This window comes from Tinamus guttatus, unplaced genomic scaffold (genome assembly GCF_059628265.1).
Source record: "Tinamus guttatus ecotype Peru unplaced genomic scaffold, ASM5962826v1 Tinamus_guttatus_pri_ptg000237l, whole genome shotgun sequence".
Taxonomy (NCBI): Eukaryota; Metazoa; Chordata; class Aves; order Tinamiformes; family Tinamidae; genus Tinamus; species Tinamus guttatus.
Window position 1 is genome coordinate 322,592 of NW_028288771.1, and position 144,179 is coordinate 466,770.

The 144,179-nt window shown below is 41.0% G+C and overlaps 3 protein-coding genes across 3 annotated transcripts in view; 2 read left to right on the plus strand and 1 right to left on the minus strand.

Annotated features, from left to right (window-relative positions):
• Window positions 1-9,612: 9,612 nt before the first annotated feature.
• On the plus strand, window positions 9,613-92,703 carry DAPK1 (death associated protein kinase 1). Its single transcript, XM_010218398.2, has 25 exons — window positions 9,613-9,703; window positions 46,860-47,081; window positions 54,671-54,809; window positions 56,579-56,708; window positions 56,982-57,030; window positions 57,150-57,176; window positions 57,589-57,741; window positions 57,905-57,950; window positions 60,064-60,153; window positions 61,427-61,519; window positions 62,917-63,036; window positions 64,180-64,278; window positions 65,083-65,181; window positions 66,360-66,458; window positions 67,905-68,102; window positions 69,183-69,380; window positions 72,863-72,961; window positions 77,082-77,159; window positions 81,171-81,393; window positions 84,174-84,362; window positions 85,347-85,544; window positions 87,808-87,946; window positions 89,280-89,400; window positions 90,414-90,602; window positions 91,224-92,703. Exons 1-25 carry the CDS (start codon window positions 9,642-9,644, stop codon window positions 92,454-92,456), a joined length of 4,293 nt encoding a protein of 1,430 aa, XP_010216700.2. The 5' UTR covers window positions 9,613-9,641; the 3' UTR covers window positions 92,457-92,703.
• A 27,981-nt stretch (window positions 92,704-120,684) lies between these two features.
• CTSL (cathepsin L) lies at window positions 120,685-125,232 on the plus strand. Its single transcript, XM_010218403.2, has 7 exons — window positions 120,685-120,831; window positions 120,938-121,060; window positions 121,162-121,317; window positions 121,660-121,884; window positions 123,387-123,555; window positions 123,915-124,032; window positions 124,818-125,232. Exons 1-7 carry the CDS (start codon window positions 120,706-120,708, stop codon window positions 124,915-124,917), a joined length of 1,017 nt encoding a protein of 338 aa, XP_010216705.1. The 5' UTR covers window positions 120,685-120,705; the 3' UTR covers window positions 124,918-125,232.
• A 9,975-nt stretch (window positions 125,233-135,207) lies between these two features.
• Window positions 135,208-144,179, minus strand: part of LOC104571309 (fructose-1,6-bisphosphatase isozyme 2) — an 18,431-nt gene continuing 9,459 nt past the window's right edge. The window contains exons 5-7 of the mRNA XM_010218399.2: window positions 143,351-143,488; window positions 137,986-138,105; window positions 135,208-135,428 (exon numbers count right to left, since the gene is read on the minus strand). Of these exons, the coding sequence (XP_010216701.1) occupies window positions 135,234-135,428; window positions 137,986-138,105; window positions 143,351-143,488 (453 nt within the window). The 3' untranslated portion in view covers window positions 135,208-135,233. The remainder of the gene's footprint in view (window positions 135,429-137,985; window positions 138,106-143,350; window positions 143,489-144,179) is intronic.

Genomic DNA, 144,179 nt, shown 5'->3' on the forward strand with positions numbered 1-144,179 from the left:
GCAGGGAATCGGCAGACATGATCATAGTGCAAGCTTTAGGAAAAGAGAGTGGGAAGAGTCTAAAAAGAGTAAAGAAGATGTCTTGACGGAAAACGGAGGAGCACAACTAAGAACTAATACATGGCTCATCTGGCAAGTAGCTCATCATTCTCACGTAAACCCAGGAGAGAGAGAAATACAGAATTGGGCACTAATTTTTGTGTCAATGGCTTTCCTGCTGACTCAAACTTGTGGCCCCAGGGGTTCGGCAGGCTGTTCTAGCAAAAAAGCCACACCACATCCATCTGGCTCCTTATATTGTCACAATAAAAAAAAAATCAGGAATGTCATGAGAATTTTTACTACACATTAAGTAAATAGAATTAAAATAGAGGTACTTTTATTTATGGGAAATGGTCATGGGCTCCAATCATTTTTTATGCTGACAAACATTTCAGTAAGGACAAGAATATACAAATGAATAAAATGCAAGGAAAGAAGAGAGAAGGTTTTTTAAAAATCATCTCTCTCTTTCTGCGATACTTTTGTATCGAATCTTATTTTTCAAAAAAATCTGTTCTTTGTTGCCATAGCAATAGATTCCCAGGGTGAAATTATATCATACTGCCTTTCTTCCAGGTTTCTGCAATGTGCAATCACCACCCACTCTCCTTCATTACCATCAATAAGCAGCAAATCCTCCCCACCCCCAGCCTCTATTCATCCACGCGCTCGGGGTGGAGGGCGTCCTGTGCGCTGTTGTGACAGGTAGGGAGCAGCCAGAGAGTTGCTGGAGTGCTTTGAGGGAACGTGCCCTGAATGCGCCTCCATCCAGAGACCCCATCACCCTCCATCCAGAGACCCCATCACCCTTCTGCGGACGTGTCAGCTGCCAGGGCCGGCTGAGCAAAACCCGTGATCGGGTGGGAAGGGTGGGTGCAAGCACCTATGCTGCACCAAGGCTGCCAAAGCAATTTCGGTTTTGAGGTAGAACGCTGATTTCCCGAGGTAAAATGGCATTAACTCAGTGGGCCACTTTGCCGCTGCACCACGGCAGCTTCAAAATTAACAACTCTGCACCAAATCTACGTGCTGAGCAGAGTTAGCAAAATATGTATCACTTTCTGAAGATTAGAGCAGAATATCATATACTTTAACAGAATTGTACTGCCAATAAAAATAAATAAAAATAAAGAAAGAAAATAAAAAGAAATCCTAGCCACTATGTAATTTTAAATTTATTTAATTTTATATATTTTTAAACTGTGTAGCTACCACTCCATCACTCCATACAGCTTTGCATTTAGGTGTATGCGTATTTCTTGAAGGTTGAATTCCTCCAAGTTTTTCTAAGATTAAATTCCCCAAATCAAAGCAAGTGTACAATTTAGATAATTAATTTATGTTAAACACTAACCGTGCTTAAGTGATCCTGGCCCCATTACTTTAGGGGTTCATGTCAATTTCTCATATTGATCCTCACAAGCTCAAGAACTACACCAGGATAATTTTCTGCCATTTAGTATTACTAAAAAATTTCCACCTGGAATAGTGCAGTGGCTTCAGGTGGTTCTTCATGCAACTGTGCATTTGGGAAGAGTGCTGGAGGAACAGCAGTTCTGCTCCATCCTCCTCCTCCTCCAGCCCCAGTCCTTTTCTGCCAGCGCTGCTCTCACTTTGGAGTCACAGATCGCGGTCATTTAGCCACGCCGTCAGCCCTCCCACTTCCCTGTTCAGATTCAGGGCTTGGGCAACATGCACTGCATTTATCAAGAGTCATTTTTAGCTTTTATCTAGATTTCTTGGTATATGGTTGCTGTTCATTTTTACATCCTGACCAGATTTTTCCTTTGATGACCTGCGTGTAAAATACCTGTGTACATTGATGTTACTTAATAGTAAGTAAATTTAGCACAATAAAAATTGCTCTTCAGATGGAAAACAAAAGTTTCTGCTTGGTTAAAATTATAGAAAAAAAAAGGCTCTGTTCAGAGTGTTATGTATCAGGTCTTTGCAACAGCGTGGTAACTGAAAGTCAAAGGGAAAAAAAAAAGCTGCATGACAAAACTCCTTCTCTTCACTTGTCAGTTAAATTAGCTGCTAAATATAGTTTCAGGTACATGACAGATCAATGCTAATGTATGTCTTTGTTAATGCAGGAACAAGATGTTGTGATAGCTCACTGCCCATTTAGTAATTTTGCATGGAAACAATAGCATCTACTTAAACAATATTCATGTAAATAATATATCATTATCGTACTGTAATTACACAGGAATCTGTGATGAAGCCTTTATGCTGATAATATAAGAATGCACATTCTCTATTTTAATGGTGGACAAAACCAAGCTATTCATAAATAAGAATTTCAAGGCTTCCTTCTGCAAGAGACTGCTCTGACCACCAGCAGCAGAATGATTATGAACAGCCTAGCAGCACCAGCAGTTTACTTGCCCAGATGCAGTGCTCTCAGTATCTAGCATTTAAACATGCAGGTCTGCTTTTAAAATCTTGGCTACAATTTCCTGCAGGAATTTTCCATCTTAACGGGCGACTGTGACAACCACAGAGAAAAAGTACATTGTTTCTGGCAGTGACGGCAGGAACACCACTTGTCACACCTGTTTTATCTGCAGCCGACGAACCTCCAGGGGTATTTGGAGAAAGAAGGTCCTTGTAAGACTCAGGATTTTAAAATCCTCCTAGGCAGTTGAGTATGTAGGCACAGAACAGCTGCTTTTCCTTTAAAATTGCACAAAAAGGAAATAATCATGAAAACATCCGAACAAATGGCCTATGCAGCCTCGCAGCTGAATTCATTAAGGAACTTGTTCGGCTTTATCTGATACAATAATAAATCAATTAAAGGCTTGCTGGGAGGGATTAATTCACTTGCGGGTGGAAACAGATTCTAGCCGCTTTCTGGTACATTGTGCATCACAGGACATGGTAGGTGCTGCCCGCTCTGTCGCCCATTCCTCCACACCGCGGCCGCGTCTGGCCCTGCTTGGGAAATGATTGTTTTGGACCAGGTCCCTTGTTGCGCCAAGCTTACTTCCAGCTCAACAAATAGATGTTATCTTGGAAACTATCATGACTCCCTGATACTCTGCAGGCTATCTGAGCCATCCAGGGCAAGGTGGAGCAGTACTTAGGCTGTGTTATCTTGAGCAGCAATGAAACCCCTGGGGATTAAGGGGAAATCACGGCCAAAGAAGCAAAGTTCAGCACACAATGCCTGGGCATTACAACCTTCCATTACTCTGCACCCGAGGTTGGGTTGGAGATTCGTTTCAGAAACTGGCTTGGGACAGATTTTTCCAATGCACAGGAGACTTCAATTGACTGGATTACAGTGCTTGAACAATAAACACTTATCTCTTAATCAGTCAGCCAAGATAAAGTATCATTTAAAGAACAGAAGCCACTTGTATTTTTTCCATATGTTTTTGCTTAGCGAATCCACTAACTCACACTTTATTATGCACCCAACTGGCTTTATACATGCCATGCACAGAAAAAGAAGCTATAGGTTTAAGCAAGTCATAAGCAGTACTTTGGCAGAGGAATTAAATTCGCACACATACATACAAAAAGCATGAAAAGCATGCAGATTTCAAAATCATCTTTGCAGAAACTGCAGCACAAATGCTTCTCTACTACAAATGTGCAAATGTGGGCAAAATGGAAGTATATGCATGAAACATGCCAGACATGACTACTGTATCTCCCAAACATGTTGATGACAGCTTTGTGTAGACACATTTGTTGTAGATACATGTTTAAGGATGTTTTGCTTTAGGAAATGCCCAAATACACTGAGCAATGCTGCAAAGCACAAAACAGACATTTATTGCTATGCTGATGATTCCCATGTAGATATTTCACCAACAGCTGCATGGTGCCAGGTAGCTGATCAGTTCACCCCATCATACTTCATGATTTTCAAACTGATATTCCTGTTTAAATGCTCTGGAAAAGAAAAAAAAAGTAAAAAGGCAGGGAGTTTCTGATCAACACGGTGTATTTCCTTGGTAAATGTTCCTTCTGAAAATGCTGGCTTTGGTACATCGTGCTTCATGCGGGCTCCAGGGCAGGAGAGGACACCAGCGTGCCGGCGCTGCGGGGACGTGGGAGATGTGAGGCAGCTGCTGGAGCGTCAGCGACCTCCCGGGCCGGGGCCCCGGGTGCTCTGGAAAGACGCCCCATCACACAGGTGGAGCAGCACAGGGGCTGCCCCAGCGAAAACCGCAGAACGGAGCTCTGTACGAGCCAGGAGGGCGTCTTCCTTCATGTCAAACACGACACGGTGCAAGTCAAGCTGATCTTACAAACAATCTAAACATGCATTTTTGTCGTGTTCAGCTCAACGGCATTACTTCTATCCGCTAGATACATATCCGTGCTTTTGGGGATCAGCCCTTATCCCGCCAGTACTTCCAACACCTCGTTTACAAAGTGATTCCATAAAACGCTGACTGGCGTGGATTGCCAAGGCATGACTGTTGCGCGGTTATCATGCAATGCCAGCGGAATTTGGACCCACGAGTGGCAGGGAGGCCGGTGCCGGCACGCACGTGCCCCATGGGGAGGCCGAGGCGGGAGGGAGGCGCACGCTGCCCCGCGGGCCTCGCACCAGCCTGCTCGCAGCTGGCTGTGCTAAAGCCCTGGCCAGCACAGCACGTGGGACCTGCAGCCAGCAAAGCAACCTGCCTGCCTGCTGCCAGCCGCCCGGGCCGCAGCGGCGCGGGGAGCAAGCGACAGCAACCCACGCGCGCACGGCACCTCGGTGAGGGAAAGTCGTGATATAACGTTAATTACCATTATTAACTTCCATTTTACCTTTTACGTACTCTGGATTTTTTGTTTGTCGCATGACTCAGGTTACAGAGCTCCATTAGAAGAGGAGAAAGAAGCAGCAGACTTAAGGGCAGCAAGTGCAACCTTCGCCTGTGAGCCATGACCCCAGGAAGCTTACCGATCCAAGGGAATTTGATTGCAAGGCATCATGTATTACTGATAACATTAAGCTTCCTGGTCTGCTGAACTTTACATTTCAGAAGTTGAGCAGCCGGAACCCTAGTGCACACTGTGCAAGAAGCTGACATAAAGCCCATTATTACATGATAGTAAATGTTATTGATTATTATTAATATTAAACAATATGAAGGTTGTCAATGAATTTCAAGGCTTGAAAAACAATAAGTTGTACAAATAGTAGCAATAAATAGCACCTGTAACTTCACTGAAGAATTGCTGATGTGCTCTGAAAATTACCAGACTTAAAACAAACACCTTCCTGATTTCTTCTTCCGTATGTGGGCTTGGAGTATTATTTGATCAAGCTGAGGAATATTTACCAAGCATGTTGTTCCATGTCAAACAGTTCTTCCACTTCAATCAGCTCGAGTCCAGAACTAAAAACCCCAAAATGCAAAGAACTTTCCATTGCTTCTTTAGAACAAATATTTTTGTCTCACAGAATACGTAGTCCTATATAAACTGAAAAAATAGTAATAAAAGTAATATTTTAACTAAATATAACTACAAATGATACATTTTACCGTACTGAAATAATGTATTCACAAAATCTGCATCAAAATTTTGTGATTTAGAGTAAAGCTTCTTTTCAGAAAGAAGCAGTTCTGCAAAAAAAAAAAAAAGAGTCTGCAATCTGTTTTCATTTAAATAAATACACAGTGATGCAAAGCCTTGATTTACATGGGAGCACCGCTGCAGCGAAGCTAAGTCGGAGGGATGGAGTTCAGCTGCAGCTCTTGTTGGGTCCCGTGGCTGAGCGTTCCGTAACGTTCGGTGAGCTCCCGAGGAAGAGGCGCGTAGAGCAGGCGCGCTTCCTCTCCCCACCGATTCTCCGCTGGATTCTCCAGCGCTGGGAGCAGCGCTGTCCCGCGGGTCCCCGACGCAGCCTCGCGCCGCGCTCACACGCACGCGCCCCGGGCACTCCCAGCATGGAGCTTTCGCAGGAGGATCCATGCGACGGGCAGCCCCGATGAACAAACATGCCAGCTAGCAGGTGAAGACGCGCTAACCTCTCCACATTGCTTTTAGGAGACCAATTCCAATCACTTTCTATACATGTCTCTTCTTTCAGGCTTTCAGAACGTGGCAATTAAATGCATTTTAACCTAAATTTTATTGGGGTTATTGACTGGGACACTAAGGTCCCATGGTTTTCCAGCCTGCCAAAGGTGCTCTGAAGCATTTACTTGAGTCTAGATACAGTGTGAAAAGTGTTGTCTTGCCATAATGTGTCACCTGCCACCAAAAGCTATAAATCTTCCCTTTTTTGGTTATCAGCTTCATTTTTTTCCATTCTGTGGCCTATGTGAAATGAACTGATATATTCAGTGCACTTTCTGAGGGACATAGGGGCTGATCAGAGAAGCCCCTGGCGTACCTGGAGCTGCTGCTGTAGCAGAAATGCTACCATGGAGCAGCACTGGGGTCCTAATGGTCACCATCCCATCTCACGGTCATCCCTGCTCTTTCGCAGGAGATGGAAGAGCAGCTTCCCAGGGCAGTTAACTAGTTTGCCTTGTAAGAAACGAAAGTATGAACAAATCTATGAACAGGCACCGAAAACCTCACACAAAACCCAGGAAGTCGCTTTCATAATCATATCAAACACTGATTTCTTAAAATGAAGAACTATACACAGAAAGAAACAATAGGCCTCTTGAGTAATTAATATTCTTTATCATAACTAATATCATGCATTGTGAGCAGGACATTTTACCTTATGACAATGATGGATGGCACGTAAATCTTGAAAAGATTTGTTCTGCAACAATGTGCCAGCTTATCTGTTGTTTTATGCAGAAATAGGTAAATAAATGTTGTCTAAATGTGGCTGAAAGGGGTTATAAACCCTTGATTTGCAGAAATAATTTAGCTTTTATTTCACAAAACATGGCTTAGAGATATTGAGGTTTTCAACATATTTGAATTATTCATAATACTTATTAAGAAAGAGAACAGCTATTTTTCTATAAAACAAGATATTCCTAAATCACTTGACATGGTAAGACGACAGACACAAGTCAGTAATGGAGTTCAATTCTTTGAAAACACAACTGTGGTCACTAAACTTGCACCTGTTCATCCTCTCTTTCACTGTGAAGTAATCTTACTGACATCAGTATTATTACTGCTAATTTACTTCAGTATACATAAGCAGTTAGTCTCACTTTATTTTTTCTTTATGTTACAATAAACAAAAATAAAAGCAAGTTGGCTTGAAATCCTGGATCCATGAAATCATGGCGATTTTGCTGTTGGTTTTATTGGTGTAGGATTGCATGCAACATGCTGTTAAAGCTGGTGAGGATTAATGGCAATCGCGACTGCTGAATTGCATGCACTTTGATAGCAATTTAAAATGCCTTTCCTGATATACTACATGTGCATTCCAATCCTGTACCATGGAAGTCATTTAGCATTTTGAAAATGAAGCGGCGAGGCTGGGTTCTCCCCTAGCTGAGGGGTTCCCAAGCCGCAGGAGAAGCACACGAGGAACACACGAGCTCTTTCAAAGCGGCCTGCAGCAAATGGGCTTACGAGCATTTCTCTTTCCTGAAAGGGCAATGGTGCTTCATGTGTGAAATGTCTCTTTTTCATCTGCAAAAACCAACGTGCTCAACACCAACCTGCTGCTGCTGTGGCTGTTTTCACTCGGATGGAGCCTCTCTCCTCCACACGCAACACCGTGATGTGCTGCAGTGGCTGCTGTCACAGGGCTCAACACTGCTCCTTCCACAAGCAACCCGGGTAAACAAGATTGAGGCTGGTGAGCAGCTGGGCATACAGTAGGGGAGCAAGATTTCCACCTCTGGATTCAGTTACTAAACGAGAAGAAAAAAAGGGAATCAATTCATTTTTTTCTACTTATCTATCTTGTGCATCCAGGCAATTATTGCAGCTCAGTGGTAGTGGTCTCCAATGTACCTCTGGTCTTCAACCAACAGTGAAATTTCAATTGCATCAGTTGAAGCAGGGCTGGGCCATCAGCAATAATACTGAACTCTGTATCTGAGTAGCATTTGCAAAACAAAGGATAAGCAAGTTACAACAAACGTTACTCTCCTACCAGCTCAGGACTAGCATAAAAAGTAGGGAAGCAAAAGAAAGGGAAAAAAAAAGATCATGTAAGGTGTAAGATAGTTGAGATATGAGTGCTTCGAAAGTTCCTTGACTGGCCCCAGTGTAGTTCCCCTTTTAGGAGGTCTGAGACCAAGATTTTAACCCCAGTTTGACCCCAGTCCACGCTAGCATCCCTGCACCGCGCTGAGAACCCCACAGCCTGGGCAGCGCTGACGCTGCTTGGAAGGCTGCACGGACGGAGCCGCGCACAGGGAGGCCGGCAGCGGCGCTCCGGCGCGCAGCGTTCCGGACGTGCCGCCGTAGCTTCGCGGAGGACACCAAGGAGGCGCCGGCATTTCTAGCGCTTGCCCAGGGTCACGCTGTGAGTCTGAAAATTTCAGGGCTCCTGTACTTGCTGCCCTGTCCTTGGAGGAGGCCGGGCTCTCTCCAGCGCTAAACTAAGTGTAAAACTGCACGACTGCAGGGAACTTTTTTCACCTTCGAAGAGCAATTCTATCTCCTGAGAGGCCTGCCAGGTCACGCAGGAGTGAGAAGCTGCTGGGGGGCAGGAGCGAGAGCGCCTCGCAGGACACTCGTGTCTGCAGCGCGAGCCGTAGCCCAGGCCCAGCGTGGCACGCGACCCACACACTCGGTGCTCGAGACACCAAGTGTCGGGGAGGCCAAAACTGAGCCTCGAGGAGGCCAAACCCCCACGCATGGGGCTCACACACGCACATGGGGGCTCATGGGCATGGGAGGCTCATGGGCACGGGGGCTCGCGCACGCACAGGGGGTCACACACGCACACTGGAGCTTGCACACGCACAGAGGGCTCGCACACACGCACAGGGGCTCGCACACACGCACAGGGGCTCGCACACACGAGGGGGGGTCTCGCACACAAGCATGGGGGCTCGTGCACACGGGGCCTCGCACACACAGGGGAGGCTCGCACACATGCACGGGGGCTTGCACAAACACATTGGGAGGCTCATGCACGGGAGGACTCGCACACCCGCGCACGGGGGGGCTCGCACCCGCGCACGGGGGCTCCTCGCGGCGCTGTTGCCGACCCCGCCACGGCCCGCCCGGGCGCTGCCGCGCGGCGCCGCCGGCCCGAGGCCGCGGCGAGGGGCGCTGCCGGGCAACGGCCGCGGGCGGCGGCGCGGGCCGGGCGGCGCCTCCCATTGGCCGCGGGCGGCTCCGCGCGCGCCGCGCCAGCCGCGAGCGGCGGCGGGAGGGCGGGCAGGGCAGCGCGCGGCCGGGCAGCGCGCGGCGGCTGCGGCGGGGCAGGTGCGGGGATGGCCGGGCGCGCGGGAGGCAGGCGGGGAGCGGGGCGGCGGCGCGGCCGGGGCGGCTCCTTTCTTCTGCCGCTGCCGCGCGTGGCGGGGGGCGGTGGCCGGCGGCCGTTGGGCGGGCGTTGGCCGTTGGGCGGGCGTTGGCCGTTGGGCGGGCGTTCACGGCGGCGCTCTCCGCAGGGCGCGCAGCCGCGCGGGCGGCCCCGGCGGCTCCGGCCGGGCGGTGATGAGGGCGCCGAGCAGCGGCTGAAGGCGGCGGCGACCATGACGGTGTTCAGGCAGGAGAACCTGGAGGAGCACTACGAGACCGGCGACGAGCTGGGCAGGTAGGCGGACCGGGCGCCGCCGCCGGGCGAGCGGCCCGGCAGAGAAAGGTTGCTTGTTTGCTTAATCGTTAATTAATTTATTTATTTCTAAGCTACCTCAGGTTGCTTTATTTAAAGTTAGGCTCCTGGGATTTATGGACGCTGGCAGTTCTCAGTTTGCACGTTTCAGCTGGAGGGGGTAACGCCACTTGCCTGCATGCACATATGCGCGCGTGCAAGGTGCCTTCAGACCTTAGACACGGTTTTAGAGAATTGTGGTGCTTCCTGTTGCTAGTCAAGCGAGTGCCTCGACATGTAGCGAGTTTATAGGAGGAAATTTCCGCTGTGGTTTGAAGCTGCAGCAGCAGCCAAGGGCTCTGTGTGCGTCGCATGTCGCTTTTGTTCCAGTGCGAGAAGCCATGCAGTTGCTTTTTACTGATGCCGCTGTAACGAAGATCACTTCCTGGGCATCTCGGTTTAAGCCGAAAGTCAGACCAAGCGATTTAGAGCAGAGCGCTGCAGACCATCATCAGCTTGATGATCTCTGCTTGTTGAGTGCTGTGCGGTCATCCCCGCTGCCACAGCGCTGTTGAGAGGGAGACTGCCAGCTATTATTCATGTCTGTTTATTCTCCAGCGTCCGTGGATTTTAATTCAGTGATAAATTAACAATCTTCAGTGTGTTTTGTGAGGATTCTCTTTAATTTCTCTCCCCCTACCCCCACCCTCCTTTTCTAATTAGGATGGTATTTTAATATGTCAGTATCGCAGGAACTTTCTAATGTTCATGGCAGTTGCTTCAGAGCTTACAGTCAGTGTTTAATTACTACAGGGCAGGGTACATGAAGCAGGTGATCTCATGTTATCCTGCATGTATCCTTCCAGTGAAGTATCCAATACTAGTAGGCATTGCAAACAAGACTCTTGTAAAAACTGATTTGGAAAAAACAAGAACAAAAAACCTACTTCATTGGGAAGTACACTGAGCTGTCTTTAAAATAAACTTCATCACATTTTCTTTCTTTTTTTTTTTTTAACCTGTTCAGGTATCTGATGGATGCATGATTTTATTTTTTATAAAGTATTATGAATAGATGTCTTCATATCCCTAGAGTAGCAGGCTATGTTGGACAGCGTGTTCATGTTTACTTTTCTGATACCTTGGTGAAAGGTGTGTTGTCAAGCTGTAAGTTAAGCTTGTGTGGTCTAAAAATTTTGTTTGAATGCATGATTTTTTTTTTCCCCGATCTGTGTCATATTTGACCAGAACATGTAGAATGTTTTGGAATTCAGCTTTATGATACAATCACAGCAGATGTTGAAATGTGAATTTAATTTATGGATTGTTTCTGGATCTATGGTTTTATTATTTTTTTCTAACTTTTGGTTTTCTTAAGGTTTTGCAAGAAGAAAACAATATCTGTGTGCCAATTAAGTGTTCAGGTTTATACAGATATTCTTGTATTTATTTTTAAAAAAATTTGTCAACAGATTGTTTTCTCTCCCATGTGTATTTATTAAGTAGAATAATTGCCCGAAGACTAATTACAAAGGAAATATTTTTAAAAGTAGGGATTTTTCCAAACAGACTTTGGAATTTGCAAGCTAGCTCCAAAAAAAAAAAAAATCATGGTGGCAAGTTTCATTATTCAGCTTTTGTATCTCTTCGATTTAAAAATGTTATCTAATAAAAAGCAACAGAGGTGTTCAAATTGACTGAAAAATAGATAATGGAATTTGATAAATATTTGGTATGTTTCCATGGTCAACAACAAACAAAGAATAACACAACCGAAGTTATATTTTTCACGACAATGCTATATATTCTTGGTGTGCTGTCTGAACCCATGATATTTTGAGGATTTGCGAGAAATTAAGCTCCGTTCTTTTTTTTTCTTTAATGATAAACTAAGCATATCATCTACTTTTTAAAAAATAAATAAATGACAAGACATTGTCAAATGTTCGACAGGGCTTTTGTTATAAAAACTAATGTGCATATTTAAAAGGACCAGAACTTTACCTTCAGCATCACTTTGAGAAGGCCAGATTATTTCATTAGTAAGTCTTGCCATAAAAACAAGACTGGATAAATCCTAGGCTGTTTGTTTTGTGGTTTGATTTAGTGAAATTTTCAGCTTGTTTTTAAACGTAAATTTCTAGACTTGATTGAAAATCTCTTTTGTAAATCTTTCTATTCTTTCTCTGCCCTTCTGTCTTCCCCTCTTAGGTTTCTCACCTTTGTGTGTGCATATAAATGAGGTTGCAAATGACAACCCTGAGGCTCCAACCTCAGGAATCAAATGAATATTAAAAATGCTTTTGACTTTAAAATTTCATGTGATTATATGGCAACGTGAATCATGATTTTTACTACTTGGGCTAAGCAGTTGAATTTTGCTAATTCAACTTACTCCCTTTTTTTAGGGGAAAAAAGCCACTGTCCCCTTACTTAAAAGCAGTTGTGTAGCAGGCAAGGTCAGGAAATGAAAGATAAGTGTTCATCGGCTGAGGATTGTTTGCATAAATGGATCCTAAAGTTTCCAGGAGTACTTGCAGTTTGAGCTATTCAGTAAAGATGCAAATATTTGAAAGTGTTAACCTCCTTTGTTATTTTCCCTTGTAAAATATTTAGTTATATTTATTATTTTATGATACTTCTGTCAGTAGTTAGAACAAGAAGTAACTTTGCTATTCCAGCCACGGTCACTGAAAGCAGATGAAATGGATTGTGTTAATTAATTTGAAGCATTAAAATTAATATAGCGTACATAAAATGCGGAGTTGTTTGAAATAAATAGAGGGACAGTGATATGGTCAGGCCAAAAAAATATACACTTAATTTTATGGCAGTTTGCACTGTCTTTGCAGAAGAGTATTCCTCATTCCTCAATTATCAATATTTTAGTCTGTTGTTTTCTTTTGAAAATGGTCCCTAGGAAAAATAATAAAGGAATTTGGACAAGAGAGTATTTACAGGATTGCTCTTGTTTTGTCTTGTCTCTATGTGATTTGTTCTGACACCTTTGTGTCCATTCAAGTTGCTCTTGTTTTGGCTGACTTAAGTTTGCGTACCAAACAGTGTCATGAGACTTGTGGATCAAATAGTGTGTTTAGTAAAGAACGTAGACGAAGAACCTGCTTTAAATCACAGTGTATGCTGCATTATATATATATTTTTGCCATTTTGCAAATCAAAAAGAATGTGTATTGTTGCATTGTTCAGATTGCCTGCAGATGTGGTAAATAATCATCTAACCGTGAAATTTCAAAGGCTGATAGAGATTCATTTCCTGCTAGGGTAGAGATTATCATGCAACAAATTTGCTCAAGCTATTTTGTTCGTTTTAATTCTGTCTGCAGTGGCAGGCCGTGTGACCATGCATTTCAAATACCTTGTTGCAGTGCCTTTCCTTCAGCTTGCCCAAAAGCAGGAATTAAAGTTCATTGGTATTCAAAACCTCACTACGGTGAGCATGCGAGTAAAGACCGTGAGACCATGAAACCGTATCTAACTAATCAAAGTGCTGGTGGTTTTTGTTTTCCTGGCTTGGTGGTGGTTGTTCCTGGCTTTGTGTGCGTGTGTGTGTGTGTGTGTGCTTTCTTGTTTTTTACTGAGGTATGCGTCTCTAGGAGTTAGAGTATGATAGCACAAATGTTCCATTGCTTAGCTAGTTACAGGCAATGTCTCTGAAATAAAGCTACAGTAGAGAGGTACCTTGTGTGTATTTATGTGAATTAATATAATTGTGTGATTTAGTTTGTGGTCTTGCAAACATCTCTGTACTTCACTTTTTTTTTGAATTGTTTTTATTTCTTTTTATACAGCTTCCTGAAAGAAATGCAAGTTGTTAAAATAATGTTTTCGAATAGATTGAAGAATGGTATTGCATTGCACTTTGGGATATATATGTAGATATGTGTAATTTTTAAAAAAATGCAAGTGGAGAACTTAAAATGTCATTTTGATAGTACTATGCTTCTGAATGAGACATCTGCATGTTCATAGAATTTGGTAATTAGATCAAATATTTTTGAAAGGTGACAGAAATAAAAGTGGCAGATAACTCAGAAAATATCTATTAGGATCAGCTGATAATTTTCTTTTGCTTGTATAGCGAAAAGTATAGTATGGAGAAAGAATGGAGGAATAGAACAATATGGTATGTTATGATATATTAATTATGGTATATTATAATAGCTGTTATTAATGCTAGATTGCTGTTGATTCAAAAATAGAGATACGTAATAGTTTTTAAATTTAAAGTTCATTTGGAACTGTGGGTATCAGCAGATGCACTTGGCAACTTGTTCAGCCTCCAAAGTGATGATGAATTTCAGAAATTCTGGCCATTGGTCTGTATTTGCTTGATAATTCTTGAAGCAGGGAAGTTAACACAATTAATGTACTGCTTTTCACTCTTATCTGAGGTATCTAATCACCTCATCAGCTGTGAGAGAAAAATGTAGAGGATAACATGATGATGTTGTTGGTAAGAGAGAACGGACAGTTAGGCAAACATGATGTGTATGTACAACCCGAAAAGCACTTTTGAGTGTTCATTTAGAAGAGAAAATGTTTCTGAAGAGTGTGAAAACTGATTTCTGTAGTAAGTAGCAGTTATGCAGGCAGAGGACTTGTGTTTGAGTGATTATGTACATACCAGTCTTCAGAAATGCTGCTTTTTAGAGCTACAAAGGATGTCCCTCTCCTTTTTACTATAACAGTGAATTGAATTTTAGTATTGGAAGGAAAGCAAAAACACTTAACAAAGAAATGCTTGAAAGAGAACTAGAATTTGACCTTCATGCTGCTTTTCAGACCTGAAAACCTGAACTAGTCATAGTAAAAAGCTGACGTACTAAAACTGTGTAAGTATTGTCAAGTTCCATTATGAGATGTATAGCACTTAAAAATCTGTTAAGGTGGTGTGTCCTGTTTTAAAAAAACACATTTATTTTGATTTCATTAGTTTAAAACCTATGCCAGCTGTCTAATACTGTTATAACGGAAAATATTTTCCTTTTAATTATCAGATAAGAAAGTCATACAGGAGGAAAAAAAAAAAAAGAGCAATCTGAATGGTGATCTAGTAAGGTTCAAAGAGAGTATTACATGTTATGTCCAAAATTTTAACAACGCTAAATCGAAATTTCCAACTTCCATCTTGTCGTATAATCTTAATGTAGTTTCATGTCAAGTAACTCCATTAAAAGGCATATGTTAACCTTTGTTTTCTACAGAATAAAAATGGTTAAATACTGAAGATGCAGAGTATACAAATCTTTACAGTGTCCTTTTTCCTATAAGATTTGTATAGACAGACCAGTAAACAATGCAAATATGGAATTCTCTACTTTCTTAACTACATGTATAGAAATTCTGGTAATACATGGTAGTGAATTAGAGAAAACTGAGTGGAGTCTAGAAGTTTCTCAGGGACAAGGACCTGGGAAATAACCATGCAAATGCTTGCTGCAGAGTCACTATACAAGCAAGGAAAGTGATTGATTGGTTGGTGTAGTTTGTGGGTTTTTTTCTTTAGAAAATCCAAAACTGTTAGATTATACCATAGAACAATTTGAACACTGTGAACCATTTCTGGGTTTTATCAGTCTTGCTGGCTCTTGGAAGAAAAGCTTGGTTTGCATGCAGTGATTGTCATAGTGATACTGACTTGAGTCTGCGCCCTGATAGTTGCCTGAGCGCTAGAAAATAATTCACCTGAAAATCATAGTGAGAACAATTATTCATTTAGGTCTCATTTCACTTTGCCTCCAAACGGTGGCTCAAAATGCCTCTTTTTTATAAATGCACAATAAATGAGCCATTAACTACACAGACTGCGTTAGAATGTCTCCATTCAATACTAATGGCAACAATTATTGCCTTATAAAATGCATTGTGTTGTTGCTGCATAAGAGGTGCTGAAGGGTTGTTATTGAAATAATTACCTAATTCTGATTAGTTTATTTCTCTCTCTTGAGTAAAAAAAATGCGTGCTTAATAGGTCTTTTAAAACAAAGTACAATTTAAACTATAGTTTGCTGCTTGTTCTGTGCCTTTACTTTACATACTCATAGCTTTGCAAATTTACACTCATCAGGAAGTAGATAAAATATTTTTCTTTGATTTTTCTTTTCTAGTTAGACTGTGCAAAGTACATTCTGTACTGGAATTGATGTGCTTGAACTTTCATTAGCTCCTTTTTTTTTTCTTTTTTTTGTTCCCACTCCTTTTTTTTTTTATCATTATCTGCTTTTACAGATGTTCCAATATGTCATTTCCTCTACCAGAACTGTGTGGATGGAACAGAGGTTGGCTGTTAGGTTAGGAAGAGGGAGGCTGAGGCTGCATTTTCATAACTGCATACCAAGCTAAGTCCGTGCTGACAAGGACTGAAAATAATAGTGCCACTTTCCTCTGCTGTGTGATTCTGTTCCCTCTTTTGTGCTATCACTTGCACACACTCAATGGGGCTGTTAGACAAAAACCACCTTATATATAACTTAAAGCAACAGTTGCTGTTTAGATCAACTGAAAGGGCTGGTAAAATCTCAGCCTGGGTAGAGATATCATTGCAGCTGTAAATCTACTTCCAGTTAAATACATGGGAGGGAAAGAGATAAAGAATAACATCGATACAAGGCCTGAATAATATAAACTGACAACAAGGAAGTTGAACTGGAAGTTAGAATGCCAGAATGTTGAGGTTCTGGAGAAACCTTGCAAAATAGATGCTAAAACTGGTAACATTTATTCAAAGGCTTATCATTTTTGGAGGGAGGAAATTACTTATTTCCTATGAGAACTGCAACTGGATTTAATGGACAAGTGTCTTTATGCTTTTAACTGGTTTGGTTAGGCCAGCAAAACAACACAACTTCTGGCACAACGTATGTTATGAAGGAAAAGTGTTAGTTAAAGCAGTGGTTTTTAAGTTTCTGTTTCCTGTGTGATACTGGTTTGTGTAGCACGTATATCTCAGATTAGATGACTCTTTCTGAAGCATTTATTTTGACTCCCTTACGGAGAGGTAGTTAAGATGAGGAAGGATTTTCCAACAATTTTGAAAAGTGTTCATGAGCTGATAATGGAGAGCTATGGACAAGGAAAATTTACCTCTAAAGATCCTAAAGCCAAAACTACTTCCATGTATGTCTTCATTATGCAATAAATACTGCAGTAAGAGGTCTTTGTCTTGTTTTGAGTAGAACGGGGTATAGGAGACAGAGCCACGTGATTAATAATATAGTGTTTTTTTTTTTCCTTGTATTCTAAAATTTTATCACTTGGAGGTGAGACAGCAGGAGTAGAGCTCGCATATTTTGGTCTGCTGTTGGATACCATGCACCCGAGTCAAGCATGGTTCACATGGTTTAGGATTGCTTTGAAACTGAGTAATATACATGATGGTCTACTGCCATGCTCATTTGTCTCAGGGTATTCCCTCCCACTTGTTTCCTCCTGATTGCTTATGTGAATAGGACAAATAGACGGCTCATACTTAGAACACTGCAGAGGAGGAAGCATTACTACACCACTGCCCAGAGCATGTGCACACATTCAGCCCTGCCAGCAGGGAACTTGCAGGGCAAGGGGTACTGCTTCTTAAAAGTGCAAGCCTTCTGTTTTTATGAAAGCCACTGTCATCTGCCTGCAGGGGAAGCCTGATTGTTTGTTAAGAAACCTTAGAACATCTTGTCCTTACTTGACTGAAAGAAAGATAGCTCTTATTGGATGATCACAAGCACAGGCGAAGATAGTCAATGCTTGGAAGCATTTATAGTCATTTAAAAATATTCTTACAAATTGATTGACAGACATAGTCTCACTGAATTCATTGCTAAACTATTCACAGATTGAGCTCTTGAAAAGGAAAACTTAATTGCTTAGAGCAGCGCCACTTGGTCTGTGCACTTTTTGCATAAACAGAATGCTAAGTTAGCCTTTAGGTGGTGTAAGACAGATATTCGTTTTTCACTTTATTTTTATCTGTAAGTAATTAATGACATGTTTCTGTTTTTCACTAGCTATTAAAGGATATATGTAGCTTTATATAAAGCCCTCTGATATGTCGACTGGCTTCTGTCCCCTTCCGTAATTTTCTCTCAAATACCAATAATTAGTAATCGTAAGATCTGAGATACTGGATAGGATGCACCTGTAGAAATGTTTGGCTAGAATACCTTACTCATGTACCCATAAAACTTGGGATCAGAAGGACATTTTCCCCAAATCACATTGTCTGCTGAAGTTGTGGTGTTTTGAAATCATTACTCTTAGAGAAAGGTGTTTAGTTTCCGGAATCTTTTGTGACCTTAATCTAACTTATGATTTTAGAGAGCTGTAGTAGTGTCTGTTGTCTTCCTAACTTTCTGTATTTTCTGAATTTTCTAGTCTTCTTGTTGCAGGGTAGTCTGCACCTCAAGAGGACTGTACTTCGTTGCTGAGGGGTCCCTTTTATTTCTGTATTCCTAAATAGAAGAAGAAAGCCCAGAATTTAGAACATAAAATGGTATGATTCTTCCTGGTCTACACTGTTTGGTACCATAATATTTTGTTTAGGATTATGGTATAGCTAGGTATGGCAAAGCTAAATTTTACATTACTTGATAGTATTGTATTTTGTATTGACTCTTTATAACTAAATTATTTTCCTAATTTAGTAAAGATTTGGAAGTTTTTTCCCTCTTCTCTCTCCGTATCCACACAGACAAGTAATATCAGTAGTTATTTGTCCTGTGGTTAGCAAATTTTTGGCCAAGAAGTCAGTGCTTTCAAGAGCCTGAAAAACAAAAAGTGTTTGCTTATTAATGTCTAAGACAAAAAAGTACGTGTGACTACTGGATGGCAATAAATGTTGGGGAGTTTTCACAACCTTCTTTCTTCATTCTGCTTCTGATTCTCTCTTTTTGGGGCATTTGATTCTTTTTTCCTTTCATGAAGATTAAGGATGGATCATGAAGGATCATGAAGACTGCACCCCTGTCTCTTGTCTACTGCAATCTCTGCTATTTTACAGGAACAGACTTGAAAAATTTTGATGTGTCTTTGGATTTACCATTTTCCTGTCAGTATTTACTTATCTCTGTGAGTTAGGCCATCTGTGTGAATTGCTGTTCACTCACTGAGGAAGGAAAGCACATCAGGGAACCACAGCTTAGTTCCTTATGTCTGGTCTTTTCTCATTGCCTTTAATTCGAAAGCCCTGTGGGGTTTTATTTAATGCACCTTTCTGCCTAGAAAAGGGATTCTCTTTTCTGGTTTTGGTGCTAGTTATTAACTGTGGAATAAAACTTTCTAAATGATCTCTTATAAAACTGGTGCATCTCACTTCTCCCTTTTGTTCCTTTTGAATGAAGCCTTGACATTACTATCTCTGCTAGCGGTGAATAAATGAGCATTGATCCATGATCCCCAAGGGATCACTCCTTGGTCCAGTCCTGTTCAATTTATTCATCAATGACCTGGATGAAGGCACAGAGTGCTCCCTCAGCAAGTTTGCTGATGACACGAAACTGGGAGGAGTAGCCGATACCCCAGAGGGCTGCGCTGCCATCCAGAGGGACCTGGACAGACTGGACAACTGGGCGGTGAAAAACCTCATGCAATTCAACAAGACCAAGTGCAAGGTCCTGCACCTGGGGAGGAATAACTGCAGACACCAGTACAGGCTGGGGACCAAATTCTGGAGAGCAGCTCTGCAGACAAAGACCTGGGTGTCATGGTGGATGACAAGTTGACCATGAGGCAGCAGTGTGCCCTCGTGGCCAAGAAGGCCAATGGGATCCTGGGGTGCATTAAGAAGAGCATCTCCAGCAGGTCGAGGGAGGTGATCCTGCCCCTCTACTCAGCCCTGGTGAGGCCGCATCTGGAGTATTGTGTCCAGTTCTGGGCTCCACAGTACAAGAAGGATGTGGAGCTGCTGGAGAGAGTCCAGCGCAGGGCTATGAGGATGATCAGGGGCCTGGAACATCTGCCCTATGAGGAGAGGCTGAGGGAGCTGGGCCTGTTCAGCCTGGAGAAGAGAAGGCTGAGAGGGGATCTGATCAGTGTCTGTAAGTACTTCAAGGGAGGCAGTGAGGAGGATGGTGCTGGCCTCTTTTCAGTGGTGGCCACCGACAGAACTAGAGGAAACAGCCAGAAACTGAAGCACCAAAAGTTCCACAGGAACTTAAGGAAAAATTTCTTAACAGTGAGGGTGACAGAGCACTGGAACAGGCTGCCCAGAGAGGCTGTGGAGTCTCCTTCTCTGGAGATCTTCCAAACCCGCTTGGACGCAGTCCTGTGCCACGTGCTCTGGGTGACCCTGCGTGTGCAGGGGGGTTGGACTAGATGACCTCTAGAGGTCCCTTCCAACCTTAAGCATTCTGTGATTCTATGATTCTGTGATCAGTGCTGCTATATCTACCCATTGGCCTGCCATTTACTCATAGGTTAGCTAAATCAGTCTATTGGGAGAGTCCCTGAATGGAATAGTCCTGTTACTTTCTGAGCTACAGTCTCCTGCTGCTTCTCTTGGGCGGGTGTTAGTGCCTTCCTGAGCTTCGTTGGGAGGCAAGAGGAAATACCCAGTTGACTTTCCTGAGCAAGGGTCACCCTGGGAATCTGAGACAAATATCAGTGCTAGCTGCTTGTATGAAGAAGAACGCAGGAATGTGCAGCCAGAGATGGAGAGGTCTCCTGTGGACACATAGCAGATAATCAGTTAACCTACACCATAATGCCTGCACCCACGTGAGTTCTGTAAATGCCTTGCCATTATAGTCAGCTAAAACCAAATAGAAGAATTGATCTGAACTGAGAAACAAAACTTGATTGTTTATTACCCTTGTATAACAAGATCCATGACTGTATGGTCTGAGTATTTCTTCCAGTCGCAACAGCTCTAGGGTAGCCAGACAAACCTTCCTTTAAATGGAGAACTTGAAAGGGCAACTTGGGATATGTTTTTAAAACATTCTAAGTTCTTAAGTGGTCATCTTGCCTGTTACTGAGAAGATGCAAAAGAGGACTTAGAGTGGGGAAGCAGACAATTACTTGGCTATAAATAGCATCTTGTAAAGCTGTAATGTATAGGCACAGTCACTAAGACACTTGATGTGAGTTTGTGTATATGGCTCTGTGAAACAAACCATGCTTTGTTTGGAGGTTTTTTTTTCTAAGACCATGTTTTGGTGTTTTGTTAAAAAGCTCACTTCAGCAAAGAAGAGACAGTAATTTTCTTAAACAATGTGTTTATAGATGCTATTGTGTAGATTTTTGTGTGTGTTGTTATCATCAATCAATAAGCAGAAGGGAGATTTTCACAAGTGAAAAATCACCTTGTCAATGACTGTGCCATGTTTTCTTCTGGGGATATATTTGTGCTGGTGCTCTGGTAAGTTGCCTCAGTATTTTACAGTAATCTTTTTGTATCCCTTAGGAAGTAATAAAACTTGGAGAAATCTATTCATACTTCTAACTCCATCATTTGGGAAAATGAGTCATAAGCAGTTTTGAGCTTTTCAGTGCCATCTTACCTCTGTTTCCAATGGTTAGGTTTTGCCCTTCTCCTAGCAACCATTTGATGAATAATTCAAACCTCTATTAAGAAGAGGGGGAAGGTGGAGTTTTTTTTTTGGTTTTTGTTTTTTTGTCCCCTTCAGAGATACTGAAAAAGCAGTGTATCAAACAGATGATACCATTGTACAAACACCATGGATTTGCATTCTTCTCTTTTTACCCATTCAACATTGATGCCTTCTAAAGTCAAAATATGCATAAAGATTTTGTCTGCAGGCACATTGAAGTTTTGGTCACATGCTAGGAAACAGGGAAATTTTGAGAAGATGAAATAAAGGGAAGCTGTTCATTGCTTTGAAAGAGTGGGTGAGCTAACTGAGAATTGTTGTTACCACTGGTTTCTACCTATTCTTCATCCCCAAGCTGTAGGACAAATGCACCAGGCATGGTTCAGAACAGATTGCCATTAAAGGAAAGCTTAGCAAGAACATAATGCCTTTTTTTTGTGTGTGTGTGTGTGTGTGTGTGTGTGTGAAATACCAGCAACAACAGGCTTTGCTTAGGGTCACCAAAACCAAGTGTTCTTCTCATGTTTTTTAATGTTTACCACAGGCTCTTGATTTAAGAGCACCCAAACAACTTATGACTGAGCTCTTGTGATCAGTTCTGAGTCAGATGTACTTCCTGTACATCCTTTAACATTTAGAAAGGCACATTATTCATGATCTTGTTAATTGATGAATTAATGTTAATCTCTGAACTGGTTTACAAATTTCATGAAAAGTCGAAGATGAAGATAAAGTACTGAAAAACAATAAAAGTAGCACAAAACTGTCAGGAAGTACTTGCATGGTACATAATGTTCCTTATTTATATTAATGTATACTTAGTCATTGGTCCTGAAGGCACATTTGTATGCATTTTTCTTTTTTTTTTTCTTATAAGGGGCAGTGAGGGATGCACTCTACTTGAAAAACTTGGTATTTTAACCCCCTTCTTTTTGTTTTTTGACCTTCCCCGGGGGGTATAGCTGTTACATGAACCAGTTACTAGTCTGAATACTGTGTCTTACTAGATAAGATGGTGTATTAAAAGGACTTCAGCAGATGAAGATACCTTCATGGCAACTGGAATCCAGAAAACTCCAGTCCAAGAATTATTAATAAGGAATAGCAGGCATCCAGCTGTCTTGGAATCTACATGACTGTACACATCCCCACAACTAGGTACCAGGAAATCTAGGTGTAGATTTTACTTGGGTGTTTAAACTGCTGTATCTATTATTAGACATTTTTTCTCTGAAACAGCTTTCTGAGTCCTTATTGAACCGATATGTAATTAGACTAGAGAATTACAAAGTAAGTGCAAGTGTGTAGTTCTACACACTTATGTAGTTCTTCAGGGGTGTGGTTTGTTCTATTGCATAACCAATATCATACTTAGTGAAATTATTTTTTCCAGTACATTTTCACAAGAGACTAGCTCCAAAGACTTGAGAACAGCTTTTTTTTCTTGCAACATATTAACCTGCACAGCAGAAGACAGTAGCACCTGGGAGTGCTCACTGAGAGAGGACCTCATAATATTGAGATTAACATATCTGTTGTATGTTCAGTTTTGGGATTTATTTCTGAACTGTGTTTTACAAGCAATTCTTAGATGCCTTCATGTATATTATAATGTAAAAAAAATAAAAGTCTGAAGTTGGTTTCTTTCACTTTAATTTGCAGAATAAAATAGCAATATAAAAGATAATTGTTTAAAAACCTTTGGAATATTCACCTTGTGGTTCGTTCTCCTGAGAAGCATTCCAGACTGTTTGTTATGCTTTTCAAAGGAGCATGTGTAGTGTTTTGGTGTCTCAGGTGGTTTTGGAAATAGATGTTTCTCTAAGGTGGTAATCTTAGGGAATTAGAGGTGAGTTATTTTTCAAGTGCTGGTGTGCAATAAGCAGCAGGTGTGGCCCTGGCTCTGCGGGAGAGTAACATAAGGTTACTTACAATACATGATTCCTTACTTAGGCTGTGGTAATGGGTGTGCTTGTGAGCAGAGCTCATCAGTACATTCCAGGTTCTACTTTGTTGTCTCGGTCTCAAACTGCTCTTTAATACAGACTTTTTGTTTAACAGAAGGTAAATCTTCAGAACATACTTGTTGCATATAGAAAGACAAGATAAATGGAGTGGAAAGGGTGATGCTGAAAAAAAAATCATGCTTAAATCACAGAATCACAGAGTGGTTGAGGTTGGAAGGAACCTCCAGAGTTCACCTAGTCCAACCGCCCTGCTCCAGCAGGGACACCCAGAGCACGTGGCGCAGGGTGGCATCCAGACGGGTTTGGAAGATCTCCAGAGCAGGAGACTCCACAACCTCTCTGGGCAGCCTGTTCCAGGGCTCTGTCACCCTCACAGGAAAGAAGTTCTTCCTCACATAGAGATGGAATGGCCTGTGTTTCAATTTGTACCCATTAGCCCTTGTCCTATCACCAAGAAGAATTTGGCCCCATCCTCCCTACATTCTCCCCTTAGGTATTTATACATATTGATCAGATCTCCTCTCAATTTTCTCCAGGCTAAACAGGCCCAGCTCGCTTAGTCTTTCTTCATACGATAGATGCTTCAGTCCCTTAATTGTCTTCGTGACTCTCCACTGGACCCTCTTTAGAAGCTCAGTGTCTGTCTTGTGATGAGGAAGCCCAGACCTGCACCCAGTACTCCACGTGCGGCCTCCGCAGAGCTGAGAAGCGGGGTCGGATCCCCTCCCTCGACCTACTGGAAACTCTCCTCCTCATGCAGGCCAGAATCCCACTGGCCTTTTTGGCCACAAGGGTACATGCTGCCTTCTGTCAACCAGGCCTCCCAAATCCTTCTCTGTTAAACTGCTTTCCAGCAGGTCAACCCCTAGTGCCTGGTGCCTGGAGTTCTTCCTCCGCAGGGGCAGGGCCCTCCACTCGTCCTTGTTGAACCTCATGTTCAACAAGAGTCAATATGTGTACCTTGCTTACAAGACAGTCTTCTCTGAAGATGCAAATTCTTCAGAGAAGAACAGATTATTGAGGGATGGCAGCCTGCATTCAACTAAGAAATAATCTGGTTGGGGCAAGCAGAGTCACCGCTGTCTATATAAGTACAAATGTTGGATTTTTTTTTTTTGGATTTGCCTGATGTTTTATGTCTAAGAATTTGTTATTTTACTAGCAGATTGGGAAAAAAAATCTATTTTCAAATCAACCTTTTTAAAATGAGATCGGAAGTGTCACACTTGTAGTATGTTTCATAGGTTAGCATTTGAGGTTAACATTAAAAAATAACAGTTCTGTTGTGTTCTAAGCAATGTGCCTAAGCATGCCTTTGTCTCAGAGAGCTTGCTAACCAGATGCATGTGACAAGAGTTGGGAGAAGCAGACAAAACAATTATGAGATGTAGCTGTTTAGCAGTGCTATCATCAATATACCAGGGAGCTCAAACCCATTAAGCTTTGCACTATGTTTCAATATAACTTACAAAAAGACCAAACATGTCATGGACAAAAATATATTTTTTAAATTATTCTAAAATTTTTCGAGATGTATGTAATAATGAATTGAGGCCATCTCACATAAAATGTGTTAGATGAAAGTTAAAAAATAAATATATAGTAACTGAATTTTTATGAAAAATTTATTTCATCTGTTGAGCAGGTGTATTTCCTGCAGTTCCTGAAAAGGGACAGCATTTAGATATTATGTTTGTGCTTGTGAAGAGCAAATTACCTTTTCCTGGTAATGTTGCAATTGCTGTTGCTGCAAGTAAAGCTTAACTATAATTACCAGAAAAAAATAAGGTCTGGACATTGCTCAGGCCTTTGTATAAAGTTTCACTGATGCTGATAATAACTTGCATTTCTTGTCTGTCTGTTGGCATAGTGACAAGCATGTGTGCCCGTTGTTCTACAGCCTGTGCTAGATATTGAATATGAAACTAAAGGCAGGGTTGAGATGTTTACCATATACACAGGAAGGCAGGAAGGTTCTGTCTGTGCCCATCTGCTATATGCCTCTCACCTACCGATTCTTACCATGTAAAGTGTTGTGAAAAGCAGACAGCTCAGTCTATAATTGGATAGCTTCGGACTTAAATACTTCAATGAACTTTTTATAACAAGCAAGCAAGCTGTTAGTACTTCCTTATTTTGCATCTGCAATAACCTACGGGTTTCTGTGGGGATGGTACTGTGAAACCTTTAGTGATATTCCTATTTTTTTTCAGTGTACTTTCATGTAATAACTGGTGACTGAATAAGCTGAGCACTTTGCTTATTCAAATGTGTGTTTCAAAACGCAAATGTAGGGAAAAAAATTCTCATATTAGAATTCCTTTTCACGCAGGAGGATCTGTTTATTTTTTTTTAAAAAAAAAGGAAAGAAGAAAAAAAAGAAAAAAATGCAAAACTCTGTAAAAACATATAGTATGTCATTGTACTGGTTAACAAAACAAGAAAAATTGATTTACACTTATCAGGTAAGGCATTTAAATTCATTGACAAAAGCATTATTTTAGAATGAAGAGGACAGTACTGCTGAATAAACTGTGACAAAAGTCTTTTCATTTCTGTCTGTAGATTAGGATTTTGAAAACACTTAATGCTGTTTGTAAACGGGTGTCAGTTTTCCTGTGCCAAGAATGTTCTTTTTTATACTATGAAGTTCTAGCAACAGAGCAGCTCCCTTTTCTGGCAAGAGTTTTATAAGTGCTTGGTAGTTAAATCTTTCTACTCCTTTTTTGCCTCATCTCCTCCCCCGCATGCTTTCATTCCTTGACCTTCAGCTGTGTTAAACTAATTTTAAACAGCATGGTTTGACCTAATTGCTTAGCAGTGTATGATCATGCAGGATCCCATATATTGTCCACTAACCCTGTGGTCGTAATTTCTTTAGTCATGTGCTCTTTTAAAAGAATAGACATCCATGGGAGAGCTGTGTGCTGGCACTGTCTGTGGAGGATTTAGCGACTGCAAGATCACTCCTTTATTTTTCTTTCATTTATCCATAATACCATTGTTGGGGTCACCTTTTCTGCTTGAAGACCCTTATCCTTCATGCTGCAAGGCACTTAAGAAAGAAAGAAACTCCTGAGTCAGTGCCTGATTGAATCGTAAATCTGTACTTCTCTGTCTAAAGGAAAAATACTTTAGTGAATGTTCCTGCATGATGTTCCTCAGACTTAGATCAGAATCCAGTATAAATTAGAAATGCTGCAGTGATTTGAAAACAGGAATATAATGAAAGACTGAAATACAAAATAAAGATGTAATGATAAATAAAGATGTAATGATAACCATTAGTGATTTTGTAGAAAAAGCTTCTAATCATGAAAGCAAGCAGAGCTGGTGGGACAAGAAGAGGCATAGTTACAGACTGTCTTCTGTGTGCTTATGCCAAGAAGGCCTGTGCTGCATTCTTTAGTTGTACCTCACTGCAAACCAAATTCCTGCTTTTGAACAGTGGTAATACTTCCTATTTAATGTGCATTTGTAACATGAATTGGGTCAAATTAAGAAATATTTTAGCTGGCTGCTTTGTGAGGTAAATGGCCATACAGAGAGAACTTTGAAAGCTGAAAAATATTTTTGTCTTTAATATAGCAAGTCTCTAATGAAATGTGGGTGCATGGCTTTTTTAATTCATAGATTAGCACAGCAGCATGATCTAGCAAGAATGATTTTCAGTGTCAACTGTGAAATTTTTAAGTATTACTGAATTTTTCTCACTGCTTCCTTTTTATTTTATTTTTTTTGAAGCCTTTTAAGGTTGGGAAAACACAAACATGGCTGCCCTTTCATGTCATGTGTATACTACATGCAACATACTGTCAAAGGTCAAATTACTATTATTTTTCCTATGCAATTCTATTCGTCCTTCAGTTTATTTATGCTATAAAATTTTAAGGCCTGAGATCCTTGCCTAGTTAAATCTCATATACCCTTAAGTTCATTTATAGCGTGTCTTTTGGAAGTATCTCTGATAAAATTATAGGAGCTCTGCGTCTCTAAGAAATATGTCCCAAAAATAAGGGATCTAATTGATGGGTGTTGTGTTGAGAATGCAGTCTGTCCTTGTCTTGTTAAGCAACATGGTAGCTTTTAGCATTCCTCTTTGGAAATGAGGACTTGGTCAGGTCCTGAAATTACTGGTCAATTACCTTGTCAATTACCTTGTAGTTCATTTTTATAGCAGGTATCCTCTTCTAGCAAAATCCAAAATGTGGTGCTTTCATAGCCTTCATTTGGTAGCTTAAATGAAAATTACAGAAAATTTGAAGGACTCTGCATACAAAGTATAGTTCAGTATGTGCCTAAATTTGGCTATTTAGGCCATTTTATTATTCTGTGACACTCCAAACAAGAGAAGTCTTATCAACAATGTCAAGCAGAAAAGCAAGTGACAGTGTGTTTGTGAGGGAGCTTACACTTTTTTCTTAAAAGCAAAGGTACGGTTGAGAGAGGCAAGAGTCTCATGAGTACCTGTTTAAGTACCCTGCTTGTGTGTATGCACATTCAGGATGCGTGTATGCTAATCGGATTTATTTGTGCCATTTTTTTTTTGCCTTTCATTCTTATCTCACATATAGTATCTGGCATGTTTTTAGATGTCCTGTGTTTATTCAACTGCATAAAACGAGCTATAATAGTTCAAAGTCTTCTTTCCCAGTTCTCCAGTTCATTTTTGGTGGGTTATCCATTTTTTTGAGCATTTGCAGTTGTCTCAGTTTATTACTTAATAGGAATAAGAAAGCCATTTTCAAATATCTTTAACAATGTTTAAGTGAGAGTGGTCTAATATTCCTTTTTTAAAATGTTCTAAAGAATGACAAGGTCTACTGACTTAGAGTCAAACTGACCTAGAGTAAAAGGTCTATCATATTGAAACAGTGTGCCAACTAAAATCAGAATTGAAACACTGATGGACAAAAACAAAATACGTAACTTCAGAATTCTTAAGTGTGAATGGAATCCCTACCCCTGAGAGAGGGACTGAGTTGTTGATACCGCCACAGCTGTAGCTATAAAATCTGTGTGTGTGTTGGTACCGGCATGCAGGTGGTAGGTAATGCACATTTACTGGGTGCAGCATGTGATTGTGTGATGCAGAGAGTGCAGGCTGGCTCTGTTTTGCTCTATTTGTGTTTACTGGCTCTGTCCTTTTCTTGTGGGATGGCACAGGACACTTGTCAAATGACAGTGAAGTGGTGGTACAAGCAGCTTGTGCTGCCTGAAGTTCTCCTGCACTCCATATCTTTTAAGCAGCTTCCGCATGTCCCAGGCTTACTACTTTTTTTTTTAAAGCTACTTTTTTTTTCCACTGGAAATTACTGGAATACTGTGATCTTAGCCCAAAAAGTTGACACAAAGCTACACTGGAGCTGTTTCATTAGTATTCACAGATACATTCTAATGAATTATTATTTGAATTATGAGTCTTAATTTACATTGCTAATTATTAATATTTCTTTTCTTTTTTGCAAATGCAACCATGATGTACAGTTTCACTTTTATGGTTATGATAGTCACTTTGAATTCTCATTCTGAAGACTGTAAAATAACAATGTCTTACATGGGTTAGAAAAGTGTTGAGAATGGACTTGTAGTGTCAGGCTTTTCATGTCATATACTTTTCACTTTTAACTGCTTTTGGGAAGACTTTAAAGGTGAATTTTATTGTCTTTTGCTATTTGCAGTAATTGGGTTGCTTTTAACCGCATTTTAGCTCTTCAGGATTTGTAGTAAATGGGAGGGTTTTCAGAACCTGCATAAAGAATGGTTTCAGTAGTGAGACGTTAAGTAAACTGGTGAGATGATGAAACAGCCCTCTTAACTGCTCATAATGAAGTAGCAATTGAACTAATCACTCTGAAAACCTGTACATATTCTGTATATGTTCCTTTACAGGAACAATACATATTGTTCCTGAACATAGTCTCCCTGTTGTCCCTGTTGTCTCCCTGTTGTTAATTATTCAGTGGCCAGATTGCACACTGGTACTTACACTTTTGTGGGAGACTAAAGAGTAAAGGGATGTATAGCCATTTATTACATTATTTTTTCTGCTGTATTTTTGATTATGGTAATAATCAAAAAAAATTTCTCTTTACCTGACTTATTTTCTGTTGATGCAAAGAAGTAAGAGCTACGGAAATGTATTGGAACTTTTGACTGAGATGCTTCACATAAGCAGTAGTAAATCTCTCATTGTTTGTATCATATCGCATGGCAAATAATCTCATCTTCTCTACTGGAGCAACTTAAAAGGAGTTAAAATTTCAAAAAAGTTTATGTAGTTGTGATAAAGCAGGAAAACTCCAGGATCTTGAATGCAGTCTCCTAAAATAAATTTTCTGTTCAATTTATCTGGATAATGTAAATAAATGGCGTACAGCTAGTCGAGCAAAATAGTGAGAGGTCTTCCTAACATGAGTGAAAACTAAGGAGAAACTAAGAACTCCCTAATTCTTGTCAAACAACAATTTCTTGTTTAAAGAAAAGTGATAAAGTTGAAAACAGCCTGCAGTATTATTACTCTATAGGCCCAGGGTTTTAAAGATTTCTCCTGCCTCATAGAGAGTGGTCTTTCCAAGTCTGCTTCCTAGATACAGTGCCAAGTTGGCTTGAAGAACTTGAACTCATTTCCGTTTGGTCCTCGGCTGTGCTGTAATGCTTTGCTCTGCAACTTCTGCCAACATTGTTTTTATATCAAACCGGAGCATTTAATATTAATGGTTAGAAGTAAGCTTTCGTTTTGTGTGATAGTTGAGGGAGAGGTGTGACAACAGGAAGAAGTAGCTGAGAACGTAGGGTGGGGAGCTGTAGAATCTACTGACATTTTTAATGAAGTTTCACTTGGCAGGCAGGCGAAGTGCTAGAAATCCTTGCTGCAATACTGTATGCTGAAAAGCTGTTACTGTGCTAGCAATCCAGCCCAACAAACATGACTGTGAAGTATTTAATGTTAATTTGAAAATCAATTAAATTGAGTTACAGAAAAATACTATTTGGGGAAGATGGTGAGGAAAAATCAATTGGTTGATCAAATATTGCATGGACAAGTTTTCAATTATCCTCCTTCATGGTACTTCTTTTTAACTATTTTTATATGCCTTCCTGACTTGCATCATGTGTCTATTTAATATTTAATCTACACTGTCTCTAACTTTGAAATAGAGTTTAGGATTCAAACATAATACTTTTCCTTTCTTTCATTTTTGAATTTGAATTTTGTCCTTTTTTGTGTTACTTTGTTGTGGTGTTTATTAAGATGTACTGTTTGTGCTGACCATGTGGCACTTAGGGGAGAGAGTTCTGATGTTACATTACTGAAAAATCATGCAAGAAAAAAAAGCCTGTGTTTTTTTTTTTTGTCTTATCTATTATCCTAAGTCATGAGACTTGCTTTATAGTGCAAAAATAAATATCTTATAAATATCTTAAGTGCTACCTAGTGAATTGCTACTCTTGAGGATAGTACCACATCTGTTTGTGCACAACTGATCACAATGGATGTATAATAGAGTTTCTCATAACAAAATAGTCTTTCTATAATGAATGGTAGTATATCCAGAATGTAAGCATGAGGACACTTAATTCTTTAAAATTTTGTGAAGATCTTCTTTAACTTAGAGATGGTCCACTGTCACCTGTGTTTGGCAAGGTAGCACGTATTACCCCCTGTTTTTGCTGAGCTACTGTGCATAGTTGTTCATCTGCCTATGTGCTTGAGATCTTGAGAGGCTTGTGTCCTGTAAACAGGAAAGAATATCAATAAAAAAAAGTTAGACCCTGACTGAAGTTCAGGTTCAGCATGAGGAATGTAAGGGCAGTGTGAAAATAACTGGAAAGCAAACATCTCTGCATCTGCCTCTCTGTTTTGGGAGATGCAGCTTATTCTGTCCTCCTGTCCGGGCATGGAGATTTATTTAGAAGTAGTTGCCATAAGGCTGCTATAAGATGGTTATCTGACTCACACAGTCACCTCTTTTTAGCTATCTGATCTGCATTCATTGGTATGTTGAGCTCTGTACAGTTCCCCCAATGAGGAAGATGATTTGGGAGCAATATTCCCTCTGTGAAGAGTTATATCAGCTGACTCCATTTGTGTGTTGCCTTTGTTTCACCAGGGGAAGGGATCGTCTTGGGACTCCTAAGTCTGTGAGAGGCAAAATTAACTTGACTAGCATGTAATTAGTGCAACTAAAGACCATATTAATTGCAATGATGAAAAGATCTAAAGCCACACAGAATCCAGCGTTTGGATAGCTGATAGACCTGACAGTGTAACCAAAATAATATCATGTAGAAAAGTAAAAAATTCAGAAATATTGGTGGATAAAGGGTCAGAAAAACAGCATTGCAAAGGAGGACTTGATATGGGATGCCATGAATATGGAGTCATTCTGCAAAGGCATTAAACTAACTTGCTTTTTCACAGAACCGTATTTTGAGGCTTGACTTGGTAAAATGTGCCATTTCCTACCATCTTTAACTGGTCATGAGATTATTCCATGAAGGAACACATGAAAATACTTCTTGCCAAACTGTATCTCTAGCAGTGCTGGCAAGCTTTCTCAAAAAGTAACAAGACCCTCCTGAAATGCCTGTTTTGCAAAACACAAAAGGACAGTTGGATCCTTTTTCTATCCTTTTTCTAAGGTCAGTTGTGGTAAAGACACTAGCATACTGACCTCTTGCTCTATTACCCCCAGTAGTTCCATACTGACATTTTTTTCCTCTTATAAAGAGAGAGGCAAGAGAGATTGCCTTCACTCACTGATCCTTCTTTATGTGACACTTTAACATAAAAAGGAACAAAATGAAGAATGACATTGGGGTAGAGCATATTGTGTGGGCCTCCTCGAGGTAGTTTGCAGGAAAGGCAGGCTACTGATGTCCTGTGAACAGGCCGAGGTGTATCTATTATAAAGCACGCATGTAGTATTTATATAATAGTTTTTAGTCAAGATTCTTGCTTTTGTGGACAGGATTTTAGCAGTCTTCCTGAGAGAAATCTTGTTCCAGGTAGCAGTGTTTCAAGTAGGAATAGACTGTTGCTTCCTTACGCCAAGAAAAGGAGGAAAATGAAATGAAAGTTGTATCTTTGGGACTAAAGTAAAATGTCTTGATGAAACAGATTTGTAACAAGTATATAGGGAAAGTTTTTGTTAGAACTTTACATGCACTATTCAAGGCATTTTTGTTTATTTCCTAAGAGAATACTGCCTTTGTTGTCAATAAGTCAATAAATGCAAGGAAATTTCAGGACTTAGTGTTGTTAAATATTTGAAGTGCTTATGTGAATAACATGTAGCTAGAAAATCAAAGATGAAAGTAGAATGTGGCTTGTGACATGAAATACTTAAAGATTGTCTGTTATTTCTGTGTGCAAAAATAACTGACACTCCACTATTGAATGTGCTCCACCTTTGAAGAGTGGAGGAGGAAGTGATATACAGAAGAAGTTTAGTGAAAATACCGAAAGACCACTGTTGGGGATTGGTTCTGTTTTTTACCCTTTCCCACAAGCCAGAGGGCCGTGCCTGCCCTCAGTTAGGACACTGGGAGATTCAAGCAGAAGGAAGGTAAAGAACCGGATGTAACAAGAGTATAGCTGCTAGTTAGTTGAGGGTAGCAATATGGAAGAAGGATTGCTTGAATCGGCTGCTCATCCTTTGGTAACTGTTTGCGGGTATGGACTCAGATACTGCTTTCCTTAGGTGTACTCACTTCTTACTTGCTCATTCTAACTGCAGAAATCAGATTTCAGCAAAACATCCCTGCTCAGGCTACTGAGTTATCTGGAAATTCAAAAGCATTACCTCATTTTGGAGCTGTGTTGAGTCATCTTTCACCTCTTAGCAAAGTGGCCCCAAATTGTCCTACTTATTTTACCCCTGGCCTAAAACAGTGTATCAGTAATTGCATCTAATACTTTGGGGAGGAGGGGCACATAAGAATGGGTTATACATAACTATTGCCAGTTTCACAGTGGAAGAATCTACAAAAGTGCTCCTTAGTTGGGATATCACTTCTAAAAATACCTTCTACAGCTTGTGCACTCCTTTGCTTAGCCCTGGTAAAGGGAGAAGGGGAGGCTTATGTTTGTAGCTTGTAGCAACTGTTACACTGATGTCTACATGACTGCATTTCTATTCCGATGTCTAACTGAATCTGAGGCCTTTTTTGGAAGGAGTTGCTGCACTGAATGCTGGAATTAATGTGTGTGAGTCTTTTGTGGACTTGCTGAATTACTGGAGAAAGTGAAACTTTTTTGGTGTCACATTAGTGATTAAAAATACCAGACTGTTTTGAATGGCAAATCTCCTGCCATCCTGTTGTTCAAAACCAGTCTTTTATATTACTGCTGATTTGGACTTGTAACTTTTGGGGGGTTATATTTATTTTCACTATTGTTATTCATTGAGCATAAAGCATTTTTGTGCTAGTCAAACTGTACTGCTTACAATAATCTCTAATCTTTCCTTTAATAGTTTTCATAGCTTTCAAAAATGTTACCAGAGTATGCATGCAGAGTTTAGATCACTCCAACCAAAACAATTGCACTTCAAGCAAGAAATCAGTGTGTTGTCAGGCCAAAAACTTAAAAACAGCCTGTATGCACAGGAACTTCCATTTCCAGAAATCCAGCTAGAGCAGAGTTAAAATTTGGAGGATATGCTTGCCGTTTGCAGAAAACCACTGAGAGTCAGTTATTGCGTTAGACTTCCGGCAGACTGTGTGCGTATGTTTTGTAACATGGCCCTGGTACTGCCGAGCATGGACAAATGACTTTCTGTGGCTAGTGTAAGCTTAGTAAGTGCTAAGCACAACAGTGATCTTCTGTCCCAAGAAAAACTTACAGTCTGATTTCTGATTTAAAAAAACAAACAAAAAAAAGTAACTAGTTGACAATGGTGGGACTTGGCTTGTATTGTTACTGGAGTTCTCAAAGGCTGAAACCTGGATTAAACTTTGGGATTCAGGTAAATTCCAGAAGTTGTAGAGTACCACTGTCTCTAGAGTCCCTTTCATGCAACTATGTGTTCCTTAATGTTTTTAGAGACTTTTTAATTATTCTGCATATTCAGAGTAAAAACAGAGATTTGAGTGGTTTGGGAAATAATGCCTTTTTAAGAATGAAAATGAAATATGAAGTTAGAATATGATGACATTCAAGAAACCATTTAATCCATTTCCATGTCTCAAGACAATATGAACTCAGCTAGCTTTAAGTGTAGAAAGGAAAAAAAAAAAAAAGAGTTTTGTTATTCTCTGAATAACAACACTAATGCTGGAAATTGAAGCTCTTAATGTTCTTCTCTTAACTATGCATATATTATTGGTTCCTTTAGGAAGGGTCAGAGTGCTCTGAGGCAGAAAACATGCTAAAAACTATGCAAAGAGATTTTTTTCTTTTTTCTATCTTTTTAGGAGGTGGACAGGGGTGTTGGGGAAGGTGCAAGTGAGGGGGGGCAGAATTATTAAATTCTGTAATTTCAGACAGGTGAGGAAAGCCAAGAGATGAATAAGATGATGTACCTACTTCTCTCCATAATTTGAAGAAGAATTAATAATTTTTAGATATTTGATAATATTTATCATTGTTTCATTCTGGAGAAGTTAGCCAGTCATTTCCTCCAAATACTTGAAGATCTTTCCTCTTCTCATATTCCACTGGAATTCTGACTGGAAGCCGCCTCCTTGTGCCAAGAGGAGCACTCCTGTAAATAAAATGTATGTTTAAACTAAACCCATGTGCTAATCAGCAGTCATGATCTCAGTTTGTTGTCTCTGAAGTGCTGCTATAGGAGAAAACTATCAAATCTTGCCAAAAGAAAGGAACATCATGTCTTTAATAAAGTAAACAAAGTGGCTTGTATTGATACCAATAGTTTTACTCCATTACTTTTGGAAGTACCTTGGGATCAGTGTTAAAGTAATGGAAGCACACAATACAGAAATAAAGCTTGACTATTCCCCACCCCTCCCCCCAATATGTTTTACTCTGGTGATAGGCTTTTATTGGGAAGACCAGGTAGGCAAGGTAGCAAGAATAACTATATTATTTTCAGTCAGTAAAAAAAATTATCACAAAAGATGAAATGTTTCCCCATCCTGTGTGAAATGGAGATCACCAAAGCTTCAGCATGTACTGTCAGACTGTCCTGCTTATTTATATATCTTAGGATTCTTTTGACTTTGCCCATGAACTTGAATGTGAATGTTATAGGAACTGACTGTATTGCACAGTATCTGAGGTAAGCCTGGTGGGCTTAGTGAAGGAAACCTAGGTTTGAATACACAGTCTTTAGTATCCTCCAAGGAGGATACTTCCTTTAGCATTTCTTTTGTCTCTCAGGATTTATCAGTTGTGAAAAATAGGCTATTTTTTCACTTGTTTTCTTGTGGCAACATGATTCATTTTTCTTGGTGTTTTCATTCAGTGGGACTGAGGGATTCTCTTCTCTGAAACTGGCCAGGACTGCGCAGAGTTTTAAAGACACAGCTTTCTTGCCAAGCATTTTCTCTTGAGCCCGTGACTTTTGCATAATTTACTGGAATCTCTTCTATGTTACTCAGTTGCCATCTGGTAACCTGGGTTTGTGCATGTTAACTTGTATTTGAACTCCTAGGAAAATTTTATTAATATATGTATATTTAAAAGGATGAAATGCCTTTGTAAGCCATGACTGTGCCTCATAATGATAATGAAAGAAAAGTAATGAAATCTTAGCCTAAGTAAGAGCCTTTCTTATAAGCAATATTTAATTTGTGCAGAGCTTTCCATTCTTTGCTATTACTCAAGTGTTCTTCATTTTCACTTTGAAGTAAGACCAATGAGATCTTAAAATAAAGACAAGTTTGTGTTCAGTATAGATAAACTTCAGATGTAATGCTCTTCATATTTATATTAAATGTGCTATTCATATTTCTGTTTTAATGCCTGGTTGTAACTTTATATATATAGCCTTTATTTTGGGTAGCTTAAATGTTTTGAATTGTGCTTATATGTTCATGTTGTGTAATGCGTGAAATGTCATGACTAGTTACACAAATATTTAAATGTCCCTTTAAAGTAGCAAAGTAAATCTCAGTCCAGTCATGCCTAATTTAATATGAAAGAGATAGGCTATATAAAGAAAATACAAATAGCTTATTTCAAACAAAATCTGTGATACTTTAAAAAAAATCATAACTATTTTCACATTGAATTAAACAAACTTCTCTGACTTCTGCATATTTTGTAGTTCCTTCCATTTCTCACGCCACTGTTGTGAGCCAGTGCTCACTAATCATTCAGGGAAGGCATATCTGTAACTTCACAAATTGTATCTTATCCAGCCTGAACACATTTTGCGTGCTTAAATCCTTTTAGAACTATCCTTTATCCTTCAAGGATAAATTGTGAAGTCTTTTCCCCCAAAGAAAACAGAGAACTGTTCTCTGATTTGGTTACATAGAAGCCGTGCCTGGCAAGGGCTACACTTCAGCCTTTGAGCACTGTGCATCGTCAGGATGCAAACCTTATAGGCTTTTTGGTCTTTTGGATTTGTTTTTCAAGATGCTGTGTTTCTAATTAAAACACTTTCTTGAGGGCAGTAACTTAGTTACTGCTTATGATGATAGAGTATACTAAATATCTGACAGTTCTTTCCACAATGAAGTGCATGCAGTCTTTTTTTAATGCTGTTTTTACAAGGCTCTTGTAGTAAAACACAGAGATACTGACATACATACATGTACACAGAGAATGGGTGAAAATGTTTACATGTATATAGATAGGAGGGAAATAGTTGGCTGTTTTTTTGTTCTTTGTTTTGTTTTTGCATTTTTTTTAAACTCCTCCTTTGTACCACTTCACAAAATGAAGTTAATCATCATGGGGTTTTGTTTTTGTTTTCTTTTCTTCTTATTTTAAAATTTACTGTTAAATTATTGATGCTTCGAATCTCCTTCTCTGTTTCTCAGTGGTGTTCAGTACTAGTTTGTAAATCAGTAGAAGTATACATGGGAGTGTCCATGCATTTCTGCTTCAACAGAGTAAAACTTGCTCTCCTTTAACTATATTGGAAAAACTTGCGACTAAAATGAGAAAGCTGTAAGCAAATCAGCCTCTTTCCTTTATGTCTGGGTATGGACAAATGGCCAGGAAAATGTCTATCAATGTAGTTTGGTTTTCCTTTTAACATGCAGGTACAATATATGCAAAGTATTCTAGATCTAGCTTGCTTTCTGCATCCTCTTCTCCTTGAGTCAGCCAGACCCATCTCATGCTTTCTAATACTTTTTATTCCAGATTGCATTTCACTGAACACTAGTATCTGCACATCACTATGTGGATAACATTCTTTATAGTGAACTTCAGCAACACAAATTGCTGCTTCAATCACCTTTATAAGACCCAGAAATTTGTATGATATATGCTAATTAGAGGAATATAAAGTGCATATATATGCATATATATACATATAAAATACATTTGTTTGCTTATAAATGCACTTTGTTTTTAGATGTTTCTTTGTGCTCTGTCCCAGGTAGAGAACTGTCTATCATAATGTTATATCACTGCTTACGACTAGAGATTTCTGTGGCTTTCTAAGAAAACATTGAAGAGACTGAAAAATCACAGAACTCCTTCGAAAGCTAACGAAAGCAGTGAAGCAACTTAGGGCTGGAGTTTCACGAACATAATGCACTGAGGCTAATACCACAAAGGGTTTTGCATAAGAGAGAAATACAGAGCTGAAATGCACAAAACAAAACAGAAAAACACCAGCAAACAAAAAAACTAGACAGACACTTCTTAAACGCTGAAGAAGGTAACAACAGTGAAAAAATTCTCTGTGATTCTTCAGTTTTATCCTGTGGCCTGACTTCAGTGCAATTATGCAAAGTTATGGTTCGTAGTTTAGGCTATGTAACACTTTACATGTTAACTAATCAGTTTATTAGTGTTTAAAACATTGAAGCATTGATTGTTTCATCGTACAATACCAAATGCTATAGATGCTCTCAGATTGTTTCCCTTTCTGTTAATTCTATTAATAAGTTTAGAGTTATATTGGACAGATGGTATTTGAATAGATAGTACAGCACATGCTTCAGTTCACTTATAGCTAGTATATAGCCTTATATGGATTTATAGCCACTCATACGAACAAATACTTCATTGTTGATTTGGACAGACAAAAAGAAAGCAATGCTTTCTTTAACTGAAAATACATAAAACAATAAAGATAACTCTAAAGGCTTTGTTTTGTTTTCATTTGTTTTGAGATGAAAGACTTATCTGAAGTTAATGGTAAGTGCATAAACACAAGCATGCATAGCGAAGGATCTGAAAGTTGCGAAATACTAATTCCTTTTTTTTTCTTTTTTTTCGTCTCTACTTATAAATTTGTCTGATTCTTCTTCTCCTGCCCCCTTTATTGTTCTTGTGTTCTTTTGGTTTGTCACTTTTCCAAAATATTTCTAAGGAAATTGTGTCAGTGTGCATTTTCTAGATGGGCATAAATTTGAATTTGGTTTAAACCTGTACGTATTAGAAGTGCTGTGCTGCACAATCGTATGATATGTATTATTCCATTGGTTCTTGCAGCACTCTTCTATTTTCAATATCATGGTCAAATTTAACTAGATCTGTGTATATGTTTTTCTAGGAAAAGACCAGTCCTAAGAATGATGTTTGTAGTGCACTGTAAGATATCAACCTGCCTCGCTCCCAGTCACTCTCAAAACATTTGAGTGTTACTCTTTTTAGCTTAAATGCTGTATCATGTTTTCTCTTCTTTACTACTGCTTTTCCCATCTCTGTTGAGGGAGACTGCTATGACCAGTGCACTAGAATTTACTAGAATATGCATTAATATGCAACCCAAACATATTGATTGTGATTAACAAGCTTCAGTTTCTTGCAGATCTTTTTCTAGCATTATCTTATCGAAGAATCGTTGTCGTTTCACCATACTACTTAGCAGTCAAGTACAGTGAGCACCAATAATTAGACTGATTGCAGATTTTGAATGTCTTATCTATATAAACATTTGAAGTGTAAACTTTTCCTGAAGACTTTTCTGCCACATCTATTAAAAAAGGAGGGAAGTAAATGGCTTCACTTACTACCTTCCTACAGTGACCCCTTCAGTGTATTTGCCTTTCCAAAAGTCTCCAGTATTGGTGACTTAAAAGTGAAAACATTAGTGGTATTCTCTCCTTGTTTGTGCCACTGAATTAAACCATGCAGAGAAAGAGAAGGAACATAAAAATGTGAGTACTTTAGTACTTCCAGCTTTCAGGGCCTGAACAAAAACAGGTGAGCGTAACTATCCTGCATTTCTTTCCTGACTCTTTAGTTGGCTACGAAGTAAATATGATTGAAGGCAGAGAGAAGATTATGCTCTTATTTTTCCTAATTTGCCCTTTAGGAAAAGATGTGTGCATGCACTGAAAGAAACTGTACAATGCAAAATCTCTTGTTTAACAGTATACCAGTTTCTGTATAAAGATCAATAGTTTTTCTTGACGGGCAAAATGCTAGTAGCGTCAAATCTGTTATTCTATGAATTGGGTTTTTTTGGGGGCATGGTGCATAAGAAATGCCACTGCTTTCACGTCACATTTACTTTAAATGCTCTATCAAACATGGCTTACCCCATTCTAACAATGCTGACAGTAGTTTCTCTCTTCAGTTATGAAGAAGTATAGCACTTGGTACGAGTGACTCTCAACCCTAGTCCTGTAAGTGAATAATCACATGAGAGGCTCTCAAGTGCCTTGTAAATTTTACAGTGTTTTGCAAGACCATAAAGGCAGGAGGAAGGGAAACAGTTTGCCTATAATTTGGCATTGCAACAGAACTGAAAAGATACAGTCTATTTTGCTTGATTTGGAAGGTGGAGGGAGACTTCATACAGCCATGACTGTGTACAGTTTCCTGTAGAAATCTTCTCTTCCTTTTGTAACACTCCATTTTGTATGGATGCCTCACCAGAGAATTAACCTTACTAGCAGAAGCGGCTTGTGTCCTTCATGGCAAGAAGTGGTGGTAGTGGTGGTGGCTGATGGATCTGACTGACGGTAACTCTGGAGGTAGCTGTCATTTCTGAGAACGAATGAAGAATGAGTTCCCTAGTTCAATTCTGCATCCTCTTTTAGGTTCTTGTCATTTTCGAAACGTCTCCCTTCCTGTAGAAGTTTTCAGGAACTTCAAACTAATAGGGCAAAGTGAGTTATGTATTGAAAAAATATCTTCTTGGAGTTTGTACTTTTATATATATTTAGGATATATATATATATATATGTATATATATATGATAAAGTTTTGAAGTAATAGGAATCTATGTGTCTTGATGAAAACATGAAGAATGTAGGTAGATGTTTGGAAGATGAAAACTAAGGAATAAAATGCCCTATTGTGGCAGCAGATGTGCTAGAATGTTCTGCTTGATGAAACACAGGTTACGGCTTTCATTTAATTATGTAATGAAGCTGTAAACTCTCTTTTTTACAAGTCTAAAATCAAATGTACAGGGGATATATAGGTATATCTCCTCACTATCGATACTCTCTACAGGGAGTAGTGTATTACAGAAGTATTCATGGCAGCATGGTACTGAATGCAAATGCATATCTCAAAATTTAGGATCCTTTTTGTTCTATGACATCATAGAAGATCTCAAATTATTTAATTTGAGAGATCCAGGAAATTACTTTAGTCATGGCAGTGAGAGTCCAGATAAATGTTTGTGCATTTACAGCAGTGCGTATGGTCCAGCGCTTAAAAACAGGTATTACTTATTTTTCTTCATGGTTAGACAGCCATTTAATGTTTTAACCCCCCTAGCACTGAAAGAGCATGGATCCTGGCAAATTATTTCCCATTTTTTTCAATTATCTTCAATTCTTCGGGTGGTGAGTTTTTTGGGTTTTTGATTTGTTTGTTTTTTAATTTCATGTAGTGACAGGAAGGAGGAAAAAAATGCTCAAACAGCTTTCACTGCTGCATATATCTCGTGACATAAATTGCTAACTGCTCTTCAAGTTTATAGACTAATACTTAAGCATATCACTGCATCTAATTTCTAGGAACTGGGCATTCAACTGTGGAAGAGGTTGTTTGCACTGCCACATCTGAAGTAGCTTGAAAGCCCAAAGAGCTTCCACTTAACGTGGAAAACTCTATTGTTAAGTTGCTCTTCTTTCACAGGCCTCTTTCCACTGGGTGAAAACACATTCTAAAAAGGAAAATGGGCAATAAGTTATAGTAAAAGATTAACTGGATCTTTATACAAAGCACCTTCAAAGTAGTGAATATCAGCTTTCTGCCTTATTTCCCCAAACAACGTACCAAAGTGTTGGAGACGTCTTGATACTTTGGTGTCAGTGTCATGTCCTTTCCTTATTTTCATGCTTTGCTTCCATTAAACTCTCTCTCTTGAAAACAGCCTTTCTGAGAATATTGCCTGGATCCCTGCTTGCCCTTTTGGGCCAAAAGTATTAGAAATTGATTCTTGATTAATTCAGCATCTCTGTGCCCAGCTTGTACCTCTTCTGGAAGATTCTTGGGGCAAAAGTTTCTGCTGGCATACAAGGTGCTAACCTATAAAATAAAATGTGCAAGAGTTAGAGGTGGGGAAGAATACAGGACTTAGTATAGCTAATGATTCTTGCCATCCCTAAACACTGTGATCAGCCTTTTGAAAGTTATTTACAATACTTTCCTCAAGAAAAATGATTTTTTTTTACCTGTAGTTCTAAAATGTGTATGTCTGTAGTGACAGCTGTCCAATAATTCATGTTAATATGTAGTTGTTTTGCGATCCTGCTAAAGAAAAAAATGAAGCCAAAAAAGAGTAGAGTGTGGGGTACAGATGCTTTCCTCATGATTCTGCTTTTTTCCCTCCATTATTTTTGCATGCTATCTTAGTAGAACATGACCATTCATGACATAAAAATGATGATGAAGTGTAACAATTAGTTGATATGGAAAGTACTTAATCTGAAACAAGCCTGAAAAAACCACTGATATAGCAATGTGGTGCCAAGTAGGATAGTAATTAACTTCTGGTTCAGTAAGAATTACAAGATCGCCAACAAATTACTGTTTTTAGCATAAGTTTTTGTTCTCTCATCAAACTGTCATCCTCATTTGCTTTCTAACCTACTACCGTCCTGTGGAGAAGAAAAAATGTTGACAGCTACATTAACTGTGGTTTTATGTGAATCACTTCTGTGGTTTTTTGTTGTTCTTGTTTTTTGGGGGTTTTTTTGTTTGTTTGTTGCTTTTTTCTCCTTAGTGTAATCATCTCCTCTAAGCGGCACTAATTTTGTGATCTGCACACTTTAAATCAAACCTACAAAAGCAGAAGCTTAAAAAAATACATATATTATTGGATATGAATGAGCTAGTCCTTACAGAGCTAATTTACACTGGCTGCTTAACTGCAGTGCTGGTGTTTAATGTCTGGTAATTACGCTTTGATTTAGACCTCTCCCATTTTTAAAATAGGTTTTTAGAGAGAAGGTGTTGTAAAATGGTGTGGCTTAGATATCGCAGACATGAAATAGCTCCTTTGATTGCAGCTTAAAAGTGATCTGCATGTACATTATTTAATAAAAAAAACAGCTAATTGTGGGGTTATGTGCTAAATACCGCAGTGACAACAGTAGGATGATTGGTGTATAACTAGTACTATTCCGGTTATCTGTTAGTCGATAACTATCTTGAAGTCTGGAACAATGTCAGGGATTTCTGGAGCCTGTTAGCCTAGTTAAGTGTGGACAGAAGCAATCTGCAAATTCATTTGGTTTTAAACCATCTTCTGGTAACAGTTCTATATTAAATTGTGATAGCTTAGGATATCCTTCCAACAGACAGCCACAGTTGGGGAAAGAAAAGTGCTGTAAAAACAAAGGCACATACTTCGAAAGAGGAGAAGGAACAATTATTTGCCTTATCCTGATATTCTCCTGCTGTAACACGATAATTGATGCATTGCCAAAAGAGTCCTTAGCCTTAAAGGTGTTAGAAGCATGAACTGTCTTTTGGGGAATTGTGTGGGGAATAACTACAGCTAGTAAGCTAATGCTGTGGAGAAATCATCTTTCTGTATCTTGCAACCAGTACTACATGTTTAAAAATACTTGCAGATTCATAAGAAAGCTCTAACTGCATTATTTTTCTTAGGGAAGAAGCAGTAATGAAAATACTATATCATGGATTAAAAATCAAAATTCAAACATCACACATCTACAAGAAGTCAATGATATGTGCTTTTTTTAGTGAAACCTTGATAACTTCTAATCCAAGTCAGATTTTTTTTTTTTTTCAAATAAATCTGATGTTTCTTGGATATCAAGATGTGTTATAAGCTTAACTAACTTAAAAGTTAGTTTTCAGTCTCAGCCTCCACAGTGGACGTCAGCAAAGATTTCCTTTTAAAAAAGGAAAAGGTAGCTGCTGTAAAGCTTCTGAGGTCATTTATTTAAGAATCTTAGCCTTTATAGTTTTATGGCTAAAACAGTCTAATGTTTTCTTAGTCTAGCAAGTAAGCTGTTTCATTGTTCCCTGAGGTGAATGAGATTTCTTCTCTTTCAATGACTGCATACTGCTGGAGAGAGGAGAACAGCTTTTACACGTGCACGCGCACACACAGATGAAGGCATTGTAAAAAAAAAAAAAAAAAAAAAAAAAAAAAAAAAGGCAAGCCACATTTCTCAAACAGAAGGGGAAAAGGCCATGTAGTTTTTGCTGTGCAGGGAAGTTTTTTTCTGGTCTTAGCATTTTTTTCTTACCATGTTACAGAGAGATCATGATGTTTGAACAAGCTGTTGTTCAAAAGAGTACTTAAGGAGCCAAGGAAATCTATTCCGAGGATTTCTCTACAGTTTCAGTCTGAATGCTGTTTTTCTGCTGTGCTTTCTGCATGTATCTTTACAGTATTTTTGTAGAACCCAACAATCAAATTAAGGATGAAGAATCTGAGTTGGAGTGACTAACTGTGTATACTGTCTAACTTGGCAATCTTTCTGGAAGTTTGATCTCTCTGAAAAGCTGATCGCGTTTTAAATAAAGTTGGATATCTCAATATCAGGGAAGGTATATGAGTGGTGGGGAGAGAGGCAGTCACTGCTTCTCTTGTCCATAAGTGAGGGCTCAGAGTACTTCTCCGTGGCAGCGCAAATATCTAAATATATGCTCCAACTCCATTTGTGCAAAATTGTTCAGACTTTGTGGACAAAACCCAGAGCCTCTATTTTGTGGAGTTAAACCTAAGCAAGTGGAGGGGGATGGCATACTACTAGAGTATGCTGCCTAGCCTTCTGCTACCAATTGAGTTTGACTTAGATCTTCTGGAGGTTCTATGTCTTGTGCTGTCTGCCAGTGCCGTGTAAATGTCTTGGATGTTAAAGAGTTTAAGATTAGGCAAATGAAGCAAGTCTTCCAGCCAGCATATGATGGATAGAGAATATTCTGGGACAGTCTTCTGTTCCAGTTTGTAATAATGTGTACTGCATATATGTGCTGTGCCCTGTCTGGTAAACCTGGCCCTTGACAATTTTTGTATTCTCAGCAATACATTGCTATACCTAAGATGAGAATATATCGGGGGAGGACTATGTATGCAGCAGAGTTAAGAAGTTTTAATGACAAAGATTCCTTTCATGCAGTGTAAAGTATCTCAAAACTTAAGATTTTTTTTGTTTCTGTCGTTGCTTCTCACAGTTTGCTTTTTTCACTGCCCATGACTGCATTTGAATACTTCTCTGCTGATTTTTTGCTCCTCTAAAGTCTGTTTCTAGCAACATGTTTGAGAAGACCTTCTCATCCCTGCCTTCAGTAGATAAGCATCATATAGCCATGACTAACTGTGTGTCTCAGTTCAGGACTAAGTTTGGTGCTCAAGTTTCTATATGGTGTCAGTGTTGTAATGCTGGTACTGGTGACCTAACATCAAAAAGTATTCTACCTCTGATCCAGCATTTTAAATCCAAAAATCTTGAGTCTTGATTTCCCCTACAGCATTTGATTATCTCTGTTTATCCCATAACAGTTGTTTTTCAGCTATTGTCTTTTCTATTCATTCTATCATGCATTCCTTAATTGTTTAATTACTTCATCAGCATATTTGGCATGTGTTGTTCTCTAATCATAAAGCAGCAGTATGCTTTGAGTTTTTATACATGGTGTGTAAATTTGAATAATTCTTACTTGGCACTTCATCATTATGTGATGCCCTTTTTGAAGATGATGTGCATAGCAGCCCACAGATGTCTGTGGTAGTTGTAAGCTGTGAACAAGACAGAGTAGCTCCTGTCCCAGGTACTAAATAGTGTTGCACATGCCTAAAAGTTAAGCTTCATGTAGTTTATGGTGCATTTTCATGTTTTTTTCTTACAGTCATATAAACTAAGCACTAGGGAATTCTCAGCAAGGTTTTGATTTAGAAAATTTACAAGTAAATCATAGAATGCTTAGAATGGTTAAGGTTGGAAGGGACCTCTAGAGGTCCTCTAGTCCAACCCCCCTGCACACGCAGGGTCACCTAGAGCACGTGGCACAGGACTGCGTCCAAGCGGGTTTGGAAGTTCTCCAGAGAAGGAGACTCCACAACCTCTCTGGGCAGCCTGTTCCAGTGCTCTGTCACCCTCACTGTCACTCCTTAAGTTCATGTGGAACTTTTGATGCTTCGGTTTGTGGCCATTACCTCTAGTTCTGTCAGTGGCCACCACTGAAAGAGGCCAGCACCATCCTCCTCACTGCCTCCCTTGAGGTACTTATAGACTCTGATTAGATCCCCTCTCAGCCTTCTGTTCTCCAGGCTGAACAGGCCCAGCTCTCTCAGCCTCTCCTCATAGGGCAGATGTTCCAGGCCCCTTAATCAGTATGGGCAATCCTGTTCTTTCTTCAGAACATCCGTTAGGTCCTTGGAGATTTCTGATTTGAATATGTAAGCTGCAATTTTAAGCATGTAAGAAGCAACAAGAGCTGTGTATGTCGATATTAACATGCTGGAGTCAACAACTTCCTTATGTTATTCCTTGTTTGTAACACAGTTGTCTTTTATTGTTCCTGAACACCTACCTATTGTTTTCACTTTCAAAATCTGCCTGCTTGTCAAGATGATACAGTAACTTTTAATTCTTGATGTGTTGCGTCATCTGTGCTTTCAAAGGGCAAGTATCCCTCTGACAAACTAAGAAAAAAAAGTGTTTCTAGATTGGAGTGAACACTGAGAGATTATATTCATTGGAAGAAATTAAGGACTATTTCTCTTGGAGAACAACAGCAACAAAATAACATGCATGTGGAAGGAGAAGAGCAGATACTGTTAGTTTTCCCAGTAACATTGAGCATATATTTGTCAAAAATCTTAACAGTCTACATGGGTGATGCCTTTCATTTATGGGTTTCTGGAAGGTTTGGCCATATGTATAGGTGTATGTTTGAGTGATGTAAAAGCTTCAGTTAATTGCTACCTGTAGCTGCTTACATTCTAGACTATAAAAAAAGGAGCAAAATACTTCATTAAAAATTTGGAGGTGCAACTGTTGCATCAGGACAATAGTAGCTGTAAACTATTCCTATTTCTAAATGTCCTTGAACTCTATTTTTTTTCTCATTCTTTCCCTCTCTTTTTTTAGTGGTCAGTTTGCTGTAGTTAGAAAATGCCGTGAGAAGAGCACTGGTCAGCAATTTGCAGCAAAATTCATCAAGAAAAGGAGAACGAAATCCAGCCGTCGAGGAGTAAGCCGGGAAGACATTGAGCGAGAAGTTAACATACTAAAGGAAATTCGACATCCCAATGTGATCACACTGCATGATGTTTATGAGAATAAAACAGATGTCATTCTTATTCTGGAACTGTAAGTAGCTCTAGAGTCCTTGAAGCAGGGACAGCATTTTTCTTTGTGTTAGAGAAATAGATACTTTCATTAAACCATAGTGAATCTTGAGAGTGAGTTCCTTACCAACCTGAAACAAGATTGGTAACCAAAGAATTCTTTATTTCAGGTCAGGGTTGTAGCTTCTTGATTTCTATACAGTACCCTTTACTGGAAGTGAACTACACAAGTAAAACGACACCTTTGTAGGTTTGGGCAAATTTTTTGTGTGTTGCTTTAATCATCATCAATATCCAGAATCTAGAATAAGGGTAAGGAAATTGATTTTAAGAAGAGAAACAGAGGAAAATGTATTTTCTCAGAATTAAATCAGATGGAGCAGTTTAGCTTTTTTTTATGCTGGTGTGATGTTAGAATAACATTATTGTTTTGGTTTTGTTTTGTTTGTCTTTCAGGCTTGGGATTTTTGAGTTGTGTTTTCAATTGTGTGGGCATAACAGAAAACATAATTTTCCTAGTTCTGCTCTGTTGAAATGTAAACTAGACTTTCATATCCTTGTTTTAGTTCCCATTTTTCATCCAAGGTTATTGTTAATGTATTGCAGTAAATATGTCAACTTATGTCAACAAAGAACTCTCTTGCATTGTTTCAGTTCTAGGTTCACCTTCCTCAAAGCTTGCAAGTTTAGAAGTTGAGCATTACTTGCTTCTTTTAAAGGTGGATAGTGTCAGCTAGTGGAGACATTACACTGTCTGGATGCTGGCACAGTCACTATTATTGCCATGTTCATTTAGAATATGTTTTGGGCAAGCAAAAGGCAAGTTCTTCATATCAGTGAAGATACAGATCACAGTCGTGAAGTCTGCTACTGGGCTAATAAGTGTTGACTTGTTCCTTTTGCGCATGTCCCACTTCCCTCAACTGTTATCATAGGTGATTCTGTTCAAATTGCTATTTCTTGCTAATTATTTTTTTAAAAGACAGCTTAACTAAGTTTAATAATATAGGTGGCTTTTATTTGACATTTTGCACTTAACATTTTAGAGGCTTAAAGGCTAAAACATTTATGTTCTTAGTGTGATAATTTATGTTCCTAAACATAAGATTATGTTTCCTAAACTAAAACAGAATTGAAGCAGAAGAAAAAAAGCCTCATGATATTGTTAAGTCTGGTGATATCGAAAGATAATCACAAGTAACAATGAAATCATTAAACTTCTCCCCTGTCAGGGAATCAACTTACTGTAGTCCAAATAAAATCAAGATAAGACCAAACAAAATGCATGATACTATTGTACAAAATGTGGTCTGTATATTAAACACAAATGTCACGGGCAGGATCTAAATACTAACGTACTTATCAACACCAGACTGTTGGTATTCTGTACACATGAACTTAAACTCTGGGCTCTTACAGACCTTCAATGATGAAAACCTAAATACAATCCCATTTTGGTTGCAGAGAGATTCACATGAGTTTTCACGTCTCTTTCATAGGTAACATCTAATTGTTCAGATTCAAGTCCAGTTTTTCATGCTTACATTCTTCTAGGCATTCTGATGCCAGAGCTGTTTGTACCACACATGGAAAGAATTCAGGTGCCCTGAAGAAAGGAATTTTTAACAATTGGTGTGTCTAGGAGAGTCTGGACAAATGAAAAAAGCTAAGGAGTAGAGATCATGCCTTGATATATGTATTTCTTTTTTTTAAATCTAGCTACCAGGAAAAAAAAAATAAGTACATTGCTGAATGGGTCAGTTGCTTGAAAAGCAAGCAGATCCTTTGCTACCCTTTTCAGAGTATTTGGTAAACTTCAGAGGAGTGGATTGGCAACTGAACATTTCATGAAGGCTGTTGAATGAGGTGGATGTAAAGATTATAACCTTAAATAAAACAGAAGTAGTAATATATTTCATGGAGGTCTCATGTAGATACTCTTGAGTTCTTATATGAGAGCCATTCAACTAAAAAAAAATCCTAGAGGATACCATTCCTTTTCACAGAATCACAGAATGGTTTAGAGTTGGACGGAACCTCTAGAGATCATCTAGTCCAACCCCCCTGCTCCAGCAGGGACACCCAGAGCACGTGGCACAGGGTGGCATCCAGGCGGGTTTGGAAGATCTCCAGAGAAGGAGACTCCACAGCCTCTCTGGGCAGCCTGTTCCAGGGCTCTGTCACCCTCACAGGAAAGAAGTTCTTCCTCACATGGAGGTAGAACTTTCTGTGTTTCAGCTTACACCAATTACCCCTTGTCCTGTCACTGGCCACCACGGAGAAGAGCCTGGCCCCATCTTCCTCCCTACATTCTCCCCTCACGTACTTGTGCGTGTTGATCAGATCTCCTCTCAACCTTCTCTTCTCCAGACTAAACAGGCCCAGCTTGCTTAGTCTTTCCTCAAATGACAAATGCTCCAGTCCCTTAATCATCTTCGTGGCCCTGCACTGGTCCCTCTCTAGAAGCTCCATGTCCCTCTTGTACTGGGTAGCCCAGAACTGCACCCAATACTCCAGGTGCGGCCTCACCAGAGCTGAGTAGAGGGGCAGGATCCCCTCCCTTGACCTGATGGCAACGCTGCTCTTTATGCAGGCCAGGATCCCATTGGTCTTCATGGCCACGAGGGCACATTGCTGCCTCATGGTTAACTTTTCTTCTGCAAGTTGGCAGAACATTTTTTTTGGATGAGGCAAGAACACTGGTAATAGAAATAAACGTAATAGAAAAATATCCAGATAATATATCAGATTAAATCTGTTTAGAAAAACTTGAATAAACTGCTTCCAGAATTTTTTCAACTTTCCTAGTCTTTGGTGTTTTGAAGTTAAGCATTTTCATCTACGTTAAACTGAATTTAATTTTTTTCAGGCAAAGCTTTTTTGCTTACAGAGTTTTTGTTTGTTTTAAGCTTCATCAGAAAACCTTAGATAATCATTAATTATCATTTAGGTGGTATTGCAATATGAGCAATATTATCAAGATGGCATGTGACTGAGCTGTTAGTAGGTGACACTGCTGGTTGTGGAGGTTAATTGGGTCCAAGTTCCCTTTGTAGATTCCCATAATGACTTCCTCTGGGAGCCAGACATTAGTTCTGTATCACAAGTAAGAAGGTCTGACAACTGGCAAAAGCACTATCCAGAAATCATTTCTCAACAGGTGTGATATGTTCCCTTTCCCAAAGGGAAGTGTAGGTTGCAGACACATCTGTCAGTTGTCCTTTGGGAAGGCTAGGAAATGCTTTTACTAAAGCTTTGCTTTATTTGCACAAATTCAGAACATATAGACCTGTATCTAGAAATACCAGCCAAGTAACATATGCCAGCTTTGCTTGTAGTAAAAATTATTACATAAAATATTTCCAAAAGTAAGATTATTATATTTCTAAAAAGTATTTGTTCTGCTTGGAGGCAGTGTGAAATGAGGTTATGTTATAATGTGAAAATAATTATTCAGCCTCTATTGCTTACTGTTTTATAATAGAAGTGATACTGAAACCTCTTTAAGATCAAGATGTGATCTTGATCGATCACCAATTCTTATTTTTTGAGCCTAATACATGAATAATTTGCTGTAGGTACAAAGTGATTTTAGTTTACAAGTAAACAGTTTTATACAGAAACATTACAGACACCTTCAAAGGAAGGTGTAGTGTAACAGTGGTTTCTGTTTGCAGCAGAAATGGAATTTAGATGTGACTTGACTTTAATCAAGTTCCTCTGTTAGTCTGACTGGTTATAGTTTGTTGCTCATAAGTTAATTTTTAGCCATCTGTATACCACAGTTGTGTTACCTCACAAATTAATTGCTTAGAAACATATCTAGTAACTTCTAATAGCAAGCAAAGAAATTGAGAAAAGCTTCTCAGGCTTCTAGAGAATACAAGTTACAGGTGCTCTAAAATGATCCAGGGAAAACACAGGACCACCTTGTGAACCTATTGCTCACACTTCCATCAGGTCCATCAGGAAACTTTTTTTTTTTTTCAGGCAATGGTTAGCAGCAATCTGTTAAATACCATGGCTCTCTGTAGTGACTCTTCCTTCTCAAAGGCAATGAAAGGGAGGTTGTGTGATGAGAGGGTATTGCAAGGAAACCTCCTGAATGATCTGGTTCTAGCCAGATTTAAATAGGGCTTTCATGCACCAGCAACCTCCAAGCAGACTTTTATTTTGCTGTTAATTTATAAATGATGCTGGGGCATTGTAATGATGGTAAAATCTGTGCTCTTTTGGGTAGAATCAGAATTAAAAAAAAAAAGTTTTAGAGTCTGATGTATGGAATTGTTTATCCTATTTTGAACTAAGACTGCTGCTTTTCTTAAGATAAGCATACCCATAGGCAATAAAAGAAGAAAGAAATATGTTGTTTAATTTGCATAGGATTGTATTCTCCTATCTGAAACATAGGATTAGACTTGAAAACCTGACAGAATTTTAGGAAATTTTTGAGGGCTGAGATGTTTTATATAGTTGGTATCTTTATTTGCTTATTATATGCCATTTTAAGACCTGTAATATTTAAAGTCCGGTCTAGATCATGTTGTTCTTACAGACTTAACTTCCTATTTCTTATGGACTTAATTCTTATGAAGTCTTTGAAAGCAGACTCTAGTGATTGATTTGAGGGCACTGTGACCCAGTGAATTAACTGTGGAGTTGAAACTTAACTTGCAAAAGATATTCAGGTGGACCCATATCAGTGCTCTTGTTTGAAGTAATTACCCTGTGGTGATGCAATCATTTTTTGTACATCTTAAGTGATACAATTTAATATCAGGCCTGAGCAGAGTCCACAGAAAAGTAGCAAAAGAAGTAGTTTTGCAATAAATGTTGAAGGATAAGAAGCAATATTTGTATTATTAAGCTCTCATGAGGTTGTGGGTCCCGCTTTTGTTGTACAGGGACAAGCTAACACCAAATCCATTGGTGCAGTTTGAAGTGGGAGAGGTAAGAAGGGTTTCTTGAGTAGCAGAGGGCCTTTCACAACTGTGGTTGTCTTATTTGTTTAACCAATTAGCCTCTCAGCACCTCAGTTTCTAGCTTTGTTAGATGCAAGGTGTATTGCCTGTAAGATACAAGTAATATTCTACTTCACACTGTTCTAAAGCCAATGAAGAATTATAGATGAAACATCACTACAACTAACTTTTGGCAAGACGGAAGAATCACACTAGACAGTTTCTACACCTAACTCGATTTGGCTGATCTGTTCAAGTGTGCTCTTATGAGAGAACATATAGCTCTTCTCTAATTAACTGTCCAAAAATGTAATATTGAGACAAAAGAAAACCCATGTTTATCAAACCTGTAATTTCATATGATCTAAACTTTAAGGATATAAAATTCTGTACATATAAGAAGAGACCAAGGATAGAGGCTTTTTCCATTTTACACAAACACAGTTGTGTTTCTTTGTTAGGTTCTTAGAAACAATTAATCCATGTGTATCAAATCAAATGTGAATTCCATGCTTAGAAGAAATTTGTGTAACCAGGCCTGCTGTTGCTACAGATGGTTAGTAAGTTTTACAGAGATTGTTTATGGCGACATGAGGGAATAAACATGTTTGCTGCAGTCTTCTCTTTCCCTTTCTCTGCTGAGGTGTTAGCTGTGTGACATTGGTGGATCAGTGGTTCTGCCTGCTTACCAGAACCTGTAAGATGGTTAGTTCACTGCTGAACCTGAGTTTATAAAGGTGTCCACTTTTGCAATGAACTGCTGTCACAGCCGCCCACTGGCTTGAAAAGCAGCCAGGGACTGTTTGCGTTTTATGGCATGGATGCAGTTTCATTAACATCCTTACAACAACTGCAGCAAACGTCCGCGTGTATTAATAAACATTTGGAAACAAGTTCTGTATAATTTTCAAGTACATTAGCCCAGAAGCGAGGAGAAATGCCCTCACTGTGTCACTGCTTGATTTCCTGCTTGTCATCAGAAAGTGCCACAGAGGAGCAGGGCTTAGTTTGAAAACATTTCACACTTTTCAGTGGAAAGTTAAGCATGAGATAATGCACATGTGCATCTGTTTGTAAGATCTTACTGACCAGCATCTGTGATAAAATAATGAACTGTATCTAATCTGTATGAATTCTATTTTAATGTTTCTAAAATAAACATGGATGATTAAAATGACCTTTCTTCCTTCCAGGCAGTAATTCTTATGTTTAATGGCACTTTGTTTCAATAATTGCTTCATGAAACAATTATTACAGCAGCACAAATAAAACTAAAAAACAAAACTACTAAACATAACAAAACAACTAAAAAACAATTATCTTATAGATAACTGACTGAAGGCTTAAAGAACTCATTAAAATATATTTTACATGCAGTTTGCATTACGGTAATGCAAATTAAATCTCTTCAGGAGTAGACATAAAGCAAGTCAAGCGTATTTCAAGAAACTCGCTCAGACTGTTTAGCAATTGTTATATGTTAGTACCTTTATTTTTCACAATCATTACTTTAATCATGGACAGAATCTTTTCTTACAGAAAGTCAACATATATTAGGGTATACTATTGAGATTTTTTTAAAAATATTGATACAGTGCAAAGCACTTGAGAAATAATTTTGAAATCTGCAACACATTTATAGATAATAATGCTGTTTTTGTGATCAAAAAAAAAACCAAATTGCCAGACAAGCCAAAAATATGGCTTTAAATTGAGGGAAGACTGCATGAGATATTAGCGTGTTTTGTTTGTTTGTTTGTTTGTTTTTTTAAGGAAAGTCAGAAATCATGTTTTGTGTTTTCTGTGTGTCTTCACCCTGTTGACAATAATAATTATCCCTGCCAGGTGAATGGCTGAACTGAGAAAGGAGTCATTTTCAGTTTATTCTTTTCCCTCAAATGCAGGTTTTCTTGGAATCTAGGTAATACTTGATCACTGTCTTTAGTTCTTACACCCTTCTTTCTGTTTATGCTAAAAGGCTTGCTGTAAGTGGTCTTAAAGGCAGGGGTTTTTTTTGTTTGTTTTTTGTTTCGTTGGTTGGTTGGTTGGTTTTTTTTTTTTTTTGCTATAAGAAATGTATGATAATTTTAGGTCTAAATATGACATACCTGGTGAATATAGCACACTATTCTATAGATTACAGTTTGTTTTCACAGAATTGAGTGCTTAGGGAAGTCTAGAAATTGCATAGTAGGACAGCTACTAGTATTTATTTAAAAGTTTTAAAATAAACTTTAACTTTCTATTTCCCAATGCATAAAAAAATCTTATATTTACTAGTAGTATGAGCCCATTCATGTTTTCTTTTTTAGTGTTCAGATACATTATTATGTTTTGAGTATGCATCCTTCTCATTTAATTGTTTTATTTATTTAAATTTGCATATAGCTGACCCTAATTTTTCTTTTTTTAGGTTTCTAGTTTGAAAATAAGACTTATGTACTGTAATCTTCTCCCTCTCCAGAGGATGAGGGGTAGAATTACTGATTATTTCAGGTATTGAATTATACAGTTTTCATCTTCTGAAGGAAGGTGGTGTTAAAAGCATGGTTATCAAACTATAGAAGATAAGATTGCTCTAAAATAGTTTTACTAAGACAAACCCATAGGTAATGCAAACTTGTCAGTAACTCTGCTTTTGTTTTCCAAGTGTTGCAGGTGGAGAGCTCTTTGACTTCTTAGCTGAAAAAGAATCTCTCACAGAAGAGGAAGCCACAGAATTTCTCAAACAAATACTTAACGGTGTACAGTATCTCCATTCTCTGCAAATTGCCCACTTTGATCTTAAGGTATGTTGAGCAGATCAAAAATGTAGACAACTGCAAGCAACATCTCATTAAGTCCTTGTAACACCAGCCATAATTTTTCAATCATGCAAATCTTGGCTGTAGTTTTGTTTTGCTAGCTTATGTAGACAGGGGAAAATTCAGCCTTTGAAAAGAAATTATTAAACCATGAATAGTTGCCATCTGTTTCCTCATGGAACATGGCAACTTTGAGCAAAATGAGACCGTTTTGAGGAAACAGTCTTGAAATAAAGATGTTTGGGACTGTGTGGAATGTGAATGGAATTTGGATGCAATCCTCTGAATAGGATGCCTCTTTTCAGTAGCTTTTATTTGTTTTTTGTTTGTTTGTTTGCTGATGTACATATACATCTTGTGTTCACTTGAAATTATCTATAGGTAGTAAAATGAAACAAGACAAAATTGCCTGTAGAGATTTTTGTAGAACACATGTAGGGGGCAGGAGGAGAGGAGGGTGTGTGTTTGTGAGCGCATGCACGTGTTTGAAGGAGAAAAGCTTCATTTCAAATGAACTTTGTATCTTTTTGGCAATGGAAAGAGGTCCTTTGCATGTACACTCAGTGTTTTGATTGTTTAGTTTCAGAACATAATATGTTTTCATAGATAAACTTTTTTCGTAGTTAATATCAACTTATTGTGGGAAGTCAGATTAACATTTCACAGAATCGCAGAGTCATAGAATTGCTAAGGTTGGAAGGGACCTCTAGAGATCATGTAGTCCAACCCCCCTGCACACACAGGGTCACCTAGAGCACGTGGCACAGGACTGCGTCCAAGCGGGTTTGGAAGATCTCCGGAGAAGGAGACTCCACAACCTCTCTGGGCAGCCTGTTCCAGGGCTCTGTCACCCTCACTGTTTGTTAAGAAATTTTTCCTTAAGTTCCTGTGAAACTTTTGATGAAGTCCACTGTCTGTGTCCACTTGATGAAGTCCCATTTGATAGTCCACTGATACCAGCGGCTTGTCTATGATAGGAAATGGAGGCATTATTGTTTTATGGCATTGAAATTCTATAAGAGGACATAGTGTTCTGGGAGTAATGTAGGGAAGTGAGTGTTTTTCAGTGTAAAAATGCTTTTTTCCAGTATCACTTTGAATAATATATTTGAGCTTCAGAAGATAATCATCAAGATAAATGAGTTGTGAAAATAGCAGAATATGCTTTTAATATTTCCTACTATGAGGTGTAAATATTTGCCTTTATGTCTAAGATAAAGCATCCTTACATAATAAGAATATGTAAATTAAAATAAGCAACAAAAAGAGAAATGTGGGAGGATACTTGCATTTGCCATTTTTCTGCACATCAGCTGTTATATGTGGTGTAAAGAGCAGTGGAAGAATGGTGATGTGGAAGTTCTTAGTAGCTCCAGAAGTCCTCTTCAATGGTACAAGCAAGACAGCTGAAACTCTTAAGAGCTTTTCAGAGCATCCTGGTTTATGGATGTGATAGGATGCGTTTCAGCTCGCTTAGTGCACATGAGAACTGCAGTAGTTATATTTACGAAAGGTAAAATCTCAGCCCCAGGGAAATCACAGGAGTCTGTCGTTAATGTGAAATCCTGATTTATTGTGCTAATTTTTAGCATGTTAGGTCATAATAGAAACCGACAAGGTGGTCTTGTTGAAAAGACAGATCAAGACACTGAAGTAGATGGTCAGCGAGGGCTCAGTGCTTAAGGGTACTTGTATGTATCAGACCTTTTGTGCCTACTTACAATCTCTTTTCTTTTCCTTCCTCTATCTCAAAGCCTGAAAACATAATGTTGCTGGACAGGAATGTACCAAAGCCTCGAATCAAGATTATTGACTTTGGTTTAGCACACAAAATTGATTTTGGAAATGAATTCAAAAATATTTTTGGAACACCAGAGTTTGTTGGTAAGAGCACTGTTTGTTCTTTAAACTACTCTTTTTCAGTACACAAAATGGTATCTGTTGCTTAGCTTGGTTGGGCTGGGTTCCTTTTTATATAATTTGTGTGCAATTTCTGAAATTTAATAAAACAATTTATAGTATTCATGAATAGCTTAGACTTGCATTAATTATTTTTATTCATCAACATTTTAGCTATTTATGTCTGACATATGTATGTTCAGAATGACATAGATCTGTTTTTTGGCCATGTACTGATTTTCTTCTTTACTCCTTCAGCTCCTGAAATAGTAAATTATGAACCTCTTGGTCTTGAAGCAGATATGTGGTAAGCTATTGGATCTTTTTGAGATAAGTCTCTTATAATAATTCTGAAGTTTTAACTTTTTTTCTCTCTCTCTCCCTTTCTCCCCCTCACCCGTTTGTTTCTTTTCTTTTTAATTCCAGGAGTATTGGTGTAATAACTTACATCCTGTAAGTATCAAAATCTGCAAGTGATTCTTTAGAAACACTATTTAATTCTGATTCTGACCTCTGGGTGATATTTTATTTTTGTCAAAAATTCACATTAACATTTTGTGCAATCAAAGCAGTCATTGCACATAAATGATAATAAAAACAATGCTATAATTACTGAAAGAACAGCCATTAGTCAGCATTGAGATAACATGGCTTCGCATCTTGGGCAATACTCCTTAAAAGTTTTATTTTAATCAATATTTTCAGAAATTCCAATGAAGCTTTATGTGCTATTAGATCAAATCTTCCTTAAAATATACTTGCAGTTCTAAAGCAAAAAAAAAAAAAATCACCTTCTGCTTTGATTTGATTATAGAGAGTTGTAACAGCAATATTACAACGAGGGGAATGTTCTCTCTTTCTGCAGCTTAAGTGGTGCATCACCATTTCTTGGAGAAACCAAGCAGGAAACATTAGCAAATGTATCTGCTGTGAACTATGAGTTTGAGGAGGAATTCTTCAGTAATACTAGTGCCCTAGCTAAAGATTTTATACGAAGACTTCTAGTCAAGGATCCAAAGTGAGTTATTTCTCCTCTTGTGCATGTGCTGTTGCACGCTGAATTATCTGCAGTGTTTCAAATTACATGCTATTTCGCAACATTAGTTTGTTATATATATAGTATTACGTATTTTGTGTAATTTTTATTGCCTGAAATTGTTACATCCTTTCTCTTATTAAAGGAAGAGAATGACTATCCAAGACAGTTTATTGCATCCTTGGATCAAGGTTAGTGTGCAATATGTTCTCGCTTATACTCTTTTAATCATCTTTATTTCGTATTACACTTTTTAAACAAAACCTTCAGATGAAAAGTAGACAAATTCTGTTCAACGGGTCTTAGTGTTTCAGAGAGCTGTCTGTGTGTAAGCTCCTAAGTGCAATGTGCAAATTTCATTAAGGTATCCTCCACCCTGCGTAGTGGTAGGCAAGTACTACACTCCGTCATGAAGATTAATATCATGCTCAGTCAGGGAAGTTAATATTACAAAGGTGTTGTACTGGCAAAGATGCATTATATGAATCCAGTCGAGTTTCCTCTCTGCTCACTTACATTTGTCATCTTCTAACCTCCGTATTTAGATTGGACAAAAGGGTCTTCTTTCTTAATTCCTTCCTCACTCTTTAGACTAAAAAATGCATTTTGCATGGGGCAGTGCTCCGTTTCTTTTGGAGGGTTTCACAGTGGTTGGTGTGGATCAAACTATTAAGCTGAGAAGGAGAGAAAGAAGAAAAAGATTCGCCTCTTACGTATGTGTGTACCGTACCTGTCACTTAACGCATATCTTGTTCTGCTTCTTAACAGTAAGTCTTTACAGTGCCAATAATTTCCACAGTCTTGGAAGAAACCTCATTTATATTGGAGTTTTGATTTAAGTTACCGCTTCTGAACTGATAAATAGCGACTTATTAGCTTGATATCCTGATTACTTCAGTCTTAGTTATTTGTGTCTGTTATAAATCAATTTCATTCTAGTAGTTAATTTTCTTAGAAATTAAGCCCTAGGGATGATATCTTACTCGGGAAAAGTATACCTGTGAGTGTTTGAAACGTCTCTGTTTCTCAGAGAACCAGTAAGTAGAGTATGTGTCCTTGTTACAGATGCTCCAGTTCATGGTCTAACATCATGCAGCAAACTCTTAAACATGGGTTTGACTGAAAGAATTATTGGTGCCCTTTGTGCTTTGACAACTTTTCTGTGGTGCAATCTTGAACAGCTGGAATGGGAAGCAGGCAGTTGGAATAGTGATATTTTAAATCACCAGAGCAAGTATTGTCTTGAGTCTGTCTTTCAGAGCCCAGGGTTTGCTGAACAAGGTGTTGATTTGTATCCTGTTGTGTTCCTTTATATTTTAACTTTCCAGGCTTCTTCCCCTTGTATCACTGCTCAAATCCTCTTTCCATTCTTTCCTCGCTGCCTTCACCTGAATATCTCTATAAAACTGAGTTTCTAGGGCCTTTCAGACTCCAAATACCAGATCATACAACACAAAATTTGGTATACTCTACTAGAAATTTGTGCGTGGTGCTAGTGTGAGGAAGATTAAAGGGTACAGTCTTAGAGGTGTCTGCAAAGTGGGATGGCCTTTTAGAGACAGAGGTAGTAGGAAGTGGGCCGAACTGACTGCACTGAGATTAGTAATCACTTGGATGACATCTGAAATGGGACCAGGATATTTTCCTGGAAGATAAGATTTATCTCAGAATGATACCAATACCTGTGCCAGAGAGAGAAGTTAAGGACAAAGCTGAATGCTCTACTGACTTGTTTGTTTGTTTTTAGCTAAATTTCTTTTGAAACCTGTATGTTTTTGGTTCAAAATGTCCTTTCAAACAAATGAGATAGTCAACAGTACCACTCATTTCATTAGTTTAGTATTTTGCAAAGGCAAAGAGCAAGGAAAATAATTAATTAGATTAACTCTGAATCCTTAAAATAAAATAGTCATCATCCAGACCACTCTGCTAGAAGTAAGGGAATCCACAGAATTTCATTTTTCCATCTCTGTGCCATATATGTGGATGCAATTAATTTTTTTCAACAGCTTTCAAAATTCAGTAAAGTTCAATAAAAGAAAAACGTTATAGTGTTTCATGAAACATTCTCAGGTATAGATATTCTTCGGGATATTTTTTCAAGGTATTCCAGTTGCATGCTCCACTAATCTGTTCATGTTAAAATGGTGTGCATACAATTACTTTGTTATGACAGTATGAAAATATCATTATAATGCAAGTGGAAGTCATCACTGAAGGGCAGTGAGGCACACAGACAGGAAGATGCTTTATGAAAGCTGTGTTGTAATACTTCACAATGACCTTCGTTATTTTTGCCCTTAGCCTAAAGACACCCAACAAGCACTTAGTAGAAAAGCATCTGCAGTGAATATGGAGAAATTCAAAAAGTTTGCTGCACGGCGAAAATGGAAAGTAAGTTACTCAGTAAGTCTTCAAAATGATGGCAACATAGAGTTGCAATGGCACTACTTGCTCTGGCAAGGTGCAAACAAACATTTGTGATCACGTTTATTTAAAGGAAATATAAAATCTCAAACTATTGAGTAAAGGAAGAATGTTTGTATCAATTTGGAATAAATTAGTAGGTGCATGGCTATGGTAATTAGGGGGAAAACTTCATAATGCCAAGCATACAAATGCTTGTGTGTGGATTGTTTTATGCATCCGATTGTATGCTGTCATCATCTGTCTTAGTAATGTTTTTAGACTAAAAGCATCTATAAATGTAGCACATGTTTTTGTGACAATAATCTGAGTAAATCAAACATCCCTTAAGCATCCTCGCAGAATTAACTATTCAGTAGAATGAGAAAAAAATACTCTGTTCTGCAAAAGATTGTAGACTTGGTTGCAAGAAGGCATTTATTTAATCTTTCCAGAAACGGGGCATGGCATTAGCTGAAAGCATGGGCCTAGGCAAGGAGCTGCTTATCAAGACAGACATCTCCAATTCCTCACTGTGCACACTGGGGAATTCATGCTGAAGCTAAGCAAGGACAGGACTATTGTATGAGAAATCTGTTTATCACAAGGAGAGTGAAACATGAGCCAAGAGCGGGCTGTGTTATTAGGAAAGCAGTTCAATGCATTCTCACAAAGGTCAAAAAATAGGATCATGTTCTTAAGCATTGGAACAAAATATGCAGCTAAGTACATTTACACCAAAATGTAATGTTTGTGTTATGTAGGGATCAACTGTGTTTATAAAATCTAAACCTAAAAATTAATCTGCTTCCCTCAAACCAGTGTTAGAAATACCTTAAACTTCTGTTGTAATATGGCACTTGAAGGAATGGTGTCAGCTAATTTATGTTCAATTTAGGTTTTCTGTGTGCACATATTTTAAAATCTCCCTTTTAAAAATATTTTTAACAAATTTCAGACTCAGAGAAGAGCACGTGATGATAATTTATTTTGCTGTGGGTATTTATGAAATAGTTGTGATCAAAAATACAGTGTAGCTGTGCTAGTGTATTTGAATAACCTGTTTGCATTTAAAAAATCCAAATGAGATATGAAGGTGACAAAAATGGAGACAAGGCAGAAGATTTAAATCAAACTCCTGTTTGTTTGTTTTGGTTATATGACAGTATTCCTTTAAAATCCCTGTAATTGCATCCTATCGCAAGTATTCCGTTTGTGTTTTTTTTTTAAATATAGCTTTTCTCTTCTTATTTTTAAAAAGCAATCAGTACGCTTAATATCCTTGTGCCAAAGATTATCAAGATCTTTCTTGTCCAGAAGTAACATGAGTGTTGCTAGGAGTGACGATACCCTGGTAAGTGTATATTTCTATGGTTAGAGTGAAGTGATTCTAACAAGAATATTGGATTATTGTAAATGGATAAATAATTGATTATTTTTACATATAGAAAGTAATTGTTTTTAAACAATAAATGCCTATTCTCCATAATTTAATCTTCTGCATAAAACCTTAGAATTTCATTTATTCCTCTATTGAACATGATAATTACTACCTGAACTTAATTTATCTTGATTTTGAAAACGTTGACTTAAGCAGAACTTTAGCATTGTAGTAATTGTAGAGTGAAAAAGATTAAACTGATTTTTTCATGATGCTGTGTATCATAAGTTCTTTTTTTCTTTTAATTTTAAATATTCAAAATTATTAAGAGAACTTGACATGCTTCTAGGAACAGAAGATGTTGCAGAGTATTGCCTGAGTAAGCAGTTACTAAAGCAGGAATCAGACGAAATCGGGCGTTTTCAGGGTGGTATGGCCGTAGGCAAGGAAGTTTGAAGAGTTGTCTGGTCTCAAGTTCATGGTGTTGTATCATCTCATAGGTTAAAGTATTTGGGGCATTAGTTATATGTTTTGTAATAGGGTGCTAGAAAAGCATTCTTGTTTAGCTTGCTCTCCAGGTTTATGCTACATGTTTCACAAATTCTCTGTGATCACCCATGTTAATGTATCTAGAGCTGGGTAGGCTCATCTTTTCTGGGCAGTAGTGAGATCAAACTTTAATAATAAAAAAAAACTAAGCCTTTTATTTATTCCTGCCCCCCCATAATATGTTCTGTTATTCTAAAAAGTCAGTAACTTCTGAAGAGGGAATAGATACAACCCAAATACTGGCTTCTGTGACTTTCAGCATTTTGACATTCTAATGCATGGAACAAGAATAAGAACAAAGTTATGTCTGTGAAGATATTTAGGTTCATAACTAAAATTCTAGGTTTATCACCTATTCAAAATGATCAGCTGTAATTAAGTTAAAAGTATTCTGCTGTAGCATGTCTCTGAGTAAATTGATCTTGCATTCAATGTTTGTGAACTTTTTAAAATGTTTCTATCACATACACACAGTCTTTTTTTTTCTTTTTTTGGATGCAAACAGTTGAAAGTCCTATGAAGAAGAAACATGTATGCCAAATAAAGGAAAAACCTGCCTGGAATCTAATGCAATAAATGATAGGCTTATATTTAAGGAAGAGTGAGATATATTGTACTAGAAAAGGAATGTATTTTCAAATAGGGCATATAATTTTAGCCATATTCTTTCAGAAGGGACTTTATCCTTGCACATAAGAAGCTCTACAAAACCAAAAAAATTACTTTTTTTTTTTTCTGTATCTTGACAGGCATTGAGACATAGAGGGATTTTTTTTTTCTTTTAAGCTAACAGTCATTCTTCTTTCTCATTTAATTACAAGGATGAGGAAGATTCATTTGTGATGAAAGCTATTATTCATGCCATCAATGATGACAATGTTCCTGGATTACAGCACCTTCTGGGATCTCTGGCAAATTACGATGTCAATCAACCCAACAAGGTAAAGTAAAGGTCTGTGCTGAGGCGCTTGGGGGACTGGCTCTCGCTCTGTTGAACAGAACAATGGTGCTGCAAAGTAGCAGTGTAGAACTTTAAGAGGGGAAAAAAATGTCAAGTGGATGGGAAATAATTCTGTCTTCCTTTATGGGAAATCATCTGAAAGTGTTCTGTGTTCAGTCTTCTCAAATTACCTGAAAATGGAACCCGAAACATTTTCGTTCCTAGACCTTGCCAAATAACAATTCCAAAAGGAAAGTAATATTCACATCTATTTTCAACAGCTGTACTGTATTAGATGTAAGGCTTTGTTTTTCTTTTGCATTTGTTTCTTAGAACAGGTGAAGATGGATGAATATTCCTATCTTTTAGTGTTACCTCCTCCTTTTTCAGAGAACTTAAAAAACTGACTGTGTGTGGATAATCATACTGTCAAAGTTGAATGTAAAACACTGTGAAAAAAAGTTGTCTGTTTTTACAGAAACTGGTTACCTCAACATTACATTAGACTGTAGTGCTCATCTGATTCAGAAATGCAGCAGCGTTGCTTACTAAATGATTTCAGTTTACTTCTGCTCTACTAAATTGGATTATCCAAATCCAGACCAGAAAACTCATGTTCTGTTGTCGACTTTGCTGGTTGACGTTGGCGGTTGACGGTTTGCTGCAAAAAAGGGGTGATTATACTCATCTTCATTATAAAGTACTTAGAAAATTATTGGTAAAGAGTGCTATAAAATTAAAGCCTTTATTCTTTTCCTGTGAAGAGGTCTTGAATTTCTCAGGCTACTGGTGTATTTTTTGTTTTGCCACTGCATTCCCATGTAATTTTCCAGAAGGTTGCTAATGGTTTGTGTGTCTCAGGTATTGTGAGCAATTCTCAAGGTACTCTGCCTTAAATGTGCACGTAAAGCATCTGCAGAGGCACATGCTTGTCAAACTGGATTAAGAAGAGCTAGATGTTCATACTCCTGTCTTGAAAAACTTGGCTTTAATGTACAGTGTATTGTTTAATGAGGTCTCATTCCAGAAATATAGAAAACTAGGGGACAATAAACTTCCTTGCTCCAGGTGATGAATAATTTTTGCTATAGTGTGCCCTCTTCCTCAACACTTCAAAAATTAAATATTTATATTTCATTATTAGCATGGAACACCACCTTTGTTAATCGCTGCTGGCTGTGGAAATATTCAGATGCTTCAGCTGCTTTTAAAGCGTGGATCTCATATTGATGTTCAAGATAAGGTCTGGATTCTACTTTGTTACCATTCTATAAGTGTTCTTGAGTTTCAGGGCAGTTAGCAGAGGACAAGCACATCAGACCAAGTTGTTCTGGACATGAAAATACCTGAGTTGTAGAGTCTTATTACATAACTTATCCACTGTCTTCCATAGCAAAAAGACAATAGCAAATCTTCAATAATTTCAAGTGTTGCTACTGTATAGCCCCCAATTATTAGCTGAATTTGTGCAAAACTTATCTTAAAATTTGGTTCTTGTGTCTGAAACTGGTTTGATTAAATTAGTAATTTCCTGAAAAGACACTGGCAAAATCTATTTAGTACAGAACAGGATGAAAATGTACATTTTATTGATATATACTATTGCTATACTTTGCAGAAAGCATTTTTGAAAACCTCTGGAGCTCATTTAAAGCGAATCACTTTACCACTACCCATGTCTCTAACTAGTAGACGAAAAAAATGTAACATAGACTTTTTTTAACCTGTAATTGTGCTTTCCTTAAAAGTGCCCTTGAAAAGGGTAAGAGGATGTGAAGATCTGTTAATTATTCTCACAGAGGTCTTTGTTTGTTTGATTGTTTTTTTTCTTTTGATTGATACATAGGGCTGCTGAATCAAGATGATGTTTAAAAATGGGGGAAAAAACCCAGTGTTCTAATATGAGCCCTAGCTTGACTAACTCACATTCGCAGTAATGATTCTAAGCAATTCAATATGCATGTGCACGTGTGTGCTATGTATCTCATTGGAAATCTAAAATTAGGATTCTGCATTTTTGACCTGTATAAACAAATATTTTGGACAGGCTGGATCTAATGCAATCTACTGGGCTTCTCGACATGGTCATGTAGAAACGCTGAAATTTCTCAATGAGAATAAGTGTCCTTTGGATGTCAAGGATAAGGTAAGAACAAAACTATTCATCTTTCTTACAGATATGTGTGTGTGTGTATGGATGGATGGATTATTTTAGTAAAAAAAAAGGTCTTGCCACTGGAATGATTTTCAACTATGCCATAATCCCAAAAATGTGATTGATTTTTTTTAGTACTGCTTTATAAGCTGACATATAGGGCTGTGATGACACAACTTTAAAGTAGCTTCATGTACTGATTATTTTCTGACAAATGTTAACCAAGTGTGCGTGTAAATGTGAGTACATCGTGGGTAGATGGGGAAGTAAAAACCTAGGTTAATTTTCTCATGAAGATTAGTTTCACATTGGAACACAGGGTAAAATCGTGATTCTGTTTTTCATTTCTCTTGATTGAAAATTGCTTTTATCTGACAAATAAATTTGACTGTTACTAAGTTGACAATAATGAAGCCTAACACTCTCCATTTACCTTGTCTTCAACAATATTACTTGAGTACTGTTGGCTTTAGGTGTTGATTGCTGCCACCTTAGCAATGTTTCTATTCTGCCAAAACGCTAATGTAGAGGAAGCTACATTTGTAAAATGTAGTTGGTCAGGGAACCCATTCAAGACATATGAGCAAATAGTATTCAATTTACCCTAATTGGGTTATAAAATATGAGGTTACTTTTACAAATACAAATACCAGTTTTAATATGTATGTCCTTGCAACAAAATCATTAATCAGGTTGTAAATAATTATGTTTAGCAACCAAAATATATCAAGATATACCAGTCTTCGTATATGTCAAGGTATACCAGTCTTTGTATATATGTATGGAGAGAAGGAGAATACTATGAATAGAAACACGACTTACGCTTCATTGTGTATGCTGTAGATAGTCCCTCAGCCAGTTGCCTAATATTGCTAAGAGGTTGCATTGTGTCTATGATCTTGAACAAATAAAATAAGTTCAGAACAAATAAGTCTTGAAAAAAGGAAGACCTTTTGAAGAAACTTGTTGTCAGCTGGTGTTGGACTTGTAACATACAACAACAATGTGTGATCTGGAGATATGTCCTGAACACAGCTGGGGAATAGAATATGGGTACAGAGAAGGGGTACTTGGACCCCCATGCCACGTACAAGCACTGTATGGTGTGCACGATGGTGTATATTGGTGGGTGATGTATGAAATAACACTGGAATGTTCTGTGATTGCAGTCTGGAGAGACAGCTCTCCATGTTGCAGCTCGATATGGGCATGTGGATGTGGTTCAGTTTCTCTGTAGTATTGGATCCTATCCAGACTTTCAAGACAAGGTGAGTCATATCCATTTTCCACTTTTTTTAAACAAATACAGCTTCAGCAATACTGGTCGGAACTCTTAGTCTTGGAGTCTGCCTCACGCATGTTTGAATTAGAAAAAAATAATAGAATTATGGAAGCCTCTATACTTTTTAATAGATGAAGACTATTCTAAATAAGTGTGCATGAAACCACCACATCTGTACTCTTATAAAAACAGTTTCTCTTGAAAAGTTTAAAAGTGAAGAGAAGCATGCATCATGAACATCATGAAGGTGTGGGTGGTGTTCCCTGATTTCAGTTATTGCTTTCTCTTAGTTACTGCCTTGAATCCTATCTGTCAGAGCTGAACTAGAAGCTCTTATGGGAAGACAAGAAGGAAGAGTATTAATTTAAAAAAGAAAAAAAAAAAAATTCAGCCCAAACTTCACTGAAATTCCATAGGCTATTTGTTCCACCAGCCTTTCAAAGTATTATATGCTGTAGGAGTACAATTATTTTGTTTAAACAGCAGAAGGTCTAAGAGTCCCGGAAGTACTCTTTGGCAATTACTTTTGCCTCAGACTTTTGCAGAATCATTTGATGATACCAGCATTGATGGTATCATCACTGATATTTGCCAACTACAAAATGTATCCCACTACTTAGAATTTAACAGAATGACTCTTTCTGCTTTAATCTTCCCTGCTTTACATTGAGCTGCAGAGCAATGTTGTCCATACCTCATTTTTATAAAACATTCAAGGACGTGAATGATGTTCTGCATAATGTCGTGAAGCACAGAAGGATGAAGGGTGAACGTTTTGAAGCTTCTGTGGTTTGAACAAATCAAATAAGAACTTCAGTCACAACTGAATTTGAACTAATTCAAAGTGCCCGCATCTTCAAAGCACATCTTAATGTGATATTAGATGACTCAGTTTTCTAAGCACCTAAGTCTCTGCCTACATTCAAAAATCATTTAGATATGCTCTGAACATTATAAACAGTGATATGCCTCAATCTGCAGTGGGATTTAGATCCCATTGGAAAGTGATTCATTTTAAACACTATATTAGTCTTTCAGCACACAGGATGTAGAAGTTGCTCATGAAGGAAGGTGCATTTTCAGTAAGCACCAAATAATTAGTTAGCTATGGCAGCATCATGGAAACATCAGTTAGCTATGGAAACATTAAAATTAGTATTGCTTACATGCTAGCTGTTGAACATAGATAGCTTTATGGTTAGAAATACGGAATCAAGTTGCTGACGAAAATTTAGTAAGTTATCACACTCACTGAGTATATCAACAAGAATTATTCTCACTTTGAGATGGTCAACATTAGAAATTACCACATCTTTTTATAGGACTTGTTTTAATAGACTGTATTTTTTCTTTCCTGAAGTCTTCCTGTATTTCTAAGTTAATCAAGCTTTTGGCTTCAACTGTTTTGTATTTTCCTAATCTGTGTTGATAGGAGGAAGAAACACCATTGCATTGTGCTGCTTGGCATGGCTACTACTCTGTTGCCAAAGCACTTTGTGAAGCAGGTTGTAATGTGAACATTAAAAACAAAGAAGGGGAGACTCCTCTCCTAACAGCATCTGCTAGGGGTTACCATGATATTGTGGAATGCTTGGCAGAGCACGGAGCTGACCTTGATGCAACGGACAAGGTTAGTAATGGGTGACTGCATTGTTTTCAGTCAGGAATTATGTCCAGAGATTACAGGTTTCACAGAGTTGCACCTCAGTTGCACCTCTGAGGTGCTTTGAGTGCTGCAAGGCATCATTATTTTTATGACACAGGTCTTCTGGGTAGTTCTAAGGAGAATATTGATGACTCCAGTAGTCTTTAAAAGCAGCTGAGTGATTATTTTTTCTTTTTTTTTTTTTTCCATCTGTTGCATGATCACCTTATTAATAACCAACACTCTAGGAGCAACTTACTGTCTGTAGAGAATAACAGGAGCACTGGTTGCTGGAGTTGCAAGAAGCTATAACGTAATAGGAAAAAAATGTATAGTTTGTCTTTGTTTCCTATGTATCAGGTAAATCACACTTGATACCAGCAATATACATTTGAATTGTTTAAAAATAACTCCAGGTGATTCGGTATCTTATTTTTATCATTCAGAATGTAGTCCCAAGGAGTAATCTTTGCATTTTATTGCTTATACTTAAGCTGTGCATGCCTTTATAGCTAGCACTATTCCTGATGGAATTGCCATTACACCTAAATAATTGCTCAAGCAAAAAAAAAAAAAAAAAAAAGCTTTTATGTCTAAAAAATTAAATATGTTTTTTTTTTTTTTCAGTCACTGTCATTTTAAGTTGTTCCACAGAGGGAGAAATCTCTGCCTCTAAAACAACTGATCCCTAAACAGATTGTATGGCTTTTGTATCTCTAACTACTGTCAGTGAACACTACAGTGGTTTAAGACACTCAGATGGGCTTTACTCTTGGTCACTTTCCCATTTCCCCGTGGAAGTTATCAGCATTGAATGTTTATTTGCACTTCAGTCATTCCAGGACAAAGCCCAGTGGCTTAATGTGAATCTGTTTTCATCCCAAAGTTGGTTTGTTCTGACAGGTAATGTATGTCTCCCTGCCTTCACTCTCAAAGGAGAAAAGCCTTCTGATTTTGAAGCAGAGAGAGGCATGCAATTGCCATGAAATGATCATGACTCTGAAAAAGGCTTTGATTTTTTTCACATTATTAAAATGTGGCTTAGAGGTTGTTTTGTGATTTCAGGATGGGCACATAGCCCTACACCTTGCTGTAAGAAGATGTCAAATGGAGGTGGTGAAAACTCTTATCAGCCAGGGATGTTTCGTAGATTTCCAGGACAGACATGGCAACACTCCTCTGCATGTGGCTTGCAAAGACGGGAATGTTCCTATTGTGATGGCACTCTGTGAAGCAAGTTGTAATTTGGATGTCATTAATAAGGTAAGTGGAATAAGGGTACTGAAGTACTTTGTTTAACAATAGGTCACCCATTGTGAGCTTTTCCAATTCTCTGATACGAAGTGTTCTCTCTTTCTTTTTTCCTTCTATTTGTTTTGTCTCTTAAGGTAGCCAAGTGCAAAGCGTTGACTCCTCATAAATTAACATAAGTTTATTTCACTTGAGTAAATGATTAAAAACCTCTGAAGAAAGAACTCAACTGAATTAATTGTCACAGCATGCTTTGTTATTCAACTCTAATGTTATAGTGTATGCCAGCCTGCTTCCCTGGTTCTGTGAATCTTTTTTATGCAGATTACCATTAGATGCTAGGGTACAGATGAGAAGCATTTTTCTTGGCCTAAATGAGCAGTGACTTGAAGTGATTTAATAATAGTTGAAGATTGACTTTTTTTTATTTAAAAAAACACCCTCACTCTTTGAATTCTTCCAAATGATATGAAAAGGTCTGCACCTTCATCTAACAAGTTATTTAAATCAACTGCAGATTCTTTTTCCAGTTACAAAAGTACATGTTATCTTGGCTGGTTTATGTTTTCATTCCTTGAGTTACTAATTAAAACCAATCCCAAACAAACATTTATCTTAAAATAAAATAGCTTAATTTATTAAACAGTTGTTGCCATCAGGTTACATTAAATCTCAGAATTTAAACGTTGAGTGTGAAAGTGCTTTCAGAAGTTCAAGACAGTAGATGGAAGGTGGTGTTTTGGGGGAACCTTCATGTTTCTTTCTGTTTCACATATGTGTGATGATCACAGAACTAATGGGCAAATTATGTAGTTATATAAATTTTGATTGCAGTGCATATGACTGGATTACTGCCAGCTAAAAATGCAAAAAGTCTGTAATTGTAATAATCACTTTGCAAAGAGGAAAAATTAATAGCCTGTCTCTAAAACAAATGCTCCATTGGATTCTTTTGTTGTGCTAGTTCTGTAGGGTATGTGAAAACTAAATAAAATATTTTGCAGATTTAACATTTTGAATTTCCTCCTAAGGATCTTTGAATAAATCATAAATTGCTGCCACCAATTTGAATAAGTTTAATATCAGCCATTCAAGTCTGCTGGCTTGATATGTGGCTTTAAGGCTTGATACTTAGCTCTGAATTACTTTCTCTAATCTGTAATGATGCTAAAATGTTGATTTTATGTGCAACAAAGTTTAAGAGAGTTATTATTCTGTGATTTGGTTGTTTCACATGTTGAAGCTTCTTTATTTTTCTGAAAATGTTTATAGTTTGGCAATAACATGTTATTAATCAATGTTTGCATTTACTTCAAAACTCTAGCCCGCTGTGCATCAGCTAATTCAGGAAGGCTGCAGGGTTTTTGGATTAAAGATTGTCCAGTACAATCTATTTTGTTTTTAATAATTAAGAACATGAACTGCCAACTGAAAAAATCCTACGATAATGAGCTCCCCAGTCCTGCCTTTGGGTTTAAAACAATTAAATCCATATCAAGTGTTTGTCCACGTTTTGTGGAAGGTGAGTTAAGCAGCCAAAGAAGAGAGTAGCACTTCTTTTCATAGTTGTGAATGCTGAGCAGAGATAGTGGCCTGGCCGCAGGCGTGCTGTGGAAAAAGTCCTCAGTCTTCAAGTCTTCAGTGGATATGCTACCATGGTTATAGAACCTGTGGTTGAAGTTTGTTTCCTGTTAATCCTTTAAGAGTCTAGTCTAGTACTAGAGGGTACTTTAGAGCATGCTTTATTTGAGAGAGCAGGATCCTCTATTTCAAATAGAGGAATTTCAAATAGAGGATCCTTACGTCCACTTGTAATCTTCAACAGCAACCCATAAAATGTGAGTGAATTACAATAACAGCTGTGTATCCTAGCTTCTCAAATCTGTTTTTGGCAAGAATAAATGTAATACTAATTAAAGGTACCGTTTCTTCCACAAACCATGTCCAGTAAAATATCATGCTCATTTATTTGAGGTGTGGATCTTTTCAGGAGCAAACATTTCCAGTTAAAGTTTTCCAGTTAGTAGGAAGTTAGCTTTCCTTTCAAATACTTTAATGAAATAAACGTGTGACTTTACTTCTGAGTGTAGGATGAGAATAGGAAGGAGAGTGCTCACAGCAGCAAAATATAGGAGCAGGTAGAAGAATTACAGGCAGATAAGGTATGGTAGTAATATTTATGTTGATGGATAGAAATCTAAAAGAGAAAAGTGGATGTTTTGAGAATCCTCTTAGTGGAGAGACACAGTCAAAAAGCAAGACCCGGTGAAGGAATACTTCCAGCAGCTTTCTCTTCTGGTGTTATTTTCCCCAGACCTTTCTCTGTTACTGAAAGAACAAATTCCTTCAGTTTGACGAAGCAACTTCTCCTTAATTAAAGAAGGGCTGAGATTGGAAGGAACCAGTGGAGATCATCTAGTCCAACTCCCCTGCACAAGCAGGACACAGGGTCTTGTCCAGGCAGGTGTTGAATGTCTCTAGAGGAGACTCCACAACCTCTCTGGGCAGTCTGTGCCAGGGCTCCGTCACCCTCACAGTCAAGTTTTTCCTCAAATTCAGAAGACCTTTCTGTGCTTCGTTTTGTGCCTATTGCCTCTTTTCCTGTTGCTGGTCACCACTGAAAAGAGTCTGCCCCATCCTCTTGACAGCCTCCCATATGGTATTAGTGCACATTGATAAAATCCCCTCTTAGCCTTGTTTTTCCCAGGCTGAACAGACAGAGTTCCCTCAGCTTCTCCTCCGAGGAGGGAGGCTCCCTTCCCTAACCATCTTCATAGCCCTCTCCAGTAGCTCCATGTTCCTTTTGTACTGGGGAGCCTGGAACTGGAGCCAGGTGCCCAGATGTGGCTTTGCCAGGACTGACTAGATGGGGAGGATCCACTCCCTTAACCTGCTGGCAACACTTTTCCTAATACAGAAATTCCAGGAGACCATTGGCCCTGTTGGCCAATCAGCCAGGACTCCCTTCTCTGCGGAACTGCTCTCCAGCAGGTCAACCACCAGCCTGTCCTGCTGCATGGGTTTGTACCTCCGTAGGTGCAGGACATCTCTCCGGCTTGTCTAGGTCTCTGGATCGCAGCACAGCTCTGTGCTGTGTCAGTTATTCCTCCCAGTTTGCTGTCATCAGCAAGCTGCTGAGGGGGCACTCTCTCCCTTCAGCTAAGTCACTAATGAATAAATTGAATGGAACCAGACCGAGGACTGACCCCCTGCGGGACACCAGGTGGTCCAGGTCTCCACCTAGACTCTGGGCCACTGATCACAACCCTCTAAGCTCTGCTGTGCAACCAGTTTTCAAATAATCAATGTAACTTTCATTTCTATTTGAACTTTTAAGGCATTGTACTTAAGCTGTAATCAAATTACTTATAGTTTTTGCAAGACCTTCATTATGTGTCAGTGTGCATAATTGTATAATACATTTTTTTATATAAAAAAAACTACAGTGAGGTTCTCTGAATACTATAATTAACTATTTTTTTTCCCCAACTTAGTATGGAAGAACACCTCTGCATCTGGCAGCAAATAATGGTATTCTTGATGTTGTCCGGTTTCTGTGTCTCACTGGTGCCAATGTAGAAGCTTTAACCTCTGTAAGTATGACAGATATTGTTATGCTTCTTCCTTGTTTTATTTGTGACAGTAGGAATAAAAAATAAAATTCCTGCCTTAGAAATAAAACAAGGCAGTGGTCTAATATATTAAAAAAAAGAACACTTACTAGGCTAAAATACACCCCGCTGCTTGAAGAGCATTTTCAATTGCCCACCTGTTTCCTTCCCAAAACTAAGTTTGAAACTAAGATGCAGTGCAGCTACCAATTCATCTACAGAATTCCTGAATTACACCATTTTTTTTGTATGCCCAGTAGGTTGCCATTTAATACACTATGTACGATTTGTATGACGCTTCTTAGGATGGTTAAAAGGATGCATTTCATGGTGGAGAAGTGTGGGTGAGTGGATGACTGAACTAGCATGCAAATGTTCTTGTAAAACAAATTGTTCCTGTCAGATCAGTCAGTACCACTGTTTCCAATCAGCATCTTCAGAGTATTTTTCATTCTCAGAAGAGGGGGAAACATCCTTCTTACTAACATATGCATAAGAGGATGAAGGACAACTGGGCATCATATACAGCATTCCCTGTATTTTAAATGAACCAACCACCCTTTATTTGCAGAAGAACCAAATCAGTTTCATTTGCTACCTGCCCTAGTCAATGCATCCTACACAGATATAACTATTGTTCTCTATATTTAAATTATATTGTGATTTAGTTTTAGCTGATTTCATGTTTTCCAAAGTTGCTTTTCATACAAAGTATCCCTCAGCATGCTGAAATGAAGGGGAAAAGGGAGAAAAATGCTATGTTTCACTTGTTTTATGAATTTGATAGCACTTAAATCAGTTTTACTGTCTTCTATTTACCTTCTTAAAAGATATCACCTGTGTCAGAGGAAAACCTTTAAAAAGTCCTTAAAACCACTGAACTTGCAATTGTGAGTTAGACAAGTTTAGCATCTGCAAAGCAAATTCTGAAAACTACTGGATTGTAAATTATCCTATTCTTTATTATTAAGTAATGAAATATGCCTAAACTGGACTTAGTGGGACCTTTTATAGCTTTCCCTTCTTCACATTTTTTTTGATACGTCCCATTCAGTATTTATATTTTCACTAATAAACACTGCACAGATAAGATGTAACAAAAGAGTTATGAACAAAAGGAGAAATTCATGAGCAGAACTGTGCCAGTTTGTTTATGGTCATGATGGCGATGTTGACATAACTGCCATGTAGATCTCTCCTTCCAAGACAAAAGTACTTTTTCTCTCATTAGCTTGTATCAGTGGGAAGGACATGACAAACTAAAATGCAGTGGCACTAAATCTGGCAGGAGAAACAGACTGGTTATACATCAGTGACCATTATTGCAGCTAAATTTCAGCAGTAAGAAGCAGAGAGAAGGAGAGAAAGTGAGTGTAGTGATTTTCATAGCACTTGAGCAAACAGATTAGTTTGCATGTCTAACGTGTATTAATTATTTAATGAATTAGATGTAAAATATATATAATTTCATACATTTAATGTATATGCATAATTTTAATATATATTTAATTTATATGCATGAAGTCTATTACGCAAACTATACTCATAATTTAAAAACTTATATTATATATGCACTTTATACAGACATAGATACATTCACATACATTCATATAACTCAAATGCAAGCCTTACTTAGCCATTGCTATTCCAGTGTCTACATCCTTATTCTGTGCTTTTCAAGAAAGCTTAAGAGGAAAAAAAAAGTTACCAAAACCCATTTTCTGTTTTGTTTGAGATGTATTTTCTAATTCTTGTTGTGTTCTGCAATTCATGATACAGCTGATATCCAGAAAATTAAACAGCCTAATCTTATTCAGAGATGTACAAAAAGGAAAAACTTCTTTTTCTTTTTTTAATGGAAGACATGTAGTTTGCCTGTTAATCAATAAATTTGGCTTCCAGATCTGAGTCAAAATACCTTTGGAAAAATGAAAAAAAAGTATATATTGGCACCTGTCAATTAAACATCTCAAAATGCTTTTCTTTGGGTGGATTTGACCTGCAATTCTGCCTGCTGAGTTTGGTGCTGTCTATCCATGCTGCTGTCAGGGAATTATATCTTAGCAAAGACAGGCAACTCTGTGAGGGAATTTGAGGAAGACACTAAGAGTAATGACATGGCAAGCAGAGAAGGAGGGTTCATCAGCAAGGATATGGTTCTACAGCACCCAAATGAGAAGAACAGAGCCAGTCTAATAACTGTAAGCAGCTTCAGCCAAGAGTCTGTGTCATCAGACAAGTCCAGAGCAGTGAGATAGGTCCAAGTCATCAAATCAGGTCGGGATTGGGTCAGATGAGAATAACATGATAAATTCAAAGATCTAGTTAGACTAGTCCAGAGTGTCAAGTCAGGATCTGGGTCAGTGGGATACATGGCCAAACATAGACATAGCTGCAGTGTCACTCTGGCAGGGACCGAAGGCCAGTGCCTCAGCTCAAGCACAACTCTTGAGTCAAAAGAATGGAGGAGAAGCTCATGGTGATCTTGAACTCATAAAACCCTTAGAAAGTGAGAAGTGAACTCTGGGATCTGAGAGTGCCATCCCTGTTATTAGTAGACTTGCTCTGTACTCCTACTGTTTAGACTTATACCAAAGCAAACTTTTCCTGTTGCCATTTGAAAAGTTTCAGGAGCAGTCATCTCCATAATCATGCCATAACCAGGTTTTGCAGGCCATGCCATTGCAATCCGAGGGTGCCCAATGAAAGATGTAGGACTTGTTCTAATTCCAAGGGAAAAAGCATCTGCATGAATTTGTCACGGGATACGTACTTCATGCCATAGTTTGTCAGGCTTTTTCTAAGTATGTGCTGCAAGAATAAAATCCTGGGCTCTGGAGAAGTGCAGGGCCAAACAATAGTCGTGCTTTGGACCAACAGAGAGACCAAGGATTTGAGGATCTGGATGAAAGCCACCAACCCTAGGTTGCTGCAGGTCACCATAAGGATTCTCATGAAGGGGATCAGGGTTTCCCATTTACCTGAAGATAGTTGGATTCTGCAAAACATGTCCAAGATGGGAAATCCAGGAAACACCAGGAGCATGAGGTTTCCTTGATAAGAGTCTAGTTCCCCAAAAACTGAACCGTTCTTACCCTGTTAAAACAGGCACTCAGGATTTATGAGCGGAGTGTAGAATTTAGAGGGATAGGATCCATAAAAGAAAAGATGCTTCTCCTTTGTTAAATCTTTTCTAAGGAAGATTATCTCTAGAAACAGGTTAAGATATTGTCAATTTCATACGAAAAACTATCGTAAAATCATAGATTAAAAACTCTAAAAGGAGACTTAATTTTTCAGTGCTTTTTTGGTGCATGAAAGCTCTTATCTAGGAGAAAGCAGAAGAAGCAAATGCTTGTAAATCGGTTATCTATTACCAAAGTATAAAACAACATAATAGCATTAATGGAGTTATAAAAGTAGTACACAGTTGTTCTTTCAGCTTTTATATTAAACTACTGTTGTATGAAACACAAGTAATTAAATGTCAGGACTAAAATGCTGAAGACAGCTTTGTTTATGATTTTAAATTTGCTGAAACAATCAGAACAGCAAGCTTTATACTGTTCATGTTTTTTGTAAACCTTGATCCAGTGACGGATTTGCCATTGTAAGTTTTTATCTGTTACTAAACAGAATGCACCTTCATGTGAATCAATATGCTGTTATATGTACCCTTTGTGAAAAGTCTAAACTTTTAGATCAGGTTAATATGTAGTATCTAGAAAGGGATGTCAACCACAGATTGATCGGTGAGGAAAGAAGAGGAATTCAAAAGGGAAATATTGACAACGCTAAAAGCTTCTGAATTCAAGTACCTTGTTATAGTGGCACCAGATGCCAATTTGCAAACTAAATGCTGCTGTTCTTCATTTTGTTCTAACTTATTTGGTCAATTTAGCAGAAGAAGGATTCCAGTGAGGACAATTTTTGCTGGTTGGTTTATTTTTTCCCTTCTCCCAATCCATTTGTATTTGACAGCAATTACGCTTTTATTGCCTTGAGCAGAGTTGAGCAATACTACAAGAGTGTGTGTGTCTGTGTTTGTTTTGTTTTATGAGTAAAAGGAAGGAACTGCAGCTAATAATTTGTCTTTTAACAGGATGGGAAAACAGCAGAAGATCTTGCCAGAGCAGAGCAACATGAACATGTAGCTGGTCTGCTTGCAAGACTCAAAAAGGTTGGGATGCATGAATTTAACTAAGTTTTACATTTTTTTAAAAGGTAGCAAGGGAGGTTTGACTGTGGGAAATCATAACATCAGATATTTATCAAAACAATTCTAAAAAGCTCTGTTGCAAAAACCCTTACTGATTTTGTTTGTTATTTTTGTTTGTTATTTTTATTTTAAAGTGGTATCCTCAATTAAGGCCATGTGCATGTTAGTAAAAATGGGTACTCTACACCATTTTGTTGGGCTACTATTTCATCTTATCCCGTCTCTGACAATATATAGTAATGCAATTTTGCTTCTAAGGAATCCTAAAGAAACTTGAGAAAAGAGGGAAAAAAAAGTAAAAAACATAGTGCCTCTCACTAATAAATAACATGACTTTCTCCACCAAATGAGTTTTTCTCCACCATCATCACTTCAGGGAGACCAGGATAATGAAATATGAGAGGTTTTGCCCTCTACTAGGCTATCTAGTACTATATGAAATAGTTCCTTACCTGATTGTCTTTTTTTAAATTTTATATTAATCATGCAAATTTGATTTTTAGAAATTCCCTGACAACCAGAATGCAAAGCTGATCTGGCCTTGTACACTAACTCTGATGTGCAGACTTACTGCATACTGTGCATATCTAATATGCATTGAGTATTCTGTGCATACTCTATCATTCTTGCAATGGAGGTGCAGAGACCACTTGCCTGGGGCTTCCAGGCAACAGTCAGACCAGTTGGAGTGCTCTTTTAATGAGGCTGATAAGTATTTGAATATATGAAATAAGTGGCCATGGTGCTTTATGACAAATTTATTGGAATTTGAATAGGAATACTGAATCCCAGAATGGTTGAGGTTGGAAGGGACCTCTAGAGATCATCTAGTCCAACCCCCCTGCTCCAGCAGGGACACCCAGAGCACGTGGCACAGGGTGGCATCCAGGCAGGTTTGGAAGATCTCCAGAGAAGGAGACTCCACAGCCTCTCTGGGCAGCCTGTTCCAGGGCTCTGTCACCCTCACAGGAAAGAAGTTCTTCCTCACATGGAGATGCAACTGCCTGTGCTTCAATTTGTACCCATTACCCTTGTCCTGTCACCTGCCACCACAGAGAAGAGCCTGGCCCCATTGCCCCTACAGTCACCGCTCAGGTACTTGTACATGTTGATCAGACCCCCTCTCGGTCTTCTCTTGTCCAGGCTAAACAGGCCCAGCTCACTTAGTCTTTCCTCATACAATAGATGCTCCAGTCCCTTAATTGTCTTTGTGGCCCTACGCTGAACCCTCTCTAGAAGCTCCATGTCCTTGTACGGGGGAGCCCAGACCTGCACCCGGTGTTCGAGGTGCGGCCCCCCCAGAGCTGAGTTCAGGGGCAGGATCCCCTCCCTCAACCTGCTGGCAACGCTGCTCCTGATTCAGGCCAGGATCCCACTGGCCTTCTTGGCCACGAGGGCACATTGCTGCCTCATGGTTAACTTGCTGTCAACCAGGACTCCCAAATCCCTCTCCATGGAGCTGCTTTCCAGCAGGTCAACCCCTAGTCTGTACTGGTGCCTGGGGTTATTCCTCCCCAGGGGCAGGACCCTGCACTTACCCTATGTCATTTAACAAGGACAACATATGCTAGGCATTTATAAAGTTGAAATACAATTACGTTTTTCAGTCCTTCCATTAAATATATTCTTGCTAGGATTGTGAAATAAATCAGTTAAAATGTCGGTAAGTACCAAAGTTCAAGGTTTACTTGCAATGGTAACTTCTGTATTCTTTTGTCATAATAGGATCCATAGCTTTCCCCTTTCCAAACTTTTGCCTCTTTCTACATGCAAATGGAAAAAAATGCTGGAACAGGCTGCCCAGAGAGGTTGTGGAGTCTCCTTCTCTGGAGATCTTCCAAACCTGCTTGGACGCAGTCCTGTGCCACGTGCTCTGGGTGTCCCTGTGTATGCAGGGGGGTTGGACTAGATGACCTCTAGAGGTCCCTTTCAACCCTAAGCATTCTATGATTCTATTTTAGTTATGATGTATGAAATAAATATAAATCAATATAAATCAAACAAATCAACCTGGAACAAAGGGAGAAGATCAAATAAATCTCTCTGTAAGAGATTTAAAAAAAAAAAAACAAACTGTAACTTCCTCTCTGTTACAAGAGTATGTTTGATCAGACATTCCTTTGCAACAGAGATTCTGGTAAGTGACAACTCTTAAACTACGAGTGTGTATATATAAGAAACTGCCGAAAAGGTTGCAGTACTACACAAAATGGACAATATCATCTACAGAATGCCCTGCGCGCTTGTTTCATATTCAAAGCATATGGAGGGTGCTTCTAATAACACACGCACACACACACCCATATGTGAAAGCCCTACTGTTTTAGTGCTTTTAAGGGGACTTCAATATTAGCAGTGGGTAAAGAGAGTGCATTTTTTGAATTGTGATGAACTGATTCAGTGCATGTTGCATTTTTAATGCTTAATGCCTGTTAGGAGCTAAGGGTCTAAATGAGGTGCACTGTTAGATGCTGCCAAATTTCTCAGCTGAATTGCTGTAGGTGCTCTTTTAATGACTTGCTGTACATATTAAGCTCAGAGCAAATGCAGAATGTAGAGCTGTTCCCCCTAGATGTGGTTGGGAAAAATAGTTCCTTCAGCCCTCTACCTTTCTGCTGTATCCCTATTTTCTTAAAGAATGTCTTTCTAAGGTGCAAAACACAATAATTTGCTCTTCTGCACAGCGTTCTATTGTTGAGTTGAATTTTAAGCTAAGCTTGTGTGGGGAATAGCAGAGCATCTATGTTTGATTGCTTCCTGCTGGGAGAAGAGAACAAGACGGATTTGATTAGTTCATTCCAGATGCTGTTCTTGGCAGTAAGAAGGAATATTCTTCAGGCACTAAAAGGCTGAGATAAAAAGGGGTGATGAGTTAACCTAAAAGATGAAAACACTCACAAGGGAGATACAACTGGCTTTGACTAAGGCCTTGCTTATGAGAATGAGTTTGCAGCTGTGTAGGAGTCAGTGAATTCACCCAAAGGGCAAACAGTGAAAGGGGAATCAACTAGAGAAGTAGATAAATTGAGGCCTAAGACAAGAGGAAAAGGATGCAAACGAAACACAGGAACTACCATGTGAACTAAGAAACACTTCTTTACTGTGTGGATAACAAAGCACTGGAACAGCCTGTCTAGAGAGAACGTGGAGTCTCCGTCTTTGGAGATACTCATAGCCAACTGGACTTGGTCCTGGGCAGGTGCTATAATTTACCCTGCTTGAGCAGAGAGTATGGATCTGGATCTACAGAGGTCCCCTCCAGTTATTCTGTGAGACAAATGTGGAAGATACAGGCTTGCAGTTGAGGGGAAGAAAATGGAATGGTATGTGGGAAATCTTTTAAGGTAAAAAGGGTAGAAAAAATAAGTGTTTGGGAAGAGAAGAGGTAAGAATGAACTACAAAAATCATTGTTCACACTGGGGAAAAAAAAAGTCAAAAGCAGCAGGGTGGAATTCTCCCAGGTGTGATCAGTACAAAGTTGATGGAAAAAAGGGAATACAGCCCAATTTTGGCATTGCGGAGATGGTAGCTGTCATTGCAGAATTCTTCTATACTGCACATAAGTTATATAAACTTATAAATAGTAAATGTAAGCTCGCAGAATCATGATGCTGCTGCTGCTGGGCCTCATTGCAAGGAGAAAGAATACTGGAAGAAGTTAATTTTTACTTCTTTGTTCTCTCGATTAGAAGTCAAAATGTTCTCAGTCACTGATATATAGCCTGATAACAAATTTCAGTTGTAAAATGTGGTTTTCATGAGTACTCAGGTGGCTTTTTGAGAGAAGCCATCCAACTGTGTCTTAGCCACATATCTGCCCTTCTATCTGTAATTGTGTACTTGCATGATGAAGCAGTCTAGATGAACACTGAACTGTCAAGAAGCATTATCTAAACCTTGCATTTTCAGTTTAAAAGGAGACAGAAATTTCATGCCACAGATTCTGATTTCTTGTTTTTGCTGAATTTTAGGATACGCACAGAGGACTTTTTATTCAACAGCTCCGACACACACAGAATCCACAGCCCAGGATCAAACTGAAGCTGTTTGGCCATTCTGGCTCTGGGAAGACGACCCTTGTGGAGTCTCTCAAGTGTGGCCTCCTAAGAAGCTTTTTCCGAAGGCGTAGGCCTAGGCTTTCCTCCACAAACTCGTCCAGATTCCCACCATCTCCTTTGTCTTCCAAACCCTCAGGTATGGCTTTGAAACATTTGAAAAAGTAAACAGCTTTCTCATAGTTTGTACAATGGTAAAGTAAAAGCTGTTGCCTGTGCTATGAAAGGCAAGATCAGGTTACATGTGCAAGAAATAATAGCAAAGGAAGGGGTATTTCGTTCTCTATGGTTCGTGCCTAAAGTAAGAGCTAAGGGAAGCAACATGCGTGATGTGAGGAGTGTAAGAATAGTTAAACCTTTTATTCACTCACACAGTACATAGGCCTATAGTAGAGGCCAGGCCTTTTGGGCACTTGCATTTATTTTTGCCAGAAAGCCCTTGACTGTGAGCATTGGTGTCATGACTAGATCTCCTCTTCATATTATCTGATGATTTTTTCTGCCTTCCTGATTGAGAAACCTAGATAAATTCTGTGCAAGATGGAAAACAGTTACTGCATCTTTATATAAGAAGTGGCAGTATTTAAATAATATCTAAAGATGCAGAACTGCTATTGAATTTGGAATGCCTTTGACTGAAAGTGCAGGAATGATTTTACCAAGTTAGAGGTGTCAAGACTTGTCTCTGTGTTGAAGATGAAAATGAAATGGAGCTTTGCTAGATTTACGTAAATTTGCAAAAATAGTAGAAAAACCTTAATCATGAAACACCAGCTGACCCGTGTGAGGTGGGAAGAGGCAAAGGATGCTGAGGAAGCATTTAAGGTTACATGTGAGCACTTATGGAAAAACATGCAGTGGTAGTAAAAAGAAAACAGAAAGAACAAGAAGTTATTTATTGAGGTCCCGTTTGTAAAAATGAGATGTTGTGTAGAGTATACTTCCTATGATGGCATTTTGAAGATCTCGGGTGAAAAATGCTGCATTGAATTCTGCTGCCATTCAGAGGGACGTAGGCAGGTTGGGAGAGTTGGGCAGAGAGGAACCTCGAGAGATATAACAAGGATAAGTGCAGGGTCCTGCCCCTGGGGAGGAATAACCCCAGGCATCAGTATAGATTAGGGGTTAATCTGGAAAGCAGCTCCATGCGGAGGGATTTGGGAATCCTGGTTGACAACAGGTTGACCATGAGGCAGCAATGTGCCCTCGTGGCCAAGAAGGCCAGTGGGATCCTGGCCTGAATCAGGAGGAGCGTTGCCATCAGGTTGAGGGATCCTGCCCCTGAACTCAGCTCTAGGGAGGCCGCACCTGGAATACTGGGTGCAGCTCTGGACTACCCAGTACAAGAAGGACATGGAGCTTCTAGAGAGGGTCCAGCATAGGGCCACAAAGACGATTAAGGGACTGGAGCATCTATCCTATGAGGAAAGGGAGCTGCTCTTGTTTAGCCTAGAGAAGAGAAGATTGAGAGATTTGATCAACATGTTCAAGTACCTGAGGGGTGATAGTAGGGAGGATGGGGCCAGGCTCTTCTCTGTGGTGGCCAGTGACAGGACAAGGGGTAATGGGTACAAATTGAAGCACAGGCAGTTGCATCTCCATGTGAGGAAGAACTTCTTTCCTGTGAGGGTGACAGAGCCCTGGAACAGGCTGCCCAGAGAGGCTGTGGAGTCTCCTTCTCTGGAGATCTTCCAAACCCACCTGGATGCCACCCTGTGCCATGTGCTCTGGGTGTCCCTGCTGGAGCAGGGGCATTGGACTAGATACCATTCTGTGACTCTGTGAATTCATATAATTAATATATTTTAGAAAGGCTCATAGTTTTTCTTTTAAAAAGAAAAATTCCTAATATTTGGAGTTCTAGTTTTCATCGTTATTTTTAAGTAAGGACAGTACAGGGTTAGCAGATGATGATTCCTAACACAGAAGTTAAGCTATTTCTGTTCTGCTATCACAGGGGACTCTGAGAATTATTAAATTAATGAGAATTTCGGGGTTTATTTATCCTATTTTACTGTGTCATGCAGGAGCAGTTCTGGAGGTAGCACAGGAAGGTTTTGATTGCAGATATTTTTTTATATGTTGCCAAACATAAATAGCCAAAGTGTATAACTGAGATGTCATCCCATCATTATAAAGTCAAACAAGGTGGTTGTTTACACTTAAGTTTGTCAAATCTCCATAGAAAAAGTTGTGTGACTATAGCTGTGACTATGTTGTAACCTACTTTTGGGTTTTTAGCTATATTTACTTTTATTTCAATATGTGGACTTTTTTGATGAATATTATAGGTAGGGTGGCTTAATCAGGTGGACATTTTAAAACTTAATACAATTCAGTGAATACACGGTCATGTGTTTGCTCAAATTTTTTGAAGATCAGTACTTAAATTCAGCAATTATGAATATATATATCAGGATGAGGATTTATATAAGTGTCAAATATAAAAGGATGGTTATACTACCCACATGAGCAGTGAATTGATATCCGGTGGAGGGATGAAATAAATCTTTCCTTTCTCCACTAGATGGTGTTAGTTAATTTAAAAAAAAAAAAAAGAAGCCCTTTCCTTTCGAAAATGCTCTTCCAGAATCTCAGTGAACTAAACAAGTTGTTTATTAGTAAAATTTCAAGGAAGGGCCTGTTTTTCCCCTATTCCTTCTCCAGAAGGGGATACTTTCCACACCAGCAGTAGATCTACCAGAGATTAGGAGTGCTACAAGGGATCATTCTATTTTCCTTTTCAGCATTTAGAATAGAGATGTAGTGGCATGTTCTCGCAGCTTGGTAATCCTCTATTTTCTTTGAAGAAACAGTTTATTTTTTAATGAGATTTTTATGCTTAGTGTACTTATTTTGAAGTGATACAGTTGTAATTTTCCCCTGGTGTGTAATCTCATTTTTCTTTCCCTGACACAGTTTCAGTAAGCATTTCAAATCTTTATCCTGGCTGTGAGAATGTTAGCGTGAGAAGCCGTAGCATGATGTTTGAGCCAGGCCTGACCAAAGGGGTGTTAGAAGCTTTTGTTTCTCCGGCTCATCACTCACACTTCTCTGCTGATGACCAGTCCACCAAGGCCATTGACATTCAGAACGCCTACTTGAATGGTAAGCAGGGCCTTAATTCTTCAAGATCTTGCAGAACCATCATGTTGCCTGCTCAAAAACAAACAAACAAACAAACCCCGCCTTGATTTTATGTGATAATGATTGTGGTTGAAGATTAAACATATCAGAAATTAAACACAACAGAAGTATCTGTTCATGAAATGCTATACCTGTCATGTATATACTAATCAGTTTTGTCGAATCTTTATAACGCTACATAGAAATTCTCTGGAGATTAATAGCGTGGAGGAAGCATCTGGCATAATACAAGAAACTCAGTAGCTCTTCTGTTGTTATGGAGGCCACTGTACTATGTGTGCCTTGAGGGTGCTAATACTAGTGCTAATGCTGTTCTCACCTGAAGTTAAAGGAGATGACAGAAGGAAGAACCTTAGGATCCTTAATATGGTGATTCTTTAGTCCCAACTTAGCTATGTGATGTAAATGGTGTGGTGTAGGTTTTTTCTTGTTTTTTTTTTGTTTGTTTCTTAAAGCGGGTTCTTTGAGAATATCAATCAGTTGTTTTTAATGCTAGTGTTGTACGTTGGGAAGAAAAAATCATAAATAAGCCAAATTGGTATTTTATGAGAGTTAGGAAAGAATGGGAGCAGTCATTCTCATTTATCTGAAAAGAATTCAAGATCCATAGGTTTTGAGCAAGGTAAAAGCCTTGAATTCAATGTATAACACAGCACGAGTTTAACACACAGATGCTTGCCTGTGGCATCTGGTGGAAATGTCCTAGAGAAGTGAATGTGAAAGAGGAACGGACTGTGAAGGCTCATCTTTTCTGTTTCCGAGACTGTCTGAAACCTGCTTGTTTGTTCATGATTGCATTTATGGTATTACTTTCTCACCTACATACAGTTTACCTTCATGAAAATCTAAATCATAGTAATTCTTTGGTTTGTTTCCTTTTTCCTAAAAGATGCTTTGTGCTTGCGGAGAAAGCAGGATCTCTTCATGTGTTTGTCTTTTTTATAGGAGTTGGTGATTTCAGCATCTGGGAGTTCTCTGGGAATCCTGTGTATTTCTGCTGCTATGATTTTTTTGCTGCAAATGACCCCACCACAATTCACATAGTGCTTTTTAGTCTCGAGGAGCCTTATGAAATCCAGTTAAACCAAGTGACCTTTTGGCTTAATTTCCTGAAATCTTTAGTCCCAGCTGAGGAACCAATAGGTATGCTATTCCGTCTGTTAATAAACTATTAGGGGACTGGGAAGATAAAACTGCTTGTATTTCTCTGAACTTTGCAAATTCTTTGTTATGTATTTTTATTCCCTTTTTATTTAAATCAACTTTTTGATTTAAATCAATCATAAATTTAAATCAAAAAGTTGGTTTATGTGTAAGGAGGAAGCTTATATCTGTGGAACAAGCCTTAAAGAGTATATGTATCAACTCATCCAACTAAAATGGAAAATGAGGTACAAATACAGCCTGTTGTGGCATGCCATCGGTAAATGAGAGGTGAAGTTTTTATTTCAGATAGGCTGTGCGGAAAAACTCCCAAGTGTTTCAGAATATTGGAACCTCAAATATTAATTCTAGGCACATTGCTTAAATTCCACTTCTATCTAACTGTAATGAAAGATGTTTCCAGCATAAATAGGCTTGTCTACACAGAGAGGACTGAAAAATGCTCGAAAGCAATATTGTCCGTCAGTACATGCCGTTCTTACCAGTTTAGCTAGACTTCTGTTTGGACCTTTGTCACATCAGGTTGGATAGAAATCAATATTTCTAGTAATTTTTCCATGTTATTTTACACAGGACTTTTCCACAGGTATTCGAGAGCTTCGTAACTGCTGGAAGTTAGGCAAACAAATATTCTGTTTACTGTAATGTGTGTGACTTGTTTGTAACTGAAGATTGTTCTGCAAACCCTGACTGTTTGACAGAAATAAAACAAGCTCTGACATGACTCTCCCATGAATCTAGTTAGACACACAGAAAAATTATAGAGCTGCTGGAAACTTGCCAAACAAGGATATCAAAATACTTAAGATAATGCAGAGTGTTCCCCCCCGCGCTTTTTATTTTTTTGGTTGGTCTAGTTCATTCTGTGTGTGTTGTCTCAGACTGACAGGTGACATTCATCAGCCAAAAGGCAGGCTTGTAGTTTTCTATTTTTCAGTCTTACATTTTCCCTTTTGGATAAAAGCTTGAATTAATAATATAAGTGATCAGGCCTAACTCGTTTGCAAGCACTTCTGGAAGTAAAAGCTCAAAAATTTGAAGAATAATATCAAAGTTGAAAGGGCATTTATTTTGCAATTGCTGAAAACTTTTTAGCAAGGAAGCTTAGTTCTTGATTTGCCTGAATCAGGATTTGACTTAATCATTTATTCTTGATGATCTAATAATCAGCATAATTCAGGTATTTTGCTTAAATCAGTTTATATTGGTCAGATTAATTTGGATACATATATTTTTTATATAAATCTCATGAGAAATAGGTAATAGTTGATACTAAGCAGAAAACTTAGGTATTTCCCAGTTCTTTCCTCTTTTGTTTTTGTTTTTGCTTTTTTATTTTGTTTGTTTGTAGCTGAAAAAATTGAGATCTACTGCAAAATATTTATCTTAAAATGCTTGGTTTGGGGAAATGTGGATTATATATGAATCAAGTTTATCTAGTTCTTGATGAAAAGTCAGCACTGATACGAGTATATTTCTCCCCTACAAAGTTTTGCCAGAACGAACAGCAGTATGGGATGTAGGGTTTTTTCTTTTAAACGCCAAATTTTAGTCTAATATTGTCTCTTCTTTCTGGAAGATTAGTCTGAAAGATTAGTTGATAAGCTGTGTGTTCCATACCGTCACTTCATTCACATTCCATTTGTGTCTTTCTTTCTCATTCTTTTTCATGGTATCTCCCAGGCTTTTCTACTTACTCTCACCTAGGTGAGAGTTCATTGTCTGTGTAAGTACTGTGAAATAGCATTCATACCGATGTATGAATGTTGTAGATCTTTTATGTTCTAATTATAATCCTCTAAGTTGCACTTGTAGTACTAAAGACCATTCAAAAATTATGAGAAACCCTTTCCAAAAGTCCTTGTGAATATAATTCTTTTCACATTGTTATAGCCTCTAGTTACAAAATATATCAGAAGTGTTATTAGCTAATGCTTTATCATGTTGCAATAAAGTAATATCACTGTTTCTGATGTTACTCAGAGTGGTCAGGTTTTCAAAGTGGACATAATATAGACAGTAGCTTATATAGACAGATATATAGTATAGACAGATAAGCAACAGCCAAAAATCAGTCATTCAATTGTGTTGCAATACACAGGTTATGTTAAAGTTGATGGATCCACTGCAGAGTGATTGGTATATCAAGAATATTAAAATGCATCGATACTTCCCTGACTCAGTAACAGAGCCATCTTCATGGGTCTGTCTCATAATAAAGGTGCTCTTGTTTTTCATCTAGCATTTGCTGGAAAGCTGAAAACTCCACTGCGTGTTGTTTTGGTCGCCACACATGCTGACATAGTGAATCTTCCTCGGCCTGCTGGAGGAGAATTTGGATATGACAAGGACATGTCATTGCTGAAAGAAATCAGAAACAGGTAAGAGAGGAACATACTTAGATATAAAAGAAAGTGCCATAATCTGTCTCTGTGGTGTTCCTTTACACAAAATAAGGAAGCTTATTTTGTGTGAAAAATGAAATATATACCAGTGCTACATGGAGTGACCTCCTTTAAACGAGCTGACATAAGGGTGTTAAAGTGCGCAAGTGATGCCTAAGATCAGTGAGACTTGGGAAGTCTCACCCCATCTACACTCAGATTCATCAAAAGGCCAGTATCAACCATCTAGCTAACATCTCGTGTAGGTTTTCCCTTGGCCTCAGAAAACTGAGGGATTTTTGAGCCACAGCTTCCAGGCAAAAGAGCAAACCTCACAGAAGAGCCATGCTTTTTCCTGATTTAATTTAGGATGAATAGGAGGCAAAGTAAAGCATACCTGCAAGTATATTATACACAGTTTCTTAAGAGCTGAATAACAGTGTTGACATTATTGAGTCGCACAGGTGAGAAAGTTGGCCAACAGATACCCAGAAATTTGGAAGAGCTTGGCTTTTCTAAACAGTTAGATGGCAAACTAATTGCAGATTGAAGGCAGGAATTATTTCAAAGAAGAATACTTGCTTGAAATAATAAGATTATCTACATAATAATAAGAATACATATTCACAATGAGGTCTTAAGTGGGTACCACACAGTACAAGGAATTTGTACTTTGCAAATGCATTTGAGGATATACACCCTTCTGGAGTATACAAGAAATAGATATAGGTCTATAGGAATTCCAGCATAGCAGTGATGGGACAATGTCCCTTTCCACTGAAACTGAGCAATAGGAAATACATGGGTGCACTCCTTGGTGTTCAGATCCTGCTAAATATGAATCATAGCCGATCTAGGAAAAGAGATACATGTGTTTAGAAAGTGAAAAGGAAGCGTGAAAGAGCTGGTGTCAATATAGATCAAAACGGAGCTATTACAAATAGGAGGAAACAAAAGGGCAATTAGGAAGATATTCTAAAAATAGATGGATAGATAGATAAATAGATTCTTATAGTCCCTTCTGTAGTGAAATGTATGTTACGAGTCCTGTGGGCTGTGGGTCCGGTGTAATTTTCTTATGTATCTTCAGCCATCTTCCTAGTATTAGTTTTGAAAAAGACAATTTTATCGCAACAGCCCTGTCTTGTCTTCAAGAAAATAAAAGTGCCTGTATGCTTCTTTGTTTATAAAACATCTTTACATAGATAATAATTTCTTTTTCAAAATTTCTTGGAGAAAAACTGTTGTGTAATTTAAGGCTGTGATATGCAGCAGAATTAAGAAATAGATTTGGGAAATAAAAATAGTAAATAATTGCTGTCTTTTTTAGGTTTGGAAATGATTTACAAATCTCAGACAAGTTATTTGTCTTGGATGCTGGTGCATCTGGGTCAAAAGATATGAAGCTTCTCAGAAATCACCTGCAAGAAATAAGAAGCCAGATAATTTCTGTAAGTAATATCTGATGATATAGATCGTACCAGCCAAAATGTGTAGATCTTGGGTAAGAAGTTACTGTAGCTTTAGTATATACATTACAACACTTAGAGAAGTTCTGTTTGCATTTTTCTAGCAGGATGTGTAGCAGACACCGTGATGAACAAACATCTGACTCTAGGTATTTAGTCAGCATTTTTCAAAATTGTAGGTGTTTTATACAGGTTTTGTACAGTATCACCAAAATGATACTCTCTTCAGAAGTATTGAAGCTTTTCAGTTTAAAGCTCTAGTTTCCTATTCTGAATTGGTGTTGTTTGCATTTTAGCATTCATATGTTTCATTTTTTCCCCCTTAATTGTCAGAATAGTATTAGAGAGAAATAAAATACATTTAATGCAGATAAGTTTTTCATAAAAAAAGAAAAAGGAAAAGAGGAACCAAAAAAAGGAATAAAACAGTTTCCTCAGCTGTTAGAAGGTATTTCTTCATATAGATATGTGGACCTGAGTATATGTTACCTTTTTTATTTGATCCTTTTACCCAAAATAAATGCTTGTAGTCCTTAGCTAACTGAAGGTAAAATAGACAAGGCTTAGTGTCATCTCCATGCTTCCAAAGAGACTTCCATACCCAGGGTGACTCATTCAAGTTATTATGGACCTTCTGGGAAATCAATTTAAATTCTTCACACTGCAGTCACACTTGTTTGACACACCAACCAGAAGTTCTACAGCTGCCTCTGACCTTTTTTTTTTTTAACGAATTAAAAAACAAATTGCAAAGTTCATCCCTTGGGGTGGGGAAAGTGTTTGATTTTAAATGAAGTACAGCCTACTTTATGCCCACAACAGTCTTTCAATATAGTATATTTTAGTTTTTCTGCTTTGGGGAATTTTCCTTGCATTGTAAGTGCAGACTGTGGCTTGAAATAATGAAGGTATCAGTGACTCCCAAAACAGTTGACAAATAAAAATGTAGTACAGTTACAAATGTTACAAATAGATATTTTCTCCGTTTTTATAAGACGTGCCCACCTATGACTCATCTGTGTGAAAAAATAATCTCCACGCTTCCTTCATGGAGAAAAATCAATGGCCCCAACCAGCTGATGTCCTTGCAGCAGTTTGTATACGACGTACAGGAGCAGCTTAATCCTCTGGCAAGTGAAGATGATCTGCGGCATATTGCACAGCAGTTGCATAGCATAGGAGAAGTAAGTTTGCTCAAATTGCATATCTCCATCAGTAAGTACTGCTTTGGTAGAACAATGCTTAGTGTGACTTTGGCAAATTTCTAGAAAATTTCCATATTTTTTTCTGCTTCCTCTTTGAAGATATCCTGCAAAGTAGACCCTAGTTAATAATTGGTTTTGTGTCTTCTAGTAAATTCTTTCAATATTATTTATTTGGGAGAGGAAGAGTTACATTTATTACTATATTAAAATTGCATTTATTGCTATAATTATAATAACATAAAGTACTAATAAAGGATTAAGTATACACTGATCTTAACACATTTAGCACTACTATATTTTTACTGCAAATGAAAAACTTCTGTGTGACCATTGGAAACTGAATCATAGGAGAACACTGTGGCATAAATAGCCTGCAGTCATACTCTGCTCCTGTTGTGTTTTAATGGCTTTGTTCTTAATGGAACCAAGAACCAGATCTAGTGTTTGTTCTGAATATCTGCAAAAATCAAATTATACCATTTATTTTTCTTTTGTCAGCAGTCTTAATTAAATGATTTAGTCAATAGATTATTATGGAAGTGATATGTTGGGTCTTATACTTCACAAGATAGAGATTGTAACTTTCACTTTTTGGGGCAGATCAACATTATGCAGAGTGAAACTGTCCAAGATGTTGTGCTTCTGGATCCCCGTTGGCTTTGCACAAATGTCCTTGGAAAAATCCTGTCAGTGGAAAACCCGAAAGCCCTACATCACTATAGAGGTCGATACACTATAGAGGACATCCAGCGTCTGGTGACAGATAGTGATGTGGAAGAACTGATACAGATTTTAGATGCCATGGATATTTGTGCTAGAGATCTCAGCAGTGGAGCAATGGTGGATATTCCTGCTCTCATCAAGACCGACAATCTTCACAGGTCTTGGGCAGATGAGGAGGATGAGGTGCTGATTTACGGTGGTGTTAGAATTGTTCCTGTGGAACACCTTACACCATTTCCTTGTGGAATTTTTCATAAAGTTCAAGTAAATCTCTGCAGGTGGATTCATCAGCAAAGCACAGAGGGAGATGCTGATATACGTCTGTGGGTAAATGGATCAAAAATTATGAATCGTGGAGCTGAGCTTTTAGTGTTGTTAGTCAACCATGGTCAGGGTATAGAGGTTCAAGTCAGAGGACTGGAGACAGAGAAGATCAAGTGCTGTTTACTTCTGGATTCTGTATGCAGCACCATTGATAATTTAATGGCCACAACTTTGCCAGGCCTCCTGACTGTGAAATACTACCTTAGCCCTCAGCAGCTGAGGGAGCATCACGAACCAGTAATGGTCTATCAGCCTAGAGACTTTTTCCGTGCACAAAGTCAAAAGGAGACATCGTTAACTAATACGATGGGGGGATATAAAGAAAGCTTTAGCAGTATACTGTGTTTTGGATGTCTTGATGTCTACTCACAGGGAAATTTAGGAATGGATATTCACATATCAGATCTGAATCTGCTTACTAGGAGAAAACTAAGTCGACTTTTAGATCCACCTGATCCCATGGGCAAAGACTGGTGCCTTCTGGCCATGAACCTAGGCCTCCCTGATCTTGTTGCAAAATACAACATAAATAATGGAGCACAAAATGACTTTATCTCGAGCCCAGTCCATGCCCTCCTGCAGGAATGGAGCAATGCTCCTGAGAGCACTGTAGGTATCCTAATGTCCAAGCTGAGGGAATTGGGTCGCAGGGATGCAGCAGACTTTTTACTTAAGGCATCCCCTATATTCAAAATAAATTTAGATGCTAATGGACAGGAGGCTTATGCTTCAAGTTGCAACAGTGGCACATCTTATAATTCAATTAGCTCTGTTGTGTCACGGTAAGAGCAGGTGTTTTGCATGGACAGTATCTTTTCAAACTGCAGAAAAGATAAAAGATACAGTGTAAGGGGCTCTGTACAATTTCAATTATGATATAGTATATCAAAGGAGCTTTATCCTTCTTCTGCACCACCTTTTTGTGTACTATCTTTCTACTTTTAACTGTGAATTGTTGCTCTTTATTTTAGCTATTAAAAAGCCTGGTGTACTTCTGGTATTTCAAAATTATACTACGTGCTGCTTAATACTGCCATTTTAACTGGGAAGTCTTAACTTTTGGATGATGTATTAAAAGTGTTTTATAAAAAAGAAAAAAAAAAATCAGTTCTCCTCCAAAAAGGAAGAAGAGGGAGAGAAATAGCACATATTACGTGAAATACGTATTTCTTAACATCCTGTTTTTTTCTTTTCATCATGTCCTCTGCTTAACATTTTTTTAGTATTTCTAAAGAGAAATCCAATTACTTTTATGGTTAGGCTGCCTGAATTTAACACCATGTTGTTCATAGCTGAAAAAGCGAGTGCCTTTTGCAGAAAGGGGATTTGCAGTTGAATTGAATTTCTCTGCTGAAGTTATAAGAAGATGCTACCTCTGTTTCACTTAAACTTGTCTGCATGCTTATCACTGCAAGTGGTGCTTATCTCTTGTTTTCCTGCAGTTCTAAGACATTGGTGGTGACTTATTATGCAGAGCATTTTGTGCCAATACTGTGGGGTAGGGATGTGTGATACCAGCTTTGATTTCAGTCAGTTTATAATGTGAAAATCTTTTAAACTTGCCAGTTGTCATACTTCAATATTTCCATATGCCTCAGGTAAAAGTTCCTATCATTGTAGAATCCAAAAAAACACACAAACAATGTGTTGGATACTGCAGAACAATATTGTAAAACTGTCAACTGTCCTTTGTGTATAACTAATGGTTTTCTACTGTTAGCTCCTGCGTTGCTTATTTCCTGTACTTGAAAACTTTGGAGGCATGGGGATGGGGAAGAAAAAGGAAGCAAGACTTCTTGCAGTGAACTTTTAAAATTGATATGAGGGAAAATATTCTTTGTTTTTAAAAAAGCATGTAATGGTGCAACGTGTGTTTGTGTGTATATATATATATCGTATGTATATATATTAATACTATTTTTTTCCTTAATCTTTACAATGTAGTAAAATTTTAAAGGATTTTTTACAAATAAAGTGTTGGCTGTTTGCATCCTTTTAATTCATGTTCTGTAGCTGAACCAAAACATCTCCTTTCCTTACAGCTGCAGTTCTGCAGAGGCAGGGCCATGCTTTTAAAGTGAGCCTTCTTTCCCACCTCAGTGGGATTTCTCAGCACTGTGTAGGATCTTGTGATTAAAATGCTTATTTGTATTTTATTAGGTGACTCTTCTGCAATAAAGTAGACAAATGACAAGACAAAGAGGTTCCCTGGATACCTTTTCTTTTGTTTTTATACATGGAAAGCCAAAATGGCAAGTGCTGTCACCAGGAATCCTGCAGGAATTTCTCTGTGCTGTAAAGAGGGTGAATGCTGCACTAGAGCCTGTGCTGTAGTAGCTGTTCTTCATATCAAGCATCTTCTCATCACGAAGTCTGAGTCTGCTCATCGTCAGTCTGTGTTGCTGCTGCTTTTTAATCTCTTGTCTTCCTTTGCTGAAGTGCCTCATGCAGCCTCCCTCTGTACACCACAAAGCTCTTGGGGGAGCTGGGAGTCACCGTTTCCTGTGTCCTTTCTTCGTGCACATTATCTTTATTAAATCCCTCCCCCGGCATCGCTGGGCTGCCTTTGTCAGGTGCTTCTTAAAAGCCTAGTCTGCAGTAAGAGCTATTAACTTTCACCCTGAGGTGTCTCTGCTGTCACCTGCCGAGTTCAGAATCTCCTTGTTTCAGAAAGTTGCCCACTGACAAGCCCCATTTTCTGCAGCCCACCTCGGGAATATTTGCCGCTCATTTCTCGCCTTCTGCCTATATGCTCATTCAGGAGTTGTACTAAGTGGAAGAAGTTTTTCATATCATAATACAGGATCACAATAAAGTTTCTTGTATCTGAGTTTCCTCTTTATCTATCTGCTTCCTTCTGTAGGTAAGCCTAGTGTCAGGGTTACCTGCAGTGAAGCTGCACATGCAGAGGATTCTGACTTGGTACCACAGGTTCTGAGAGATCCAGGGACTAATCTGAGGCGTTTGCCTTGTGCAAGGCTGCTGGCCTTGTTCGTTATCCTTGGGATTTAATTCAGCAAGGTACCATTACGGAGTGTTTTCGGTGGAGCTGTAAAGGTACCAGGTAGCCCCTCAGCTGCCCTGCACTCCGGATGCTTTATGCACATTGAAGATGCATGGCTAACTTCCCAAATTTCGGCTTGCTCCTTTTTTTCTTTTTCCTTCTTGGCAACAGCACATTATTCCTTGGCAGTGCTCTGCTTCCGTTTACTGTATAATGCAGCCGCTGGGGTATCACTTCACTTTGTGGATACTGCGATGGGTCTTTGAAGAGCAGAAACTGCTTATTGCGTCATTCCAGTTTTCATGGCGTTAGGTTCGGGAAAGTGAATCACAGTCACACGATTGCTTTCCTACACTGGATTGCTTTCCTACAAATCATGCACAGCATTGCTGACATCCTTCTCCCCCCCCCCCCCCCAAAAAAAAAAAGAAAATTCTCCTAAATTGCAACTTGGACATAAAATGCTTAGGAAAGTCTCTCCCACTCTTCAGTCATTTCACTCTGATTTTCTGTTTCATTTTGTGAATACAACAAAGAATAGATCTTTACTCCAGAATTTTAAGACACATATTCAAAATGCATTGATCTGGACTTACTGCAGATATTGAGAAAGTCGAAGCCTTAGATGATTTTGAAATTGCAGATTTGTAAATTTTGTATTGCTGGTACAAGGAACATGCTAATCACAGTCACTGCATCTGGTGAAGTGAGTGTAGCAGGATACTAACATGCTCCATTAGGGGATTATGCTCCTCAAACTTCTTTCCATTTTTCCCAGTTTAGGAGTACAGCTTTTGAAATACAGTTTTAGGATAAAGCAGACTAGCTCCAATTTTAATTTTGTTCTCAATAATACAGAAAACGCCCATGCTCACAACACACACTTAAGTCCCAGACACATTACAGATACTTTTCCTGTTTAGAAATGTGTGTTTGATGGCATATGGATTTCAGTTCTGAAGCAAATTTCTGGACAAGGATATATGCAGTAAGTAAGCATGCTTCCTGATGCTATTTTTACTGTTTTTTTTTTACTGCTGACCTGAATTACATGTTTGGAAGACACAAGATCGCTGTCTTCATGCAAAGTGATAGGGCCAGAAAGGAAGGGCAAGCAGAGGGGAGTCTGTGGGGAGGAGGGCGAAGATTATTGTTCTCCCCCTCAGTTAACATAGGCTGGAGATGGCCGCAAGTTTTAGGATTCTCGTGATTCAAATGATTGAGAAAGAGTTGTGAAACTGGGGGGGTTTAGAAATGTCTTGGTGCCCGAGATGGGCGACAGAGCGGGAGCTCCCCCTTGGCGAGGTCCCTGCGGAGAGGGAGGCAGCGTCGCACCACGCCGGCCGCCGCGCGGCACGAGGGGCCTGCGCCCGCTGCGTCCCCACGCGCAGCCTCCCCGCCGAGCACAGCCCGGGGCTGCCGCGGCGGCGCCGCGCGGCCTTGCCAGCCACAAGCAAAGTCATGTCCATGTCACAGCTGAGCTCCAGAAAAAACACAAGACAAGTGTTTGTGGGATGAAGCCTTCCGTTCGGCCAGATGAGATGGAACAGTGCAGCATCTTATTTAAACGTAACTTGAAAGCATTTTGTACGCTCTCAATTCATCTTTTTAAATTTTTTTAAAAATTATTTCCGTTCATTTCTGTGAAAGGCTTTAGTTAATTGTTACGCTCAGTCCAGGGGGTCACAAAGGCCAGGAAGCAGGACTGCAGATTCACTCTTCTGTCCTTTCAGTTTCTGCCTGGCTCAGAAGGCGAAGCAGTGGTAGGTGGAAAAGAGGAAGAAAATCATTTTTTAATACTCCTGAACCACCTGCTTTCCACAGGCCATAGCCCTGCCGGGCAGACCCTGCGGTTACAGGTGCTGGGGTCCACACGGAGAGGTGGTATTTCTGCGTAAGGCTGCACGGTTAATAATAACTTCACGGGCACAGCGAATGCCACCTCAGGGCCAGGGGATCTGTGAAGCTGCACTAGGTTTGCGTGCACCATGCTGACGTAGCGCTCTCCACACCAGACAGGACACCCCGGTGCGGTCCTGATCTCAAACGCACGTGTTTCAAGGCCGTTTTTCAGAATCCAACTGCGTTACTCGTTCACTGGATGTGCCTTGAAACTGCAGCCCTCTTTGGGACGGGGCAGGTGGGACTGTGCACCCAGGGTCCAGCCAGGAGCCCTGCACAGAGAAGAGCGCTACCTTCTCGAGCTGGCATGAGGAGGGGTCCTGCGTGTCATTTTACTTTGCTGCGTATCAGCAGTTTAGGAGGCAGGGAGCAACGTTACGCTGCAAAGTTAAAGAATTTGCATGAATGAGCAATGGGCAGCATGAGACACCGGCATGTGGCTGGGGTGGTGCAGTTTTTGCTTTTCAAAACTTTTGTTGGAGGAACATGGGAAAGAAGGGGAGGGCTCTTGCATTTGGCTGCGCTATTCTGCTACAGGATCATGTGTGTGACTCTCTGAGTCACTGTTTTGCTTTTTTGGAGCTGCTCATTGTGTTGCAAAATCTGCTGTTGTAGCCTGTCTGCAAAGAAGGAAACTTGAATCATTATTGTCGCTGCTGCCCACTAGAAGTGAATGAGTCTCCCTCGGACACCCCCTATCCAGAGGGCCAGTAAGCCAAAAATACACGTAGCAGACTGAAGCACACAGCAAAGAGATGGGTGAACCCCTGGGGACATACCAACATATCCTGCTATCCCCAATCTTACAGCATTGCCATCTTCTTTAGTACTAACTTATTGTTGGTTGCAAATGTGGAAAAAAAATCTAGAAAGAGCTGAGCAGTGTCAACTGCTGCTAAAGCTTTAATTATTGTGGAAAAGGAAAAGCAAAGACCGGGTGTTGAATTTTACTCAGAAGGAAGCTGCCTGTGAGAGGCGGTGCCAAACGCTGCTCCTGAGTGGCAGGGCAGAACCCGCTCTGACTCCCTTGAACCTGTAAGAGGGATGGTGTCGTTGTTCCGAAGGTACGTATCCGCAAAAGGAGCAGGGAAGGGATCGTTTTGAAGGTATTCCCACTCATTAAAGGTCTTGGGACTTGAGATTATTTGATTTATTACACTTAAGGAGTCATGTCACCTGTATCTTTGACTAGAACGTTGTTAATTAAAATTTTCTGTGGAGCCCAGGGATCATGTTGGGAACTAGAGAATGTTGTAGCAATTAGCCTGGAAATCATGGAAGCAGGTGAGTCACTGTAGCCAAATTAGTATCCGATAGGATGGGCTGTATCTCCTTGCTTGCGCAGAGTCAGGAGCAAATGTTGCTCACAGCTGCTGGAGCTGGCAAGCAAGCAACAGCAAAGGAGCCGGAGGGAGCTTGAAGCAGACAGCAGCAGTAGCAGGTCACACAGCCCCGTAAAGGAGCTTTGTGGACATTTAGGCTGGTGAATTAACAGAGGTTTTAATGTGTGCTCCCTAGTCCAAATTAAAGCCCAGAACTTGGAAATGCTCACAGAAAGAGAGAATTTTCAAGACTTCGAGTATGAAACTTTCATCCCAGATAATATTAATGGTTGCAAACTGCCTTGCAAAGAGGTTATCTGCAAAACCGCTTTTTAAGGCAAGTGTGAAAAGGAACCTGCTTTACCACTTTTCTTTTGGGAGTATGGTACAGCTGTAAAGAAGGAATACACAGAAATCCAGTTACTTGCGATGTTTTCATTTCCTTAAGTACCCATGTTTGTTTGTACTTAGCAAACCAGGGAGAACATCTTTGTAAGGGGGTCTGCAACTCAAGCAGTGTTGGACAAGCTGGACAGGAGGCAATGGCCACACACTAAAGCACAGGAAATTCCATCTGAATTTGAGGAAAAACCTCTCGACTGGGAGTGACAGAGCCCTGGCACAGGGTGCCCAGGAAGGCTGTGGGGATCCCTTCCTCCTGCAGAGGCCCCTTCCCGCCTCAGCCCTTCGGTGATTCATTCGGTGGTAAATCACTCACCCAGCTGGGACTCAGTGCAATTAACTGTGCAATTAACATTATTCTCCTCTTTCTTACTACGACAGCTAAGAAAACTCTGTAGAAAATCCCTCATAGATACCAGGCAAAGACATAAGTGACAGAGACTGGGAGAAATTCTGCCTCGCTTTGCGGGTTCCCCTGTGCCAGGAATATTTAAATCTCCTAATCTTCCACGCTTCTGCAGCTCCTCCGCAATCCCTCGCTGAGCCTGCTCTGCCGCTTGGAGCCAGCGCAGGACGGAGAGCTCCGCGGCGCGGCCCCGCGCGAGGAGGGGAGGCCGCGCAGGCCCGAACGGGGGGCAGCGCGGGCCCGAACGGGGGGCAGCGCGGGCCCGAACGGGGGGCAGCGCGGGCCCGAGCGGAGGGCAGCGCAGGCCTGAACGGGGGGCAGCGCAGGCCTGAACGGGGGGCAGCGCGGGCCCGAGCGGAGGGCAGCGCGGGCCGAAGCGGAGGGCAGCGCAGGCCGAAGTGGAGGGCAGCGCAGGCCCGAGAGGGGGCAGCGCGGGCCCGAACGGAGGGCAGCGCAGGCCCGAACGGAGGGCAGCGCGGGCCGAAGCGGAGGGCAGCGCAGGCCCGAACGGAGGGCAGCGCAGGCCCGAACGGAGGGCAGCGCGGGCCCGAGCGGGGGGCAGCGCGGGCCGAAGCGGAGGGCAGCGCGGGCCAAAGTGGAGGGCAGCGCGGGCCGAAGTGGAGGGCAGCGCAGGCCCGAACGGAGGGCAGCGCAGGCCCGAGCGGGGGGCAGCGCGGGCCGAAGCGGAGGGCAGCGCGGGCCGAAGCGGAGGGCAGCGCAGGCCCGAACGGGGGGCAGCGCAGGCCGAAGCGGAGGGCAGCGCAGGCCCGAGCAGGGGGCAGTGCAGGCCGAAGCGGAGGGCAGCGCAGGCCCGAACGGGGGGCAGCGCAGGCCGAAGCGGAGGGCAGCGCAGGCCCGAGCAGGGGGCAGTGCAGGCCGAAGCGGAGGGCAGCGCGGGCCCGAGCGGGGGGCAGCGCGGGCCGAAGCGGAGGGCAGCGCGGGCCGAAGCGGAGGGCAGCGCGGGCCGAAGTGGAGGGCAGCGCAGGCCCGAACGGAGGGCAGCGCAGGCCCGAGCGGGGGGCAGCGCGGGCCGAAGCGGAGGGCAGCGCGGGCCGAAGCGGAGGGCAGCGCAGGCCCGAACGGAGGGCAGCGCAGGCCCGAGCGGGGGGCAGCGCAGGCCGAAGCGGAGGGCAGCGCAGGCCCGAGCAGGGGGCAGTGCAGGCGGCGCCGCGGGCCAGCCAAGCGGGCCAGCCGAGCGCGCGGCCTCCTCGCGGGGACGGGGTCGCTCGGGGCTGCCGGTCCAGCCGCGCTGCCGACCCCCGCGCGGTTCGGCTGCGCACCGTGACTGTGACTCCTTGGACTTCTGCGACCCTAGCGGCAGGCAGAAGCAAACAGCGCGTCAGGTTCGCCCTCCCGTCGGTTGAAGAGGAGAGTGATACCTGTTTCATGCTTTTCTTGTGGTTTGTTGATTTAAAGCATCTTCCACACTCCAACCACGAGCTCTGGAATAGGTTTTGTAATACAAGGGTTTCTCAAGCTCAGATTTGTGCCCGCACGAAGCTGAGCATCACTTCGTTGAGCAATCTGGGAACATGCCTGCATCATTCAGTGGCAGCACTCTTTTTGTTCCCAGAAGTGAGGCTGGTTTCCATGCAAGAAATGCTGAAGCCCACTTGTTTTCAGCAATGTTTAGCACTTCCATTTCTAGTCACTGTCTCTAGGATGTGGTTTGCATGAAATCTCTGACAGAAAGGTTTTTCCCAAAGGAGAAACCTGACCTTTGGGGCATCTCTCTATTTGCAGAAGCTGCTGACAGAGACCTCTTCCAACTGTTGCTTTGACTGGTAAGCAAAATAATATACAGGTAATTTCTGTCATTAGAAAAGTGGTTTCAAAAATGGATATAAGAAGCTCCTTTGATGCACTGTCAACCCAGGATTACAACTCCTAGAGTTATGCAAACCTAGAGTATCTATGACAGCAGGGTCATGACTTCTGCTTTACAGATGAAGGTGAATGAAGGCTAGCTGCCCTGACTGGTTTCTACAGACTTGTTGATCTACTCATACTCAATAAGTATGAAGCATGGGGTTCATACTACAACCTACTGAGATTTCTTTTACCACTTCAGCCCCACTACTAATTTAGAGCACACCCAGGGCCAGATTTTCCACAGGCTGAAGAGTAGGGTTCAGTTTGTAGCAGTACCTCAGGAGAGCTGAACTGCAGACGTGCTCTTTGGCACTGTCCAAGGGCCTAAGTTTCTCTGCCTCTCCGTTTACCACTGTTATCTGTGTCCAACTCCATGTGCTTATCCAGGTGAGATGAACTACAAAAAACAAAGTGTGCAAACACTGCTGATGATCATTTTAAGAAGCTGTAAGTTCAAACCTCTGTGGCTGAAATCAAAACAACATGTACATCCATTTCAATTGCAAAAAGAAGATATTTTTAAAGTCGTTCTGCAACTTTCAGGTAAAAATCTGCCCAGTAAATTCATTTGTCTATTTTGAACCTGGAAAATGGAGTCTAGGAAGTTATTGTGTAAGTAGGCCATATTCTGAAACACAAATGTTAAAAAATTTTCCTCGAATTGCTCATCAGAAATGTTGTCCAAGAGCATGGCCTGTCACTCCAGTCTGACAAGAGATAGGGCAATGCTGCAGGTTTTGCAAGGGGAGAGACCATCTGCAAATCCTGACAAATATGCAGCCCTCTCATAACAAGGAGCTTATTATGTAAGAAAACTATTGTGTTAACATGTTAATATAGCTTCATGTTTTGATTAAATCTGAACTATATAAATTATTAAAATTAATTGAGAACTGGAAAAAAAAATTCTGCTACCTATTCTATATCAAAATGTGGATAATGGTCATTCCCCTTCCAGGAATCCTGTACTCTTCTCTCTCTTTTTCTTCATTCTGTGATAGAGGAGATTTGTCTTGTTGCATTTTATTAAGCCTACATCCAAAACAACCACCAATTTCTGGGAATTCTTGTCACACTTGTAGATGAGGCACTTAGGGACATGGTTTAGCAGGCACGGTGGTGGGGGGCTTACGGTGGACTTTATGATCCTAAGGGTCTTTTCCAAGCATTATGATTCTATGATTCTTTCTCCTGTTGTTAGTAACTGCACATTTCCTGTCTTTCTCGGCAGGAAAGTCTGTGTTTCAGTGTCAGTACAGCAGAATTAGTTAATACAGAAGACGTGTGCATCTCCTTTGCAAATCTGATTAGCATTTGTGACTCTGGATTATTCCCCATGGCTGAGGACATTCCTCAATACTTACAAACCCCAGCGAAGATGTGCCCGTTTCTGTAGTTCGGCCTGGGTCTGCACTAGCTTTGGCAACAGCCGCCGCCTCCTGGCGTGCCCTGTTGTCCATCAAGGCGGGTGTGGTGGCAGGTCATTAAACTGCTTTTACCACTTGGTTTTTATCTGACGCACATTTAATTGTGAGGATGTCCTTCCTCCTCTAGTGTCTAAACTGTTGATGAAGTTAGGGATGTTGTCCATATCATGTTAGAGTAAAAATGGGTTTATAGCCATAGCTGCAGTGTAATAGTGCAGTCCAATTCAGGTTCTCACTCTGTCATCTCCTGTTTTCCAGCAGTGACCCTGTGTTATTCCTGAGGGGAGAGAGGTGGTATTTGACACAGCCAAGGGCTGTCCTGGACTACCAGGTCAAGAGATGAGGGTGGCAGCACAAGTAATAAGTGAGGACCAGAGATTTTATTCAGCCTTTGGAGCTGTCTCAGGATATTTCTGTCATTGTAAGGGGGCTGCGTGCCACAAGCAGATGGGAATGTGAAAAATAAGGAAATAGGTAAAATCAGCGACCTCTCTGTCTTGCCAGACAGTTGGGGCTTACTTAGTATTAGGTGTTGCTGCAGCAGCAAAGGTGCAGTGTTCAGACACTGGGGACTGAAATTAGAGCTAGGGTCAAAAAAAGCTAGTGCTCCTGCAGGAGCAACTGATTTCCCAAGCTTCCTAGCTTTGCCTATGTCAGAAATTGCCACATCTGAAAATCATCCCGCCAGTTTTAAGTCCACTGAACCTCAGGGACAGTTTGAAATCTGGGAAGCCAGATGTGCTCCTGTCTCTCATACACGTGAAGCCTATTTAAATAAAACGTGTAGGAGGAGGGAAGACAATAGATATTAGGTGTTGAAACAGCAAAAATGGCAAACACAGAGAGGTCACTTCCCCGTGAGAGGCCTCCCCCAGCACATTCTGCAGAGAGCAGAGACAGTTTTAAGTGGCAGCCCAAGGTTGGGCAAATGCTCTGTGCTACTTGCTGTGCAACTGGGACGTGGCCAAAGGGTCAGCCAGGCCCTGGCAAACAAGAATTGAATGGACCTGAGAAATAAGATCAAACCCTTCTCCATATCCAGCCCGGGTCCTTGCAGGGACTGCAGGAGAGTCCTGTCCACCAGGCTCTGGTGGAGCTGGATTTGCATTGGTTACGAGAGGCAGTTCAGTTCTGCCAGCTGCTCGAGAAACGGCTGGACCAGAGGAGCAGTTTGCATTACTGCCTGTATCCCGAGTAAGCGCCATGTTTAGCTCTCTCTAAGCTAACTCAGAAAACTAAGCACTGTAGAAGACAGTGGGAAACAATAAACAAAACTAAGTGTTCAGCAGCTGGAACAACTTCATGTTTGGTACAGAGAGAAAGGAGCCCCAGGCCACGGCTCAAAGCCTCAGCCCGTCCCTTGGTCAGGAGGCTGCTGGTGACTGCGCAGCAAGTTTTTCCAAGGCCGACGCCTTTTATTTGCAGAATATTTTGTCAGTTTTGTAACCATTCCCAGGATGGCTGATAGTGCCTTAGCCACCCTCCTGTCACAGGTTCCGTTTTTTTAACCTCTAATCCAGAGTATTCTCACAGCAATGCGCATATCGGCGGGTCGGCACCGGGCTCTGCGCTGTGGCGCTGAGGGAGCGGCCTCCCGAGCGCCTCACGCAGCCCCCCGCAGGCCCCGCCAAGGCCTCCTCTCCTGCGCCCCGCCAGGTCAGCGCGCTGGCCCGGGAGGGAAACACGGCTGCTCAGCAGGAACAGGGGACACGGACATCTCCAGAAATAGCTTCTGCCTCCAATAAAAACCTGACAAACAAAGGCTTTTGTAGAAGTTGGCTTCAATGTTTGCTTTAGCTAGAAGTATTTCCACAAGCTCTGATGCAATCCTGGCCACGTGTCAGGGGCCCTTGGCAGGAAAGACACTTTGGAAAGACTGCGAGTGAGCAAAGCAGCCCCTTGCCCGCTCCCAGGGCATAGGAGCTTTCTCAAAGGCAGGCAGGAACACCAGGAGAAGCGTGTCCGCACACGAAGGAACCCCTCCATTGCCCCCTTTTTTTAATCCCTGTCTGTGAGCACTCGCTGCAGAGGCAGGAAGCACCAGAGGGTGTTCCCGCCCTGCCACCTGGATCAGCCATGGCGAGTAATGGGATAATGCCCTTTCCACGGGCCGGAGCAGGCACAGTGGGGCCGACTGAGGCCTCGCTGCAGCAGGAGCCACTGCCTTGGGCACAGAGAACCTTGGGGCTCCGTCAGGCACACAGCAAGAGCCCAGGAGGAGCTGGGGTTTAAGTGCTGGGGCAAAGCAAATGCTAATGGGAGACGAGGCTGCAAAGACGCAGACTATGCAGCAGGGACGTGGTGCCTCTTGCTGTTAAGCACTTCTGAGTAAGAGCTGCTTACATGTCATCTGACCCCTTTCATCTCTCTCATCATGCCCAGGAGATATATTTAGTCTAGTGGCTTTTGGATCCATTGCTTTCTTCTTAGTCAGAAACAAAAAACAAAAACAAAAACAAGTTTTTGCAGATATGCCACAGCTGTGATGATGATATGGTTTAAACCAACATAAAGAATAAATTTAATTACAAAGCAAGTTACAAAGCAAGGCTTGGTCTTCGATTTCTTTGCATGCCACATGCCTCTGTTGGATTCATGACCAGGGTGTACATAGATCACTCTGCCTTGGAAAGCACTAATTAAAAACACACACTCATTTTCTGTAAGTGACCTGGAAACTACTTTGTGTGATCTAATGACAAACCCCGCTGAATGAGGAGCAGCCTCTCTGATCCCGTTCGTTTGCAGGCAGGATGCAGGGCGTATGTTCATTTACTAGTAGCAGGGACGGACACGATGCAGGATTCACCCTCCCTGGTTTGAGGGCGGCACTGCGACCCAGGAGCAGGGCAGTGATTCCGAACAACGCTTTCCTGCACGCCGCATTTCCGTACCTGACACCGGAGTAGCTGAACTGCGACTGTAAACCACAGTGAGCCTTCCCCCTGCACCGGCCACATGTACTTACTAAAGAAATGTTATTACTTCTGCCTTACCGTGCCCCTTGCAGAACAGCAGGTGTTTCTGGTGTGAGCCATGGGCTGCCGGCAAACTGGTGATGCAGCCTCCTCCTGCCTCTCGGCGCCCCGCGGTGCTTCCTGGCCCCGGCCGTGCCTGCACTCGGGGCGGCCGCGCCGCGCGCAGGACACGACGGGCCTTCCCACGCACCCCGCACGCGCCCTCTGCACCGCGGACACGGCCTCCGTGCCCTCGAGGAGTCAACACACGGAACAGTGCGCAGCAGGAAAAGCTGCTGTCAGGTCCGTTTACATTAAGATGTTATGTTTTATTTACTCTACCACAATAACCATAATACTCATAATACAGTAGGGTTTCATAGAATCATAGAATCATAGAATGCTTAGGGTTGGAAGGGACCTCTAGAGATCATCTAGTCCAACCCCCCTGCATACGCAGGGACACCTAAAGCACGTGGCACAGGACTGCATCCAAGCGGGTTTTGAAGATCTCCAGAGAAGGAGACTCCACAACCTCTCTGGGCAGCCTGTTCCAGTGCTCTGTCACCCTCACTGTTAAGAAATTTTTCCTTAAGTTCCTATGGAATTTTTGATGTTTCAGTTTCCGGCCATTTCCTCTAGTCCTATCAGTGGCCACCACTGAAAAGAGACCATCCCCGTCCTCTGCACTCCCTCCCTTGAGGTATTTATATACACTGATTAGATCCCCTCTCAGCCTTCTCTTCTCCAGGCTGAACAGGCCCAGCTCCCTCAGCCTCTCCTCATAGGGCAGATGTTCCAGGCCCCTGATCATCCTTGTAGCCCTGCGCTGGACTCTCTCCAGTTTAGGTAGTCTTGTGAGGTATTTTCCTCCTCATTTACAATGCAAGCGTAAAGATAAGCAGGACTACTCTTGGGCTGCGTTGTGAGGAGAAACGGGCACGCGGCCCACTTTCCACGTGGCACCTTGCTGCTCTGCAGCGGTCACGCAGGCAGAGCAGGGGGCTGTGGCCTGCAAGGGTCTCACCTAGCTCCACGCGAGGAGAGCGCCCGCTTCCACGGCCCGCTTGGAGGAGCTTGTGCACAGCTCTACCTTCCCAGCACCAGCACTCGCACCAGCCCGGGTAGCGAGGAGAGTAACAAGGCACCCTCCTCACCTGAAATGGAAAATAAAAGTAAAAAATTCAAGCCAAGCAGAATGGAGGTTTCCCTCAGCAGGTGATTCACCCTGGTATTTAGGAAGGCATTTATTGATGTCAGCAAACTGATTCTTACACCTCTTTTTTTTTTTTAATAAGTATTTAAACTAACATTTGTTTAGACTGTTCAAAGCCAGCTCCAGTAGTTGAGTACACTGAAAGAGCACGTGTACGGCTGAGCAGAGGAGCCATCCAACCAGGCTCTGCAAAGATTTTTTTACTGCACTTATTAAGTACATCAGCTATTGTAAGCACTTGTAGGAAAAAGAAAAATCACTACGCACCCTTGAAGGCTGCATTGAGAAGTCTGTATGTTAAGGATTTTTTTGGAAGTGAGGATCTTGGAGGAAGATCTGCAGACACTTTCTTTCACACCACAATCTTTGTCCTGACTAAGAGATTCTAAACAGCTGGTTAGATGCCCAAAGAGGAGCTGTTTTTCCCATGTCGACTCTTGCAGCCCACAGGTTGGAACCTGATGAGTTTCTCAGAGGCCACACACCTCGGCCATGTTCGTGAGGGATGCGGAGCAGCATCCACGGAGGTGCGGAGCAGCATCCATGAGGGATGTGGAGCAGCAGCCACAGGGGCTGCAGAGCAGTGACCGCTCCTGACCTTTTCCGGGCCACAGCACTTTCTTTATCAGTACAGCTGAGGAAAGAGCTGACAAGCCCCTTGGTAAGGATTCCTGTAAGGAGATACTGACCAGAGGATGCCTGGGGCCCGGAGACATGGAGACAGGCACTGTCTTGGGGTGTCTAGCAGGGACAGAGATAAGAAAGTCCAGGTTTGTCCTTGAGGACAAGCAGGAGGTGTAAGGGACTCTCTGAGGGCACCCTCGAAGGCCTCCCAGCAGTGTGGGCCTGACGGGCAGAAGAGCCTTGTAATTGCAATGGCTGCATTAAGAAGAGGTTGCAGTTGGATACCGAGGGCTATGTAACGCATGAGCTCCGGTTGGGAGTGAACAGTTTTGTGAGTGGCACCTCTCCATAGGGAGATGCTCCAGCCACCTCTTACACAGCTTGTGTTCTATCTTAATAGCAGCCCCATGGCCAGGGCATCCCCAGCTCTTGTGTTCGTGTATTCCAGCGTTAGACCTGCATGAGCCGTGTTAGCTGCTGCTGCGCCTCTCCGGACGCCACGCAGACCAGAAGTTCAGGCACTGCACTTTGGTACAGATCAGAACATAAAAATCTCAGCACTCACTGCTACGAGCAAACAGGTGTATTTCAAAATGACCATCGCCCCATTGCTCCTTTGTGTGGCCATTTTATGGCCTTCCCGGACTCCTGTCGGCACGCGTGCCTCGCGGAGGCCCTGGGGACGCCTCCTGCACCCATGCGAGACACGGTTGCTCAGCCCACGTGTGAGCAGGGCAAGGGCTCTCCCTATCCTGTGACAGCAGACACGTGATTCCACGTGGGGAGCTTCTCACACGCAGTGAAAGACGCTCCTCTGCGGGAGGCACAGCCCTCCCGAGGGCAGCGGCGGCAGCGGCCGCCCCGCACGCGGCCCCCTCTTCACCAAACTCACCGAAAATCCAGCATGCACAAACCAGAAGACAGTTCATTTGGGAAACGGCTGTGTCCACCCATGCTCCTGGCAAAATGCGCCTAATTGCAACCACTGCTGGCCAAATACACCGTGTCCACCCTGAGATTTCTGCAGCAGGGGAAGGTGTCCAGAATTAATTTCATCTTTCCTGGGGAAAGCCTGTGCTTTCCTTGCAAACGCTCTGGGCACAGCATCGATCTGAATTAGTAAGTGTGAATTTGCCTCACTCAGCTCAAGCTCTAGCCTGATGAATCTCCTTTAGAGAAGACTGTCTTACACCAAATTTTCAGCTTCTTGGTGCCCTTTCAATTGCCGACTTCCTGGAGAGAGATGGGATTTTGCTTTTTTTTCTTTTTTTCTTTTGCCTACAAGGGAAATAATAACTCAAGGTGCTGGCAGTAATGTTTATAACACTGCAAGTAGCTTACTAAGTAAAGAAAAGAAATCAAGAGAAATAAGTTACTCAAGTGAAAAAATAAAACTCGGCTGTGGTTGTAGGAGAAGGCAACATGTGAAGCAGGGTTCAAAGAGAAGGGAAGGAAAAGTGGTTAACATAGAAAACGAGATCTGATCTTCCGACTTTATGTTATCTGTTTCCACATGAGTCAGATGTTTGCAACTGGCATTACTTTGTCAGCTCCACCTAAAGAAAATCCTCAGTCAGTGACACTCAGTACATTCCTTCCCCAAGTAAAAGCCATAAATACCTGTGGGGCAAGAAAACCACGAGGATGAGGAGCAGGAGACTGTTCTGTGCATAAACGTCAGCACCGTGGACATCAGGGGACCTTAGTCCAAGCCCCCCGTTCGGGCACCTTGGGATGTATGAAATGCTGCCGCAACGCCTGCCCTGGCGTGGTGCACACTAGCGATCCTCCTGCTCTACAATGCAGGGAGTGAAACAGTTGTGGAAAGACTGCGTGGGCTTCACAGAAGCCCTGGGACGAGGAACTTTCCATGGGAGCTTCCTAGCACCTAAGAAGTTGCTTACGCAAGTCTTAGAAAGTTGCAAATTTCTCAAGTTAGTTATTTCCACAAAAGAAATTCTGGTATCTTTTCATTTTTTTCCTCTGGCAAAAAGTATCATCTTGCATGCTGCACAAAACATATTCTCTCAGCTAAACTGCACAGGTTTATCTATAACCTCATGCTAATATTTTCTAAGTCTTTGCTAAATTTAGTGCTACAGGACTTAAAAGAATGAAGACACTGCATTACAAGTAGATAAAAGGCTCCTATTCCCTCAGCAAAAGCAATTAATTCCATCATCCCACTGAAGCAGAGCGCTCGGGCAGGCATTTGAGGCTGATGGTACAAATGTTGAGGGGTTATGTACAGTTCATGTGAGTGAGTTCACAGAAGTGTATGAAATAACTGCTGTGGACATAGTGTTACAAGGCATGTTTTTTCACTGTCTTCAGAGCTGGGAAGATGAGAGGTTTCTGCCAAGCATTTTAGAAACTGTATGAATTAGGAAGTGTTATCTTTTTAAAAATCATATTTAAAATGTACTTCTCATACAAAATGTCTGATGGTATGTTGGAGTTCTGTGCTTAATTAATCCTAAATGCTTTTCTAAGAGGTTGGGTAATAAAAAATTAATATTCATTATCAGTTTCTGCTGCTCATGAGAGGAGGACTCGCATCATTTTTAGCACTTGCAGTTCAGTGTTTGAAGTGATTCACAGGGTTTTGCTTTTCCGGGAAGACTTAATGAAAACAGTCCGAAACAGTTGAACGGAAAAGGAAAGCGGCTGCTGCCCCCTCCTTAGTCAGCAGAGCGCCGGTTTGCAGCACAAGGGCCCTCTCCTCCTCACCGCTATTTCTGCACTTTCCTATTGCTCCAAAGTGCTCCAGCTATTTTTCCAAAGAAGCTCATGTAGGAACATGCTCCTTATAGCTCCTCACAGCTACGGTTTATCCTTCTCGGAAACTGTCCGCAGCGGTGCTGGAGGCAGCCACAGGATCTTCTGCAGGTGTATGACAGAGCCAGCTGTGACGGCAGCTGGACAACATGGATGTAATAAAAACGTGGCTCTGTGCAATGCAAGGTGAGGAGGCAGAACTGATGAACGCTTGTTATTCTGAGGCTTCTCTTGAATCTCCTATTCCTCCCAACAACTTTGCAATCTGTTTCCCTCTGTATCCTGCTCAAGCAGGGCAAGCATCCATCTCAGCAGCTCTCCTGCACAGCCCCACCAGGCCAAAGCTCTGACAGCAGCCCTGAGGCCAGCCTGCAAAAGGAGAAGGCAGGATAAGGCTCTGTACCCTCCGCTATGATTCACCTCAAACTGAATATTTTATCATATTTGTAAAACAGGAAAATGGAAAAAGCTGTCTCTGGTGAATTTCTGCTTGCAGCCTTGGCTTACAAGAATCCCCTGCTTTGTGGTATACTGGCAGAGAAAAACACTTGGGTAAGTGACTTCAAAAAGCTGTTTGAATAAGGTAAGGTAGTCCTGGCTTCTCAGAAGCAGTGTGAGAAACAACCAAAACACAGCAAAAAGCAACAGGAATGTGAATTGCACAGGCCCCACAGTGCGTGCAGTCAGAGACGAGGTTGTCCCGGGACTCCAGAGTGAGCAAACAGTGCTCCTCACAATGCATCTCACCTGCTCAGCATTCACAAGAGCGGCCTACAGAGCCAGCATGTACAGTCTTACCAGAAAAAGAGCAGCTGGGTTTTTCTGAGTATATCTTTTCCTATGGGATGTGAGAACAAGTGCCCAGCGTGCTCCTCGGTGCCTCTGCTTGAGCAGAACGGCAGCAGCTCTCCCAAGTCACCCCCGTCACCAGGCCGCGGTGCTGCCGCTCTGCTGCTTTCTCCTGCAACCCTCCTGCCGTAAACTCGCGATGTCCTTGGCGGACCAGCCGCAAACAGAGAGGATGAACTTTTGTAATCTCTCCACGGCTTTACATGGAGCTAACAGTAGTGGGCATTTTTAAAATAAGGTAATTTCACCTTCATTTTACCCAAAAGCAAAAGAAAGGAAGAAACAAACCCCACCACACACACACTCACAAATAAACATTACACACTTTGAGTACCGGCTTTCATCTCCTGCCGTTAGCTCTGGGCAGGCCCATAGTCAGGTATTTGCTGGCCTGCCAGGATGGGGCTGAATGGAGATTTTCTAGACATCAGCCTCAAATTCTTTTCAGGACTGATCCCTCCCTCACTCACAGGACTGAATAACAAACGTGTCTGTGCTTTGTTAGTTCATGGGAGAGTGCATTACAGTAATAGTGATATCATTACAATGAGGTACGCTATTATCTCCTTTTTGTTTCATCTTGATTACCTTCAATCAAGATTCAGGTGCAAACACACACAATATGTGCATTACCACAGCATCTAGGGCGTCTGCTGCCCTCTGCTTCTTTCAAAGGACACTGATAAGGTCAGGCTGACACTTAAGGAAAGAGAATTTTACAGAGACAGTCATGTTGCTGATAAAGATTGTGGGGAAGAAGGGAAAGAATTTTTTTATTGTTGTTTTTGTTTTTAAGGACGAGGTTGAGACACTGAAAAGCTTTAGGACATTGTGTATTGACTTGGTGGGTGGAAGAGAAAAAAAGCCAGCGAAAACGTTAGGAAATTCCACCAATTCGGCTCACAGCAGCTACCCAGCCGCTTCAGACAACTTTGCCTTTTGTTTGTGTTCATTATTTTCCCTGTGCCTGCAGGGCCATCAGCAGACAACCTTTGTCACATGAGGGGAGATAGCGGAAGCGCCGCGGCGGCAGCGAGGAAGCGGACTTTACCTCACGGAGGTAAACAACCGCCTCGGCCTTGCCCAGGCTGTTTGGGGTTGTCTGCAGGGAACAAAATTCTCCCCGAGACCACGTGGAAAGGGCATGTTACAGCCGGAGCTAAAACAAGCTGCCTTTTCCATGCTAGCCTTTCTGATAGCGTTCAAAAACATGTGCATGTGGATTCCTGTCTAAGAGCAAACACAGAAAGCTAGCCAATTAGCTGAGTCTCAGTTATCTAAACGATTTATTAAAGAAAATCGCTACCTGTCAGGCTTTGCTTGAAAGTTTCTTAGAAGTTATTTTAATGTTTTCATTAAACATTGTTGTTTAGACAAACTAGACGACTGAAAGTTTGGGCACTTCCTCAGTGTCCAAGAAACCACAAAACTATTCTTGCTATGGAAAAAATAATAATTTTAAAATTATTTTCCTTATATACTGATAGTTGCCACTGTACACATGGTCAAAAACAGCCACCAGATAAATTTTCATAAGTAAAGGCTATACATGTAACATGCTGATTTTTCCCTTCTGCCTGTCTCAGCTGAAGCACTTGGGGATTAAGCCTGTAAAACCAAACTAGGAATGTATCTATTTCTGGACCTGAGTGTCAGGACGGGGCCTGTGTACAGAAACCTGCAGGAGAGAAACCCTCTAGAAGAGACGAGAGCTGGAGAAAGCCAGGATAAATGGCCATGGTGTGGAGGAGGGATGCACCAGACTGCAACTCCTGCGCCCTCAATAGCGTAGCTGTTGCAGCCTTAGCCACCTGCAGTACGCCAAAGACACCCAAATTGTCCTCTTTCAAACACAACATGTCTTTGAACAGGTATTTTTGTTTAGTTGAACACCAAACTCTCCGTAAAAGTTAACCAAGGGAAGAGGAGCCACGCGGCGCTGCATTCAGATTGCAGTGTGTGCTCAGCTGTCTGCCTTTCATGCTAATGGGAGGTATTTGGGACTGTTATCATGGGGCAGGAGAGCAGAAGACAACCTAGGCATGGGGCACAGGGTCAAGCCCTGCAAAGGTCAGATGTTTGCATTAATCATAGGTATTGTAAATAACGAGTTTGTTGCAATCCAATGTGTAAAATAGCTTACTTGTCAGATGCCTGAATCTCTGACCAGTGAGACTGATGGGAAGGGAGGCATCTGTTAAAAAATGCAGATGCTGAAAGGTGCAGCCCCAGCGCTCCCCAGCCAGGCCACGCTCCCGCAGAGCCGCGTGCTGGCACCGGCTCCTCTGTGCTAGCACGGCTCGACCGCAGGCAAACGCCGCCTGGCGCCACAGCGGGGCCAGAGCCGGTGGCTGGCGGGAGGGCTGGTGGTGAGGACACCACGAGGATGTCCCACGGGGAGCTCAGGTACCTCCGAGTCAGTGCCGGCCCCTCTGTACGCCGTTTCACAGAATCACTGGAGTTGGAAGGGACCGTCTGCTCCAACACCCCTGGCCAAGCAGGGTCACCTTCCTTCAGGACACTGCCAAGGACCCTGTCCAGACACATCTCCAAGGAAGGAGACTCTGTGGCCTCTGAGGGCACCCTGTGCCAGTGTTAACTGACCTCACAGGGGAAGGGTTTTCTTATGCTTACGTGGATGCTTGTTTGGGTGCTGTTGGGAAGAGTCTGGCAGGTCTTCCCTCTTCACTGCCTCCCATCAGGTATTTACACTCCTTGATAAAATCCCCGCTCAGCCTTCTCTTCTCCAGGCTGAACAACCCCCGCTCTCTCAGTCCTCCTTGGTGAGAAATGCTCCAGCCCTTCTGCATGGCCCTTCACTGCACTCACTCCAGTATGTCCATGCTTTTCTTACGGTTGGGAAGCCCACAGCTGGACTCCAAGTGTAGATTCACCAGTGCTGAGTGGAGGAGAGGGATCATCTGCCTTGACCTGGGCTGTTCTTAATGGAGCTTGGGATACCACTGGCCTTTTTTTTTCTTTTTTTTTTTTTTTCCTTCGGTACAAGGGCTCATGTCCAGCCTGTCCTCCAGGTCCTCCTGTGCAAAGCTGCTCTAGCATGGCATTATTGTACCCCATGGGCAGGACTTTGCACTTCCTGTTATTGAATGATAGCCCTCTCTGAACCTTTCTCCAGCCAGCTGAGGTCCCTCTGAACTGCACTGCAACCCTCAGGTGCTTCAAACAATAACTAAACGCTTGGCAGCTTCATTTCACATCCAGACAAGCGTCCCAGTGTGCAAAAAGATCTTCAGCACCCCATGAGGAACTGGAAAGAAGGTCATTCCTTCTCCCATAATGTCCTGAAGTTATGAGAAGTTATCTGGGATGCTCCACAGAGTTGGGATAATCAAAGAGGGAAAGACCAAAAGGAATTCTGTTCTACAGATAGAAGATTGAGTCAAGCAGTTCCTCGGTGCTCAACACAGTCCTAGAAAAGACCTGCTATAGTAACAGGCACTGATGCAAGAGATAAAAATATTTGAAATGGTTATATAAATCTGACAGTAATTACCAGCACTGCAGTGTTCAGAAGGCTGGATATGCTCCAAGTCATCTCAGAGATTGTCACGGCAATGCATACTGTTCCGATTTATATTATTTATTATGTTGCAGCTCACAATTAACTCTCCTCGCATTTATTTGCATCAGAAGAAGTAGGGGGAAAAAAAAAGAACACATAATTATTTACCAAGGCAAACTTCTTTTGCCTAGGGACTAGACTGAGCTGTCCAGGAGCCATTCATGTGATCTTACTGGCTATAACAGGTTTATTTCAGACGTTGGTCACTTTGCCTGTTTTCCTGTTTGTAGGACAAGAGTGAACCACGTGAGTCAGTACTGCTTTTACCCATTCAGCATATGCACTAATTTTTCCCTCTTACCTGATTTTTGTAGGAAAAAAAAAAAAAAGTACTTGGTTGTTTCAAATCTCTTCTCTTCTTTTGCAAGTAGCTTTTGTTTAACCTTCCCTCATATGATCCAGTAATGAAGCCCAGCCTGTAAGCCTTAAGTTTAAAAATAATTCCTCACGTCACTCCCAGTCTTTAACCTGATCGTGGGCAATGCTTTCCAGCATGTCAGCTTGCCCTTTAGACACCACTGCTCCAGGAACAGCAGACAGACCAACAGGGTTTTCTTTCACACTCTCCAGCTGTTTACAAAAGCCTGCAGAGGCACAAACATTATGCAGAAGCACATAAAGATTTCTGCTTTTCAGTTCTTTAAATCCAAGTGAGATTTTTCAAATATTAAATTGTATGTAAAATACTCCTAGAGGCCTTCCTGGAACTCAGTTAAATCTCTGGATTACTCGGTGTAATCTCTAGAGTAGAGATGGGAAGCTAGAAACTGGTCTTGCTCAGATCAGCTTAAAATGAAGACAGGAGTTGCAGCCAACTTCCAACTTTTTACAGTAAAATATGTAATTCAAGAGAATCAAGAGAACAACTTGTGTTTGAAATACGCAAAGAAACACTCCTTCTAATAGGAAAAAAAAAAAAAAACTTTAGTTCCTTAAATATTACAGAAAGAAATCAATACAATGTGGAAATTATTCGACATAGATGAACTTTGACATCAGTTATTTACCACAACACTTCCTCACACCCTCCTACTATTCCTCCCTTGTTAGCTTCCAGTATCATAAACCACGCAGAGCTCAGAAGTGACTGTCAGGCAGATATCAAGAGGAGACACTGAGTAAACACTGAAGCCTCAATCTAAATGTTGATGTTTGAAATTCAAGTATGAGTTATACCACCAAACCTGCGAGAATGATTACAAGTGTGACTCAATATTTAGCACTCTAAAAATATACCAGTTAAGGTAAAATAAAACAGAAACCAAAACAACTTTTTTTTTTTTCCCACATAGGCAAAAATTACTTCAAACAAATGAGACCTCGCAGGAAAATGACATGGCTTTGGGAAATCCTAACACAGCAGAAGCAGCAAAACTAGCTCCCTGTCTCACTTGCAAGGCAAGCAATCCCTTGCATCATTCCCTAGTTCCTGTGATCAGGTGAGATATTGAGATGTAAATCGGGTTGCCTTTGCCTTGTGACAGGCCAGCAAAGAGGCTGGAATGCAGTTTCTTATCTTGCATTTGGGTGAGGAAATGATGGTTCTTGGGAGATCACAAGACTGCTGAAAACAAAAGATGTTTAAGAAGGGTAGTGTCACTGTTCCGGAGCCATTTCTGAGGTCTTCAAAAAACTCACAGAACCATATCTATGTTGCAGATATTGCTTCATTTTCTAACCCCAAAAAAGATGCAACTGATTTAATTACAGGTGTTCCAGCTTAAACACAATTTGAAACTGATTTCTTACCAGGAAGAGTCAAAACAAATAATCTCGAGTCAGTATTTATAAAAACTGCTAATGCCAAAGGGACATTTATAAACCCCAAAGAAGCCTCAGATCTTTGTGAAAAATGTCTCTGTCAGCAGGAAGGATGGTTGCTTTTCATGCAGCAACAGGAAGACAGGTAATGTGAGAACCTCTTTTTACCAAAGAGATTAAAAATATCTGCAGTTTTGAAACATTTTTTTTCTGAAACTGGCATTTATATATATATATATATATAAAATTAGCAGCATTTTATCCTTTAGGATGATATTTAGGTATTCTTTTTATAACTGTTTTCTTACATCCACCTAACATTCTGAAAAACACATCAGTGTTGGAAATATTACGTACTTGTTTTCTGTGAGAAGAATCCTTACTGTAAAATAGAAGAAAAACATGATTACTTTGCTGAAAAGGAAGTTGACTGGGTTCTTCGAAGTTCCATTTTCCTACACAGAAACATGACAAAGAACCAAACAGGCTTTTAAAATCTGGATCAGCTTTTGGTTGACCACATGTATACCTGTGACTGGGAAGTAATTTTGCTGTTTTTTTTTTGGTAGCATCAAATAAAAGTTGATCAAAAGCTTGCAGTGAAATGAAGTCATATGCACTTGAGGTTAGCTAACACTGTAGGATACATATAGATTACTGCCTGTCTGCTGTACGAGCCCATTTTGAGGGCAGTTTACTAAGAATGATTAAAAAAAAAACAGATTTAAGGCAGATGAATTTAACCCAGGATGAAAAAAAAAAATCATGTTCACAGTGACCACTTTTTAAGCCAGCAACACCAGTTTATGTATTTCATAAATCCTGAATTTAGTATTTATATTAATACAAAATCAATCTCTGCCTAGCTAAGGCGGCCTTTTGTTGCTGTTAAGCAGCAAAAACAAACAATCGCTTTATTTTGCCTTCAGCAAGGCTCATGGCACACAGTTACCTGAGCGGGATTGTTCACGAGCTGCTTGTGTGCACGCTCTCGCCTCAGTCAGCGGTCAGGATACGGCCTGGCTTTCTCTCCTGGCGTAGCACTGATTTCCTGACACATTGCCAGACCTGCTGCAGCTTCAACTGTCATTAACCAGGTCTTTTTCTTGCAGCTACAGGCCCTTTCCTCTGTGCAGTTGTACCAAGAGAAGGACGAGGAAGAAAGACGTAAAGCATGAAAGAAGTTTCAGCAATTCTGTATTCAAACAACCAGAGTGGTTGCTGAGAGAGAGCTGTGGGAACCGTGACAGCTGAATTTCATGAAGACCAGCATTGAGTGAACCCCACCAGCTGCTCAGGCAACACACCACTATGTTAGCTCTTGCGCCTATTGAGAAATACATAGCCTCAGCCATCGCAAAACCTGAAGGTCCAGATAGCTACAGGGTGGTTGTTAGTCAGCACAGGCAGGCTGTATTTTGGCTTTTGCAATGGAAGCATGACCAGTTATTAAAAAAAAAAAAAAAAAAAGTTGTTGTGTCTTAGAAGAGTAGTATGTCTTTTGCATATATAGAGTCCCCAGCACCACTTTTTTAAAGAAATATGGGAAGATTTAATATGAAAGACTTGAAATAAGGAACGGGGGTCTTCTTTCTTCAAAATTTTAGTCTTTCTGCTTATTACAGAAAGGACTGTGACTACTGTGATCAGCATGGCTGTCCAGGTATATTTTGGACTGGAATAGTGTGACATGAGATGAGGTTTAAAGATGAGGGCCTGAGGAGCTGTTGCTTTCAGCTTACCTCTCTGCTAGTGTGGAATGAGTGCTTTACACACAAGAATTTCATGTTGCTGTTATGGTTGCTACAGAGATCCTTAGGGTTCAATAAAGACTCACAGTGATGGGTTCATCAACATGGTGTCATGAGGTAGCGCAGATTTTAGCAGTATCCTTCTGTTCAATACCTATAACCAGTGTTGAAGACAATGTCATACAAATCTCAGAGAGGATTTGTTTGCACAGGAGTTGAAGTGATCCTAGGCCAGTTTCCTGCCATAAGCTTCTAAAAGACCCTCTTACGATGACACGTATAAAATAATAATATAAATATGCAAGGAAGGATGACTTGAGTAATAGTGGAAGCAGAGAGGCATAATTTAGCAGTACACCATCAGTGAAACCAAAGGAAGATAAGGGAGAGAGACAAATCATGCAGTTCCTAGAGATCAGTTGTTGAGGAAAGGGAGAAAGCACTAGGGGAATGGAGCTGCAGGACATACCAAAATACCTGGGAACAGGATACATCTGCACAACAGTTCTGACTCACAGCAAGCTAAAAGCTCATGTGCTGAAGGTGAAAATATTCCCACCTCCTCCAAGAATTGCAGTAACTTTCCAGTTAAGCTGTGCTCATGTAGGGCAGCTAGGTAAGCTCACAGTGTGAACTCTGAAGGGAAAATGACACCTGGCATTAGTGTGAGTGCGCGCTCACGTGCGTGCTCATGCACGGAGCTGCCCCGAGCAGAGGCAGCGGAGCACAGCCGGCACCCTGCGGTACCGCGCGCCAGCTGCTGACACAGTGGCCTCCCCACAGACAGGACCTCAGGCCATCTGCAAAAGTGTCCGTCTGCCCTGGTGCATCTTAGAATGCACTGCACAGCAGAAACACCTGATTTATGGTGCGAGACTTTCTGTAGTTTTGAACTTAACCTCCTGTCACAGCAGCTAAACGTGTTTCCTTTAAAAAGCAGACTGTCCAGCCATAGTTCTTTTGAGAACACAATGGCAGCTTTTGGATGCTAAGTTATACCAGATATGAGAGTAGAAACACTTCCTTAGTAATAGCTTACATAAATGGGACTGTACAGATGTTATCAGAAAAAAAGCTGTGAGGGAATAGCTTTTCATATGCCACACAATTAATAAAAAACATGCCAGCTCCTAACTATGAGGTAGTTGCCCTATGCAAATTTCATCTGAATCTCATATGAATGTGAATTACATGTGAATTGGCTAAGTAGTGAAAAGCTTCTTGGGGAGATACTGTGCACGAACAGAAGGAAATTGAACATTTTCCTTGCTGGTCTGAAACTGTTGCTTGATAACAAAAAATACAAAAGAAAGCTGTTTCATTAAATAAAAAGCACATAGATATCTAGCTTAATTTTTATTTCTCTATACACTGTTATTATATCTTGTGCAGATATAGAACATCCATTGTTACTGTATATAGTTCTTTTCTTCCTTTTTGTATATGGCATTTTTCTTCCTTTTATTCTTTTCCTTTTTAAAAAATCCCATTTTCCTGCTCAAAGTGACATGCCTGCTTATGTATAACCATCCTGATATATCATTTCTGAGCGTCCATTTCCAAGCTTCTACTGAAGCAAGCAGCGTAGCTTTAGAGCATCTTGTTTTGTTGGTAATTTCAGAGGACCATTGTTAGGTGTGTTTGCACTTACTGATTTCACCAAAAAAAAAAAAAGTGTTAGTTCAGTGACACAAGACTTACATCAGCACTTTCAGGAGAAAAGACACCATTACACCTTCCCCACACGTATTTGTCTGGGGTGCTTCTTTGAGCCAAAGACTGCTCCTGCAATAATCAGTGTATGGAAACATGTTTGTTTTAATGACACACTTTGTGTCTTAAGACATCAAGAAAAAGGGAGAAGCACGCATCATATGACTGGTCCTTACTGCTGTTGTGCAACGGTCTATAAGCACATTTTTTACATAAACATGTATTTTCAAGCTTTACAAGAGTTTATGGGGGAACCTCTCGCTGCTGTCCTGCTGCCAGAGGGAAGCTTGCTGTTCAAAGCAAACATCTGTCCCCCCCGGTTAGATGCGCACTTGTCTACGAGTAATAAATTAGTTAAATCTACTATTTCACCTGTGCAGCCTCTCTCTGTGTCTCAAACACCTCCTGCTTTGCAGTAGACATTGCTGGACACTGCACATCCAAAACACTAGCCATACTGTGGTGAAATACCTGACCTGCCAGACCCAGGCTCAGAGGCAGCAAAAGAATGTTTTCATATATATTTTTTTGAAATAATACATGCATGTTTTCCTGGGAAGGTTTCTTGCACTGGTGCTGCAGCTGGGCGCGGGATCCCAAGCCAAGCGCTGAGCTGCCTCCTCGGCTTGTCTGATCAAGGCCAAGAAATGGGAAGGGCCTTCCTCCAGGCCTGCCTTTACTCCTGTTTTACCTCTCATTTTCCCCCCTTCCTTTGGATTTTTTTCTCCTTCTCCATCATATTTTTCTCCTTTCCCTTTTTTCTTAATATTTTTTCATTTTCCTCAGACTTTTACCCTTTTTCCTTCAGATATTTTCCCCTTTTCCTTCACATTCCTCCCCGCCCCCACCCTTTCCTCCACGTTATTTCCCCTAATCTTCCTTCAGATTTTCCTCACTCCCTCCTTCATCGTGTTTTTTTTTTCCTTACAGGCCACCACTTAACAGCTTAAAAAAAAATAATAATCACGGAACAGAACAAACCCCGCACCCTTTTCCCCGGCTCTCGCACACTCGGTCCCACCGCAAGCCGCGCTCTAACACCCGCACAAAACTGCGGGCCCGCCTCACGGCAGGGCCGGCGCCGCGGCCCGGTCCCCGCGGCCAGGGCCGGGCCGGAGGGGCGCGCGGCCCCCCTCGCGGCGGCGGCCGGGCCAGGCCAGGCCGTGCCGTGCCGTGCCGGGCCGGGCCATGGCGCAGTGGGCGCGGCGGGGCGGCGCGGCGGCGGGCGGGTATAAGAGGGGCGGCGCGGGCGGCGGGCGGTGCGGGGATGAGGTGAGCGCAGCGGTGGCGGCCGTGGCCCTGCGGCCGGGAGGGCGGCGGAGCACTGGGGGAGGCGGCGGCCGCGGCCCCGCCGCGGGAAGGGGCCGCCATTGCTGCGGCCTCGCGGGGAGGGGGCCGCCCTCCCGCCCCTTGTTTACTTTATTTTGTGCTATATCGGCCCGCTGCTTGTCCCCTCAGGGCCGTCGGCATGAGCGCGTTGCTGGCCGTGCTGAGCGTGTGCGCGGCGCTGTGCGGAGCCGCGCCGCGCGGCGACCCCGACCTGGACGGGCACTGGCGCCTCTGGAAGTCCTGGCACAGCAAGGACTACGGCGAGGTGAGCGCCCTGCGCCGCCGCCAGAGCCGCGTTCGCGAGCAGCCTCTGCGCCAGCGCCCCCGGCCCTTCGCTTTCCCCTCACATGTGCTGTTTTCTGGCCTTGCAGAGAGAGGAGAGCTGGAGGAGAGTGGTGTGGGAGAAGAACCTGAAGATGATCGAGCTGCACAACCTGGACCACTCGCTGGGGAAGCACAGCTATAAGCTGGGCATGAACCAGTTTGGGGACATGGTACGTGGGGAGGGAGGCACGGCGCACGGCTCCGGAGTGGCGGCGGCGGCGTGCGCAGCGCGGCCCTGACGTGTCCCCCACGTGTCCCCCGTGCTCCTCAGACCACCGAGGAGTTCCGACAGCTCATGAACGGCTATGTGCACAAGAAGTCGGCACGGAAGTACAGGGGATCCCTTTTCCTTGAGCCCAGCTTCCTGGAAGCACCGAGATCCGTGGACTGGAGGGAGAAAGGATATGTAACTCCGGTTAAGGACCAGGTAATGCGTGTTGGTGGGCCTTGGACCGGTTGTCGCTCCCTGAACGCTGCCCCTGTTTACCTGGAGCAGAAGCACTGGGGACTTGTTTAATGAAGACTAGTGTGAGCTTAGCAAACGCAGTGCCAACTTAAGTAATGTATTCTTCTGCAAACATCTAGGAGTTATTCTCTACTAAATGTCTAAAAGCTGGAAAGACTTAAGTGGCATCACTTTCATGTGCCTCATGCAAACAAATTAGGTGGCATTTGGCTTGTGCCTTTTTCATGTTTGGGTTGTGGGGAGAGCTGTTAACCTATCCCACCTACCTGGAGTGGTAACTTGTGGCTTCACTTTGTTCTGCAGGGTCAGTGTGGCTCGTGCTGGGCGTTCAGCACAACAGGAGCTCTTGAAGGGCAGCACTTCAGGAAAACTGGCAGGCTTGTTTCTTTGAGCGAGCAGAATCTGGTGGACTGTTCCCGCCCTGAAGGGAATCAAGGCTGCAACGGTGGTCTCATGGACCAGGCCTTCCAGTATGTGCAGGACAACGGGGGGATTGATTCAGAGGAAGCCTACCCATACACTGCGAAGGTAAGTGTAAAACCTGAGCTTGTACTGCAAGTGCCACATGCTTTGTGTGGACAAACTTGCTTATGTGTCAGGAAACTCCTACCTGGAAAGGAAAATGTCTATATAAGTAGTCATCAGTGTATCCACTCTTCCTGTTGCACCTCTTTTTCACCCCCCCATTTAAAAAAATAATTGAAGTGATTGCTAGCCCCAAGTTTAGTAAGAGCTACAAACTGCTAGGGGCCTCTGAGGTCAAAATCTTACTAGACCAGTTAGAAAACCAGATATTTTGTATTTATGTATATATATATATATGTGTTTGTGTGTATCTATATATTTTGTTAGCCCTTCTCTTCCTTAACTCTTGCTGTCCTATCAGATCTCAGAGCTTGTCTTGATGGACACACTAAACCAAGACCCAGAACTTGTCAGAACCTCTATTTTAGGGGTACAATTCTGCTGCATGTAACTTAAAGCTATTATGAGGTGCAACTGTAGTAGATCAGTTGCTTCCTATATTTGGCATTACAGTGACAGGCAGCTTGTCAGTGTTTTTTGTCTTCTGAGTTAAGTGTATGGAAAGCTGGTCAGGCTTCTGGAATGGTTCTAACCATCTAGCAAAACTTAAATGGGCATTAGAGGAAGAAGGAGCAGGAATAAATGGTGATGTCACTCAAGAGCCTAAGATGTGGACTTCCACCGAGTGAAGTTCTCACTAAAGGAACTGAACTTGGGTCTCCCAGACAGCCAAGCTGATTTAAGTATTTGGCTTGTTAATTGCAAACAGCAAGCAACTGGAGTTGTGTTTCTTTAATTGTTCCTAAGTACATAAGAGGGGAAAGGCAGCTCCACCTCTGTCATCACACAAGTAAGGCAGGGATATGCAGACTGTCATTTGTTTTGACTTCAAAAACCTGCTGATTTCCAAACTCTACCTCCCACTAGAGGTAGCTGCTTGTGGCACAAGGCTCAAGGGTTTTTGGTTTTTGTGTGTGTGTAAGAAGGTGATATTGTAAAGAAGAATCCTGAAGTAAAAGAATGTAGGATATAAGTCCATGTAATAACCGAATGACTTATTTTCAGACTATTCTGAGTAGTTTCCCAAACTCTTTGACAGGCTGTAAAATTGTGGATTTTAAGTGCCTGCATGCTGAGCTGTTTCTGGGTTGGCTTGTGACTAATGAATGCTTGGCTCTGCTCCACTACCCATTAATGCGTTCTGGGCTTCTTTCCGCTTTGAAAAGAGACTTGTCCTGCCCATCAAAGTGCTGGGTTTTAGCATGTGAAGGCCTTTTGCATCCCAGTAAAGCTTTACTTTGGTATGGGGGAGGGGTGCTGTGTCTTTTGTTTTCCTTTTCCCGCCCCCTCTTCCTTGGGGAAAGCAGCTTCTTGCCTTTGTTCTGCACTTCTTTAAAAAGATTACTGGAACAACTAGGTCCCCTTTCCAGGCAGGTGTAGATACTATGCTTGCCTATGTGTGTTTCTGCATGGATTATGTAGTAACGAAGGCTTTTTTTCCTCAGGATGATGAAGACTGTCGGTACAAGGCAGAGTACAACGCAGCTAACGACACTGGCTTCGTGGACATTCCTCAGGGACATGAAAGAGCTCTCATGAAAGCAGTAGCCTCTGTGGGGCCAGTGTCTGTTGCTATTGATGCGGGCCACTCTTCATTCCAGTTTTATCAATCAGGTGGGGATTTGTTAGCAACTTGCATACAAAGAAGTCTTTGCTACTTGCTTAACATGGTATTAATTACCCTCGAATTCCTTTGGAGGAAGGCAGGGAGCCATGACCTTGTGACATAGCACACAAGCATGATTCCTTTTTAATTTGGGTCTAGCTTCTCCATACTACTAATGTATATGGGTCCTTGTGCCTCAGTTTCTTTTGTGACCCAGTTCACTTGGAACCTGTCTGTGACTGCTTCAGGAAGCTGTACAAGATCTGGCTTGAGATGCATGTACTCAGATGAGGGAGGAGCAGCTCTTGCAAGCGAGTTTGTTCACACATGGGGATTGTTTCTTACCTTTATCAACTTCTCTCCTCAGGTATCTACTATGAACCAGAGTGTAGCAGTGAAGACCTGGACCATGGTGTTCTGGTTGTAGGTTATGGCTTTGAAGGGGAAGATGTAGATGGCAAGAAATACTGGATTGTTAAGAACAGGTGAGATCCTCTTCTGTCCAGTCCCCTCACAGGGAGAGGGAGGGAATGAAGGAAAAGTTGCTTGTTTCTTTGTGTAGCTTTGTGAGGGCAGGAAGGACAGTAGTTGATATACATGTGGAAAACCAGGACACTGTCCTTGGGGTGTTTTATGGCACAAGTGAAGCATAACTGGTGCTGCAGGTTGCTTAATACCTGGGTGCCAAGCAGCAAATTCATTCCTCTACCTTTTGAGTTAATTCCAAGGAACTCAGTACTGGAACAGCCCAAGAAGCTGTTATCTATGGGGGTGAGCAGAATAAGCCTGTAGAGGGGAGGGAGGATGGACTTATGGAAAGGAAAATGTTGCTCACTTAAGTGAAGCAGTGTTTAAACCTTTAATATGGATTCAGACTCCTCCTGAGCCAGAGGGAAAGCAGTAAATTAATGCCAAAGGGCACATCACATGAGTGTCTTGTGTTCCCAGCATTACTAGGGCACCACTCAAATGCTGCTTGCAGACCAGGTTCTACAAAGTTGGTGGGGACCTTTGGAGACCTGTAATCCAGGGTGGTAATATGAATGCTTCCACCTAGCAAGAGCAGGAGCTGGAGAGATGCACCTGTGGACTTCTGGTGCCTCCTCTGTAGTGTACCTTGGCTTGTTCAAAAGCCTCTTGTAGGTTGTTTTTGCTCTCTTGTTTTTCCGCTGTGAATGTAGCAGTTTTCAGTTTAAACACTTTTTTTTGTGTGTGTGTGGTAAATGTGTCTTTCTGAAAATGAAAACAAATCCTTTACTTCTATTTTCAGCTGGGGTGAGAAGTGGGGTGACAAAGGATATATCTACATGGCAAAAGACAGGAAGAATCATTGTGGAATAGCAACAGCTGCTAGCTATCCACTCGTATAATTTGAAGACTGAACATTTCAGTGCAAGAGTGGTTTTAAACTAAACGACCAAACCCATGTTCACACATGTGGTAGACTTGTATCCTTCAAATTCAACTTGATATTTTTTTTTTTAACTTTTGAGTTTTACCGGTTGGTGGCATGCCACTTGTTTTAAATTAATGTAAATGTTGGTATGTAAACAGCTTGTAATATTGCTGGCTTTTGACTGCTTAATCTAATAGATTCTTCTATGTATTTTTTTCTTTTTTTTAAATTGCAATGTGCCCAAAGGTTTACTTTTTAAATAAACACTTGAATTTCAGTGTGTACAGACGACTTGGCTTTTTGGTCCTTTATTTTTCTATAGGAAATAGATGACAGGAAATAATCAGTTAACCTATCATATATAGGTTGAATCTTATATAATATTACGCATTATAAAAATGCAGCTGTTAGCTGCTAACAGCTGCCAAGCAATAAACGGAAACAGTCTGACAACAAATTATTTTATTATAGTTAAAGTGACTAAGAAATTGAACCTTCTTCCTTTTTTTATTTTATTTTTTCTTCCCTCCCTCAAATACTTGAATGTGCCTGTAAGGGAATACTGGCTTAGTCCTGGTATTTCATAGAATCACAGAATGCTTAAGGTTGGAAGGGACCTCTAGAGATCATCTAGACCCTGCACACGCAGGGTCACCTAGAGCACGTGGCACAGGACTGCGTCCAAGCGGGGTTTGAAGATCTCCAGAGGAGGAGACTCCACAACCTCTCTGGGCAGCCTGGTCCAGTGCTCTGTCACCCTCACTGTTAAGGAAAAAATTCTTAAGTTCCTGTGGAGCTTTTGGTGTTTCAGATGTTCCAGGCCCCTGATCATCCTTGTGGCCCTGCGCTGGACTCTCTCCAGCAGCTCCACATCCCTCTTGTACTGTGGAGCCCAGAACTGGACACAATACTCCAGATGTGGCCTCACCAGGTCTGAGTAGAAGGGCAGGATCACCTCCCCTGGTTTTGTTTATCACAAAGACTTTATTAAATATTTTTGTGTCCTGCAGTGTAGGGTTTAACTATCTCCTCTTCACTTAGCTGTAGTACTGTGATTTCCAACATTCTCTCCAAATGTTTCTTTTTCTGTCATTCCCCTTACACTACTAAACCCCTTCAGTGAAGGCAAGGGACCTGTTTTGGGCTCAGGGGGGCAGGAGCCCGGTTCCACAGCCCAGTCAATTCACAGGTTAGATTTATGGAGATACGCTGAGCATCGTAACCTTTTGCTTCAAAACCTAGACCCAAGAGAACACTTGGAGTTTCTCTCCTTGTGAGGAAAAAACTTAAAATCCTAAACCCTTCTTTAAAGGAGGAAAAAAGTTTTTGTGATATCCACTGTACTTGAACCTCAGTTATTGTTCAGCTGGGCATCTGTCCATGATGAACTATAGCTGAAACTTTCCAATCTGAATCTCCTTTTATCCCTTGAAAAAGGGATTTGCATCAGGGAAGAGCCTCAGGCCCGAGGCTACAGTGAGGAAATACTAGTTAGAAGTTAGCTATTCAGCTGCCTGGCTCAGCCTGTTAAGTAACACATCTATATGGCCTCCTGGAACCTATGGATGAAAAAGTGACTAAGGTGCTCAGCTGGTGGTCCCCTGGAGCATCACTTCCACTTGGAAGTGGCAGTGGTCTGTGCTTTCAAAACAGAGCAAAACAAAACTCTGCCAGGGCAGTCCATGTGTAAGCTCCTTAAGTTACTGCTTCTCATTCTGTTTTGCCCAGAAATGTTTTTGTGTACTGAGTCCAACAAGATGACAGTGACAATATCCAGTGCACTGTTAGTCTGATACAAAGCCTGCGAGGACTTCAACGGCTTGAAAAAAATGAGCATAAGAGAAAAGTGGTTGCGGGGATTTTTGGTATTTTTTTCATTCTTTTTCTAAAGGCAGGGTTAATAAAAGTTGCTGGGAAAACAAGTTCTTAATAAAGGGAGGGGAAATTAAAAGGAAATAACACTGCAAATGTACATGAATGAGAAAGTAGCTCACAGGAGAGCTATCAGTTTATGACTTTTTTTAGATCAGCTATTTGTATGCATTAAGCTTGCTGACTTTTCAGATTGAGTATCCTTTCATTTGAGTAGAACAAACCCAAAGGAGATAGGATGAATCAGGACATGCAGGTACCAAAATATTTATTTGGTCTTCTTAAGTAACAACTTGACCAAGGATTGTAAGATGCTGTTAAACGCACCAGTAAAAGTTTAAAACCTGTTACACTTCCAGAATTTCATTAGATGCTTGCATTACTTATAACTCCATTGCAGTTGCCCTATCTTTTGAAGAGCTGTTTGTTTAGTTTAGAAGTGAACTATCTGCTAACTTGGCAGTGGGATATGTTCTGCTAGGGACTGTGTCCTCTCTCTTGTCATTTGTTCCTGCCTAAAGAAAGAGCAAATTAAAATCTTACATGTGTGCATGCAGAAAATTCCTGAGTTGTTCCCAAAAGCTGTGAGTAATTAGAGCCCTTGATGTCTGTATTTCTGGATTGAAATTCTTTATTTTTATTCCCTGTTGAAACGTGCTATTTATTACTAGATGTGCTGTTTTCAAGGATTTTAGCACATATGCATTAGCAGCAAAATGACCAGGACATTAGGGCTTGTCTCAATTGCAGCAACTGAGTCTTATAATGAAGTCCTATTTTCAAGCCTCTCTGAATATGTGATTTGACCACTGTGTGACGGTCTTAGTAGGTGACAGTTCTGTACAGGCTTAAGCTGGGTGGTCATGGCTTGTTCTCATCTTCATTGTGAAAATGAACTATTGTAATTAAATTTGGGAAGAAAAGAGGTTTTGCACATGGTTTCTGTGCTCTATGTTCCTTTCGTAGGTAGAGCTTCTCCTAAAAGTCTCCGGAGAATGGCAGTTTCTCCCATCTGTCTGGTAAGGACTGCGTTTTTGGATAGTCATAAGATTCAAATGTTCTCAAGGCAAGGAAAACTGTGAAAACAATTATTAGGCTAGAAGTTATGGCAGAAGTTATGCTTTTCACTTCAAGAAACAATTGCCACTTTTGCATCCTGTCTGTGAAAACTAAAGTAAAATATAACTTTGTGTTTTTTAATATATTGTTTTTCATACCTGTTAATATTAAATTTATTTCTGAATGTTAACAGTTCATTAAATGACCTTGTTACACCACTTGCCAATCCATACAGGAAAGCAGGTTTCAAAATACTAACTTTCTGAAAGACTACTATGACAAAATATTTGTTGTTTCATTCTGTTGCAACTTCTCAGGGAAGCCAAATGTGTTGAGCTGTATCAGTGAAGTCTTACTGCAGTGAATGATTAACTGGTCATTTGCATTAGGTCACTCAGCAAGCAAGTCACACTGAGCCAATGGGAGGTTCTGAAAATGGGAACCTATACCCATCCCCCCCCCAAAAAAAAACAAGGAGAAAAAAGGACCTTTTCAATATGGAGTTATGGAGCATCTGCTCTCTTAATTATTTCCTTAATTAAATAAAATATCCTGCCAGGTGTCTCAGGTTTAATATTCATTAATCAGTTTTTAAATGTAACAGATTAATTGCAACTTCTGGCTATTGGCCAAGCAGTTTGAGTGTACTCTGAAGGCTGCATTAATGAAAGCTGACATGTTAATTCATGGCTCTCTTTGTACTTCATTAAGGTGCGGTACACACTGAGAACCATTTTTCTGCAGTTTGCTCAAATATCCCTCCCTCCTCTTTCTTAGGAAGTCAAAGCAGGAAATGTTAAAACTTACCTAAAATCTGTTGAAGAAAGGATTGTTTAAAGATGTAATCGTTGGTGGGAATGTGGGTCTTTATTGTGTCATTAGTGAAATTTCAGGTAGGTGCCAGGGGTTCTTGGAGCACTTGGAAGAAAGGATGTCATCAGGCACAAATCTAGACGATGTTGAACAGCGCTCACCCGAACAGAGACAAGCTGGCTTTGGTTTAGGGAGGAGAGATTCATGAGGAGTGCGTAGTTTCTTCTGTTCATACCAAGCTACAAAGAGATTAGTTGTAAGCCCTCGTTTTGGTGGTAGTTACCTACTTCGATCATGCTGGTTCCCAACCTTTGTGAGTCAAGCACCAAAGAAATGCTGAAGTCAGGCATTTATTTAAAGTATTACATCCTTGTTTTGTTCGTATGAAGCTCCCTCCTTCTCCAGGAGAACCAAAACACATCACTTAGTAAAGCCTAACAGCCTTTCCCAACGCAATAATGTTGGGAAACTGGTGTGGTGAAAGTGTGAAGGTGTATTGCCAGGCGTAGGGTGTTCTTAGCCTTCTGCAGCCCCCTTGGTGGGTATAAATGCTGCAAAACAGAGCAATGTTGAACGGGGAACTGGAAGGGAGGAAACCACCTGCAGAAGATGCTTCCAGGTAAGGTTAGGCCTCTGAGGACTCTGGGGAGAAGTGTGGTTGCACAGGCATTTGGGCAGAGAAGGGAAGGTTAGGCCTATTAGGGGTTGTCCTTGTGCTTAATGTGGTGTAGGAAGCTCCTGACATTTGTCTGGAGTTGAAGTTTCTCATGAGCATTGTGTGTTCTGCCAGGGTGAGGCTGGCTTAGGCAAGCTCTTCTGGGCTCTCTGAAGCTACTAGGGCCCTGGCTTTGTGGGCCCTCTAAGGAAAACAGCAGTCTCAGGAACTGCACTGGAAATATTCTGCATTAGTTTTGGATGTAGCAATTGTGCTGGTTTAATATTGATAAAACCTTGTACAACTTGTGTTCAAGAACATAAAGATGCTTAAGTCAAATTCTGAACTTGTAGACACTCAATCCAATTTAGTACATTTTGGAAATGGATGCTGAAATGAGGTGCTGAGCACTGCCTGCTGCTGGTCATCACAGTGTAGCACCTTCCTGGGTTTCACATTTGTTATTGCTTAAAATACCTAAATCAAATGCAATAAAAAAATCATAGATGCTTTTCACTTACAGAGGAGATGTCTCTCTTCAACACCACTTCTTCTCCTTGTAGTATATGAATTTATGCTGTTGATAACAAGTCTCATGTCACACACAGGACTCTAACCAGCTAACCCTGTCTGTGCAAGTGTCCTGATTTGTTAGCTATGCTTATGTGCAAGCGCATACCAAAAAGCTTTTACCATACCGCTACAACAGTGCAAGCATTGTGAATGCAAATCCCTTCTGAAGCCCATTAAGCATTCCTCCTGCTCAACCATGTTTACTAGTATTGCAGGCTACTCTCCTCACCCGTGCATGAAGCACAGGCTAACAGCTGTTCTGGGGAATAGGAAGTATATAGTGAAAACCTCAGCTATGATTACGAAACCGCATTGTCTTTCGGAGATTTATGATAATACTTAGTCCTCTCCTGCAGCTGAAAGAAACTTGTATCTGTTTATAATGAAATTACAATGCCTTTGTGCAAAAGTTAAGCATTGGTAGTGCTGCCATTTTGCTATTAGTAACTCACTAGTGACAGAAAGAACTGGAGAGGGCTTGCGTCTTCTGATTCAGTCTTGTTATGAGGATTAGATCACACTTTTCTCATGCAATAGAGCACTTCAGAGTCACAAGAACCTCATCAGTAATTATTATGCAATCTTATTTCAATTGCAGTAGCTGTAGGTAGTTCAGTGAAGTTTGGAGTCTCTCGTTCTGCTAGGTGCTCAGTAAACCAGAAAGCTAAATTTTTAATCTAAACTGACATGCAGCTGAAGGGCGGGAGAGGAAAAAAAGCTGAGTGCAACAAAACTGCTTGCCAGAGGTCATGCAGCAGATTAGCAGCTGTGCTTGTACGTCTGACAGGTCACCGCTGTTCCCACTTGTTTTTGTTTTTCCCCAAAATGTAACTTCAACAGGCCTTCACACAATAAAAATTCGAGTTCTTTTTCTTGTGCTAAGTTTACGCTCCAGATCCAGCTTTGCTTACAGAGCCCGTTCTCTTCCCTTTAACTTCTCTGCATTGTTTTCCTTTGTGCAGGCTCCTCTTTCTCTCTTTCCACACTGGCATAATGAGTCATGCCAGGTTACCGAAAGCGGGAACGAATCATCCATGCAGGAAGCAAGCAGGAAACCAAACAGCCGGAGCAGCAAGGCACACGCAGACCGCGCGTCCCCTCACGGTGACGGCGGGGCCTGCGGAGCACCCGCTGTGGGGGCCGCGCCGCCGCTCCGGGCGCGCGGGGAGGCCGACGTGCCCCTTCCTTCCCGGGCCGCGTGATGGCGGCGCGGCCGCCTCAGCAGCCCTGGGCCCGCGGGGCGCCGTGAGCGGCCGTGTCCCGCGTGGGGATGGGGCTGGCCTGGCACCCTGGGGGCCGCGCGTGGGGATGGGGCTGGCCTGGCGCCCTGGGGGCCGCGCGCGGCTCCGCGCCGTTATCCCTGTGGCAGGGGCAGCGCTCCGAGGGCAGTGAAATGGTTCCCAGGCAAGGGGCGCAGTAGGTGACGAGAAGCGCGTGGGCCGAGCGCTGCTGGTGACTGCGTGAGCGCTGTGTTATTGCGGCCGGCGCCCTCCGCGCCCTCGCTGCCCTCAGCAGCAGCGCCGAAGCGCAAAGGCCGCGAGCGGACAGCCGCGCAGCATCTCGTGAACGGGCTCTGCCAAGGCAAATCCAGACCCCTGCATCGAGCGAGGGAAACCACGGAAGGACCTCGGTGGGAACAGCACCTATCGCGCTGCCTCGGTGCTAAAGCAGACCCACACAGCACCTCTTACAGACTTGTCTAGAGCCTCATGTTTCTGTATTTTTCCAAAAAACAGTCCTGTGTTTTCAGGAAGGCAGGAACAAAACCAGTCGGAAGTTATTGGAACCTAGTGGTGGCTATTTGTGTATAGATGTTCAGTCTCTGTGTTAATTTTGTTCTTTACCTACTTTTGGACTTTGCATATTTCTGTGAGATAGATTTTTATCTTCTTTTTTATGTTTGCAGGACACTTGTCATTTTTCTCTTAAATATCTCTTTGGTGCTCCATATGTACCAATTACCTTTTTATCCCACAATTAGCCCAACCAGTTAATACAATTCAGTAAAGATAAGAGATCTTTTTTTTTGCTCCATCTGTAATTAGCATGAAGCCTTGCTTCCATTCTGTATATGAAGAAAGGTTTATTGGTTTATTTGTTTGTTTCCCAAGGGATATCAGTGCCTGCTTTTACAAAGAAAAGGAGAACCTTCTCCATGCTTGTGTGCTTTGCAGAGAACAGGCTGAGGTGTAGGTCTGTGATGCGAATGCTCAAAGACACATGTGACCCGGTATTTTGGGCAGTCTCTGTGTTTCAGCCGCTCTGCCTTTCGGAGAAGCGTGCCGGTGCCAGCGCATCAGCCGCGGACGGCCCTGCCGCGGTGCTCAGCTAGCAGTGCTCCCGGCATTCCTGATGGCAACCGTGCCAGCCCAGCCCGTTCCTGAGCCCCAACCTGCGCTGTAGGTCACAAGGCAGTTCAAGTCACTCCGGGCAGTTTTGGTCCTTGGTGCGCCGCCATTCCCACCGCTCTCCACTCGCTGGACATGCACTCTGCGGCTCTGCAGTGAAACGCGGTGGCAGTCCCGCGGCCGGCGGCGGCACCAGGCTGTGGCTTCCCCTGCGTGGCGCCGTGGGCGCCCTGCGCTTTGCCAGCGTCAGACGGCTCTGAGCAAATGCACCGCACCGGGAAGGGACGCGTCCGCCTCCAACCTCGCGGGGAACAGGCCGCCTGGACTGACGTTCCTCTCCCAGAGCAATGCCCTCCTGCCAGCTGAGGACACTCTGGAGCAGGATGTGCTTTCTAACAGCTTCTCAGTTCTGTTTCTATAGCTCAGTTCCCCTTTTGAGTGTCCGGGACACGTAAAATGAAACCACCTGTTATCTTCTTTCTTTTCCTTTTTTTTTTTTCCTTTATTCCCCAGTTGAAATCGCAGTGTCGGATATTGGACTGTGACTATACTGGGCTTTGCGTTTCCCATCCAGCCTGCTAATTCCTCCCTCTCCTCGGGATAAACCAGCTGCAGGGTGGCTCTGATACTCTCATGGTAACAGGGACCATGTAACGTCCTGGAAAAGCAGCCTCAGTGCAGCAGGTCGAGGTGGGACACTGGTGTGAAGGGAAACCACAGCTCGTGACAAAGAAAGTCACCACTTTCTCTGTCTGTGCTTGGGGTTTGCATGCGCCGTTTACCAAATGAAGAAAAACCCTGGCTCAGCCAAAATCTTGATCCCTTTTTAGATACCAGTTACCCAGCAGTCCACAAATTGTGGGCTGTATTGTTTAATCATTAGCCTCTACCAAAACTACAGCTGCCTGCAGGCTGCTTACCCAGCCCCAGCTCCTCCACTAAAGACCGTACAAACACAGGGAAAGCTGAAATTGGAGAGCAGCTGTGAGTATGGGCAAGTTTTGCTCTGAAACCACACGTATGCGTGCAGCCCTGATGTCCTTATGCTGCTGCTGAGGTGCCGCAGCAGAGCAATGTGCAGGTGCTGGTTTAGCTGTCCGTGCGAGGGCAGGAGCTGGGTCACCCACGGCGTGTGTTGCTGTCAGACCGCTGGAAAGGACACAGGGCTACGTGTGCTCTTTCTCCTCATGTGGCACTGGTGACACCATATTTCTAGACTGCCCTCCAGTTCTGCTTGGTTTCAAGTTCTCTGTTTTAAATAATGCAGTGGAATGCTCTCAGAATTTGCTGAAATAAACATTTGTGTTCTCATATTTTTGTATGAGCCTATATATGTATATTTTTCGTGTGTACTTTTGCTGAAAAAGCAAGCTAGCTTGCTAGTTTCCACAAAATTATACTCTGCAGCGTGAAGCTGCCTCAGCCATTGCCTAGATGCTTTCCGTCTTTCCTGGCTCCTCTCTGGTGTCCAGGAGTTCAGTGCTGCCTGTGCTCTGCTGTTGACACCCCACCCGAGATTCGGGAAGCACATGACGAAGGGCAGAATAAACAAGTACAGGGTGTACTTGCTGATCCAGCCCTTGTCACTGTTACTGCCTCAGACAGTGTCAGATAAAGACCTGTGGAAAGTGCAGTTTGATACCAGAAGCAGCACTGAAATCACATCCTGACTGTGGGATAACAATGATTAAGAGTAAATACCTGATCTGGAGAGTTCTCTGTCTGCCTTTATTCAGCCTGTTACCTCTTTGTGAATAATAGAGCGTGGCTCTAAGTTTTAAAAACAACTCAGAGTTTTTTTTATTCTTTTTTTTTAGGAGTATTTTTAACTCTTACCTGTGCCCTGTTCTAGCTCACAATGCATTCCTAATACAGTCATGTACAAGCACAGTCAGAGGCAAGGCAGAAAAGGAGCAGCCAGGGCAGGAGCTGCTTAAGAGCTGCTTTCTTTCACCGAAAGAAATGCCCATGTAATGAGGCCTGCAGGAGACAGGAGGGCTGTCAAGGAATCGGCTGTAATTCCAGTTAAAGTGACAGGGTGCTTTATACTTAAAGTCATCTGAATCTTAATTTTCACACTCTTATCATAGCTGAAAATTTCTCTCTTTTTTTTTCTTCCTCATTGCTTAATAAAGGCCAGCTGGTTTCAGAGTTGATTCTGCTGCGATGAATATGCTAGACTTATCTAGGAAGCTCACTCCAGTTATGTGCGAAAGGAGAGTTTAAATCTGAAATGAATACTTTTCAAAGCAAGGGAAAACGGAGGCATAGCAGCTGCTTTGTGTAATCTTCATTTCATTTTCCACTCCAGGGGATTATGGATCAAGTGGGATGGAGATGCTTGGAACGTCACATTCAGAGCAAGGGTTTATTGTAATTTGTGCCATTGAAGGTTGCCTGTCTGTGTTTTCCCATTCACGTGAGAACCAAAATTGTCCAGCAAGGTTGCTGCATTTTCAGCTTTATTACAGTTACCCAGGACAAATACAATTTGGACTTGAAAAAAGTGCTTCAGACAGCACAGGACCTCTTATCTTGTTGGGCTTGAGAAGAGTGAAAGCACCTGCAATAAAACCGCTGGCAGCAAATCCAGATAATGGCGCTACGAACACTGACGTGAAATATTTCAGCCTCAGACAACTCCAGCAACTGCAATGTCAGATGCCTGGATTTAGATCAATTGGAGGACTGACACAATCCACTCATTTTGTTAACATCAAAGTAAGTAGCTACTATTGCTGGTTCTACATTTACTTTGCAGAAACCACCATTAAATAATTTTTTGCATTTGTTCACAAGGAGAAATTAAGCTTTTTCATTTTTTTTCCACCAGCCATTCTCACTCTTTCTCATGTTCTCATTAAAAGGTATTTTCATGGAGAAGAGGATGTTAAAATGCTAGCACCCACTGCCTTGAGCTGCACTGTTTCTCCGGCATAGAGATGAGCAAGGTCTGGTGTGGAAGTGCCTTTAGCTGCTCTTCTGGTGTTTCTGTACACAGGCGAGGTATTCCTGCACGTCCTCAGGAGAACCGAGAATGAGAGGGACCCTCTGGTGAATAGCCTCGGGTTTCACATCCAGCACGGCCTGGGTGCCTGTGGTGGCTATGCCACCTGCCTGCTCAACGATGAAGGCGATGGGGTTGCACTCGTAGAGCAGACGGAGCTAGAAGGAAAGAGGAAACAGGTGACTGCCTATGGGGAAATAACACCAAAGAACCTAACAGAACCTAACCTTACTTTGCGACCTTTGGCACGGTTGATGAGCAACATCTACTCTTTTCCTTTTCCTCCCCACACCTCCTCTCACCCACCCTCTCCTGAGGAATAGCACGCTGACCCCACATCCTCGCACCAGCACCCTGGTTTCCCATCTGGCACGCTGGTGTGCAGCGTCCCTGCGCAGCGTTTGGTCAAAAATGTCAGAGAAGCTGCTGAGGCCGCAGTCCCCAGTGAAAGGTGAAGCCACTAACAGAAATGATATGGGAAACAAAAGCTGAAGTCTCTTCTTGTTCACAGGCTTTAACTATTCTCTCCAAGCTTGGGGTAGTTGCGTTGTGTTTGATCAGGATATTTTGGCGTTTGAAATCCGATGCTCCCAGAGTCGAATTTCAGGTTGCAACTGCAGCTCTTCAGAAATGTGAATAGGCTCCAGTGTCCTGCTCTCATGCAGACAGCATCTCTGGATTCAAAAGTAACTACAGTATTGACTGAAAGCAAATTTTCACTCTGAGTACGTGGGCACTTGGCCTTGATAGCTGTTCATATACCAAAACATATGGCCTAACTTTGACATATGCCAAAAGCTTCTGAGTTTGAAAGGGTGCAGAGGAAAACTGGCTGCTTTTAAACATACATTGTTTTAGTTGAATGTTTCTCTTGCACTTTATGAGGGGCTGATGAACAACAATGGTAGTGCAAATAATGAAAAGGCTTTTCATTTGTGCCAAAGCCAGAACGTTTCCTGGGGGAAAAGAAGGAGTGACAGAAAAGACTAACTGTGTACCAGGATAAGCAGATGGGTTGGACAGAGGGAGAACTGTTCAAAAATATTACTTGGCATCTCCTTTTTGACGAGAGCATCTATATGTTGGCCAGTTCTGCATTGCTTATCTCTGTATGGTGAAGGAAAACACATGACTCATCATTTTATGCTCACCATTTTAATGCTCACCGTTTTATGCTCATCATTTTAATTTAGGGGAAAGAATCTACAGCCTAGGGATGACATGCAAATTGTTTACATTGGCTCTAAAGTTTTTGTGTCAAATCCGGTTCATTTTGCTTCCTCTCAGTTCCTACCTAAGCGCATAGACTGTCTTTCAGGGAACAACTGGGGAGTCAGCCACAAACAAAAACAAGTTGTTCCAAAAACTTGTTGCAAAAACAAGTTTGCGTGAAACTAGATCAATACAACACTCCGAAATGCTGCAGACAACACAATATGGGAACTGGAGTCCTGATGCTTTGCTTCAGAAAACCGTTAACCACTGCATATGTTTTCCTGTAAATAGTAGAAAGCAGCTGTTTCTGCCTTTGAACCAGCCCTAAGACACAGCAGGGTCCTCTGTGCTCCAGAGAAAATTCTTGTGGCTTTCTTAAAAAAGCAGTGTATCCACTTGGGTCTTTTGAGAGATTAAATACATTATCTTCATCCCTACCTGGTCTCTGAGAAGGAAAGGGAGGTTTTATTTGTAATGATGATTAATGTTTCTTTCATTTCTCTCCCCTACACCAGTGCAATGCACACCTAATAGCCAGTGCAAGTTAATGCACGTGGAAATCTTGATTTCTCTATTTGTATATAGATATTTGTGCTTTGAACATAAGTTCTTCTTTGCTGGTTCTCACCTGTTGTTTTTGATAATGATTTAATGTAGATTTCCAAAGAGAGATCAACTCGAAGAAGGCAGTCAGCAAGTCCATTGCTGTCACACACAATAAATTTCTGCTGCCTCTTGTTCTCATACAGATGCCCACTATTTTCTGATACAGATAGCCACCATTTAATGATTTTTTTTTTACTTTTTTTTTTCCTGGAATGCTATGTCAGATATTTAAACAAAATTTGACCTGTACAAACACATTAGCAAAACTTATGGGGTATTTTAAACACAATTATTCTCCTGGTCTCCTTATTTCCTGTGTCTTCCAGATCTGCTGTTCTTCATAGGATGAATACATGTTCACCTGGATGCTCCAATGTCTCTGTCCCTAAAGAACTGTGCAGCTCGGTACGTTCTGACACAACCATAGTAGATGGGGCAAGTAAACTTATGAGGGCAAATTTCTGCATATACCAGCCAAAGTTATAAAAAAAACATGCAAATAGGAATTTTCAGATATGGTATTGACCGGAAGAAGGTGTTGGAGTCAGCACGGCATGGTCAATCTGTAACACAGTGAGCCAGTTGCTTCCAAAGTGTGATCTGCAGATCCACCACCACAATCAGATCTCTTTTAAAACCTTTTCATTTAGAAGTTGGATAACAAGAGTGCCTGATACCGCAAGACAAAAACTGAATTTGATTGTGGTCTATTTGTAGAATAAGAACACATAAAATTTTCTATCTTCAGAGTTATTGTAAATTGGATTGCTGACCGTCATATCCATGTAAAAAAGATCTACAGGAATATAAAATTATATTTCTATATATATTTCCTGGAAAAGTGGAGGTATTAGGTCACCTATGTTCACTGTACAAGTCAAATAACTTACTTACCTTTCCTTTAGGGCTCTTCTTATTCGCTGGGTACATGAAGATCCCGCCATACATCAATGTACGGTGAACATCAGCCACCATGGAGCCGACGTACCTGGCACCGTATGGGGAACTGCCATCCTGAAAAACATAAAGTAGAGTTTTATATCCACCAGACCAAGTAGCTGGTACCACATCAAAATGTCATTTGGTTATAAACCAGATACTAAAGTTGCTTAAATCAACTGCTGCTTATGGGAAACTGTAAATGCCGAAACAAGCCTAAAACTGAGCACTTTAGTGCACAACAATATGGTATCATGGCTGTGAGCGAGCAGGGGCTGAAAACACTGACTGAAAAAGCTTCTCTTCCCATGATCAGAGTAAGGTATCCAGCTGACTGCTGCTCCTTGGCTGCCTTCGAGGTCATGGGATGAGGGGGACAATTTCATCTTGCTGCAAGTCCAGACAGTTCCCAAAGAACTGTAGCTGTTTTCCCTCTAGCTTACCTGCCAAGCTGTGAAACTGGTCAGAGCATTCATTTGGGAACTCAGTTTGGGAGATAGGAATCTCTTTGTGAATATAGTTTTTCTCACTTTCAGCTTAGAAATTAATGTTTTTGAAGGAGATGTCATTTTAGGGCAAGCAGTCAGGAAAACGTTCACATCAACTTCAGGGTTACTGATGATAAAAACGGCAAGGTGAAAAATACAGAAGGTATTTCTATTTGAATAAATAGATATAATAATATACACCAAATAAACTCCAGCAGGAGAAAAACATCACATGAGGGACTTCTATGAAGAGGAAATACATAATAAAGCCGTAAAGTGAAGAAAAGCTCTTTGAAAGATAGTTTGTTAAAAAGTCCTTTGGGTCTTTGACATCTTTCAGTCCCTCTCAGTGACACAAAGGAGGAATCCAGACCTGTCCCAATAAATTACCAAAGGCTGGAGCTTCTCGTACACGTATACTCCATATACTTATGCAGTGCAATGCTAAAACTTTGAAAAGAGCTTCTGCATGTGTTTTTTTTTCGCTTATCTGGAACAGTTGTCTACTAACTTGTTGCCTACTACAAACTTTGCATTGTGCTGATACTAGTTTTGAAGAAATTCATAGAGAGAACTTGTGCAGCAATGCTGCTTCAGAGAATAAGGGCATCACAAATTAAGTCCCCAACAAAATCATGAGGTTGGTAAAAAAAGGCAGATTAGAGGGGGAAAAATCGATAAAGACAAAAGTCCTTCTGTTTCGAAGTCAAATTTTCTAACTATTCTATGCAGTGATGCTTTGATATTTACTCTCTTTTGAAATGGGAACAGATTCTCATGTAATCACACAATATGATGAAATACAACAGTATAGGAACTTGAGTCTTGAGAAAACTGCTAAATATGAGGCTTGTGATATCCTTTACAGCTGGTAGTAAAGCTGGAATAGGGAAGTGTTTGGCCTACGTAATCTTTGTTCAGCTGCACTTGTGCTATTACCTAAGCTACTTTTTTTTTTTTCTTTTGTACAGATTAGAACTGTTGAAAATTCAGAGAAAAACAGTAAAAAGCCTTGAAGGATAAGACATGATGTGGGGCTTTTATTTTTGTCTTGTTTAAACTTGGCTGTTGATCATATATTTTTTAGACACAGGTGAACAGTCCTTTCAAGAACTTGATTCTCTAAATCCCATGGCTTACCCTCAAATAACCACATATTTAGATATCAAATGATAACTCCTCCATCTCACAGCTATTTGCATTTGTGACCTTGCAGCTGTGTAATCTGAGGTTAGAAAAAAAAAAAAAAACTTAAAGAGGGATCAGGTGAAATTTTGTACTATTAGAAAATAAAATTTTCAGGAAATAATATGGTTATAACACAAAATTACTTTTTAAAAAATACACTTAAAAGAAGAACTCTTTTATGCTTTCTAAGGAAGGTGATGAAGTAGGTTTCGAGAAAAATTTATTAGACTTGAATATTGATAGCGGGTAGGCCATAGTATGGATTGATAAGGATTGCATTTATGACCCTATCAAATTAGAAGACTGCACCCCACAGGTGTAAAACTACCCAGCTGTGCTGCCTATGCACAAATCAAATGCATCTGGGATACGCTGGGCTTCCTATTTATGTGCAGGTCATGTATACTCAAGCATTAAGTACATTCAGTGAAAGGCCATAGAGAATTTTAGTTGTCTCTTATCTTAACAGAAATTTACCTGCTCAGCATAGTGCTGAGCTTGTTCTGAGAAAAGTACACAGCAGAATGTGCTCCATTCTGGTAGTGATCACCCGAAGTTCGACTGAAGTAAATTTTGCATTTGCCTTAGCGTCCAGCTACTTGCATAGAACAAATAAATAGTCTCTCTAGTCTGGCCCCTTTGGAAACTTCCTGTTTCTCCGGTATAGCCACTTGTATGTTTTTCTTACAGATGAGAAAGTTAATAGGTGTTGCATGTTTGCTGGCATGTTGCCCAGTCTTTCTTCTCAAGCAAAATAACAGAGCATGTGAATCCTAGGTAAATTCATCTCCAGTTCTCCCTAATGCCAAACTGTGTTTGCCCAGTAAGCACTTAGCAATAGTTCAGCTGATGCAAATGAAAGAGCCTTGATGTTCCCTTGGTCAGTATCCTTATTATTTGAACAAAGTGTTCTTTGCTTAACCTAAAGGAATGAAAGTAGCTCATAACATAAAGGTCCTGTGATGTTTTTATTATTATTCTTTTTTTTTCCTTTGTGACATGATGAAAGCCGCTTCCCCAATTCTTCTGCTTGTTTATCACAGCTCTGTTCCTCCAGAGAAGAGCAAGGCCAGCTTTTTCTTGCATTTGTATGATGACTAGCAGCATTTCCTACAGACTACAAGAGCAACTCCCTGCATCTCACCTTCAGTATGCACAGCTACGGTGACAAGCAAAGTGCTTCTGTTAGCTTTTGCATGTCACTGGGGCATAGCTGTGCTGGCAGCAGCAGGCTTCCTGCTGTGTGTCCAGGTGCTCTTCCTGCGGCATTGCTACAACAGGCCCTTCAGGTCCTTAACCAGGGTGTCACTAATGCGCTGCCATGAGACCCTGTTTCTCTTGCGGCCACAGAAAATCAAGTTAAAATTATGTGGATTAGCAAAAAGTATGAAGGTACCCATGTTACATTTGTTTGTTCTACCATTAATGAACCAGCTCCAGCTGGAGACCAGGGCCCTGCATGCATTACAGGAAGAAAAAGTCACTTTGAGAGGGCCTAGAGGACATTTTGTGCAGATACACTTTTTGCATCAGCAAAGCCTATTATAGAGATCATGCTGGAAAAGGCAGGTTGGTGACACAGGGAACCTTGCAAACAGCTGCAAAGAGCAGCTTGTTCTTCAAGCTGGTGAAGCACCAGGTGGTTCTGTGTTGCTTAAAAAAATTAGATTTACTCTGGACTGCCTTTACAGAAGAAAGGGCTGAACCTAGAGAAGTAGTTCCCACTGTGATCCACATGGCAATATTAAGATGCTTATAGCTCATCTGCAGAAGTGTCCTCTTTCTAGCGCTTTTAATTCAAGTTTGAAGCCTTAGGTGTTTTGCGCTCCACAAGAAATTTTGAGGGTCAGTGTAGCTTTGTAGTCCAAAATGTCCCGTTCAGGTCACTGTCACTGGATGACAAGGGGTGATACAGAACAAAGAATATGGGCATCATTGTACTTCCTTTTTCTTTTCTGTTTTTACTCTTTATTTTCCTGTAGCAATGCTAGGAGATTCATCTGAACAGCACGCTGACCAAGAACTAGGAGACAGGGGACGTGGCGGGTAGGACCAAGGAAGGAAAAAATGTATTAGAAAGTAACAAATAACTGAAATAATAAGTTCTGGCTTGGCCCTGGATGATCAGTGTGCTGCTTGCTTTGAAATGACAAAAACATCTTCTGCTGACCAGAAGAATCAGCAAAACAATATTTTTCCCCAAACAAAGCACAAGCATGAGATTGCATAGTGTTTGCGAATAAGGTTCTTCCTGTGTGTCCTGACCTAAGGATTTACTGGATCACATGACAGAGCTGTCCTTGCAGAGCCTGTGATGATACTTTGCTTATCTCTCCAGTCCTTCCCCTAAGTTTTTCAAATCTCTGTTTAACCTTTTCCTGTTTGCCTGGTGTTGTTTGTTATTTTTTTTAAAACACCATATGGGTGTTTTGCAAAAACAGCCCAGTCCATACTATGAAATATTTAGCTCAGTGTGCTGCGGACAGCAGGAGAAGCCCGGAAGCCGTTTCCCAGCTGGATTAGTTTTCAGGGAGCAGGAAAGCTGTGCTTGGGAGCTGGGGGCTTCCAAGTCAGCTTGGCTGAAGCTCCTCTGGAGTTCCAGGGCTGTTCACTGAACGTTTGTAAAATGCCATGAGGTGACAAGCTCTATAGAAATGGTCTAGAGTAACATGCACGAGAGCATTTGCCCAGACATCAGGATTGCAGCTCTCATTAAAATCAGATTTACAGCTCAGAAAGAGCTTTTCCAAGAAACATGGCTTAAATTCTTATTCATTGTCCTGTATAGCACCCTGAAGTTTTCTTTGAGATGCATCAGCTTTTTTATGCTCCCTATATAAGAAGACTTAAAAATAGCTTTAAAATAATCCTATGCATTTTTTTTCCTAGTAGAAAGAGGATTAAAACAGCTTCCTGGCAAAAATCAGTCATGAGAAGTTATATTTCACCATGTTTTCCTGTGTCTACTGGTTACATGCAGTCACACTTTACAGAGAGCTCCTTGAAAGCTTGTGTGTGTCCTTGTATCATTGATCAGAGGTGGTACAGATCCTGCCCATCCCCTTGGGGATGTTCATCAGACATAGGAAATTTTCAGCCTTATCTTCATGAAGGGTATAATATAATTTTCTCAACAATATAAATGGATAATTTTGACACCCACCTCCTTTTATTAACCTGTGGGTTTTTTTGTGCTCCCTAAGAGGCAAGTAGACATGCCAGGGCTACACTGATGTAGAAGTGTACAGGAAAAGGAAGGTTATTCTTCCCAGATCTCTGCAGACACCTTCTGAGCAGTAAATGGGATCTAGCCTCAAATGCACAGCTGTACACATGGCCACATTGCGTATTCAAATATGTGCATTTTGCTGGCACAGTTTCAGATGTTTATGGAAAAGCCTCAGTCTTCATTTACAGAAACTCTTCCTATGCATGGCAATGAACTAGCTATGTTTTTTATTATTATTATTTACCAAAGTCTAAGCTGTAAAACATGTCAGAGCACTGGAAACTAACACGCTAGTCACGGAGCCAAAATGAAGTGGACAGTATCATAGGGTTACGGGGTCTGAATTCAGCTCCCCTCAGTTGGAACTGTGTGAAATGTGCATGGTGAATTGGGTACAGAGCAACTATTTCCTTACCTCAGGGAATTTCTTCTTCTGTAAATATTCTGTCATTGCAGGATCAAAATACTTGGCATAACCTTCGTTGAGACTGTAGATCTTTCCTTTCTTCTTGATTTTGATATCTTTATCCACCAAAATAAATTCCCCAAGAGCCTACAGAAGAATGACAGAGACTAGTTATGAGCAAGCAGGAGATCATTTTGTTGATTTTCTGTGTCAGCTGCCACACTAGAGATTGCAGAAACACTAGCTTGGTCCTTCGGCACTAGTCTTGTATGTAACTTCACAGTATTTCAAACAGATCAAAAATCACAGTGCTAAGGTCAGGAAAACTTGTCATGCTGGTAGTATAAACAAAAAGCAGCTTAACTGTAATTGTTAGCATGTTGAATGAAGAGCAGTCAACCTCAAAAGTTGATGGATTGTGAATCCCATTCTCTTGCTATCCACAAATCACGAGGTTAGAAATTAATACATTATATTGCCTTGTGATTTTTGAACTTTTGTTGCTTGACTTATTATATCTAAAAATGACTAAGGTAACTGGCTCTCCCCTCCTGCGAAGTTGCTGTTCAGAGTTTGAATGAAGCTTCCTCTTTGAGAGGACAATCTCTTTACTCAGGTTATTGATAAAATTAAGATGGAATTTTGAAAACAATCTATGCTTTGATTAAACAATTTCTATATTATTGGCTAAATCTAATTCTAGTCTCTCATAGAAGTCTCCTCCCGTTCAGTCAATTTGGAGTTACTGGGCTGGGTTCTGAGGGACAACATATTTCTAGCTATATGGGCACAATTCTGCTTTTGCAAATTTTCTGTTCAGACTACTTTTTTCTTAAGT

Bases quoted from the DNA above. Each gene is read 5' to 3' on its own strand.
- DAPK1 (XM_010218398.2), top strand. From the start codon at position 9,642: ATGACGGTGTTCAGGCAGGAGAACCTGGAGGAGCACTACGAGACCGGC. The intron at 66,459-67,904 runs GTGAGTCATATC...CTGTGTTGATAG, and splicing joins ATCCAGACTTTCAAGACAAG to GAGGAAGAAACACCATTGCA. The intron at 77,160-81,170 runs GTTGGGATGCAT...GCTGAATTTTAG, and splicing joins TGCTTGCAAGACTCAAAAAG to GATACGCACAGAGGACTTTT.
- CTSL (XM_010218403.2), top strand. From the start codon at position 120,706: ATGAGCGCGTTGCTGGCCGTGCTGAGCGTGTGCGCGGCGCTGTGCGGA. The intron at 120,832-120,937 runs GTGAGCGCCCTG...CTGGCCTTGCAG, and splicing joins ACAGCAAGGACTACGGCGAG to AGAGAGGAGAGCTGGAGGAG. The intron at 124,033-124,817 runs GTGAGATCCTCT...TTCTATTTTCAG, and splicing joins TACTGGATTGTTAAGAACAG to CTGGGGTGAGAAGTGGGGTG.